The sequence below is a fragment of the Lathamus discolor genome, chromosome 4 (assembly GCF_037157495.1).
Source record: "Lathamus discolor isolate bLatDis1 chromosome 4, bLatDis1.hap1, whole genome shotgun sequence".
Taxonomy (NCBI): Eukaryota; Metazoa; Chordata; class Aves; order Psittaciformes; family Psittacidae; genus Lathamus; species Lathamus discolor.
In genome coordinates, this window is record NC_088887.1 from 2,630,422 (window position 1) to 2,759,506 (window position 129,085).

The 129,085-nt window shown below is 41.7% G+C and overlaps 1 protein-coding gene across 5 annotated transcripts; it reads left to right on the forward strand.

Moving 5' to 3' along the window:
- The first annotated feature begins 7,323 nt into the window (after nt 1-7,323).
- Nucleotides 7,324-72,946, forward strand: NECTIN3 (nectin cell adhesion molecule 3). 5 transcript variants are annotated; one of them, XM_065675987.1, is made up of 9 exons: nt 7,324-7,686; nt 33,843-34,181; nt 40,858-41,154; nt 43,068-43,185; nt 45,587-45,738; nt 58,404-58,542; nt 59,886-59,967; nt 69,433-69,495; nt 69,977-72,946. In XM_065675987.1, exons 1-9 carry the CDS (start codon nt 7,455-7,457, stop codon nt 70,151-70,153), a joined length of 1,599 nt encoding a protein of 532 aa, XP_065532059.1. In that variant the 5' UTR covers nt 7,324-7,454; the 3' UTR covers nt 70,154-72,946. The 5 variants fall into 5 exon arrangements, with proteins under 5 accessions (XP_065532059.1, XP_065532063.1, XP_065532062.1 ...); XM_065675991.1 differs by lacking the exon at nt 58,404-58,542 and having other exon boundaries at nt 7,328-7,686; nt 69,977-70,058; XM_065675990.1 differs by lacking the exons at nt 58,404-58,542; nt 59,886-59,967; nt 69,433-69,495; nt 69,977-72,946 and adding exons at nt 53,157-53,294; nt 53,374-53,547 and having other exon boundaries at nt 7,335-7,686.
- Nucleotides 72,947-129,085: the final 56,139 nt, after the last annotated feature.

Below are 129,085 nucleotides of genomic sequence, written 5' to 3' on the forward strand. Positions count from 1 at the left end.
TGGAGCCTGAAAACACTTATGGCATTGGGACAATTTCCAGCAAAAGGCGGAATGTCTCCTTCTGGAGGACTGAAACAACGCAACAGCAAATATTTCCAAAAGGAAACCTTGATTCTTTACATTTAAATGACCTTTTATTTAGAAACTGACCGTATGTGAAGGGGTCAGAAATGGTTATAAAAGATAACAAGTTGAGCATTTGGAGGGACGTATTTTTCCCACATTTTGGCTAGACAACCAAAGGAAAGAAATCCACTATACGTGTGCCCTTAATCTACACAGATTTTGTCCTTGTTATATAACAATTTTGATCATGAGGTGATTCCTAGGTAGAACAGTTACATAATGGCAATTTCAGGCATAGTTATTATCAATAAAGGCACTCTTCTCCCTCACAGGAATAAGGGTATTAATGTCTCTACAAAGGCAGCTTTCTCTTGTATATGGGAATACTGGAAGCAGTGCAAGGTATTCACATAGATGAAGACTTCAACCTCAGTAACACTTTCCACCTGCACCAATGTACGGGTCATGTAAAGACACACCTCGAGACAAGCCAACGAATGCTCAGGTTATAGCAGAGATTTAGAGATTTTCTGTATGCTTCCAACTCTATCTATTAAAAAAGCTGTATGGAAAAGGAGCACAGGGACTTGTGTTTAAAGTTTAATAAGGCTCCTTCAGTGTTCAAATTGTCTTTTCAAAGGATCAACAGCTTGTAAGTGCATTCTGGGCTACTCTTTTCAGATAGAAAATAGAAGGGCAAATTCTGCATCCAATTATACATGTAAAAGCATAAAAATAGCAGTCTAAAATTAATATGCATTCCTCTGTGCCACTCAAAATTTTAAAATATTTGACCTGTAAATGACTTAAAATGTCCTCAAAAAACATTCAGAGACTGAAAACTTCATTCAGTTCCAGGCCAACACTGATTTCTTTATATATATTAAAAAATGGCATAACAGAAACTGCAATGTACACAGGCTTCATACACCAGAAACCTACAGGTATAATAAGGCAACTTTTCCTAGTGAACCATGGCATGTTTCAGTCTTATGCCGGTTTTTGAATTCACAGAAGTTAACATGGTTTCAAGTGAAAACACGGATATAAGGAGCAGGAATACAGCATGTTTACTGAAGTTACCTTGTGACTTTACCTTGATGCATCTTTCATAAACTATATATCCAAGCTGTATCTCTAGGACACAAGTAGGCACAACCTTTGGGTTCATGCACTCCACTCATCCTACTGTGGAAATACAGCTGCATTTAACAATCCCACAGGGGAAAAGACAGTGGAAAAGAAGAAAAGCAAAGCAGTGAGAGGACACCATTTATGGTAGTTGAAATCTCATCGAGATGCGCTCATTTCTAAGGATAAGAATAAGCACTCTCAAGGAAAACGGAAAGACTAAGGGAGGAGCAGCTGAGAAGATGAAAAGAGTAAGTCTGAGAAGGAAAAAACAGCAAGTTCCTCCAGGGAATTCTAAACCTGCTTCTTCTCCTATAATTAAATGAAGCTGGTGTAACAGTGCTGATACTAAAAATGAATAAAGGTTCCCATTAAAATGAATGTTAAAGCTCCCTTTTCCTTGAATCAAGAACTAACCTCCTGCTGGGGCTGGGATCATGGTCGTGAATTGGTACAATGAAAATACCATCGTGAAATGTAGGTATGCACTATAAAATCATGACCTCAATGGGATATATATTTTTTTTTTTCCAGAGAGTCATCTCTCTTCTTTTTGACCCTGTAGTAAAGGGGATTCATTTCGGTTTTCTTTAGCCATGAGAGAAATATCTACTGGGGTAGCAAGAATCCTCTTGCAACCTGAACCAGGACTACCCCGTGTAATTATCCCTCCTTCGCCACTATACCATGCAGGGACTGGATGAAGTGGCAGTCAGCAGCTCTCTCTTGTGCAGGGAAATCAGCCATACCGTGGAGGTGTGCCTGGGGGTGCCTTTTTGACCACTGAAGAGACCACTGCCAAGGGCAGGGACCACATAATAGGGATGTCCAGCTGGCACACAAGCAGACTGCCAACACCCTTGGCTTCTGGCTAATAAGTCTTGGTTAGGGAGTGACCCAAGGGGGAGTAACACGGTAAGTGAGATTTAGCATCCTTCCTCTGCTACTCCCCAGTTATAGATCAGGGTACCATCCTCCGGGTTTCTTCATCTCTAACTGTCCCACTAAACTGCTTCTGAAAGGTCATGGTAACAGACCTCGCTTTCTTATTCTTTCTTTTCCTTCTCTTCTCCACCTGTTCCCTTCATTTCTCTTTCATCTCCCTGTGCTCACAGTCTGCTCATCTCAAGTATCTAATCTTTGTGCCTAGAAAGAACTGTGGAAGTTTTAGAACAAAATAAGTAAACTGTGCATTTGTCCATACAGACACGTATGAACCAAAGGTATTTTGTATTTATTGGTATTAAATGTCATAATTCAATATAAATGCACATAAATAGCTGAAAAGAGAAAGGCAAGAAAACAGGCATACTAAAGGAAAGCAAGAAATGGGGGAAGGAAAGCAGAAAGAAAAAAGAGGAAGCACTACCCTGTAAACATTCTTCTGTGAGGAATCCTTAAGTTTTCTGTCCTCTTTCTCAATGAGGTAACAGGCAACCAGAGAAATCTGACTGGAAACCACACCATTTCCTCACCTATTATTTTTCACCTGTCAGAAATGCATGAGGAATTTACTTAGTTGGCTGGGAGTCTTAAACCTCTTAGCTAAGACAACAGGAATCTCAGTTGCCTTGTAGACTGGAAGATATGTACGCCTGACCATGGGAATGAAACATAATGTTGGAGGGTGATTACTGTCAGTAACTGCATTTCACTCTTCAGTGACAAAAAGCATGAGCTTTGGGACTTTTCTGAGACGTGTAGAAGTTCTTGCACAGATCAGTGAGTGCAGGGCCACTCTGTGTGCAAGAGAACCAGTTTTGTAATTGTAGAAATTGCATTACTATGCAATGAAGAAGGAGTCAGTCACGCAGATTTCTCCTTAAAGGGATGGTCTTTGGTTAAAACAAGAGTTAATGATGTCATCTTCAATAAGCAAAGTACTGGACAAATATATATTTATACATATACCATGTGACTCTATGTATGTTATTCTTGGCTAAGCTTGCTTATGATTCGAATCAAAATATTATGAAAGATTTTTCTACGAGATGACAACCCAGATTATTTTGCATTATACTGTATGCTGGGAAACATGATTTATTTATCCAAATTGACAATATATTCTTAACCTTAGTCATTTCTTAATAACGTCATGGTTACAGAGCATAATTCCCCCCAAAATTCCTAAGCGTATCCAACACTATTAAAACCATAATTTACCAGCGATAAGCCAGAATCTGCACTGCGGGGTGTTGCCCAGCCCTTCCCAAACACATTCATAGATGACCAGAGCACTGAGCCCACTGCTGGGTCAGGAGACACATGCACATAAATATGCAGCCCACGTTCTTTGGTCTTGCTGGAACTGCTGTCAATCACGCCTGCTGCACAGCCAGCAGAGATGCTTTTCCATGGCTTTCTAGACAAGGAATTGCACAAGCACCCTTCTCCATACAGCACAAAAAGTAGGAACTCTGGCTGCAGTTTCACTGTGGCACAACTATACTGACTTAGGCTGGAAGAATGATGAAGAAACACAACCACCTTTCGCAAACAGCAGAAACACAGTGTAATAACAGGCTAAACAGCTCATCCGGCTGGAAGCACATGGAAAAAAGGCAGGGGGGTTTGGGGGTTGGGTTGGTGTGGGTTCATTTTAAAGGGTCATAACGGGCGGTGGTGCGCAAGCATCGCCAGGGAGGCCTCGTCCCATCCATTTGAGTTTTCAGAAAAGCACATTGTTCTACAAGTCCATTTGCTGATTCCCACTGAAGTGAATAGCCCTTCATTCCAGCTGGAATTTGTGCCGTCACTTCAAATGTTATGCATACGAGTTAATTTCACACTGCTTCAGGACTTGGTTTTCAAATGACCAAAAGGGTTAAGAAGGGAGAAGCAAATGCTTGCCAGATACTCCAGTCTAAATTAAGGGTAAGGGCTTTCTTTTCTCTGGGGCGCGGAGCAGGGAGGGGGGGCAGGAGAGAGGGAAGGAAGGGGAGGTGGGTGGACAATGGCCAGAAAGTGAGGGAAATATGGACCAGAAATAAAGTACAGTCTTTTGTTTTTCTATAGCTCAAAGATGCTTTTGAACAGGACTGCTGCCAACTGTGGAAAACCATCTTTTTATGGAAAAAATATGCCAGTAACAACGGATTTACAAGAACTGAGACAGTGTGTCCTATACGCATCTATTCAATATCATGCAAGATTAATTGTTTGGAGCATCATGCCTTCAGGAGTGTTCTAAGCATTGGGGAGCCAAATTTAGCCTCGATATCATGAAGTCAAATTTCCTTTCGTATCACAAAATCCCCAGGATGCCTGATTACAACAGAGCTGAATCTGGCACTGGAAGGTGTTACCTACAGACTGGGCACAGTTCTGCTTAAATATGACAGACTGCATTTGCTTCCCTAGCTTGCATGAATAGATGTACGTATTTTGGTATTGGACCTTCAGAATATTTTATTTTAAATAGACTTAATGCCTTTGGCTGTTTTGGAATGAGAATAAATGAAAATATTACAGCAGATGACAATTTGATTATAGTTGTCACAAATAGGATTTTAAGGGTTGCACTCCCAATTACACTATGGCCCCATTATATTTCCTGCCCATCCTAAGAGGGCCTTAAACGTGGTGTAAATGTAATTATGAGATGTAATTTGCTTTCTCTGTTAACTATAAAAGGAGGTTTATCTATATAGGACTCATCTATTCAGGGAAATGGAATAATTACATCCAATTAAAATATCCTCCTGGAATGTTACATCAGCAATAACATACCAGTATAAATTGTTCTGCTACAATTATTATTATCAATTTTCCTGTGTAAAAAAAGCTCTTAACCTAAATAAAAATTGGGCTCTAATGATTAATTATTATATTTATCCTGGTTTATTGTCATAGTGGAATATATACCAATTTCACTCTGGTTACCACTGAATCGGAATGGTAAAGAGTCTAACAACAGGGCAAAAGACCAGCCTTCAAAAGTATGAGTAGAGTGAAAGAAAACCTTTTTCATTTTCCTTTAAGCAGTCATACAAATCTGTTTACAAGCTTTTGGGCAACATCCTGGGTACCACCCAAGCAATCCTGAGTCCCAGTCCCAGAGCAAATCGGCACAAGCACAGTTTTGTACTAGCTGATGATCAGACTATCAAAAATGACATTGATTTCACAAAACTCTGAAAGTCCTCTCAATTATGCTGGTCTGTATGGCCAAATGTTGATGAACACTGAACATCCGTCACAGCTAGCATTTCGCCTCTATAGTAACTCTTTGCCTGAATTCTGGGGCTTTTTTACACACAGTAACAAACTGAAGAGGCCAGTTAATTGGCAAACTTTCAGTGTAGCAGAAGACGGGATGAACACACTATTGTGAGCATCTGATAAACTTACCATGCGTAGCTTTGACAGAAACTGATGTTCATGCCCACCATTGAAGGAAATTATCAATTATTACACTGCATTGCAGAAAATGGGGGGCTTGTACGGGATCTGCTCCCAGTAGATGTCTCAGCAGCAGGCAGAGGATATACAGCTACTCAGTGTGCGTCTGAAATGAAAAAGCACACCTAGCTTGTAAAGAAGCAAGACTCACACTTATTTCAAGCTTCTGTATTTTGCTGTCAAAACACCTGATTTGGGGGCTACATCCACTCACACTGTGCCCACACCACTGGCGTTCAGATCAGTGCTGAGACGCAGCATTTCCTCGAAAAGTCACATTTAATTTTGTGAGCTGTTTGCAGCTTGCTCTAATTCCAAGGCATCCCTTGGCTGGACTCCTCGGACCTTGGGCGAAAGCACAAATCCCCTTCGCCTGGAGAGCAGCCACCTTGCCCTGCCACCTCATTTACAGTACAGCTATGCCCGCGGCTGGGGTATCACCGCTCCCTCCGGAGCTGCTCTGCCCTCATGGATGACAGCCCTTACCCAGAGCAAAGCTATGTGCTGTGCCACAGCCAAGAATCCCCGCAGGCGTTAGCGTGACAGGAGCCCTGCCCGCTGCCCCCCGGGCCCCCGCTGCCAAGGCTGTGCAGAGCCATATTCGGTATTCCTCGGTGGTTTCTTTCTCCCAGATGGTTTCAGACCCCCGAGCTCTGCCGGAGCCTGCCTTGGGGTGCAGTCATGGCTGGGGGCCCCTGGGGTGCGGGGGGGAGGTCCGCACCTTCTCGCACCCGTGTGGCTCCTTTTCCTTTGGCTGCTGCGATGCCGACGGGATCCTGGCAGAGAGACGCTGGGCAAGGGGTGCCCCAGCACGGTACCACATCCCTCTCACAAGGGGTCACCAGTGGGTGGTGTAAGCGAAGAGGGGGCAAGGACAGGAAAGTTCCCTGTCGGCAGCACCCCGGGGGTGAAGCCCAGCGCCCACTGCCAAGGGCCCGGCGGTCCCTCCAGCACAGGACCCGCCGCCTCAAGGCCGAAGTGGAAGGAAACGGCCTGTCCCGCCATGGAGAGGGCCACGCCGGCCGGCCCTTCTGCGGCCCCGGGGGAGCCGGAGAGCAGCCCCGACCGCCCCCTCGCAGCCTGGCGGAGCGGGCTGCGGCCGGCCCCGCACCACAGCCGGGGGGGCCCCGCCCGGGGCGGACGCTGCCGAGCAGCCCCCATGCCGCGGACTAACAGCGGCCCGGCCCCGGGGGGATCCTTTCTGGGCCGCACAGCTCAGCGGGCCCCTCAGCCGGCAACTGCAGGACGGCGGCCGGGAGGACGCGTGGCGGAGGCTCCCTTTGCCGCAGGGGGAAGCGGGCTGGGAGAGGCCGCGGAGGCTGCCCGGGGAAGCGGCGAGGACACTGCGAGAGCGGGGGCCGGGCCGAGAACCGGAGCGGGCCGCGGGGCAGCGCGGAGCCCCCGACCACGCTCGGGGCGGCGGCGGGCGGGGCAGGAGGAGAGGGCGGGCCGGGAGGTACCAAGAGCCCCCCGGGGGAGGACACCGGGGCACGCACTCCCACCCGCTGCCGGCGCCCCGCGCGTTGCCAAGGGGACACCCCCGCCTCCGCCCCGGTGCGCGGGCGCATCGGCGGGTCCGCAGAGCGGGTCGGAAAGAGAGGGGGGGAGGCGACGTGCTCCGGGGCGTGTGGAAATGGGTGGGGGGAGTGGGGGTAGAGGTAGAAGAGCAGCGAACACGCCTGCCTCCCCCCCCTGCCCGCGGCGGGGTGGTGTGGCCCGCCCTGAGGAGGGCGGGGAGCGCCGAGCAGCGCCTCCCTGCTCAGTGACACACACGCCCGGTGCGGGGAGGCGGCGGCTGGTCGGGGAGCGGGCGGGCGGCGTAGCGGCGGCGGCGGCTGCGAGCCTGAGCCCCGAGCATGGCCGGGGCCGAAGCCGCTGCGGAGGCTGCCGGTGGTTTCCCCGTTCCGCCGGCTTCTCCCGCCCGCCGGGAACTTTCCGCAGCGGTCGGTGGCGGTGCCTCCCCACGGTGGTGGTGGTGGTGGCAGCGGCGGCGGCAGCAGCAGCGGCGGCGGCGGCGGCTCCGCTCGGCGGTGCCTCCCGGGCCGGGGCTGGGGCTGCTGGGGCTGGTTTTCTCTCGCTTCTGCTGCAGTAAGTGAAACTTTTTCCCCTTGTTGGCCGGGTCAAGGCGAGGGGGCGGGTGGTGGAGGAGGAGGAGAGAAACCCGAGCCCAGGCACCGCCGGGGGACTCGGCCGAGTTGAGGGAAACTTTGTGTGCGCGGCCGGCGTGGTGCCGGGCGCCCTGCGGACGGGGGCAGGCGGCTGGGACGGGGCCGGGGTCGCGGAAGCTTCCTCCGGAACGAGTCGGGTGGGTGCGGGCAAGCCGGAGCCCGCACCGCGCCGGGGGGACCCCGAGGCTCGCTCTTCCGGAGAGTCCCCTCCGCTGGCGGCGCGGACACGCCTCGCTGCCGCCGCCGGCGGCCTGGCCGGGGGGAGCGGGGCCGTTGTGTTCGTTCTCCCCGGCGGGGACCGTTACTCGCGTTAGCGGCCGGGGGGGGGGAGCCGCCCTGCCGCGCGTCTCCGCGGAGTTGATGCCGCCGTCGGCCGCGGGGCCCGGGGGAAGTTTCCGTGCCGGGGGCGGGCGGCAGGTCGTGCGCCGTGATTGCCGTCCGGACCGGCGGGGTCCGGCGGGTGAGCCCCAGTACGTGGCTGTTCCCCGCCCCGAGCCGGCAGGAAGGGCAGCAGGGTGGGTCTTCTCGTTCTCCGGGAGCGCTTCGCGGGAAGAATAGCACGCTCGTTGTTTCGGGGGCTGTTAGCTTGCATCGTTGTCCGCCGTTCGTTTGGGTGAAGCCGGTGTTAGTTACTGTAGGCTTAGGGTTAAGATCGCTTATCTCCCGTGGTCAGAGCGGTTTTGTGTACTCGGCATCACCCTCATCCCGAGCAGCTACTGCCGGGGGCACGGCGACGCGGGGCCCCCCTGTGGTTTGGAGTGACTGCTCCTAGGAAAATACCATCGCAACCCACCCCCCCCCCCGTGCTTTTTCCTGTGGAAAACAAACAATTGGGAACTAGATCAGAGCAGGATTTATTTTCCTCTTTTTTCCTTTTTCGTTATTTCTCTTTTTAACTGTATGTGATGTGGTGTGCATAGTGTCATCTTTACAGCAGTGGAAGGTGAGGAAAAAAGTGTACTTGGGCAAAAGCACTTCGAAAACCGTCATCCTGCTGTCGTATTCCCAATGTAGTAATGAATAATTGGCAAGGGTGTTTTATTATAGGATACACTGTGTCCTTTTCCTCTTGAAGGAAGGAGGAACAAGTTAGAGGAGGTAGTCTCTGGAGGTTCATGTGATAAAAATACCAAGGAACTTGCAAGGCATGCCACCATAAAGCAGTTGTAGAGTATCTGAGAAACCCTTTTTATGGGAGGGAGTTGAGGCACTGCTGCTGAAAGATTGTGCTCCTGCATGGAATAGTCTCCCCCCTCCGGCAATGCTGTAACTTTCAGAATAGATGATTATTACTAATTTCTCAATATTAAGGAGGTTCTACGCTTCAAAGCCTTAAGGCTTGAAGACTTAGTTTTCACAGGGCTGACAAACTTCTTGCACTAGCAGCTTTCCCCTTTCGCTTTTTGCAGGGTGTTTTCCACCCGTTTGCAATTAAGAAGGTGAAGTTGCAGTCTTCACCGTAACCTTGCCAAAACTATTTTTACAAGTCAATGTGAAGATAATAGTAACAATGAACTTAAGAACATCCGTGTGCTGTGTCATGGGGAGGCTTACTATTTTAGTCTTAATGAGTGCAATTCAGATGTCAGTCTTCCCAGATTCCTTTTGGCACATGTGGACTTGACTGATAGTGCTTCTGAGCATCTGCCAGGAGTGGGAATGTTGTGTTGAAATAATGTCCTTTTTCAAGTGCAACGTTTTGAAGTATACTGTATGGATAAAAGGGGAAACTTAAACTACTGGTGACTCTTGGATGTGAGGTAAGGATTAGAAGACGTTTTTTTATCATTATCTTGATTTTTAGATCCCTTTTCTTTTTCCTCCTGAAGCTTCCCTACAATTGTTTTCCTTCTTTGTAAACTGCCACAGGCATGTCTGAAAGAAAAATCATGTAATGTCGGTAGCTTTTAGAAGTGCTCTTAAGTACATTTTTGAGCATGATCAAATGTTAATGAAACCAAACTGCTGACCACTTTTGGTCATTATTCTTCCTACCAGTTGGTCAGTTCTGATAATGCTAGGAAAAGAAGGCACCACAAAAAAAGAAACTAAAGGAAAAAATCCCAGCAAAACAAACACTTCCCCCCCCCCCGCCCTGCCAAATTCCAGACAAACAGAAAACTAGCAAAATAACTTCACTATAAAAACAAGTCAGTTTCTATGCAGTCATTTTGACTGACTGCTGGAAATATTTTATTTGATCTGTAATTCTTCAGAGAAGTATTGCAAAAAAAATACCCCAAACACTGAAAGCAAAAAACTGCAGAGGGAATGAAGAGGGAAGATTTCTTTGGGATCTGAAATAACAGAAACTTCTGGGGTTTTTTAAACAAAACCAGACCTGCTTTAATTACTGCTCTTCTTGGGAAAGTGAGACTGGCAGGTTAGGCTTACATGTACAAGGAATTTTACTGCTCAGTTGAACAGTGCATGATGCAATGAAGCATGTGCTAAATATCATCATATTAGTGTAGCTTTGAACTAGGGGAGATGTGTGCCATCTATAAGGAACATCATAACCTTTATTAAATAGCTGAGTATGCGTTGTGGTAAAAACTTTCAGCTTTGCTGTACGTGAGGACGTGTGCTGCGAAGTAACTATAACTAATTCCTTGTAATTTCTGTGCCTCATTAGTTTGCACACAGTGAAAGGGGTCGCTTTTGCCAAGTTTTATGGAATGTTAAGCATGAGTTAGAAACTAAACAGAATTGTTATGTGAGGTGAATAGAAAAATGTACAAGATGCGTTTGTCAGGGACTTTGTTGTGGAATTTTTTTTTTCCAGTTCAAATTGTTGATTACTTTAAGCTTAGTAGGGCTAGAAGAAAAGTGTCTGTGGGGCATGTCTTGAAATTCCCATTGCTTTTTGTTTCTTTATTTATTGATTTCTTAAAGCAGCCTGGGATATAGAATTCCAGACAGTAGTGGAGCTAGAAGAGTTGAATTATGAAGATGTGGATAATACAAGTATATAGAGTTGCCATATGCAAAAATGGAGTTGCAAATAAAAAGTAACTATTAGCCTGAAAATCATGAAGTTTCTAGTCAAATAGTCTGTTCTGGTCAAGTTAAAATGAAAATATGAGGTCAAGCAAACCAAGTTACTACGTTAATAATGTGAAAGTGTGGTAGTGTGTTTAAAAAGACAACAGTGTGGGTTTTTTTCCTCATTTTATGTTCAAGGCAATGATAATAGTTCAGAAATTAATGTCTGAATATGCAGGTCTTTGGGAAATGGATGTAGGCTCACCCGTTGTATTAGGTGAGCCAATGCAATAGTAAGAAAAGTAGGAAAATTACACGGGTTAGTTGAAAAGTTGGTGAGAATGAAATGGTGAACTCTGTCTTAGGTAGGGCAGTTAAAATCCTGGATTTTTAATTAGCAAAGCAAGAAAGAGAAGTCAGAAGTTTGTTGAGCTCATGCATCAAGGTAACTCAATATAATATGGAGTGTGCTGTTCTGGAGCAGCGCAGCCAATAGTTCTTGTCTCTTTTTTTTGTTGTGGTAGGTCTGTCATGTTCAAGATCACTGTTAAACTGTGATGCTCACATAAACACAAAATACAGATGCTAAGATTTTTATACTATGTATTGTATAGGCTCATAATTCTTGACTGCTGTTTAAATATTAGACAAGACAGTTTCAGTTTATCTGTAGCGCTGCATGGAAGTAGTGCAAGTTGGAGTTACTTTGAAAGCAGTTGGTATTAAAGTGTGGACAGGATCAAAGCAGGTCGCAGGAATCCAATTTATGTTGAATGGAAAGCGAGGGTGCCAAGTAGCACTTTGGCTTCTGGTGTGCAAGAACTCCTGTGTGTATATATGTTCAAGTGTAATGTTGTTCGAGTTAACATCTGAATGCTTTGAGTATTAGAGAAGAATCATGGTGATTTAGCTGCTTAGGCTACGTAAAGGTTGACCAGTTGGTATTGATTTGAGCAATGTGTTTCTTTCTTGCCTCCTTAAGTAACTTTATAATGGAATATGAAGACTGATACTGGAAAGAAAAAAGGCTCTAGCATGATTTATTTCTTGTAAGATCACAGTTAAGTATCATGTTTGCAAATACAGTCAAATCTAGGTTGGATTTTTCAATAAAATCTTAGAAACATAGTCAAATCCATCCTCTTTATGTAGTGTCTTTCCTAGGAGGATAATCTTGGGGAAACAAAGGACTGTTGTGTAGCAGGAGAAGCAAAAATCTATTGCCTTTACTGAGCATCTGTACCAGCTGATTGCCTTTCAGGTGCTGGTGGTAGAGCTTTTAAGGTATGCAAAATTACAGGTGTAAGTGCATCTGCTATGAAAAAAGGGAGGAGGAGCATGTTGCTTCAGTAAGCTGTGTGTGGGGTTAATTTTTGTGGAGCTCAAAGAAGAATTGAGTTAGGAACTCAAGGACTGAAAGTGTAAATCTCAATGTTTAGAAACAAAGCAGTGAATGGAAGTAGGGTAAGAGAAATACAAAACGTGGTATACATCTGGTAGAAGGTAATCTTGGAAAGTGCCAAATGCTTCTAGTGCTGTTAGTAAATGTCATTTTTTTAGTGTTGGTTCAGTTACCTGTTGAAGAGCAATAATCTTGATGAGTTGTATCATGTGTTGTACCTATTAGTTGCTGTGGAGGTAGCTTGACCTGCTGTCCTGTAGTTGAATGCAACTTTGTCCAGAGTTCTTTGTCGGAACTTGTGGCTACAGACTTGTTAGGTGGGTCTGAAAAGAAGTGGGAGTGCTGAGATTGCTTGTGTTGTCTGCCTGCTCTGGAGTCCTGATACATTGCCCCTTAAAGATGAGCTGTGTGATGACAGATGACTTTGCTCTAGCACTGTTTGTACTTGGGCTTCTTGTCTCCAGCTTTGAATGAACCTGTTGTATTGATTCTGAATTATTTGAACTTCTTTTAATCTTGATTGCTATACTGAGTGGCGTGTAGATACTAATGCAGAAGTTTCTGAGAGGAATTTTCTTACAAACCTGGTAATTGAATACTAACTGGATGGCTGTATTTTCCTAGTGAAGAACAGCTGTAGGTGCAATTCTTTAACTCTTATTTTGTTATGCTGTGTGTTGTTGGGTATTGTAGTTGTTGTTTGAAGGGGAGACAGAGTATATGATCTTTAAAGGTACCTTCTACCCTAAACTAGTTTATGGTTCCGTGTGCAGTTTTGTATGGGGTCTTTTGGTAGGGTTAGCTTACTTAAACCATGATTTTTGAATAGTATTTATTTGAAGGACAGTTGTATTCAGTACCTCACATTATAGCTATTTGAAAGGCAGTAATGTATTTTTATTGAGAGGATGGAGAAGAATATGAGTTACTGTATTAGGCATGATGTAAGTTGATCCACATTTTTTTGTTATAGGTGAAGGGGTCATTAATGGTGTTGTTTGTTTCTGGTTAGAAGCAGATAGATGGACTAGAAAAAAGTATCATATAAGTTGGGGAAGAAGTCCCAAGAACAGGTAAGAAAGAAAAGATGGGAAAAGCTGAATGTGGTTAATATAAAAAGAAATAGATGAGAAGCCATTAAACAGGGAAAGGTGTGGTAAAGATGATGTTGGGGAAGACCTTTGTGTTTCTGCCTATAAAGTGAGGAGAGATGAGAAAGTTGTTAGGTGAAAGCTTGTTTTACTCCCCTGACTGTGAACAGACAGTGAAGGTGTGAAAGAGAGGGTTGAAATGAGGTGTAAATATGTATGAGTAAGACTCTTGAGGGGGCTCATGGCCAATATTTAGCTTGGATCTGGAAAAGGTAGGCTAGTGGTTGCTTAACATGCAACTTACTACACAGGCTCATGGTGAAGAGCTTCAAGGCATAGTGCAACTTCAAGTCATAGTCAGAGCACCAAACAACCAAACTTTAAGTTATCCAGTAGGTAAATGCTTCAAGAGTTTCTTTTCTCCTCATTCTTTTCAGGTAATCAACATCTAGACTTGGAACTGCTTCAAATGTGAACTCAAAAGTTCGTTTTTTTTTCTGTCCATGAATTGCCAATAGAATAAGATAGGAATAACAGCCAAAAGAGTAAAAATCTTTCCAAGTCTTGAAACTTTGCTTTCCTAGCATTTCACTTCTGTTCTCCCAGGTTTGGGGAACTGAGTGGGTCAAGTTTAACATTCTGGTGTTATCAAGAAGGTCAGTAGTAGTTCAAGTAGGTAAAAGGAACAAGCTTCCAGTCTATCCTCTTTAATCACTGCTGCGTTCTGTTCAACATTTTTGCTTTTCTTGGTTATTTAAGTACTGTATGAAAGTAAAATCAATATTAATTTTTAATATCTTAAAATAGCATGCTTTAGCATTTTCAATATGAAGGCTAGGCAAGGGTAGCTTGTCTTAAGTTGACTGGTGCACTAGGATTACTTGCAGTGGTAGATGGCTCGTGCTGATCCTTCCTCCCTCCCATCACATTTTCATTATCTGTCATTTCAAATATATTTGTATGTCTACCAGGGATAACTGTTTTCTCCTTGTCTATTACTCAAAGCTGGTATGGCATGGTAGTTTTTAAACTTGTCCATAGTATCTTTCTAGAATTAGTTTTAAAAGGTTTTCCTAAAGGGACTCTTTTCAATACTTGAAAGGTACCAGTTCTAGCACTGTAATGCAGTGGCACATGGAGAATTTAAGGTCGTTGAAATGGCAGTTTCCTGCCACAGAAAAATACTTGTTAAAAGGTGAGTAAAGGTTAGTCAAACAGATCTCAGTATCTGGTGTGCATACAGATGAGTTGAAAAAAACAACTCAGCTAGCTTGAGGAGTTTATTACTTACCTTTGGATCTCTTCTTTTCAGTAGCCCTTGAGTTAGAAGATAAAAATTTTGTGTTTGACTTAAATTTCACTTAATCCAGTTTTGTTTGGGCATTCTTTGCTCACTTACATTGCTTCTTTCTTAATTGCAGTACCACTCATGCTGCATATGGTTAAGCTGAAAACTAATTGTTGCTGGGACAAGTACCCTTAAGAAAAGCCCAGTGAAGGAAAGCTGGAGATAGAATGGAGAAGTTGAGATTATGGTCAAGTTGGGTAACTAACTTAATTTTTTTTCAGTGTACATAATCTGATAGAGCATTAGTTTAGTCAAGTGTATGTTAAATTACAACAAATGCGAGGAGCTTCTTCATAGTAACAGAGTAACTGGGGGGGGGGGGGTAAACTTTTGACTTGGATTAACTTGAGGTAATTTTATTCCCCAAAATTACTGTGATTTTTCTTATCTCAAGTGTTGGCACTTGCCCCAGTAGAAAAAAATGCTTATTCAACGCTACTAAATATTATTACTGGAGGTCAGAGGAGCAGAGATCAAGAGCTGTTAAGCTTAGTGCCATTTTTGAACATATTTGTGAAGTTGGTTAATATTTGCATTATGAAATCCTACTGCTCAGCCCTTCACCAGTGATGCTTCTTCTGTGCTTTAAATGTTTTAATGCACTTTTGACATTAAAAGGTAAATTTTCTTGAAACAGAGGTCATGTTGTTAGGACTTCATTAAGGTACTTCAGCTTTTAAAGCGGCACTATAGATCTAAAGCAATCAACCATGAGAAGGTGACGGTTGTGACGATACTGTTAATCAGCTCTTAGGAGATTTACATGTGTCCTGTTCAAAGTTTCAATGTGTTACTAGTAGCTGAGGTATCATAAAAGTATACAACTTGTAATTAGCATGTGCAATATAACGGTAGCAAGTGCAATATAACCATTTATTTGGGCTATCTTGTACAGGAAGAAATATACAAAGTTGTCTGTAGCTCTGTTTCAGCCGTTGGTGGTACTAGGGGTAGCTCAAGCTTCTGCACATAGTGTATATGGTGGGGGTTTGAAACTAGATGATCTTTAAGGTTCCTTCCAACTCAAACTATTCATGGTTCTATATAAATAAGACAACTGTTAGGTTTGATGGCTGTAAAATAATTAGGCTTTTTACTATAACCAAATTAATTATAGCAGTTGATGCATCAGTGTTTTCACATGGATGTTTAGTAGCCTGTGTTACCTTCTGACACATCCGAATGTAATCTGCTGTTGAGACATATTTTTATGTAATTTTTGCATGTAAGATCTTTTATGTATTATGCTGAGTGTTCTGCCTTACAGGAAGAGGGAAGAACTATGCAGCTGTTAGTTAAAGTTCCCTTGGTGATGTATTTTGAGAGCAACTCTACAGCTGTGTTTTCCAAGACTCCAGAGGTATGGTTTAGGTGTGATAAATCAATGTGGCTGCAAATAAGGTGAAATCTGAAGTGAGGAAAAGGAGATAGGGTGTCTCCACAATTTGAAGTTGCTCTAAAAAGAGGTCCTGAACTGACAGCTCTAAGTACATAGGACAAAAGGAAGATGTGGAAAGAAAGAAAGCTGAGTGTTACTAACCTCGAGAGGCTTTTAACAGGTTTCCTAAAATGTCCTTTCAGTTCAGGAGAGGTGGTTTAGGTGAGTTTTAAATGGGTGGAAAAACTGTGTGTACTGATAGATTTGAAAGGTTCTGATCAGCTGTACCAAGTCCACCTGGAGGCTTGTTACTGGTAGCATGCCTGTATAGATCAGTTCAAGGGCAGTTGGTCTGCATTACAGCCCTTCTTCCAGGTCAGCAATGCACTTTCAGCAAGTTTGTGGATGCTGCCAGATTGTGAGAGGCATTTTATATGCTAGAGACCAGGGCTAATTGAGAGGGATGTCTATGGTCTGGAGAAACAGCTAGCTGGAACCTAATGAAATTCAATGCAAGTAGATGACAAGCCTTTTTGGGGTTGTATGACCCCATGCAACAGCATAGATGTGCTAACTGGTAAAAAGCAGCTTTACAGGATAGGAAGTACGATTTCTTGTGGGTCTGTGAGTGCCTCCGGTGTAAAAGAGTGTACTGGGCATGATCAACCAATTGAAGCAAGCAATTAGTCTCAGTTTTTCAGAGCTTGTGGGACTGCATCTGGAGTAGTGTGTCCAGTTTTGTGCTCCCAAATAAAAGGCAGATCCTGCGGTGTCTGTGGAAGGCCTCTAAGTAGGGAGTCAGTAGCACAACGATGTATGAAGAGGGGCTGAGAAGTGAGCTGTTCAGCTTTGAGAGAAGCTTGAAGTGAGGATCCTAATTGCTGGCTAGGACTGTTGAGTAGAAGTTGAGAGAGAAAATTAAGACTGTCTCCTTGGCTGTGCATGGGGAAAGGATAAGAAGAGAAGTCACAAGCTGCAACAAGGGAAACTCTAATAACATGTTAGCAGTATGGTTTCCCACACAGAATGAAGCACTAAACCAGGCTGTAGCATCTCTGTCCTTGAAAATATTTAGAACCTGACTGTGGTATGACCCTGAGTAACTTGAGCTGACTTCAAAGTTGGCCCTGCTTTCAGTTGGGGATCAGGTTGGATAACCTCCAGAAGGCCCTTTCAGTCTAAATAAGCCTCATTTTGAGCATGGGTAGGTAAGAACTACTATGCAACAGTTGATAGCTCCGTGTCATGGTTTAAGCCCAGCTGGTAACTCAGAACCGTGTAGCTGCTTGCTCGCTCCCCCCTTTTTCTTCCCTCTGATCCCAGAGGGATGGGGAGGAGAATTGGAAGACTATAACTCCCACAGGTTGAGATAAGAGCAGTAACTAAGGTGTAACACAAACCACTGCTGCTACTACCAATGATAATAATGATAAGGGAAATAACAAGGGAAGAGAATACAACCGCTCACCACCCACCAACTGATACCCAGCTTGTCTGAGCAGTCGTCTAACCCTTCCGGGAAACTGCCCCCAGTTTATATAGTGAGCATGACGTGCTGTGGTATGGAATAGCTCTTTGGTCAGTTTGGGTCAGGTGTCCTATGTCTGCTTCCTCCCGGCTTCCCTTCCTTCCTGGCAGAGCATGAGACTCAGAAAGTCTTTAATTGGAGTACTCATTACTTAGCAACAGCTAAAAACATCAGTGTTGTTCCCAGGCTGAAAGTCAAAAATACAGCACGGCACTAGCTATGAAGAAGGAGAAAAATGACTGCTGCTGCTGAACCCAGGAAGGCAAGTCTCTTTCTATTAAGGATAAAATGTCCAAGCAAAGTCTGAAGCAAGTTTTTCTCATAATTTGCCTGCTAAAATCATGCTTTAAAATCAGATCTAGTTGTTAACTCCTAATATAAGTAGTAACTTTCAGAGACTTAAGGAAAGATTTGCCTGCATTTCTTGTGTTACTTCAGTAAGTAGCGAATAGGACTAGTCTCGTACAGTACAGAGCTGAGTAGCGGTGTGACACTGAGAATGTAAACTGAGCAGCTATTACACAGTATTAGTACGCTGGGCTATTGGTTACTAGGCTTATTGTCTAGATGCAATTCCTGGACAAAAAAAAGGGTTAACTTCCTGGAATAGCTTGCAGTGCAGGGCGGCCTTAAGAGCTATAAAAAAGAGCCAGCAGCATCAACAATGCAGAGGGCAGCAGGCATCTGCATAACTTTGTAATGTTACTGGTAACTTACCAGATCCTGTTGTGAACAGCTGAGACTTAGGCACTGTATTTCATGATTTGCTGCTCCTGACAAAATAAGCTTATTTTATGTTTTGTTGTATGGCTGCAAATAACATTGGCAGATAACATTAATACTTTAGAGGAAAGGGAAAACACGCAGTTAATGTTTAGCTGTGTTACTGAACTTCCTTGACTTTGCTACTTTGTGTAGTACGAAGTACAACCTCCCTTCTCCCCCAGACTTCAGCTCTTCCAAGAGTAGGTGGCATGTGGGAAGACAACTTATAAGTGAAGGAGTGGTCTGTTTAAGGGCATCAGGGCTTTCCTAGGGATTGAAGGTCCAGTCCCTAACACATGTTTGTCTTCCTGACCAGTGTTTAAAGGTTTTCTTATTTCAGTGTAGTAGGTACAGTTCTGAGGACAGGGAATGCTGAATGCTTCAAACTGTCACTATAGGTTTAGCAGAATCTCAGGTCCTTCCTTAAAATTTCACCAAAAACCCCCCAAAACCAACCTCCCCTTAATCCCCAAATCCTGATCCCTGGGTGTTTATTGTAAGCAGTTCCCAAGTTTTGCTTATACAGAAATTTCTGCTAGCTTTTTCTGGAATGTTCTCTAAGGGCTGTGTGCACTAAAATCACCAAATGCATTGAGTAGTCTCTTAGAGAATGGCATGTTACTTTCTGCATTTAAAGCTGGACCCATGTCTGTTTTTGCTTGACTTTGATTTTTGCCTTAATCTTACTATCTAAAAGTAATATGCTAACAAAGATGTTAATACAACAATATTTCTCTCCCTTTTGTCTTGTTCCCCAAAATAGTTGAAATGCTGTTTGTTGGGTTTTTGGTTGTTTTTCCTCCTTAGTTATTTAAGGTCAGGAGATCTTACTTGTGCTTATAACTTCGTTCTTGGCTAATTTAATAGGAATTTCATGGACCTTACTTTTCAGTATGGCACACCTTTAAATGGGTAATTGTGAAATTCAGACATTAAGTTGTTTTTCAGAGTCCATAGATAAAGCAAACTTAAGACATTGTTAATAATGAATGGACAAGTGAAGCCTGACGAGTGCAGTATAGCATGGGAAGAATATGAAGTATGTACGCATGGAAAATTAAGCTACTGTGTGGGGAGCAGAATGAAGCCCACATCATCCAAGGGGAAACGGTCAGTGATCAGCTCCACCACTTAGACATTAGTGGTTGGACTTAATGATCTTAAAGGGTTTTTCCAGCCTAAGTGATGGTATGATTTTAAGTTCCACATCCGGATTGGGATAACCCCCATGCAATAGCATAGGCTGTGGTCCAATGGGCTGGAGGGCACCTTGGCAGGTGCAAATGTGTAGGTTCCTGATGAAAGAAAAATTGAACCTGCAGCAGCTCTGCAGCAAAGAAAGGTAATTTCATCCTGGCCTGCGTTAAGCATGATCCCAGGTTGTGAGAAGGGATCCTTCACCTCTTTGACGCTGAAGCACTGTGCCCTGTATGGGGCTCCCCAGTACCCAGAGGGATGCTGAGATACTGGAGTGAGCCTGGTGGTGGACCACTGTGTTAGTTGGGGGCTGGAGCTTGGGTTGTGTTAGGAGAGGCTGCAAGAGCTGGGCCTGATCAGCCTAGGAAAGGGAAGGCTGAAGAGAAGGAGCCCTTAATGCTGCTTGATGGGAGAGTGTCAGGAAGGCAGAGCAGGGCTTTCTTCAGAGGTGTGGCACAGGAACAAGCTGTCATGTGGGGAATTCAGAGCTAGTGTAAGGAAAAACGGTTCTTTCTGAGGGAGATGGGGCATTGGAGCAGATGCCCAAATGGTTGAATAATGGGTGTAAACTGGAGCATGGGAGGTTCCATGTGAACATCACGAAAAACTTTTTACTGTGAGAGTGCCAGAGCACTGGAACAGGTTGCCCAGGGGGGTTGTGGAGTCTCCTACATTGGAGATATTCAAGGCCCGCCTGGACAAGTTCCTGTGTGATGTACTGTAGGTTACCCTGCTCTTGCGGGGGGGTTGGACTAGATGATCTTTTGAGGTCCCTTCCAACCCTTGGGATTCTGTGGTTCTATAGTGGTTTTCAGAACTTAACAGGATGAGTCTTCAAGTAGTGTGATCTAACTGGATCTTTGAGCAGGACTACGTGACCTCTAGAGGTCCCTTGCCTCTTACCTACATGAAGTCATTATTGTCTAAATCAGTATTAGAGCTTGTGTACCTTTGCCAATGATAAATCCATTATGAAAAACCTGTATCTTGGAGTTTACTTGTGTTTGTGGTAATTGGTAGGTGTCCTCGTTGGAAATGGTTTATGTAGCTTATACCTGTGTCAGAGCTGACCTGTTGAACGCCTTGGAGACAACTCAAGCTTTCTGTGAGTGCCTTTTCTCTGTGAGCTGCTACTGATAAATAGTGATTGCTGTGACTTGATCATTCTCAGTGTCTGAGTCTCACAGATGAAAGCAGGATGATTATGTCAAGACTGACTTGCTGTTAGTAATTTATACTCTTGGGACAGACATGAGCTTTCTAGGTAATCCAGCAAGATGCACATGGCAGTTACCCTTATAATTAGTATGGCAGTGTGTGTATCTATTGCTGTGTAGCAGAATAGAATCATAGAATCAACTAGGTTGGAAAAGATCTTTAAGATCATCAAGTCTGACTTTACCCCAGGACTGCCAAGTCCGCCGCTAAACCATGTCACCAAGGGCCTGTCTACATGGTTGTACCACTTCCCTGGTAAGACTGTTCCAATGCCTGATCACCCTTTTGCTGAAGAAATTTTTCCTGATATCCAACCTAAACCTCCTCTGTCACAGCTTGAGGATGTTATCTCTTGCTCTGTCACTCTTTGCCTGGGAAAAGAATCTGAGCCGCACCTCACTACAGCCTCCTTTTGGGTAGTTGTAGAGAGTGCTAAGGTCCCCCCTGAGACTTTTCTTCTCCAGACTAAACCCCCCAGGTCCCTCAGCTGTTCTCCATCACACTGTGCTCCAGACCCTTCACCAGCCCCGTTGCCCTTCTTTGGACCCACACCAGCACCTCAATATCTCTCGTGTAGTAAGGGGCGCAGAACTGAACACAGGATTCGAGGTGCATCCTCACCAGTGCCGAGTACAGGGGGATGATCCCTGCCTTGACCCTGCTGGCCACACTATTGCTGATACAGGCCAGGATGCTGTTGGTCTTCTGGGCTGCCTGGGCACCAGCTGGCTCACATTCAGCAGCCCTAAGTCAGCACCCCCAGGGTCCTTTTCTGCTGAGCAGCTTTCCAGCCACTCTACCCCAAGCCTGTAGCATTGTGTGGGGTTGTTGCAGTACAAGTGCAGGACCTGGCACTTCACCTTGTTGAATCTCATACTACTGGCCACAGCACATTGATCCAACCTCTCCAGATCCTTCTGCAGAGCCTTTCTGTCCCTCTCCAGCAGATCAACACTCCCACCCAACTTGATGTCATCTGCAAATTTATGGAGGGTACGCTTGATCCCCTCAGTCAGCTCATAAATAAAGACACTAAACAACACTGGCCTTAATACTGAGCCCTAAGGGACACCACTAGTGGCTTTTTACCCTACAATGAAAGACAGCAAGTAACAATGACAAAATTGCAATTACTGATGACTTCTTATTGTATTTTTGGATTCTAATTGCAGTTGGATTCCGATTGCAGTTGCCTTGTATTTCTCTTAGTGTCTGTAATGGCAAGCTTATTATATGGTAGTGCTGAAACAACCACCATGTAACTTAGAAGGGTTATTGTTTGTTGAACTTAGTGTGCATCTCCTGGAATACCAACCCACATTCTTACAAGTTTGTGGCTAGGTGGGAGAGACTGTGCTGCTATAATAACTCCCTGATTTAGAAATGAAGCAGGAGTGATGGTCAGTAACTCTTTGACTTGTGATACTTAATGTCTGATCTCACACCTCCAATTGTCCTTTTGTTTCTCTCTCTCTTTTCCAAAATAAAATCCCAACCTACAAAAAACCCCACAACCAAACAACCGAAAAAACCCAAATGATATTGTGATAGCATTGAATAGCATTAAACTGCATTTCCAAATAGGGAGTTGGGAGGTTTGGAGTCTGGAGGGAAGTGTGGGAGGATGTTCATCTGACCAAACCTTCTGTTATAGCAGTCACTGTGGCAAAAGGTCTTGCTGGGACCTTTTTCTGGAGAGAAGTCATGTGGTGGAAGCTACAGTTCTGGTGGTGTTGGAGGTTAGTAGGATCTTGTCTGTTGCATTTCCTGGGGCATGAGATGACTCAATTATACATAATGACTTGTTCCTGGTAGCAAGTTGGAATAAATATGAATTGCACAGAGTTAAGGAAGGATGTTAACAAGCTGAGTAACCTAAGAATGAAGCAAGCTGATGTATAGGTAAATGCTCAGTGATGCCAATCACTGCTGTGTGAAGGATCCTTTTACAAAGGGAAGGAGTAAACTTCATATATGTTATTCATACTATATATCTGTATACTTACAAACACGGCCTTGAGTATGCAGTAGTCAGTTCTGTGGCGATTTTCTGTGATACCTTGGGGCAAACCAGGTGTCCGAGTAAAAGAATAGAACATACTGTGCTATTGTGTAAATGGGTTGTTTGCATATACTTCAAAAGTCTGCTTTCAATACCTTGATAATAAAAGCAAAACCATATCTTAAGGCTGAAGTAGGTTCAGTGGAGGGCAGCAAGGTCAAAAGTATGGAAGTGGGCTTCAAAGTGAAGCCAGCTAAGCCTTTTCAGTTGAGGAAAGAGGTGACTTCTTAGGAGAAGGGTAGGAGTGGGAGGAATATGGTGGGATGTGGGAAATAATGGGTGATGTTGACAATGTGCATGCAGATTAAGTCTTACAGTGCAAAAATAGGTATTGATCAGATGAAGCTAAAAGGACGCAAGTTGCAAGCAAAGAAGATGCTTTTAGAACTGGTGGCAAGACTTCTGGAATGCCTTGCCAGAGGATACTGTGGAAGCAGAAAGCTTGTGATGTGAACGGGAGATGGATTGGCACTTAAGTCATCTGAGGGTTAAGTTGACAAGTCAGATAAGGCTTAAAGAAATATGGAATGGTTGGGGTTGGAAAGGACCTTAAGATCATCTAGCTACAGCACCCCTGCCGTGGGCAGGCATGCCTCATCCTAGGCCCTGTTGCCCAAGGCTCTGTCCTGCCTGGCCTTGAACACTGCCAGGGATGGAGCATTAACCACTTCCTTGGGCAACCCATTCCAGTGCCTCACCACCCTCACAGTAAAGAACTTCTTCCTTCTATCTAACCTGAGTTTCCCCTGTTTAAGGCTTGGGACAGCTGAAACTGTTAGTAAATGTTTGTCCTGACAAATTCCCACTGCACATTATTGCCTGTATTTCTGCATGTGACTACTCTGGGTAATTTTTTTCCTTGGAGCTCGAATCCTGACATCATGTGCTGTTAGGTTTCCAGGTGATGATGAAGTATGTGGCTTGCAGGGAAGGAATATCAAGCTAGAACTGCCGTAGTTTTGAGGCATTTTATCCAAGTGTTACTGAAAGGTAAGGCTACAGATTAACACCCCACCTCAGTCTACAATAAACTATATCAAATATTCAGGTCACACATTTATTTTGTAGTCAAATATCTTTTGATGGCTTCCTTTAATCCGTATAGTCAGCCAATTGTATAGGCAATCCTGCTCAGGTCAGGTGTGTCTTTGACTTAAAGCGCTACTTACCTGAAGGAAAATCCTATAGTAAGCCTTACCTCCTCTGGATTGTTCTTCACTGGCACCGCTGAGCATCTTGCATACAGTTCTGAATGTGGTAGAATAATGTGATTGATAGCAGCCTGAATGCCTCATGCTTATCTCTGAAGTTGTCTGTCATTTCTCCAACTCTTATTTGTGGCTGAGAATGAGAAAAGTAATCTATAATGAGTGATTTGAGTATGCCATGGTGACTCTGTTGAGATCAGACTGATGTTAAGAGATATCATGAGGATTCATATATGTGGCTTTTAAGAGTTAAGACCTTTTAAAGAAAGATGTATGGCAAAGGCTGAGTATCTGCCTTTGGGTCCAAAAATAAGAAATTATATGCTGTGAGATGGGTGTCCCTCTGAAGAAGACAACCTTGACTGGGAAGGATACAAATAGAAGAAGCAAATGATGAAAAATGTTTGGTGAGAAGACAGCTAATTGAACAGCTTGAGTTCTTTCATGCATAACTGTTAGTTCCTTGATTTGAAAAGCAAGTGAGGATACTCTTGAAACATAGGTGAAAAAAGTGTATATCGGCAGGTTGCTAGTGAGAGGACTTGGAATGAGATTTCCAAAAGCAATGTACTCTGCAGTCATCTTAGCGTGGTGGGGTCTGGGTGAACCAAAGAGTCATGAGGGAGCAAGTGATATAAGTGTATTGAAAGGATGGTTGGAAATAAGCTCCAGAAAGGAGAGCTTGTAATTGAGTCTATCAGATGTGTATCATATCGACTAACAAGAATTTGCAGGAATACCAGATCATCACTTTGATAAAAATGTCTGATAATGATCTTACAGGAATTAGGCTGGCAAAATCCTCGCGAAACAGATGATGTCTAAACATCTGTGCAGGATCAGCTAAAGTTAGTTTGGGTGCTTGTTGTTTTAAAACTAAACATCATACGTTTCTGAAGGTCATGGAGGTTTATCATTTTGACCAGGGTGTTCATTTGAGGATTTAACTTTATCTAGCATCAAAGGTTTTCTTGATCTCAGTGAGTTTTATTGTTGTTGCTTGCTTTTTTGTTGCTTCAGTTTATCTCCCTGCTAATTTCCACGGGCATTTTTGGCAGTGCAGGCATTGTCTTTTTGCAGTGTAAGTACTTCAGGAGCATTATTGGGTTGCCTTTGAGAACCACAGTCAGTTCTTCCAGTCCTTCCTTGTAGGTCATGTTTTCTGGGCCTTTGAGCCCACTTCATTTCAGACTCTAGACGGCTAATAGCTGAAGTATGGTGTTCAGGCAGAGTAACTCCTGATGGGACCTCACTGATATTGGCTAGAGCAGGGAGTTTCCTTCTGTATTTGCATATTCTGGAGTGGCACTTTAAATTCTTGAAACATAATCACCATATATTTATATTTGCTGTAACTTTCAGAACAGTCTCGGCTCTCCAATCAGCTATTTAACATCCTGTAACTGTGACTTACACTTGTTCCTGCTGACTACTATTCTAATTTGGCACAACTAGTACTTGAAGTTTATTTCAGACTGACTGGGTAAGAAATTTATGCTTTAATGTTACATAAAGATAATGTTATATAAAGTTATGTTTAACTTCAGTCTGGGTTTTTTTCTATATCTAATGCAGTTGGTTGGCAGTCCTTCCAAGATACAGAACAGAAGCACAATGCTCCTTTTGACCTGCCACTCTATCTGTTAGGTATTTTGGTTGTGTGTTTAAACTGGATGACACAAAGGATGAGTTGAACCTTTTCCTACAGGTTGGCTTATCAGAGCCACTGACTCATCTTCTTGTTCCAAAAGATTTTGGATGCTGCCTGGAACTCTCTGTATCAAACATTGCGCTTAAAGGTTTGAGTTACAGGACCAACTGCTTGTTTTAAAATAATTTGCTCTTATTTTAGTCTATTTATATCTGTTGGTCTAGTATTTGGGTATTTAAATGGATTTGGATGGAAATGTGAAGCATTTTCCAGTGTTTAGAAGAAGTGGAGTAAGTTTTCATGGCTAACTTGTGAGCTACTTGTTTGTTAGTACTAATTTTTTTGAGGGACTAGGACTAAAGATGTTCTTCTCCAGTACTGCTTTAGAGCCTGACCCATTTGTTGGAAAAGAGCACATCCTCTTCTTGTTTCCTTTTAACGGCAGTGGGGTTGGTAGATTTGTCTGCTTAAACTGAGGTAATATTCATTGGGCAAGAGGTTCCAGCTGCCTCGTGGCTTGCCTCACATGTCTTGTAGACATCTGTATGCTTACTTGTCAGGATAAACATGAATGTCTTTATTTACTATGTCTTAATGTACATAAAAGATAATGTAGGAGCATGTAAACCATACAATGATGCTTATGCTAGTATGATTCAAGTTGAAATTCTGGATTAAGTTTTAAAGTTCATGGGACTTGAAGCATTCTTGGTGAGTAGTTAAATTTAAATCTTTAACCTTATGAAATTGAGTTTCTAAGAGTGTCCTTCACAACTCAAATTGAATCATGAGCCTAACCTTTTTTTAAACATTCCTCTAGAGTCTTAGACTATTTCGTTTCCTGCTGCTTGATACTATAGGTCTTTGCAGCATGATACGAAGTGGAGTAGGCAAGGGCACAGTCTTTGCCCTGTGTGAAGATAGTGAAACTAGAAGAGAAGCACCAGTTAACATGTAAAGAAAATGGCATTGTGGAATAATAGTGGGTCATAGCCATGCCTGACTTTAAGTGCTGAGGTGCAGACCTTTTTTGAATTCCAACTCATTACTATATGAGTTGGGCTCAAGCTATGCTGATGTTAAACACCAAGTTTAACTACTTTTTTCTTTGACTTTGTATTGCTCTAGAGTAAAATAATGTTTCCTTGCTTTCTGTGAGGAGAAAGTCTTCCTGGTAAGTGCTTATTATGGCACTGTAGAGGTTTGCATACTTAATCATCTTGACTCATTTACATTGGGATAAGAATATTTTGTCCAGTATTGTATTATCTGGCCTTTGAGCAGGCAGTATGAATCTTAGGGGGCTCTGGATGCTATCTTGTGAATAGTAGCTGTAGGTTCCCCCTAGAATATCAATGTTCTTTGAGATATATATATATATATATATACATATATATATACAGAGAGAGAGGGAGAGAGATTTACATGTTGATTCAGCAGCTAGAGGAAGACAGACTGTCCCTTCCATCAGCTGTGAGGAATGAAGGAGTTGAGTAATGTGAGCTTCTTGGCATGATGGTGTGTTATATTGTCTGTGCTATCCTTAGGAGCAGCAGGTGGAGGTTCAAAGTATCTTTAACAATTCTGCAGAACATTCTATAATAGCACTTAAGTGAGAATTAGTTGAGAGTTTGATGTTTTAAGTAAAAGCTCCTGCTTCAGCAGCAGTTAAGTTTTGAGATGGTACTGACATTGAGACTGACCTTTTCATGCATTCCTCAACTCAACCAGTTCTTGTGGCTTGTGTCTTAAATGTCTTAAGGTTGCTTGAGAAAAATGACCTTTTTGCAACTTCTTACAATTGTCAACTAGTAATCGTGTTCTCTTTATTGCAGCCATTGTAAGCGTGTAGGCCATAGTCACGTAGAGGATAGCTGCTTGTGTATTAGATGAAGTTAAGACTGGAAGCTAGTTTTAATCTATTTGAGGGTATGAAAAGGTAACATTCAGAAGTTAATAGATGCATTTCGAAGTGATGAATGTGCGTGAGCCACAGTAGTGATATATCAATGTAATGGGAGAAACGTAGAAATGTCATTATTTAAGCAATTGTTGTCCTAATGTTCTTAGTTTCCTTTTGGTATCAGTTGACCTCGGGATTCAAAGGCTTGAGTCCCTTGAACATTAATAAAATGAAAAAGCAGCCTGAGATAGCTAGCAAATGCACAGAAAGGCTGAGAGGATTTCAGTGGTCTCAGATTCAGACTATTCAATTGCTGGGCCTTATTTCACCAATATGTTTTGCCCTCTTGTAGACTTTTGTGCACATCTTAAGCTGTTGTGATAAGCACTGAACAGCGTTGTAAGAATTGCTCTTCTAAGATGGAAATGATACGCCTCTGGTTTGCTTTAAAAAGAGGGTCATGCAAGAAAGGGAACTTGATCTGAGTCTTCTGAATGTTGTGCTTATGGAAGCCAACCTCATGACATGTTTTTGCTCCCAGCCCAATTCTGTGAAAAAACTTCATGGACAAACTAGCACTCCAGTTCAAGCAAGGATTGTGATAAAGCAGATCTTAGGTGAGAACATGACCAGGTTATAATGCTATCTCTTTGATGCAAGTGCAGTTTTTTCCCCCCAAGTATTCGCTTAACCATTCAAATTGGAAACTAGCGTTGAAGCAGTTTATACTCTATCTTGAATCTCTTCCATTCTTTGGTTCTGATCTTATTTTTGACACAGTAATTTTGTTGTGCTGTGGTACTCAAAAAGCACACACTGACTTTTTCCCAGTAATTTAAGGATATATTTTTATAAAGCCTCAAGTTGAGGTTTCAAACGCTTGGTTTCTGCAGTGTCCTTAAGTGATTTGATTTGCAAGCTAAAGAAATCTGAAAATGCCACTAGAATGTGTGGCTGTGCTCTTGTTGTCCCTGTTGCATTGCCACTTGTGACTGAGCAGAGAGTCAGCCAATTCAGAAAGCTAAATCAGGAAGAAAACAAGTGAGTTCTTGTAGCTTGGACTGCCTTAGGTACCTGATGAGTGCTGATGCAGGAGGACTGTAAGAATGAGTCTAAGCTTTCTAACGGCAGTTAAAACTAAACTGACCTAACAATGGTGCTTAGCCTGGGTTTAAGAGCGTTTCATGCTAAGTTGTGCTGACATAGCAGTTTGCTGTCACTAAAATGGGATGTTCTTGTTGCTCTGCTCCACTCTTAGATGAAACTCTTCTTAGATCCCTGCTAAGGCTAGATATCTTGCTGATGTAGGGAAAAACTTGAAGTTTTTTGCTCTTCTGCAGTTTGGCTTCATTGTACTTGCTGTCAACTGTTTCTACAGGACAAAGTAAGTGGCTAGTAAGTGTCAGTGTGGTCTCTGACTTGCCAGTAGTGTGCTGTTAATCAGGCCACAGTTGTATAACGGAATAGATATCTTCTGTAATTAGCTTCGTGCATGGCTGTTCTTTGTAGAAAAATCTGTTTATTACAACAAATAACAGGCCTGGAAGTGTGGGGAGTAGTCTCTCATTTTGTAGCAGGAGTGTTTTGTTGTATTAAAACTTAAACAGGGGAAGTTTAAATTGGATATAAGGAGGAAATTCTTTCCTGTTAGGGTGGTGAGGCACTGGAATCGGTTGCCCAGGGAGGTTTTGAGTGCTCCATCCCTGGCGGTGTTCAAGGCCATGTTGGATGAAGCCTTGTGTTGGATGGTTTAGTGAGAGGTGTCCCTGTCCATGGCAGGGGGATTGGTACTGGATGATCTTGAGGTCCTTTCCAACCCTAACTATTCTATGATTCTATGATTCTATGTATTAAGGTTATTATATTTTCAAGACTTAACATTTTTTCAGTATCTCATTTTAGTTGGTGAGAAAAGCTTGTTATCAGAAGCTGCTCAGTAGTTCTTCTAAATCACGGTCAGTATTTGATAGCTCCTAGTGGTGTGGCTTTTAATGCTAGAAGTGAGTTGTAAGCATTTTTTTGTTTTTGTTTGCTTACTCAGAAACTGCTTTCTGAGATTTAAGTGGGAATGATCACTGCTTGTCTGTTGTGAATGAGATTGCTGCAGTGGTCTGAAACTGGACAGCTAGTGAACACAATGTAAACCCCACAATTTTATCTAAAAACATGGTGAAATGATGAAACACTGGAGTTTGTTTTGGAGAGGAAGGAGGTGTCAGAACTCAAAGGCCAAACCCATGTTCCTTTAGAAGTTATGTGGCCAAAAACAGTACAACAGAACGCTTATACTTTGCCTCCCTGCACACTCAAATGAGAGAACCCCGTGTTCAGCTTTTATCTTTAGACTTCAAGTTGAGGTAGGATGGTCTCATGGTATTAAGTAGGGTGTGGAGCCAGGAATAGTAAAAGACAATTTTTTTCTTCTTTAAAGTTATCTCAGTTGTTAAAATTGGAGATAGAGAGGAACTGCTGCAGTTAGAGAAGCTGGTTTGTGGAGTGGCAGTGTCAGCATGCAGCTGTTACCTGTGAAATAGGTTGAAAGTCTCATTCGTATATTGGCATAGAGAAGGGAAAATTGATGTGTCAAGTAGATCAACTAGGAGGAGTATCCACTTAGGTGACTTCTGTTAGCTTTAGACACAAGGTGGTTCTGTGATAGACTTGGGCTTGGAGTATTACCAGCAGGTATCAGATGTGGCTGTGTGATCAAAAAATCAGTGCATAGGGACTGAGCTGAAACTGAATCCATCTAGAGGTACTGTATGTAACAGCGATACCAGGCTGTATAACAAACAGTACTGGATGATGTTTTGCTGATCCAAACAAGGCAAATCACCTGTCTGTTGCCTGTGAGACATGAACAGTAGTATGAACCCTTCTATTAGAAGAGGAAGTTTGTCTGTCTGGTACAGACAAGGAGTTTTAAAACATTTGTACAGGCTGAATGAGACAGTTAGGTTCAAAGCTATGAAATGAATGAGACAGGGTGCCGTATCATAATATGAAACTCAATTATTGTATTTCTCCAATAGAAGTAATCTGATAATGTCTTCAATTAAGTGGGTTATGTAAGAACCTCTTTCCATAGTTCAAAGACATGTTGGAGCATATGACCTGTCAGAGATTGAGGAAATGAGAGGGAAGACAAGCTATTTTTTGTGGCTCAAGTGAGCAAAAAAGGGATAAATATCCACAAAACCTTGGTCAAATTTAAAGAAAAATATAAGGAAACTTCATGATGCTGTTTTTGCGTTGAAGTTACAAAACAAGATCGTTATTACTAAGGGAATACAAATTGCTTCCTTAAGGGTTGTTGAGAATGGTGATCAACAAGGACTTCAATATTGTGAGAGTGCAAGCAAGGAAGGTCAGATCTCAGCAATAGATTTAAAGAGGAGGAGAGCCAGGCTTTATTGCAAGAGTAAGTATGTCCTATTCATCAGTACCTTTGATGGCTAAGGAGATGAATAATGTGGCCTTGAAGTGTTTTGTTCTTCAGCATCTTGTGCATTGTAAGCCTCTAAAGGAGTACATGTGTAGCCTTTAACTCATTATTCACTTACCATCTTTGAGTAAAATACTGACTGTCAAGTGGAAGTGTTTGTCAAAGGAAATACCTGTCTTAGTCCTGAGTCCCAGAGCCCTGAATATCAGCATGGTAATTCACGTGCTAGTTGGAACTGTTCTCTTGGTTGCTCAGCAACCAAAAGAAGTTAGTTAAATAAGTGCCTGAAGATTAAAACCAGAGATGCTATTGCAAAATAAAGGTGGTGTTGTTCTCACTTGAGCTTTAGGCTATTTTTAAAACTTTAAATGCTTGGGAGTATGTATATGCTGTTGTATAAACTATATGAATATGTAAGTTCAAGTTAAATGATTAGATAAGTTGATTTTTTTTGTGTGTCTGCCTTCGGAGCCTGAACATGTTTCAGAAGATGAGATAAACGTTTAAAATACAGCTTAATTATCTTTTGGCTCAACTTCCTTCAGAATGTCAATGAACAAGATGTAACTGATTTATGTTTTATAGCTGCAAGTGTGTATATATGTATATAAATATATATATCCAAGGTCTGCTCAGTTCAGTGTGTAAATCTTAAAAGCAGCAGAAATGAAAGTTAGACGTGTGAAAATATTCATGTGAGAACCCAATGGTTTCAGGGTACACATGAGCTGTTGGAAGTATTCCTTGGTGGGTTTTTTCACATCTTCAAAACGGAGATAAGTCTTAGCTGAGTATTGACTCCTTAAATGACTTAAATTGACTCATCTTTATGTGCTGAAGCCTCTAATTATTGGGAGTAGAGTTGTCAAAAAACCCCACAAAGCAACCCTTGCAAGGAAACAAAACAGCTTGCATATTCAACTAACTGGGATAACTTTGCTATTAACTTCCTAGTAGTCTGTGCAGCTTTTGTGTGAGTTTACTTGTAAGACTTGTCTGTACGAAGTTTGTAGGAGTTATGTACAGCTGATCATTATGTTAAGGTTCAGTATAGGTTAAGATTCAGTAGATTTAAATATTGCACTTTGTCTATTGGTCAACAAAAGTATGTTTTTCTTTACTTCAGTGGCATTACAAAATATGTTTATTCTGAAATACTTTCCAGAACTGTACCTTGTGTGCCTTAAGCTAGAACATGATAGTCAATTACTCCTTAAGAGCACTCCACCTCCAGCTCATTAGGCTAAACATAGCAATGGCAAGCGGAGACAAAATTTGGGCAGAATTCTGCACATTTCAGTTTATGTGCAAATAGTTGCCGCCTTTCCCATGTCTGTCTCGACAGTATGTATTATTAGTTCAAGAGGCATGAGCAGACTGGACAAAACGTTCTTGCGTGACTCATGGATTAGTCATGGTAGATATTGTCTATATGAGACTTGAGTTTATTAGCTGTTTTTCTCCCCTCACCAGCCCCTCTCAGTGACGGGCATATCAACAGCCTTGGTGTAAAATTCTGGCTTAGTTAGATTTATCTGTGCAGCTAAATGTTTGCATACTATTGGCATTAGTTAGTAGATTGATTCTGAAGAAATCTGTAGTTGAATCTTTAAATCGGTTGTTTGGGTGATTTCATTGACTTGGTTATGGTGTGAACACTGAAAAGCTGATGGGAAATGAAAAGCTTTTAACAATGGACTGACACATAAAAGGCATATAGGGATCTTTTTCCTGAGCAGATGGCTCCTCTTTCGTAGGAACTTGTTGACTGAAAATGCAGTTAATGTCTCATGTTGAATGACCTCTTCATGTGTGTGAAAATGGATCTACCAAAATTTAGTCTCGAATTTTATTCCGTGGGTGAATTTTCACAGTAGCAGCTTGAGTACTGATTTGGTAACTGAAGAGCTTAGTACTTAGGCAGCCTACTCCAAGAGAAGGAATGATTTAAGTTGCTCAAGCATCTGTTTCACAAAACAAGTCATGAACTGGTGTTTTAATGAGCTACTTTGTCCTGGTGGACTTCTTTTCTTGAAGGGAGGTGGTCTAAAATGTTGAGCTCAGGATGTAGTTGGTACTATGGAAAGTATTTTAGGTATTGCATGGAATTAAACAGAATATTAAGCAAACACTTGACTATACCTTCTCTTGCCTATTTACCGAGTAAATTCAAGGAGCAGTTCTGGTGTGAAGACACTGAGTTACAGTATAGCAGAAGGACTGCATATGTATGATGGAACATGTCTCTATTGGAAACTGGGATCTGAAGGTAGAACTGAATTCTTAGATTGACCATCCCTGTGAAGATGGACTAGTTTGTGGGGTTTTGCCTTTTTTATTCTTTTTTATTCTTTGCTTTTTAACTAGTTACTGGTGTGATAAGTGCTGGAATTTACACTTAGGCATTTCTCCTTCAATTATCTTCATTAGGAATCATATTTTTTGGAAGTAGAAATCAGTGTAGTAATTCAAGTTAAATATTTACCTGATGCTCTGAATCAGCAATTAAACTGCTAAAGTACCATGTCTGATTGCTGTGTTTTCATTTGATTGGTTGGTTGGTTGTTCTTGTCCAGTAAATCTGAATGCACGCATGCTCATACCTAGTCAAATTACCCAAAGATAGGTACATCAGTTATACAATTATTAGGTCATTTTTATAAGAAGTTGTATATTAGCGGTAGTATTCTCTGAAGAGTGGTTGATATGCTGTTTCTACTTAAAGCATGCTTTTGTAATGTCTCTACACTGCTGTGCATCGGCTAGAATACGGTTATTCAGGAGACAGTATGAATTCCTTTTGATAAAGGCAAGCTAATCACTGAAGAAGGCTTAATATGAAGACTCAGAGGCATAACCTTCTTGTGTACTAACTAATAATTCTTTTGTTTTTAGGTGCCTTAGCTGGACCAATTGTTGATCCACATGTGACAGCAGTTTGGGGGAAGAAGGTTGCATTGAGATGCATTATTGATGTAAATGAAACAATAGCACAAGTTTCTTGGGAGAAGATACATGGTAAAAGTTCACAGACTATAGCTGTTCATCATCCTGAATATGGAATATCTATTCAAGGAGAATACCAAGGAAGAGTGTCATTTAAAAACTATTCACTTACTGATGCAACAATCATCTTAAAAAATGTGAGCTTTTCTGATGCAGGAGAATATATTTGCAAGGCAGTTACATTCCCACTTGGAAATACCCAGTCATCAACAACTGTAACAGTACTAGGTAAGTCAACCTCTGTGAAAGGAGGTGAAATTAATGGCACAAAATTGTTAATGAACCTTAATTGCATTTTACTTTTTAACTCAGTATCATTACCAAAAATGCGTTTGCCAGTCTTTTGTAACCGGTGTGCTGATATTGTTACTAACATCATTAAGGGGACTTCTTTTGGCCCTTGCTGCTTTAGAACTTGCACTTTGATTATCCTGATATTAAAAAATAAGTAAGCACTTCCTATTTAGGCTTTGTTCTTATCTAAACATTTAGACAGTCATTTAAAACTTAGATTTGGCAATGCTGGTATTACAGACCTGTGTGTGTGTGTGCTGAGAAGCTGCCAAACACAACTTCAGGTACCACCTTGGCTAAATTCCCTCGTAGATGTGTTGCTAATATGATAAGCTAATGTAGCTGCTTGGGGCTGGTGATGTAAACTGTTCTTAGCGCAGTGTAAATGTAAAGCAAAACTGTCTAGACTACTACTGGGAGTTGAGGGAATAAAGAGGCAGTTTAAGCCCTTTACTGGTTGTGGGTTGTCATGATGTGAAGCTTGTATAAACTCAGTTTTTCATATCAAGTAATTTTGTCCATCTTGCTGAGGGTGCCGTATCACTGTCATAAAGGATTAGTACTGAAGCACAGGTAGACTTAGGTGGTAGTGCAGTATGAGTTAAAATGATTACTCTGTCTGAAACATGAAAGTGTATTGATGACTCACCCTTTCCTTACAGTATTATACCTTCTTATAAGAGAGTAAGTCACTTGAAGTGTTTTTTTTCTACAGCTGAGGTAGTCCTCAGCAAGTCTATTTTTGTAAACTAATGTGCTTTGTTGCATCATCTTGGTGGTAGATCTCTGATTTCCACAGTAGTAGAACACTGTGAGGTTAATCAGATGGCTACAGCACAGTACATAAACTGGTTTTCACCACAAGGGGGGGCAAAATAAATGCATCTAAGCAAGTGGCTTAGTCCAATTTGAAACAAGTAACTTGACCAAAGAGATTGTGTTTTACTAAGCATGTATCCTTATGGCTGTCTTTTCCATATGTCTTCTGTCTGTACTACAAATGGCTGTGTCTAAGGCTATTGTAGCAGTCTTCTGACTTCAGGTTTCATCTGCTGTGCTTTATCAAAATACAGTGGAAAGTTCTTACTGCTTTCTCTCATCTGTTCTAGTCACTTACTATTTCTACAGTGGTTGGTTGGGGTTTTTTTCAGATCACATTAGTATTTGTGTCCATTTTGCCCTGTAAATTGCAGGTTGATGGAGAGCTTGAGGAGGAATTTGGTAAACAAGTGTATGGCCTGTGTGTTATTCTCCATCTGAAAAAGTTGAAGGACTGCAAGTTGTTTCATGAGATATGTATTAACAGAAATAGCAGTCTGAATAAGTCAAGTAGTATCTCATGCATATTGTGGTCCTGGTCATAGAGGTTTTATCACAATGGGTGTAGATAGTTGCTGATAGTTGTAAGCCTCTCAGTGACTTGCTATCCACCTCTGAATTGCACAACCCAGCTGCTACTTGCAAAGATGCCTTACCATCGTAGCAGCTAATTGGCTTTCATGTATAGCTGGGCAGCCAACCCGCTGTTGGACTTAATTAAGTTTAGTGGCCTTGGCAGCACATATTCTGTCATTCTGATAACTTTTTGCTATTCTAACATCTAGACTAAAACAGTAAAAGTAGTGGGGAAGGAATGATTGTCAGAATATGCATGTAACTGAGTAATTTTTGAGCTTTTCTGGCCTGAGCTCAGCTGTTCCGAGCTCAGCTGTTCCAAGCTCAGCAGCCTAAAAGCATGGAATAGCTCCAAACAAAACTTAAAACCTGATTTAACATAAAATCAACTCTATTCTGACTGCTTTTTCCCACTGTTCTAAAAAACTCTCCCTTAAGTGAGAGAAGCAAAGTTCATGTCTTAGGTCTGAAACTGTTTGCAGCCCAAGCAGCATTGCCTTTTTAATTCGTCCCAGTTCCTGTTTAGCAAAGCCTTCATTTCCTTCCTATGTGTAGTAGACATAGCTAACTTAATTATGCTTGTACACCTTGGGGCAGAGACACTGAAGACAAATGAAGGGGAAAAAAATACAGAATAAAATGTCATGTTGTGCCACAGTATGCTGATTGCTGAAGACTGTATTTAGAACCTCTGTCTTACGCTACTTAAGCACCCAAGTTTGGTGACTTTGCTCACTCAGCTTCGTGTATTGCTTAATGTTTTCTTAAGGAAAAGCACCATTAAAGAGGTTAAGACAACTAAAATACAGAAAACCTGTTCAGGTCAAGCAGATGTACTGATCTTGTTCAAAACTTTGGCTCTTCAAACTTACCTTGTTAAATGAGGGGAAAAAAATCACAAAGAATTTTATGTCAAGCTGTTTCTCAAGATGCTAAACTGGCCAAAATGGTGTTTGAAGGCAGAAGAGATGGTGTGTGACAGGGCAGCTTGCAGAGCTAATGTAACATTAATGTCACTAGTTTGAGAACTTTACATGATTGTCTCAAAGACTTGGTTCAGTGTGACTTAACTGTCTTGCTAAGCTAGATTTCTCAGTCAAGTCAAGGTACTGATGAAGTAGACCTTTTTCTTCTGCGGACTAGCTCTTAGCAGTGCTACAAGTGAAGAACGAGCTGCACAGATAAGAATGTCAAAGGTGTAGATCCGTCACCATGAGTAAATCTTAGACTAATGTATGAAGTCTTACAGTAAAGAACTTAAGATGAAAGTCAGTGTAGAAAAAAACCACGCTCTCAGTTCTGATAAAGTAATGGCGTTTAAAAAATGCTAGTTGATTAAATGTACACTTTTATGTGCAATACAGTACTTGGGGCCAAGATATCAAGTAAATAACAAATTAGTGAACTGGCTGGTCTTATAAAAGAAAACTAGCAAACCGAAGTCCATAAAAAAGCATTAATTAATGGGCAGGAGAAGTTATGTAGTAATGTAAGGTTGCTGGTTTAGAGGGGGAAAAGAAACCCAAGTAGAAACACTGTTTTGGAAAGAAGTTAGTCAAGTAAATGTCAGTTGTGATGTACAAGGGACTGACAATTCCCAGTGTCATGCTGTTGCCAAGGAATTAGTGAGTTTAATGGTAAGTGGAAGTAATACTGTTTGTGTTGTAATGCTGCCAGTTTCATCCAGACCTCCTGCGCACAATGGCAGAAGAAAATTAGTTCTAAAACTAACAGGCAGTTGAAAAAGGTTTATGAAGTATTTAAAACCACAGAGAAACTCTGAGGCCTGGAAAGTTAAAGCAATAGGATTTAAGGCTCTCGTTTTTCTGGATGCTTTATTTTCTTCTATGAAGACATACAAGGACTTGAGCAACAAGAGATATCTGTCCTTGTGATTGTAAGGTGTATCTAGTGTAAGTAGGGTTAAATTAGGTAGTGGTCATGAATCAGTAAAAGGGCTAGCACAGATGTACAGTTAATCAGGAAGCCTTAATTAATTAGCACATCTACTGCTTGTAACTCAAGTATAATTCGTGCTATAATGAGATATATGGGTAGGATGACCCATGTGCAGTGACCCTTTGACATGCAGACTGAATGGACACAGTTTATCTACTCTGATTATTTAAAGGAGATGGGGGAAACCAGCACTGCCTTTGAACTCTTAAATCATGGAAGCAGGTCCCTTTTGATTTTAAAACTTAATGGGATTGAGTGGCTTCCTTTCCCAAACTAAGCATTGTTCCCACTATCTTTGCCATATGACCATAATAGAGCATAATCCTTCTATTGGTCAAGCAGGTTCTTTACTGCTTTCCCAAACTTCTTCATGGCTCCCCTACCACCATCACTGTGATCTAGGGAGGTCTGTAAGGCAACTTAAGTTACAATTTCGGGGAGAAAAAAATAAAGGCCAGCCAACCCCCCACCCCCCCCCAAAAAAAAAACACCCTCCAAACCCCATTCTTTGGGTAATCTTTTTTCCAAGTTGAGAAAACTTTTGCCTTGTGAGAGGTGAGATGCTGGTGGCCCCTTGTAATTAGGGGTTCATTCACTAGATATTTATCTTAATCAGTAAGTGAAACAGCTAGACTGTATAAATGAGTAGCTGGGACAAAGTAGCACTGAATAGACTATAGAAAGAAGAATCATAATAGCAGTTTATTTCCACTTTCTTAATATGTGGCTATTTGGTTATCTTATAGTGGGTGCATAGTCTAAGGATCATGATTTATGGAAATCTGGCAGCAGAAGCCCAGCCATTTCTGAAGTATAAAACATCTGAAGCACCAAAACATATTGGACTGGGAATAAGTTCATTATGAAATGGAGTAGTTTTGAATAGTTCAGGTTTGTGTCTTTGTGACAACCATAAAACTAAAAATTACACCATGAACTGAAAGCGGCCAATCTCACGAATTTCAGATACCACTTGATAAAACAAAGGAGGATTTTTGCATAATACTTAAGAAAAGTAGATTTTCCGAAGAAAATTACCTTGGGAAAAATTAGGCTTTTAAATGAGTTTATATTCTGTTCTCAGGTTACTGTTATTTAATGCTTATAAAAGTGCATGTCTGCAAATAGGATAAGTGAAGCAGCATACAGAATGTTCAGCTTTGGGTCTGAAGATCTCTGCTACCTTAGTTAAGACTTTCTGCCTTATACGTCCCTTCACAGAGGGGTAAAGGAAACAATCTGGAATAGTATACTTCCTTTGGGGTTTTTTGTTTGTTAATTTTTAATTAAAGGATTAAGATAAATGAGACTTAATTTCCAGTGTAGTGATTTGGGTTTATAAGTTCGGGCTTGAAAAAGTAGTGATAGCTGCTGTTCTTAACTGATTTCACTGTGATGGCAGTCTTGGGTGCAGGGAGATCCAGTGAAAAATGGTATCATTATGCTTCTAAGACAACATTAACTTGTGTGCATCCTTCTGCATCTTGTAATAATGCAGAAGCTATTGAAAAGGTTACAAGTGATTTGAGGGGAGCAAGGCAGTGATTTTGATATTAAATCAGGGAAAACAAATTGTGGGTCAAATTACTAAGCCGTGTAATATCAAGCTCTTCACAGTAGGTTTTAAAGGCTTTTTTAAGTTGATAGAATGCATATGTACATCACATAAAATATTGGAGCTTATTGCAGAAAGGTTTAGTTGTTGCTAGCAGGGAGTGAAGTATTCAAAGAAGCTCCGTTAGAAATGTTTTATATCCAGAAGTGTAGAACTTTATAGGAAAACCCTGTTGGTGTATTTGCAGTAAGTTCACTAACACATCACAGAGGGTAGGGATTCAGGGAAACAAAGAAGAAACTAATCCACGCTCAAGATCTGCACAGCCAACCTTGAGTTTGGTAATGAGGTATATTCTATAAGCGCTTCCAGGCATAGAACAGACAACACTGATTTTTGTAAGGTTATCCATTTAGCAGTTGCCTTTCCTTTTAGTGAGCAAATAATGAACGACTTCACTCAGACGTGAGCAGTGTTCAGAGACTGAGCAGAAAACAACCAAAAAGTGATTCTGGCACTGAATTCACTCAAGCTGATAATATTTGCTACCCAGTTTCCTCTTTAAAGTATAGGTAGTTGAATTATCTTCCCAGGTGTTGTGAACTCTGCTGCATTTCAAGATTTCAGCTTCTTGGGAAAATTCCATGGACTAAATTTCTCCTTACGTAAGTTACTCAAAGCCACAGGAGTTGCAAGAGTTGCCTGATTTGTAATTGGTGAGGGCTAGTCCACTGAGGTGGACTCTAAAGCATTGTAGTTTGTAGTGATGATTTCATTTCATAGGACTCAGCCTTATTAGATTCAAAGGCAAGGATCATGTTGTAGGCTGGTACTCTACTGGGGAGCATGTACCTTCTAATACTGATTATAGAAATGGGCCGTCCTTGGTTTATATCTGGAGCCCCACAGGGTATTTCTGACTTAGGCTGCAACTGGTAGATGGCTTGCACAGGGCTGAAACAGATTACTTATTTAAGGAGGAATCTTAATTTAAAAAAGCTTTTCATTCTGTGGCCCTCAACAGCAGGCTTGTACATCAGGAATCCAGCTTTGTTTTAGAAGTAATTGTGTTCTGTAAGCCCTCAGAATTTACAAGGGTGAGCAATGGATTTACAAGGAGGTCAGATCCTTCTCTTGAGTCTTGGACATAGTATTAAGTTAAAATTTCTTGCTTCTCTAGGGATCCATATACAAGAATATATATAGAGAGACAGGATTATATGTGTATATATAGGAAAAATTATTTGTATATCAAAACCATACAAATTTTATCATTTGTGTCTAATCAGTGTGTTTATTTGTACATATTTGATTTTAGATATGTGTATATGTAATACTTTGTTAAAGGTTAAATGTCCTTTTCAGCATGGAATCAATTCATAATGCGACACTAATCAACAGGAGCTTAAATTCTTAATGTCAGGTGTTACTTGATTCAGTGTTTTAACTTTGAAATGACCCACACCTAGTAGTATAGATTAGTACTTAAAGTGTAATGCTGTCAGTGCATTAACTGTAGTGAATGAGCAGCATGCAACTTTAATGTAGACAAAGGTGAACTGTATCACAAGGCCAAAGCTTTGTGGAGTTACCTCTGGTATATGACACAATCTTATTTCTAGGGAGTGGACTTCTGCAAAAGGATTTGTTTTATCTAAGATGTGGAGTCTTGTTTAAACATACTGTTTTTCCCCTCCGTAGTTGAACCTGTTGTGAGCTTAACGAAAGGACCAAACCCTCTAATAGATGGTGCAAATAGGACAGTAGCAGCCACTTGTACAGCAGCCACTGGGAAACCTGCTGCAGAGATTGACTGGGAAGGAGGTCTTGGTGAAATGGAATCCAGCTCTACTTTGTTTCCAAATGAAACGGTGACAGTTGTCAGTCAGTACATGATTGTCCCTACACGATTTGCAAGAGGAAGACGTATAACTTGTGTTGTGAGGCACCCTGCTTTGGAAAAGGAGATTAGATATCCACAAGTGTTGGACATACAATGTAAGTATTCTCTAAGGTAATTATTGCTTGGTATATATCCTGTAACCACCCTCTTGATTGCTGTATGCCCTCCACAGAAGAAGATGTGCACTTAATTTTCCTTTTTCTTTTCTTACACTAAGCTGTGTAAGAAAGCAGGTGCTAAGAGGTAGGTCAAGTAGGAGTAGAAACCTAGGATGTCTTTGAAAAATTAGTTAAAAATGTAGGCAGAAAGCTGGATTGCCATTGTTTCTACTGCTTATTTTGGATATTGGCTGAAGGGTAAAAAGAATTCACAGTTATATTTAACATTGAAAAGATTACAGACAAAATAAAAAACTAATACATCTGTAAACTGCTCAAAATGCCTTATGGTTTGAGCAATGCTAATGAAGATGGATGTTTGAGCTAAGTTGAGAGTAGGTCTTATGGGGATCAGTAAGTTATTTTCAAATTGCTAGGCTTTTTCCACTCTAATTTGCATAAGGAAACAAGAATATAATATATTACGTCCTAACACTTGTTGTTAAGCTTCAGATTGCTTATGTAATTCAAAGCTGTACTGGGCTTGTTTAACAAATTTGTGGCTTTAAAACACATAAATACCAAGTTAGGTGGCTTACAATGATGCTTAGCTAAAACCAGTTAAGATAGGTAAGTTTTAAGCCATTGATCTGGTTTTTGTTAGACAATGCATAGGTGACCAAAATGACTTAATTACAAATTCTCCCTTCTTGGTATCTGGTCTCAGCTGTGTGCTGATTTAAAAATCCTTAACTCACAGAAGTCTGTCATTTCGATTAGAAGAAATGTAGTGGCTGGAAAAGAATTAACTTAGGTATTTTGGTTTGACTAGAATATCATGTAGGTTTGGGTTTCTTCTCTTTGTTAAATAATCACTTCTTTGGGCATCAAATACTGAGTAGTGTTGATTGAGTTGTCAGTGTTGAAATTAAGTTCTAGACTGAAGTGTCATTGACACAGAAATGGAAGCTAAGATGGTTTTTTCCCATTATTGTCTCAAACTGCGTAAGAGAATCAAGCTCCATATTTAAAGTGAAATGAGGGGGTAAGTTGATTTTAAACTTACTTGGAACTGAGTGCTAAGGCACGTTTCAGAACTTCTGACAGAACTGTATAGTCAGCAACAAAGCAGCAAGAAGCAGAGACTGTCTTTGTTCCATAGTCTTTCTTCAGTCCCTCCCTTATCCTTACAGATTTTACAACTATTCTATCTCTACATAGGAGATGATACCAAATCACGCTGGTAGTTCTGTTCTCTGTGTTCTGAGTTAAGCAGTATTTCAGCTAGGTCTCTCAGGCTTATCTAAAGTGGCTTCCCTGCTTTTTAGAGCCGTAACGTAATGCTACATTATGATGCCAGTGTGTAACTGTTAACCTTTTCTAACTGGCATCTGTGAACTCTTTGATTTCCTTGTTACCTGGCTTCTCAAAATGCTGACTCTGATCGTTTGCTTTATCTTGTTAGGGAGAAGTAGCTCTAAATCACTACCCCTTATGTCCAAACAAAACCCACATTAAACTGTTTCTTCTAAAGCCCTCTCCCTTCCCCAGGGTGCTCTATGTTTGCAGAAAACACAGTTGGGACAGTTCCACAAACAGAAACAAGTTACTGTTCCTGATATGTTCCACTGCTGCTTATTGTACTGTTGTTTGGAACAGAGTTGGCGTTTTGTTGCTGGCTTTCCTATGAAAACACAAACCACAAACTAAAGAAAACCCCCAAAACAACCAACAAGAAGGAGAAAAAACCCAACAACACCACAAATAAAGCTCCAACCAAGCTACTTCCCAACAAGCAAAATGACCAAAACAAAAACCATCTTCTGCTCCACTGAGCTGATAGTAACACACAGTTCATGTTTAATGAAAGCATTGTGATTGTTGATGGGTTAAACCTTTTATTTTGTCAGATGCCCCAGAAGTTTCAGTAACTGGCTACGATGGAAACTGGTTCATTGGAAGAGAAAATGTTCAGCTCAGATGTAATGCTGATGCAAATCCGTTACCTATGGAATTTATGTGGACCAGGTAAATATTTATAAAAAGGGGCTTGGCACATGATTCAAGTGGTACAATCACTTAGCTTAAACACCTGTTTCGAAAACAACAAGTATCTGACTTGTATTGGGTTGTAATGGTGTTATCCAGCCCTTTAAAAGGATGCAAGATGTGTATGTGTAGGTATGAATATGGGTGAGTGGTATCTTGTGAATAAATAAGCCTGAACAGTTCGTTGTTCTGTCAGGATGAAATCTTCTGTAGTTACTTAATGAAATAGACTCAACTGTTCATCTTGCGGTATAGCGTGAAGTACCCAATAAATCTCGTAGGAATCAGACTATTATTAATTCTTTCTAATTATTACAGTAGATTGTAAACACTTCAACAAACGTCTTTGTATCTGTGTTTTAAAATCTGGAAGTTACAGTTGAGATGGCAAATACTGCTTACTGAATTATAGTATTGTCATGTCTTTCAAAACTGCTGAAGCAGTTACCAAGGCAGATAAATGCATTGCTTTGCATGCTGACAGAAGTGAGGTTTAAGAAACTAACTTAAACAAGAGTTGCATTTCATGCATATATGGATTGGGTGGGTCCTAATCTTAAATCTACTGCTTCGCTTTGGCAGCCATGGATGTAATTTGGGCAAGAGACAGAGGCAGACAATAAAAGCCAGCTTAGATCAGAATCTGTCCTGTGAAGAAGACAAAAATGAAATAAACCCAGCTATTTTAAATTGATTTGTTGCATGTAGAAACAGAGGAAATAACTTTCCGAAAGACAGTTAAGCTGTGTTGTGGTCTTTCTGTTGGTAAAAATCACAGGAATCACTGATGTGATGCTGTAATTAAGTTCTCTACCTTCTCAATTTAGTGTAGAGGAACGGTAGTCATAATACGGTTTAAAAACGTCCTGATAAATATAGGATTGCTTAATGGTAATTTCCAAGAAAAACAAAACAACTGGCTCCATCATAAAAGCAGCCACTGAAATCTTAAATCAGTTGCAGCTAACTCTACTCAGAATGGCATGGCTTTGCTAAAGTAGGTTTAGTAACCTTTACTATGTGCTACAGTAGGCTGCCATCCCCATTCTGGCCTTAGCTCCAAATCCATGTGATGAGAGATACCTACACACAATAATTCTTAGCTGTTAATAAATACTTAAGTAAAAGCAAAATGGGATGCAGTGGCATGAAATTACGTAGGTGTTTAATGGGCAGTTGGCAGTTCTATTAAAATAGTTCCAGTGCCTTAGCCCCTCCCCTTTCTCTGTTCACACAGTTGTTACTGCCATCACATGCAGAATGCTACAGGAAAATTAGACTTCCCTCCCTGATAGTTGTTTCCCTAAATATATGACCAAGCATCAAATATATGACCAAATTTGGTTTCACTGATAAAATTCAGGTGAGAAATTATGGGGACTGAGAAAAGGCAGATTGAGAGGGAAGAAACTGCCTGAGTTTAGGCTTAGAAATCATAGTCAGTGTCCTGTAAATTAAGCATGTACAGACAGAAGTTGTATAAGGGTTGTGGAATAGCAGGTTAGAAGGGTACCTCAAGAGAAGTCTGGTCTAGCCTCTTTCTCATTTGCAAAAACATAGTCTAGAGAGATTACTCAGCGCCCTGTCCAGCTGAACCTTAAAAGTATCTGACTTGGGGGAAATGACCGTTTCCCTAGGGAGACTGTTCCAGTGGTTGCATCTTCTCGTTGTGAAAAATGTTCCCCTTGTGTCCAACTGGAATGTCCCCAGTAGTACCCATTAGCCCTTGTCTTTTCTATGTGTCTCCTTGTTCACTCGTATTGAGCTTGCTGTCTACCAGGACCCCCGGCTCCCTTTTGAGATCTGAGTGAGCTGAAGTTATATCTTCTAAAATCTTCATCTTGGTACTAACCAGCCGAATCCCAAACTCCTCAGCATTGCTATCATCATAGTCAGGGTTATCGCTAGCCCAGATACTACAAAGTAAGTTTTCTTGTGAGTAGCAAGTCCAGCAGGGCCTCATTCCTATCTTATGTCTACATGAGGAACAGTTCTCCCTGCATATTCATTGTGGAAGCTAAGCTGGATGCGAAAAAGCAGGCATATAATTGACAACACAGTTTAAGTGCTGCTTAGTTTGGCTGTTACTTCCAGAGCTTGAGTTGGGTTGTCCATTCAAGTTCTTTCAAGATACTGTTTTCTTAACTGAAGTACTGTTCATTTGTAGACTTTGCAGTTTTGCTGCCATCAGCAGATTTGACACTCAAAGGATTTAGCACAAATGTAATGCTGTATGTTCAGGTGGACACTGAAAATACCCAATGAAAGGCCCCTGACTGCTGGAGCAGAGCGAAAAGTTCACTCTCTAGGCTACTGCAAATACTTTAGTTAAACTTGCAACTGGCAGTCTTTATGACAGAATATAACTGTTCTATTTTAGGTTGGATGGACAATGGCCTGAGGGATTGCTAACTGTTAATAATACTCTGCAGTTCAGCAGCCCATTGACTTACAACTACACTGGGACTTACATCTGTAAGGTGACTAATGCGCTTGGTCAAAGAAGTGATCAGAAGACCATCTACATATTAGGTAAGTCTTACTTTCCAGCAAAGACAGTATGGTAACTTGGGATTTTTTTGGTTGAAATAGCCAACTGAAGAGGTGGTTGATGTATATTAAATATTTACACCTTTACATTGCATGAAAAGCTATTGAAAAGATGGATTTGAGATATAGTAAAACTTGGGATTTAAGTGTCTCTTCCATAACAGCAACGTAATAGTGGAAACCCTGAAGGTTGAGGTAGTTCCCATAGTGCTTCTAAGATTACTGCTTTCTCTTGGTATGTGAACTTTGTGTGTGTGTGGGGGGGGGGGTTTCCAGTGATAACCTGTGTTGGGCAATGTGTACTGACCTGAATAAACAGTAACGTGTCTGTAACAAATGGAAAACAGAGAAGCTAGTGGGAGGGGAGCAACTACAGTTATAAGAACTCAGAGGCTCTGCACTAAGGAGGTTATTAGCTTACGGTTTGTTTATTAAGGCTGTTTTCTCAATGTGTGTATCGTACTCCAGTTACTCCGTGTCTCCTTTTCTTGGGATGCAGATACCTATATTTAAGCATAAAATTAAATATCTCATGCAGATGGCTTGCTGGTTTATTTAATGTAAAATGTCAAATCTGTGTGTCTGTTTAGCACCACTGCTGCTGGAAAACATCCACATGTCTATTAACACAGTGTAATTGATGTTTTACTATGACACCTTCTTTGTGAAAGAATGGCATGACTTAGGATATGTTTGAATAGTGCTGCACAAGTGTGAAGTAGCTCTCATAATGGATTAGCTAAATTAGCTAATACCTAGCTTGATAAGTAAGTGCTAATATATTATTATTTCTTGAGGATAAAAACCATGAAAAGTAAAATCTCTTTCTTCTGTATGGTGCTGCTGCTCTTTAATTCTTGATATCAATTATTCCACAATGTGAATTGTTAGAGTATGTGTTGGTCAGTTCCAGGATGCAAACATGCGACTTCTTTGTAAGAGCTTAAAGCTAAATGTGAACACTTAAGAGTTGAAATGAGAATGAAGACTTGAGACTAAAATTGGAAGTTCAGGATGTCTGAAGCCACATCTGTCAGAATTCACATTCAATAAGTTTTTTACATCTTTAAAAACAGAAGATAGCATTTCAATCAGACTGACATAACTACCCTGCAAGCCATTGTGGAAAACTCATCAGTTCTAATTAACTGACGAGTTAATGAGCTAGGTAACTGGCAACTTCGAAATAGTTTGAGACAGTGGAATTATTTGTACCAAATCACGTAAAACTCCTGCTAATAAGACTGTTGCATGTTGCAAATTAATACAAAAGTCACTTCTGCAAGAAGTTGCTTCTGGATGCTTGATTCTAATGCTTCCTTTAGGGAGAATTCACGGCTGTTTAAGAGTCAGAAAACAATCAAAAAGGCTTTATGTGGTAAAAAGTATCAAGAAATAAAAATAATACAGTATCATCATGAAATAAGTTGAAAAATTCCTAGAATGTAGCATTTAAATATACTCACTCAGAAAGTAACACTGCAGTTTTTAGCTCTCTTCTCAGCACTATCCTAAGTATCCTAAGGAGGGGGAAAGTTTTTTCAAGTCCACCACTTCTCAAGTTGTCCGTTCTATGAATATAATCTGTTGGTAGAAAAGCATGTAACTTGTGCTTTTTATGACTGTCATGAATGATAATACAAGGCTATCATTTGAGTTATGTTAGTGACTAACAGACTTAAGTGGACTAACAGTGAAATATATGATGCTTCCTAAAATGAATCAAGTTCTTGAAAAAGCAGAATAGACATACATGCTAGTTGAGCTCTGGTGATTCCTTATGATCTGTGGCAAATGCAAGGTAACTTACTGAAGAAATAGTTAGGATGCAGTAGTTGGTCTTTGGTGTGGACTGGTGGATATTGTTTGTGTGCTGCTTTTCAGTTGTTCTGCAACTTTGTTTTGCTGCTCCATTGCAAATACCAAAACTTGGCTGTTTTTAGCGAGTGCCAGAACTGAACCTTAGCTGACCAGGGGTTATACAGGGTCATGCTTCAAGCAGTTGTGTGCATCAGCAAAAACTATTAATTTAGCTGACATTAATTTTTGTACAACTTCATGTTAATCTTGGAGTGTGTAGTGTGATCAATAGCTGTGAAAAACACAGCTGATTTTTAGGCAGCTTACAGTAAATCTGGTGCTGTATCTCTGCAACTGCGCAGGCAAGTCATGCACATCAGGATAATGTCAAGAGAAGCATCCAGCGCTCTGCTCTAGATACCTTAGAGAAGGTAGTACCTAAATGGTTAAAAGCACTGTGATTAATTTTTTAAGTTGATTAAAATGAAAGATGTATGGCAGTTCTGAAGTGTAACACCTGTATCATTTCATACATGGATATCAAGCAAGTTTTATTCAGAATAACTTTGCAGTGTGACTACTTCTTTAAATGAAATGCCCTTAAAATAATGTAGGATGGGGTGACTACATAACAGCAAGAATGTCCATTATAAATAGTATAATATAATAATAATGTAAGTAAATAGTAACCCTATTATTTATGATAAATAACACAGGAAACATAGAGACTGATACCAGAAGTACAGAAAATAGGACTAAAATAGTTAAATTATGTCATTGTTTACCAACTTAACGTTTTACTTAACCAAGCAGATACCTAGTGATGGTGAACATGGCAGTGCTATCCTATAGAGCAATCATTTAATTAGATTATATTTCTATCTTAGCTCTTTTCCACTGTATATAACTTGGCAAAAACATAAAGCCAAACTGGGAAATCAGCAGACAAGTCGGTATGATGGCACCGTCCTCCAAATTGTAATTGTGAAGGTGTCAAAAAGGATTCATGAAGTTAATTTTTCTGAAAAGTTCTGGTGCTGGTACTTGTAAAGCTTTTTAACTGCTAGAAAAAAGTAACTACCAAGTTAAACTTTTGCAAAATTTCAGTGTTCAGCTGAGCAAAAAATGCTTTTAGTTCTAATGATCATTGCTGGGAAAAAAACCCTGTATTTTAAGTAAGTTGTTTTTTTCTCACCTTTAGGTTAATACTCTTGAAGTAGAATAGGGAAATATAAGTAGATGACAGGGACTAAATGATATACTTACTAGCTGTTAGTTACAGGGGATAATACATCCTTGTATGGGTAGGGAAATACTAAAAGGGTGTTTAAGGTTAGAGAGTTCTTTTAAAGCTGATTTTAAGGCACAGATATATCTTACTACTTCAGTGATGGTTTGAAAGGGTGGGTTTAATAATGCACAGCTACGTAGAGTTATCAAGCATCTACTTAGCATCTAAGAGAAGTTTAGCGATAACAGCAGGATAAGTAGAGATGTTTACACAGGGACGTATCTGCATGTAATGCGTACGCGGGCAGATGCTTTTCACTAACTAAAGTAAGATCCGCTAAGAGAGAAATCTTGTCATTTGTGCAAAGCCAACTCACTTTTGGATTATATGTAATTGGTAGTCGGTCCTTGTCTTGTTAGAAGGCAGAGGAAGGGATGTGGGGCTTGAAGTCTGGATCTTAAATTGTGTGGCTTCATTTTGTTTGTTAGAATGGGAAGAATTAGAGTTAGTATAATTTCAAAAGCTATGATAGTCTTTGACTGTATTAATACATATAGACTTTGACTGTATTAATACATAACTTGCCAATACCCATTCCCTTCCAAAACTTCTGTTTCTGTAATGCTTTCGTGACAGATTTTAACCGAAGGAGATGTGTGCCAGTATTGATTTTTCTTCCTCATTACATAGCTGGTCAAGTTATCCCTGAAATAATTCCTAGCCAGCTAAATGAAAAATGGTTTGTAATTGAAAAATGCTGTGTGTGTTGTCTAGATTATTATTACACTGGTATGTGCTTCTTGATACTAAAATAGGACTTAACCTAAAATTTTGAAGCTAATGGTCTGGTTCTAAAGATGATCCATCCATCTCCTTGCCCATTTGTCTCTCTGACACGACTTCTTGTTAGCTTCGAATTCCCGTGGAAGCAGAGATGGGTCCTGGACATGTGAATGAGGATATACTGCAGGGGGATGGAGGTGGATAGATGTAGTGTTTGGGGACATAAGGCACATCCTGTGGTCAGATGTCTGTATTAAACTTAATTGTAGTAACTCTTCTGCCCAAGACAAGCTTTTTGTATTGCAAGAACTGGGAAGACTGTACTGAAAATAGTCATTAAGGAGCAAGTGAAAATACCAGACTGAAGCTATTGAAAGTTACTACTGACTTTCATGGCAAACGTGGAAAATAAGTAATGGAAGCAAAACTTAAAAGCTTATTTAACTTAATCAAAACTTGAGTGCTTTGAGAAGAAATGAGAGTTTCATGTGAAGTAAATAGCAAATCTTGCTGTTCTTGGTAGATAACTATCAAGGGCTTTGCAACAAACTAGGTTAACTTGTCATATTTTTATGTATGGAAGGAACTGATGAGTCTACTCTTTTATACCAGAAAATAGGCTTTTGCTTTCTTTAGTTATGTCTCCTGTTCCTATTTCAGTGAGATGGCTAGCCATGTAATAGTAGATAAAAATTTTTGTGGGTCTTCACTTGTTCTCGTTGTTACTACAGGGTATATATAATTAGGATTTGAACAGGCCCTAGAACATGGTAAGGGACAGAAACAGAAATCAAGAAGCTTTTAACCTAAAATCAGATTTTTTCAGCATTTTTGCTGCTTTTGGCTCCTTGGCCTGCATGGGTACTTAGGTATGTTGTTCTGGTTTGTGCAGCAACACCTATATTAGTGAGAAAGATGACAGCGGTTAAGCACTGTATCATTAAAAAAAGCTGAAGAAAATAGTTGGAAACTGAGTTTTTTGAGCAAAGCGCCGTTTGAAACAATATCAAAATGATGCGCTTAATATTTTGTGCTGAACATTCAGAATTGAGGTATTGGTGATGATGTGAAATGTTATAGATAGTTTGTTGAACAAACAAGTGTGGCATTTCCATAATGTGGAGGTAATAACTGAGATGTGATTTGCAAGCAATATGTTGTGGAGTAGAGGTAAGGAGTTCTGCCTCTGCAGGTCTTGATGTTTTCTGTGTGGGAAATATGCTTGGTGCAGGGAGTTAAAATATAGGGGCGGGGGGGGACACACCACCAAACACTAAAATAAAGAAACCAAACACCAGCACCACAACAAATGGACTCCATTCAGAAAGTTCAGAAGCTAACCTCACATGAGTTTAGTTGTAATTGGTTGTATAAACAAGGAGGGGCAGTTGTAATTTTGTCCTTGTTCAAGAATAAGAGGTACTGACAAAAATAGGGGGTAAAAGTACTCATCATTTTATTACAGGAATACATGTATGCAACACTGATAGTACATTTGCAATGCATCTGAGCAGTGTTAATTAGTGCTTGGAGAGAACGCAGCTGGTCAACCTGACAACTGGTGGAAGGAGCAGGTTTTGAAGGAAAAGCCTTTTGTACACCACTGATGTATTAATATAAGAGTGTAATTGCCACTGTGTTTTTCACATATGTGATTATTTAATTTGCCTGGATGCAAATATTGCGTACTTGTGAATGGTTATTTTATACTGTGGATGTGGAGGATAGGACTTAAGGCCTCTTATAGAGGGAAATAGATGGACAATTACAAAGTAGGTTTAAAAAAACCAATATGTATATATAGCCTGGAAGAAAATATTGCTGGTGCTTTCTGAAATTTTATCTTAAGCTAACAAATCCTGTGTCTAAAGCAAATACATTTTCAAGGAAAAGGGTATTGAGTTAAACTTCTTGACCTAATGGATTTGTGGGACATGGGAACCCTGGTAAACTCAGATTCCTTAATCTCTACTTCTTTGTTAAATTAAACTCACTTAAGTTTTTACTAAAATAATAATCTGAATTCCTCTGGTTCATTTTGGTAGTGCATTCTCCTTGTTCAGTTTTCTGTCTTCTGTCAAATTAATTTCATTTATGTATAGCTCCCTAACAAATCACCACTTTTACATAGTCAAGTAATATAATCATGTGCTTCAAAAACCTGCATAAAACTTTACTTATTATGTCAAGCCTAAAATGTTGTGTTCAGCAGTTAAGTGCAGTCTGAAGTATGATCTGTAGTGATCATGACCATTGTGGCAATTCCATCTGTTGTGGGAGAATTGTATGTCTGAATTTTTGAAGTTAGGATTTGTCAAGTAACTGGAGACTTGACATATTTCCAGTTCTGTTTTACTTTTAGTGCTGGGAAATCTAGAGCGCCTCTGCAGTATGGTGGTAGTAGTAGTAGTAGTTCTATGAATCTTGCTTATGGGCATTTAACTAAATAATATGACATAATGAGCTACTTGGCCATCCATGTAATATTCTCTCTAAAAGATTCAAGCTATAACAACAGGTTTAGTGTTTGCTCTGCTGATTTTAAAATTACATTGGGCAAGGCATAAAAGCCTGTTTTATTCAGTGCAGCACAGAAGTAGAAACTGGAGTTGCATGTAACACACTGTGATTGATTGGTATGATCTCAGGAGGCTTTCTTTGTCTTCAGCCCTTGGTTTCAATCTTGTCTTCAGTACAGATGCATACATCTCGAGTAGACCTAAACAGCAAAGGAAAAAGCTGAGTGCTGGAGAAGCTTGGTATCTGGCAATCTCTTGTTTACGTGCATAACAGAACATGAAATCAGTTGATATTTTATATTGAGGAATTAATATGGAAATTTGTTTGTTCAGGAGAGATTAAATTGCTTTTAGGAGTAATGCATAGAAAAAAATTAACTTATACTGTTTCAGTGGTTCTCATTTTTATATCTTGAAAGCTCTTTGCTCAACGTAAATGTTACTTTGAGATTAATACATGCCATTTTAACTATGCTTCTTTCACTAATCCCCAGGTGAAGCTGAGTAAGTTGTATTAATGCAACAAATGTTTTTGGAGAGAATAGCTTAAAAATCAGTAATTCATGTACTGCTGACTGAGCACAAAACTCATAGTTTTTCATTCTTATACTCAGAGCCCTGTACAGTTTCTGAAGTGGGAATAATTGACCCTGTGGCATAATAAATTGTTTTGATTCAGTATTCCTAACTGCTGGCTGGAAAGGCAAAGAACTGCTTGGACTTATCCTAGTATACTTATACTATGGAGGAGGTAAATAATGAGCTACAGTCAACATCTGAGGAAAAAAAGCTGCATCTCCTTAGTTTGAGGAGGACAAGATGTCTCATTAAAGATAATTCTTAATCTGTTATCTCCCCGTACATCCTGTCTTGTTGCAGCACAGCTCAAACCCACAATCTTTTGGAAAGTGTGAGACTTCCGGTAGAGCTGTGAACTTGAGAATGAAAAACTATTCCTGTAGAACATACCCATCAACTGCTTTCTTATAAATCCTTAACTGATTTAGCTTGCATTGACATTCTGTGCCTTTTCTGTGTCTTGTCTACTTCTTTGCTCTTTCCATTAGATCCTCCTACTACTACCACTCGACTGCCCACGGTTCCCTGGCATCCTTCGACTGATGGCATCACAGGTTTAGCAACAGAACCTAGAATAATAGATTTCCCAACATCAACCTTGCCAGCCATGCAGGAAGACACTTGGGGTACTGTCATCGGTAGTGCGGTGGGTGGGGCTCTCTTCCTCATACTTGTCAGTGTTCTGGTTGGAATTGTCTGCTATAGGAGAAGACGGACGTTCCGTGGTGACTACTTTGCTAAGAACTACATTCCACCATCAGATATGCAGAAAGAGTCTCAAATAGATGTTCTTCAGTCAGATGATGTGGATTCTTACCCTGACAGTATAAAAAAAGAAATAAAGCATCCAATGAACAGCTTAATATCTAAAGATTATTTAGAAGACCCTGAAAAACCAGAGTGGAACAATATAGACAATATTAACAGGTACCAGGAACGTTATGAAAGACCAATGGATTACTATGAAGGTGGAACATTGGGAATGAAGTATATGGGTGGTGAATGTTATGATGACAATGAAGAAGACTTTGTATCTCACATAGATGGCTCGGTAATATCTCGGAGGGAGTGGTATGTGTAGTAACAACTGAAAACTAAACGTGTACCTACAGTTCATTTCATTGGGTGATGGCTTTCAGATTGTTTATACTTAACAAGAGGAAGAATAAACTTTTTGAAACTGGGTTGGTTTTTCTTTTTTCCCGAAATTTTTATATTGTGACTTGACACAATGGAAATACTGAATCTGGGGAAACTGTGTTTGAGCTGCTTTCTTTCCCAATGCTGTACTACTGTTCGAGTTTTAATGCAGAGTGCTTATATTGGTCTATGTCAGAGGTAAAAAAGGCTAAATTAAAGTTGCCATTCAAATTGTTTAAGAATAAAAAAATGGCTGTCTTGGCTCTCTGATTTAAAAAGAAGTTTACCTAAGGCAGTGATCAAATATGAATCTTCTGGGGCTTTTGCTTTACAGATTAAGTGAATTACTCCAATTAGATACCATCCATGGTAAACTTAATGCTTCTGTATAGCACATACGTTACCAATTAAAATAAGTTACAGCAGAGTCAAAGCTTTATTTTTAGGGTTTTTTTTGTGCACAAAAATGAATACCTCTTAGCGTTTTAATGAGCCTTCTTGTAACTATGTACTTAAAAGAAGTCATTGCACTGAAACTTAGGAGCAGAAATTTGAGGACTATCTGTGTAAACAGGTCAAAGGCTAGTCTTTGAATAAGATGAGAAATTATTTTTTTATAGTCTTTGATTTCTAAAGCTTATGCTAGTGTCTGTGTATATACATACAGTAAGATATTTTGTTAGGCCTGTAATTGGCAGGGTGTCAAAAGTCATTCATTAATACAAGACTTTTTGCAAGTACCCAGGGTCCAATTTTAGAGACCTTTCTCGGAGGCTTTGTGGGTTTCTTACCATTGAATTTACAAGCCGAAGAACTGGACACAACTAAGAAGCAAAGTCTAATGGATTTTGGAGCTGGAGGCTCATGTGAATTTGCTTATTTACCCAGGTACCAATAAACAGTTGCTGGAATTTTTATGACCAGAAGTTAAAACAGTGGTTTTATGCTGCTTCTGAATAAGTTACAATGCTTACTTTGAAGAGGGTAACTAGAATTTGAGAAGATTAGTAGGGAAGTGGACACTTGCATTGCTACTTCATGTAGTTGAAAACATATTCTCTGATGATGCAACTATAGAATCTGTGAAACAGGAGTTTATCTAAACTCTGCAGTCTGTACCACAGTCGATTTGTTTTGCCTGCAAATAATTGATACTTATTGAACAATGCATTCTTCCTTAAAATGACACTGTAAGCATTCTATGTAGGACATCTCATTTGACATCTGAAGTAGTTCTACTTTGTCTTGAGCAGGTTCACCCAAGTAGTTCTGATTAAATAACTTTAGATGAATTACATACCAATGATAAGTAATGATTTGGGTAGTACGTCCTTTGAAGTGCCATTTTTAGGGGTTTTGCTTGGGGAAAATGAAGCTGACAAGGCTATTATTTGAAACCTGAAAAGGGACAAATCTCTGCTACCTTTGAAATAAAATAGGCTGTATAATTACAGCTGCTTTGTGAGCACTCATGCTGGAAGGTCTTTTCTATCCTCATGATCTTTGGTAGCTTAGGCCATTTAGAGCTTCAGAAAAATAATTGTATTGAGCATTGTAGACAATACACTGTGATTGCTTTTGACTGCATGTCTTTAAACAAAGATTGACAACAGCTTTATTTGAAAATCAAAGGGAAAAACATTCCTAAACAACTTAAGTTCATGCTTGGATTAATGGAGTACTGATGCATGACTGACCTAAGTCTCAAGAACAATGGCAAATGATTTTGTATCTGTAGTTTGAGTGGAAACACAAAGAAAGGAGTTAAATTGCTAGCAGAAGGTTCTGATCCAAATTATTTCTGGAATAAAGAGATCATACCTCTCTTCAAATAAAGAATACTTGATGTCTCATCTTTAAAAGATGGTGTTACTTAGAAATAAACAACCATAAACCTGTTCTCCACATGGGATATTTTGCTTTTGTCTCTGTGGAATTTTTTTTTGTTTTAATTTTTAAAAATTATATATATATATTTAATTCCTATGGGTTAAGAAGTTGAAATGTTTTGGAGTTGGAGTTGATAATAGGAATAGGGCTTACGTGTGTTGCAATGTTTTGTACATTATGACTGTTGTAAAAAGAACTGATTGTAAGTACAAATGGCTGTTGTGTGAATAAACTTTTTTGTTACCTTCTGGAACATAGGTAGTGTACAGAAATGTTTGACAGATGCGCTCTCAAAGTTGGAGATACAAAAGCATAATAAAACCAGAGGCTGGGTAGAAGCAACTGAAGTGTTTAAGATGGACTTTTTAGCATTACCCCTTGGAGACCCTAAGCTTATGAAACAGGTGTCTTCAGAAACTATATTCATGAAACTTGAGAGTGATAAATAAGGATAGTTGCTATCCAAACAGCTTCACTTGAAGCACAGCTGATACACTATCTGGGATTAAGAGTCTTTCAAATAAAAGTAAATAAAATGCCTGTAGCTCTGCTTTAACCATATATTTTTTTTAACATATTCCCATCTATTTCTAACCAACTGGTAGATAAATGCTGTGTAGCTGGCACCATGCATCTTTGGTGCTCTCTGGATTTCTTAGCTGGGCGTAGGAGGTTGGGTTTCTTCTTTGTTCTTCTGGGAAGACTGATAGAATTTTTTGTGACTATATTTTTCCTTAAATAATTAAATCAAGTCAAGTGAATCCTGTAGTAATTGCAATTTAGTTCCTGTGCATTGTTACACTTACTGGGATATCGCTATGCTTCCTGGTGTTCAGGAGTTAATGGGTGGCTATTGCTGTCTCATCCAAAATGCGATTCAGTGGCTGAACTTTCAGTGCGAGTGTGATACTTCATGATGCTTCAACATTTTAGCAAAAAAAGACTTGGAAAATTAGTGTGAGACAGTCAAGGGAATCTTCTGGTACAGTCACAAGAGCAAAGCATCTTCATGAATCTGGACCTGACAGTGTATATTAGTTAACTACAACTTTCTTATTTAAGCAAGAGGACACTTCTGTAAACTAAACTTAAACCAGTGCAGTGGTTAAGTGAGTTTTCTGCTGATTCATGTGCCTATTTTCAGGAGAATATGAATTGTGGTTCTTACATGTATAGATCAGTATCTGATAGCCAACAGAGCTTATGTTGAGAAAGCTGCTTTGTAAAGGTGTTATGAACAACATAAAGGTGTTATGTTACATTAGTCTTCTAGAGTGGATTACCTTCCTGCAAGTTGTTAATCTATCACTTTATCCCTTAAGGAAAGTTACCAAAAGATGTTTGAGTTTTGTTCAAGATACTTCATCATACTTGCATGAGCAATTGAAGGGGAGTATTGCTGTCAGGTCTTTAGTAAGCAGCAAGAGGACAGAAATCCCTTCATCAGATTGGAATTAAGGTGGCTTGTTTTGGGGCTTTGGGTTTTTTTTTGTTGTTTTGCTCTTTTTTAAATGAGGCCTGAGAAGATGATTATTTTGTCCAGCTCTCCAGAATACAAAAGAAACAGCATTAGAATGATTAATAATGGGTAAAACATACTGCATAGTGTTAGGGGTTTTCACCTTAATATTTCATCTGGTAGGAGATTCCCTAGAGGATGGTGGTGTGGTATTTGGAAAGAGGCAGTGTGTGATTATTTCTTAGAGGAAATAGCTGAAGTAAACTGCATTAGAGACTTTACAAGTACAGAGCTATGTTAAGTTTCTTTGCTGTTATGTTTCTGATCAAGCAGTTAGTGTAGATCAGAGCATTATTTCTGTATGCTACCTATATTTTATGGGTAAAAGCAACTTTTTGATAAGCCTGTTGGTGGAAGTTTGGAACATTGCGATTGGTAATAATTAAAGTATGCTAGTAGGTTTCATAGTCAAGATTTCAACTTTATGAATCCCGAGTATAGCGAAGTGGTTGACCTTTATTGACTGACATGCGTTAACTCTGCATAAAGGTTATTGAACATTAGGTTTGACAATGCTGAGGTTAAAGGACAAATTCTTTGCTAATGAAAACAGCTGAACAAAAACCAACAACGAAAATCTAAAGAACAGAACAATTTTTCTCTCTTTCTCCCCTTCCCTGCTCAGTTAAAATTCATTTGTAAAGATGATTGTTTCTTATGGCTTAAAGTATGAAGTCCTAGGGATCATAGATGGCTTTAGGAGTTGTTTTGATAACTGTAAGTCAAGTATTAGTGATTTTGTGTTCATTGCCCCTGATAGTATGTCTTTTTTCCTCTGATTTTAAGTTTCCCTTTTTCCTCTCTGCAGACTTCAGTGGCTCTAAATAAAGATGGCAGATAAAGCTGTAGTTATCCATCTTTTTGAATTAACCACTTATTTGCCCTTGTAAGTGCAAAACATGTGTTCTGAAACTTGATCTTGCCCTGAAATTGGAATTAAAAAGCATGCAGGTAGTATTTATTAAAGGTAGTCAATGACATTTTTGAGATGATGATTTATGAGCTCTCTCATTACAACCAGTTCTTTAATTGGGTGACTGGAGCCAGTACTGCAAGAATGCTAGTGAAGGACAAGGCTTTCTCTTTGGTCATGGAAGGAAGAAACAGAGCAATGCTGAAATAGTTTATCTGGGTATTGAAAGCATGCGAACTTCTCAAAGGTGTAATCTATGCTATCACATTGCAGATGTGCCATTTAAGCAGACATCTTCTGTTGCTGTAGCAGGGGCTGTGATTGGAGCAGTCCTTGCTCTTTTTATCATTACCATCTTTGTGACAGTGCTACTGACCCCAAGGAAAAAAAGACCATCTTACCTTGACAAAGTGTGAGTATGTGTTGGATTTTACCTTTAGTTTAATTGAAAGCAATAATCAGAAAGCCTTTGTTCTATACAGGGATTTCAATGTCTGAGTTAACTTAGCAGCTGTTTATCTGTCATAATTTCAGGCTGTGTTTTTGGAGTAGAAATTTGTTTTATGAAGGAAGGAGAAGGCTAGGCATGACTTCTGAGGTAATGCGAGTCTTTATCTCTTCAGAAGCTTGAGTGTTTTTAATGAAAACTGATAGTCAATTAAACTGGAGGGCACAGGAGAGATCTGTCTTGACCGATGCCACAGACTGCTGGCTTACTGTAAAAGTAGGTTTAACATAGGAGCAGATTGACTGTGCATTGCAGCAGTGAAGCTCCACAAAGATATGTAAAATGAAACAAGTGCCCACAGACATGTGCTTAGAAATGCCTGACTCAGCATGCTTTCTGGCATGTTGGTTTTTGGAGTCTGTGGCACAGACATGGTTTACTTTAAGCTTCCGATGTAGTCAAACAAAACAAAGTAAACAAAGTCTGAAAAGGTTTCATCAGTTCAAGTCTATGATGTCTAGACCCTGTTTGGAACAGTCATAAAAAGTGGCAATGGCTTTAAATATCTGTAAATACAAGTCTTTTCACACATACCCTATACTGGTAACACTTAAATTCAATGAGGAAGAAAATGTCTGTCATGTCTGTGTATGCTTAATAAGGACTATAGAATAAGAATAAAAAAACTTAAGAGCATTTAGCATAAAGTAAATACGAGCATTTGAATCTGTTGAGCTAGCAAGATGAGTCAAGTGTTTTCCTACAACTGAGTCGTTTCTAACATTGTTAGAAATGCTGGTTTCTGGTTTGTTTCTCTTACGTTCTGTAGCTGAAGCATAATTATATGAATAGTTTTAAACATTCTAATTCTTTTAGAGCCATTTGCTTTCACTGAGAGAGTTACAATAGAGAAGTCTTGCATGTCCGAATTAATTGTGAGGCTTTCTCGAGGACTTCACAAGGGAAGACTGTAGTAGTAAATGTTGGTATCTCATAACCTAGAAATAATAATAGATACCAGTAGTCCCTAATTCTGCTTGGGGTGGTGGGGAAGTTGAGTCTTCTTAACACCTCACAGGATAAATAACAAGTTATAGGTGGTGCTTTTCTACAATAAGTATGTGGCTGAATCATTGCCAGTGGTGGATGTATTAACATTATAGTGTTTCATATGTGTCATTGCTGACTGAAAGGTGTGTGTGCCCCAGTGTTGCGTGTCAGATCATCTGGCAGCTGAAATAAATAGTCTCTGCCCATTCAGTTGTACTCAGCAAACATGGCATGTTATATTTTCTTCTTTACTACAGGATCGATCTTCCACCCACTCACAAACCATCTTCAAATGAGGAAAGAGCGTTCTCTGTACCACAGAAAGAAGCCATGCTTCAGGTGAGTAAACAGTTATATATATCTTAAATTGAGGTAGGTGAAGTGTTAGTTTTTCTTTATCATGTTAGTTTAGTCTTATTTTGCTTTCCTAGTCATGTATTTCCATTCTTGGTCCGTAACCAAGAGATTTCCCTCCTTACGTAATATCTCAATCTTAAATCCATGGTGGTGTCCTTTAAGGTCAGAAAACTGGTAAATGGATCCTTTCTGTATCTCTTACAGTGTTTGACAGACTGTGCGCCTCCTGAATTAGAAAAAGCTGTAGTTTAATTTCTGTGTTGATTAAAAGAATATACCTAGCTTTATAAAACAGTCTTCGTGTGAGGGGAACAAATATAGTTGGTAAACTTAAGTGACTTCAGCAGCATCATCTTTGCTAGTAACAACTGTCATTCTTCTAAGCTGTTTAAGTTTGTGTGGATCATAGGATCGTAGAGGTGATCCTGGAAAGCTAACTGTAGCGAATGAGGACGTTAAAATAAGTGGGGAACAGGGAAGGGTAAGACTGCTTTGCTTCGCTACAGCATGGTCTTGTGCTGCGTTGTACTGCTTGTGAAGCTCCAGGTGAATTCAGAAGGCTTCTTCTGTGTTAGACAACACAGAAGGGACATGTTCAAGGGAGACAAGCTTAGATTAACAGCACTGATTGTTGCACTACGTATAATAAACTAGTCTGTCTGTGAAAACTGTGATGCTGACTGGAGCCCTGAAAGTGTGTGTGTAGGGGTTGTATATATTAAATCAGTCAGTCTGATTTCTCTTATTTCTGCTTACACTGAAGGTAACATTAATCACCTATCAGTATTACTGAGAATTAGATTCTAATTGTTCTTAATGGGATTTTTGTTTCGTGTTGAGTAGCTTGTATAAATAATGTGATTCTATTTACTTGTGCTGAATTAAAAGACTGAGGTAGTCCAGGCAGTCATTTGTTAATAACAAATAGTGGTTTTGCAGTAAACCAGTGTATTTTCACAGCTTTAAGGACCATAGAAGCCTGTTTTTCTTACAGAGGGATGCCTTAGGAATAAAAATTATTCGCCCACCATAAAGACAGATTTTGATGGAGTTCTTAGTAATGCTGAAAATACTCTTGTAGATTTTCTTAATGTGATTGCTCATTACTAAAGCTCAGTTGCTGATGGCTTTCCTCTATCTCATGCAAGTAATGCATGAAAAAAATGTTGTGTATTACATATATTACATTGAGTAATGCTTGCTTATATTGTTGCTGAATGAAACATAAAACTTTGGAGATCTGTCGCTACTTTTAGTAGCAACATGATAATTATAAAGTTATGAAGGTATAAAGCACGTAGTTGGCAAAAAGTATGATAGATTTTTGTTTTCAGGTCTTGAAAGTGGTATAGCACCTAAGATAACACAAAAGGAAGTGCTTTTCTGTGCTCAGGTTGGGCATCTTCTGCTAACTCTGTAGTAAGTCTTCTGTCACTACAGTACTCAACAAATGCTTTATCAGTGAATCATGCTTCAACCAAAACTTTGCTGTGCTTTAGCTGTTACGGTAAGACATTCTTGCTTATAGAAATAGAAGATATTGACTATTGTGTTATTTGTGTATCTCTAGTGTTGCTACATGGCAAAATGACAGTGAAAGGAAGTGTAATTATTTATCCTTTACTGGGGTACTTATGAAGTGTGTACCTTATTGTTTTCTTCCTTGTTACTCTCCTGTCATTGAATTCTTTCTTGGTTTGGCTTACTGTGGCTTCTGTTAGTACTTAAGAACTAAGAAAAGCTAAAGCTGACTGTAGTCTTAGTATAGCATAAAATACAATTGGTTATCTAAACATACTTTATAAATAGAGGAAAAACCCTAAACAGACTGAACCATGTACTTATTTCCCTCAAACTGGATGAATACAGTTCAAAGTTGGTTTGGGTGGCAAAAGATGCAGTTCTTTTCCAGGTTTGATGTGCTTTATTTAAAAATAATGGCATAATGTTGTTAGTGTACCTGTTATTTTTAACTTCTGTGGAGCTCCAAATCTGAGAGAACTAGAGGCTGAGTCTTCTTTTCTGGTACTACCTATAATCAACATGTGTTCTGTTATGCTTGAGGCGAGAGCCTCTGCTTTATTTAACACAAGTGTCAAAATGCTAGCTTTAGTCAAGAAGTGCTTTGTTTTAGTGTAATAAGCCACCACTTGAGTAACTGTAAAGAGGTAAGCAAATTAGCAGCCTGTCACTATTGTTTAGTGCTGTTAGACTGAAAGTCTGTACTGGCCATGTAATTCATATTCCAGATAACATTGTTTAGTCATACATGAGAAGCAAGCTCCTGAGCACCTCTCTAGATCAAGACATAAAGTTCTGGTAACACTGAAAAGGCATACAGGTGAAGTATCACTGCATCTTCAACAGCAATAGACGATGAAATTCAACCTGAGTGGAAATGATAGGCTGCATGAAGGTGCAGAATTAAAGGGGAATTTTTATAAATGGTGTCTTCTGTATACTCAAATAACTGAGGGTTGAAAATAGATTGGTTAAATTTAGTTTAATTCTGGAAAGTCGTTGTATGTAATGTGCAAATATTCCAATTAGGTACTGTTCAAATCATGCACAGTAGCTTTCTTGGTTCTTGCCAAGTATTCCAGGTGCAATAGAAAAAGCTGAAATTCTCCTGTCCGAGCAATCCATATTTAAGTAGATGTTACCCATACCCCAGCAGATGGGTGTTTGTATTAAAATGAAGGGGGATGTTGTAGACATTTGGTATTACTGAGTAGCTAATGACATTTACAGTTACTCCTTCCAACTTGGAAGCTTTAAGTAGACTCTTAAGTATATGCTAATGTTTACGTGCTAATGTTAAATAATAAGCTACATGTGTGTAAAAGTACCATGAGCCTGAGTACTCCTAATAGTTTCTATGTACTGGTAATTGCATATGCCCATTTATGTATTAATGGAATCACTTAAGAATTGGGAAGAACCGGTTCACTTATGGCCCGAAAAGCGTGAGGCAAAAGTCCAAAGCATAGGAATATTAAATGGAACAGAGGGAAAACTGCAGTGTAAATAGTTTTATTTACTGTCAAGATTGTAGGTGCCTCTTTATCAATGTTTTTTAGCTTTTGTCAGGTCGCTTTTAATAATCACTGTCATAGAAATGCTATTCTGTTACTCTGAACTACTTTTTGCATGTTACATTAAAGAGCAGTGAGCAGCCTGAAGGCTGGGTCTTTGTTGAGAGCGGAATCTCTGCTTGGCAACCGAGTTCTGGAGCAAATCAAGAGGAAGCTGAACAATGGAGCCATTCCAGTGGCTTAAATAGGAATTCCTCTGTGGCATAATATTTATAAAAGGAGTGGGAGGAGAGGTGCTAATTTAGGGTATCATTAGAGTTAGTTTCATTAACTGAGAAGAGAAATACAGCCCAGTAGGTAATTCTAAGAATTACCTGCAATTTTAAGAATACCTTATATATTTAGCTAAGCAACCCTGCCGTATTCTAAAGATCTTTAATGGTAACATTTGTGTTCCTGTTCAAAATAGAAAAGATGTGTTTTAAACCCAGATGGCAACTAAATACCATGCAGCCATTTGCTCACCCCCTGCCTCTTTTCCCCTCCCTGGGCAGGATGAGGAGGAGAATCAAAAGAATGCCATAACTGCAGGTTGAAAAAAGAACAGTTTAATAATGAAAATAAAGTATAGTATTATAATAATAAGGGGAATAACAAAGAGATATAAAAGTGAGAGGAGGAAAGGAAAACAAAAGCAGTAAACAGAAGTGATGCACAAAACAATTGCTCACCAGCCACCAGCCCTCCCTGAGCAGTGACTGGTACCTTCCAGGTGACTGCCCCCAGTTTACACACTGGGCATGACGTGCTGTGGTATGGAATACCCCTTGGGCTAGTTCGGATCCGGTGTCTTGTCTCTGCTTCCTATCGGCTTCTTGTGCTCCTCCTCACTGGCAGAGAATGAGACTGAGAAGACTTTGATCAGGTTAAGCAGTACAGAGCAACAACTAAACTGTCAGTGTGTTATCAGCATTGTTCCCAGACTTAAGCCAAAACACAGCACTGCACCAGCTACTAGGAGGAAAATTAACTCTATCCCAGACAAAACAAGGACAAAGATGATGGTGAAATTGTATTAGCACAGTTAAAAGCATATATCACCATTTACTGAATGCTCATATTTATGAAACAGGTTCGGGAACATCACCCTCACTACTCTTAAACCTAGCATAATATTGATACATTTTATATTATGGGTGTCTTACGCACTTCTAATTCTTTTCCTAATGGTTTTAATACAGGTGGGAAAAGGAAGCATTATTGTTACAATTTCCTTTAGACTGGAGAGCTGTAAACAAGATAAAGTGGAAGGGAAGCTCATCAATACTGATAAAGGATCTTACAGGGTTAGGGAGGGAGAAGAGGAAGGAACCCTACCACAAAAAACCCACATGAACTAGATAGGGGCCAAAATGAGGCATGAGCTTTTTGTCAGTGGACGCTTTTGTAATAGGGTTTCTGAACTGAAGAGGATGGTAAAATAAAAGATGAAGATGTTGGCGAGAGAATTGTTTCAGGCTTTTAAAGGAATAATTGAGAAGGAGCATCTTTAGAGTAAAAATGCTTTTATGAAACTGCAGAATGGAAAAGGTAAGACAGTGCAAACTGTTGTAAGCATCAGTGCACAAAACCCCACATATACTGTATCCTCCTGCACAGAAACACTGTAGCTGAGCATCATTTTTCTTTGACAGAACCTGATGATTTCAGTTCAGTCACTTGTTCCTTGGCAGTAAACTCCTTTCTCTAGAAAAGGTGGTGTGTTCCTATGCCATGTGAGATGATTTCCTTTGTCTCTAGGTTTAGTTGAATAAATGAACCCACTGAAATTACCTTGTTCTTGTTTACAGTGTTTGCCTAAACAATGTTTAAATCCACTGATGGTAGAAATTCTTGAGCAGGCAGATTTTTTTGCTCACAGAACATTAGCCTTTGGTGATGATAGTACAAGGGGTAACGGGTTCAAACTTAAACAGGGGAAGTTTAGATTGGATATAAGGAGGAAGTTCTTTATTGTAAGGGTGGTGAGGCACTGGAATGGGTTGCCCAGGGAAGCTGTGAATGCTCCATCCCTGGCGGTGTTCAAAGCCAGGTTGGGCAGAGCCTTGGGTGGGATGGTTTAGTGTGAGGTGTCCCTGCCCATGGCAGGGGGGTTGGAACTGGATGATCTTGAGGTCCTTTCCAACCCTGACTATTCTATAGTTCTATGATTCTATGATATGAGTGTTCTTGTTCCCCATGTGTGTGTTGTCTTCTTGTGTGGCCAAGTCACGCGCTTAGGTATGAAAGACCAGTGTCTCCTGGTAAGCAATAGATTACCTATTCTCAGAATTGGCCTGCAGAATGCATTCTAGGACTTGAGAAGCAAAAGCAGCATGACTTCAGGGGCAGGGGAGGAAAAGATGCTACAATGGAATTAGAAGAGAGAAAACAGGACAAGCATAAGTTAGAAAAAGAGGCCTGTGAAGGTGGTGGAGAAGAACTGCTGGAAAAGGGGATATTTGTTTTAGTAACTGGTTTCACGATGCCTTTTTAGCTCATGTTCACATAACTCGAAATTGCTTCAAAACTTGAACTAAATGGATGTGTGAAATACAAAAGTTGAGGGCAAGGAGGAGAAAAGAATGGAACATGACTGAGATTGAGTTCTTTTGAAAAGCATCCTGCAAATGTTACCTACCTGTATGAGCATTTGTAGGGTGATGATGGAGTTTCTGCTGTAAGACCAGCAACTCAGGCTCTTGGTGGTGTTGCTACCAGTGTGAGACTGTTGGAAAAAGCAGGAATTACAAAACAAATAATTGTGCAGAAGACATTGCTTTATAGTTTATTATGTCCTTATACTAGTAGCTGACTGTGGCATAGAGGGAAGAAACTCAATGAGTGATGATTCGGTAGCGTAAGCTGTACCCTAAATGATAATTCTCAGGTAACATTGCTTGGCGTGATTAAGATTGGCCTTGCTTTAACTAAGGCAGCTGGTGATTAACTGCATGTTTGGAAATAGCCCATTTTGCTGACAAAAGTACTCCCATCACAACAGTGCGAAAGACCCTTTCTTTTATGAAAAGGGAGGGTTTGAATCTTCTGTGTTAAGTAACTTACACTATAATCAGCATAATGTATAGTTCTGTCTAATCTGAAAACTGAGATCAAAACCGGCCCCTCTAACAGGAAGCTGACTCGGTTCTAGGAAGGTTTACTCCTGAAGAGGAAGTGTGTTCTAAATCTTTTCCTGCAAATAAATACCTTTATTTGCAGAGATACAAATGTACAGTTGCAGTAAGGTTTTTCTTTTTTAAACCTATGATAAAGAAGGGAACGGAAAGTGGAACATTTAGGTACTCTCTGCCATTTTTTGTAGAGTTTAAAAGCATAAATCCCTAATAAAGAACTGACTTCCTGGGGATTTGAAAATGTGTTCGAGTGTGCTCTGTGTAATGTGTGCAGTGTATTTATTAGATGGAGCTCAGAAGAAAGGAAGGAAGCATTTCTTCCTGAAAGATATAGTCAAATTAGAGGTAAGTATATAAACATGCGCAAAATGGGAAGTTGTCTTTCCTTTAATGGTTTTGTAAGTTAACTGAGCTTTAGTCCAGCTGTTTGGCCTGTTTGGAAGGTTCTTGTATTGTCTGACCTTGAAGATACAGTGCTGTGCTTTTGTGCCTTTGTAGGTTGTCTTGGGGAAAGTGAGTGGGGTAGTTTGGGCCTGGGCTCTTTTGCATAGTTCAGATTCTAAGTTATGTTGTATGTTCCAGATGAGTGTATAAGGTAATCGGTGCTGTAACTATTGTTTGCATAGAATTGTTTGCATAGTCATAATTCAGCAATTGATGTGTGCAGGCAGGTGATGAAAATGATGACCTGTTTGGTTTAAGTAGTGAAGAAAACTGTTTCCATCTATTTTCACTCTGAATAGGGTTATTTATGAACTGTGTACAGTGTAGCTTGTTTGTATTCGATTCTGACATGAGCCCTGTTACTGAAGGAGCTCTTCTTGATGTATTGGATCTTTGCTCGCTTTGGTTGATGATTTTTCTTCATTCTGTTGCTCTTAATCCAGTGCAGTTGTCCTCGCTTTGGAAACAATTACAGGCACCATATGTTTGTCCACCTTTTGTCTTCCATTTTGTCATATAATCTTATAACTGTTAAGGCTGTGTTCTGCTTGTCAATAAAGCTTCACCTTTCTAGTCATCATTCTGATATTTCTTAGACCAGTGTCTACATAACCTCAAGGTACATGTTTGTTCCTTTTGGCTGTACCAGAGCCTGTTATCTTCAGCTGCTATCATGTTATTTCCAGTTTTTTGCCTACTTGGTCACCTGGAGATTGCTGATGGCAAAGCGCCGTGGTAGAGGTATGAAATTGGCTGGTGACGGGCTGGAGCTAAAACAAGCAGTATTAGGCTACAGTTGTCTGTTTTGTGAATAAATCTGATACCTAGGCAATGAGGACTCCCTGTTCTTGACCCAGATATACTTATTTGTAAGTTACTATGAAGAAAGCTTCTTAAACTTACCATCTTTACATTGCTTAAATGGGAATTACTGGTTTTCCCGGAGTTTGGCTTTTTTTTTTCCAAACCAATCCCAGATGGTTTTAGGCTGTTGATTCTTTGTTTAGAAGGAAGATGACTGAGGAAGGAGAATGGATTGGAGGTCTTGAGATTTACAGAATAAACTTTAAGTTGGCGGAGGAAACTACTTAGTTGCTAAGTGTTGCTTGTGGATAGTGAGTCAAGCTGTATAAGTCCCAAGATCCCACTAGGGAGAGACCTGAGCAACATCTAGATGCCTCTTGTCTCCCATTGGATCAGTGTGGTGAAACTCAGATTACTCTTGTCTTCCAGCAGCTGCCAAGTTTACAGTAGCCTGCCTTTATGTACTGATTATTTTACTGATATGAATTTGTTCTCTCAACTTGAGGGCTAACACAAGCGCTTTTGTCAGGCCAAAGCATAGTCATGCTGTTGGGAATACTGGTGTTCACTGTGTGTGTTCAGGCTCAATGCATTAGCTCATAAAGCTGCCGCAGTTTTGTTTGGAAATACAAGAGGTGTAAGTAGGGCAGAGTGACATGGCTATCTAAGACTACCTGTGAACATCTCTTTTTATTATGGAGTTTCTCCCAGACCTGACTGAATAGTTAAGGGTTAGAGATCTCTCAAATGCTTTTGGTCAATGGATTGCCGTCAGATTTCAGACTTTTGTTATTCCAATAGCTGTGTGACGCTAATGAGTTTTGAAACTTAGTGTTAAGGACTCAGTAAAACTACATTGGTCTTGGTGATGGGACACTTCTTGGGGGACTAACACAGGGCTGGTAAATAAATTGATTTTCTAAGACGAGGAGAGGGAATTGGGTGGCAGGACCCATCTGGATAGTAAGTTGGGTTTTTTCCTATGCTAACATAGCCAATGTTCCACAAGACTAATGGGCTTAATGAATCAAGCAGTGGACTCCTATGTGAGTTGCAGAAGAACTTCCTGCTGTATATGGCTATGTTTTAATTAGCAAGCCATGCTGAGCAGTAGGAGCAGACCTGCAATTGTCATTAAGAGGTTAAGTGTTCATGCTATATGTTCGGGAGGATTTTGGTTATGATCTCTTGTCCTGTCCTGTGGATAGAATGGCAGTTAGTTCCTGATGTGCATCTAGTTATCAGGGCTTGCTGGACCTCCATAACAGTGTTTTGGAGAGATACACTTTGAGGAACAGGTTTAAGGCATCGCATAAAAAGTTAATGGTAAAACATCTAGGAAATGTGGACTGTCAGTTGGAAAATCCATTAGTGGAACAAACTGGGTTAGACAATCTGTAAGTACATCTATGCTGCTTTAATTAATAAGGGGAAAATAAAATCAGTTCAGTTGTACTGAAGAGCAATTACTTTAATTTGTTTAGCATAACTGTCATTACAAATGCTTACTTTTCCAGTGGGAAGTACTTTGTTTAATGTTATCCAATGAAGAAACAAATACTCCCTTCTACTCTCAGTAGTATACTAGTAAATTCCTTTTCTGTTCAATCCTTCTGTGCAATATCAGACTTGGCATTTACCCATATGATGCGTGTGAAAACTGTGAGCTAATTTTTCCTTTTACTTTGGTTTTTAACCTGTGGTTTATCTAAAATCAGTCACGTTAAGATAAAGCTTTTTAAATTTCCTTAACCATGCTTATGTTGAAATACAATTGCAAAATTAAATGTGTCAATAACACTTCTTAAATGGACAGTAGGTTCTTTTTGTCTACGAGAGATTAGCTTGTAAGTATTCCTGTTAGTCATTAGTTAAGGCGCTTCACGCGGCAGAGCGTGTTTTGTGATGGCTGGCATTTTTGTATGAACTGAACCTGTTCTGCGGCGTTGAATTTTGACTTGCTTCCACTGTAACTTCTCTCATTTCAGAAAGAAAGTTTTGCTTTGCAAAGCCAGTACAGAGAAAAGGATACTGGAAACTTTCAGCACATGGTAAATAATAAGATGGCTTCAGTTCCTGATAGAAGCTTTGATTTCATGTTGTTCCTTAAAAGAAGCTTATAGGGACATCTTTCATAAAGGAGATACTATAAATATTTGTCCATGCTAGTCAATAACTGCTGGATGTGTGCATTTGTTACCCATGAAGTGGGAAATACCTAGGTAGTTTTGCTCAGTAATACATAGTGCTTTATTTTCTGTGCTTGATTTTCATAGCTTAGATTTGCTTTTTAGATTTATGAACCTTAAAATGTAACTTACTTTGAAACAAACGTTTGGGGTTAATTCTGAGTAGCTACAAACGCTTTTGGCATGTCTGTTGGTGAAGGCACTTTTTAAGTTCGTAGTCCTTGGTTCATAGGGCCATTTTACAGATCATGCACCTTCCATTTTGCTTAACGCTTTAACAAAAACAGGAATTGCAGATTCTATACATGAACTACGAAACTGATTACTTCTTGTCTGTCTTTAGAACAGTGTGAATGGAAGACAACTTACTTGTGAGGCTGAAGAGCCACAGGAAGAACATGGCGTTCAGCATATGTATCCTGTTTATCAGCAAACATACTACAAAAATTGGAGCAGCAGATACCTGGATAACTCGGGACCTGGAAGAGTCTACATCAATCCAAGGGAGCATTATGTATGATTCTGTACCCAGATGTCTTTAACTCTTAAGATACGAGGAGTTTAATACCTGTTGACAGTATGCCCAATGTGTGGTGTAGGCTTTCATCTCTGAAATAAGTCTTTTGGGTTTTTTTTTCCTGTGGGAACAAATTGCATGGAGAATTTTATGTAGATAAACCCTATGGAATTTGAAACTTGACTTGCTTCTAGCCTTTGGTGTGCATTTGTAGTTATATCAGCCTGCCAAAAGAGGAGAGCCGTTTAGCTTTATTAACCTTTATAGTCATAAGATGTCTAAACTTGATGAATTGGTTGACACAGGCCAAAATGTAGTTAAGTTGTTTCCCTTGTTATTTTTGGGAGCATTCTCTCTCTGAACGGATACTTTACAATAACGTATGTAAAATGATGTCCAAGTAAGTAAATATGAGCAAGACAGCTGAATCCCTGGTGACATAATCACTCTCAGCTGAGTAATTTTTTCACATCTTAGAAAACTTGGGATAATTGTCATTTTGACTGGCATTAGCTATTGATTTCTCAACTAGCTCTACCTCCCCCAGTCAAATGAGCAACTAGACTACCTCTCAAATACTTTGTTTCATATGTTGTGTGTCTTCCCACCTGGTTAAATCGAAGCAATTTCTTTACATCAGAAACTATTGTTTTATATTGATCGTGGTGGTTATTTGATATTACTTGCTGGTTGTAGTTTCACAGTAGCTCTTGTATGAAACTTAGCTGTAGGAAGTAGATGACTAGACAGACAAAACTTCCTAAGAGAGTCTTAGGTATAGCTGCATCTTGCCTACAAATTGCTGTTTAGCTGTTTTTCCCGTATTAAATCTTGGTTACTCCCATAGTAACTCAAAGTGTTACTCCCTTATTAAATCTTGCAGACTTAGTAATAAAGACCCTTCACATTCTTTGGTTTCTACTCAGCTGCAATAAAACTGCCTGTCATGTGTTCTTACGTCTTAGCAAGAAAAGGAAAATTTGAGTAGACTGTGAGTAGTTTTCAACACTGTCCTTTAATCTTAACCAGTAGTGCGCAGTAACTGGAGAATGGCCTGTGCTAACATTATCCCATGTGAACTTTTGAGTATGGGGTAATGGTTGAAAAATGTGCTCAGGATCTTTTTATAAAGACAAATTTTCCCTTTGGAGCAAAAATTAAATGTTTAACAAATAAAAAGAAAATACATACTCTGAAATGAGCTTATAGGACAATCTGAAGATACTTTAAGACACCAGGAAATAAGATAAGCACTAAAATTTGCTCGAGAAACTGAAATGACTTGTGTGTTCTATACACACTAGTACAGAATGATGATTTTTAGTCATGATCTGAAAAACTGTTGAGAAGAATGGCTATGTCATACTCAACTAGCTGTAGTCACATAATTAAACATTACTTCTGTGATACTAGGGGTTTCTCTGAAGATGTTGGAATGTTCAGAGGGAAGAGTCACAGTTGCAGAAGCAATAGAATTGGAAGCCAATATAGTTAAGTGTGCTACAGGCAGGATGCCGTTTTAACCTGTGTTCAACCTGCGTTCATCTCCATCATAGTAAAAGTTAATGAGATATTCGTATCCACAATAGGGCAGGTGAGTATTTCTCATTTGGTGCAGGTCGCAGCTACATTATGGCTTAGGTGCCCATATTCCTTTGTTAAGCAGCTTTATGTTACATGATGTGGATTATGTTGACAGGGGAAAGAATGGCCAAGTAGAAGATAGAAGAGAACCTGTTTCTCATGAGCTTAATTCAAACCATTGTTGGCTTGCTTTTTCCTTAGGCACTGAGCATGTTCCTGTAAACTGAGCAACTGGTTTTGACTTTTAAGTCTCCTGCTGTTTTTGAGATTTAAAGAAGCGATTGTGTGCCCCATAATATGTTTTGCAATAGTGTTATTTTAAGCAGCTACCTCTTTCCACATAGCCTTACCTATCCTTACATTACTGCAGCTGCAAAAATCATCTACTGCCAGAATATGAGAAGAAAACACTGTCTTGGACAAATGTTGAAGTAAATGGAAGGACAGAACATTGAGGTGAACTATATTGTGTGAGGTAACTTCATAACATCACTGAGCAAAACTTCATACAAAATATATTTGGATGTATAGAGTGGGTCAAAACAGTGTTATTGTGATAATGCTTCCACTACATGCGTTAGTACAATGTGATATTGAGCAGATGATCTTTTCAGTTCCTATTATGTTGGCAGATGATGTAAAAACCAATTATTTGGGGTTCAGACCTCTTCTACCGCTTTTTATTCTTATTTGTGAATCCAGTTTTGTTTGAAGAGTTGATCCTTTTGGGGAAGAAGGAAGGCAGAAAGCTATCCACAAAGCTATAATGGCTTTTCTAAGCTGGTATAACGAGTTCAAACCAGGAAAATGGAGTCCAGCAGTGTTGCACAGGTTACGTATCAAGTTATGTGTGGAAAGCTTGATTTGCGAGCTACCCATCAGCCCTAAAGTCAGTAGGGAAATACATTATCATGTTTATTACCTGGGAGATACGGTTTGTTTGTAATCTATTCAGGGATATTTAGTGTGTTAGGGGTTTTTTGACATGTTGCTTATAGTCTTCAGTCTGGCTGGATTTTGGTGGGGGGGGGGAGGTGGCATAGAATGCTCTGAAGAGGACTTAAAATGTCTGCTGGTTAGAATTTCCCACAGAAAGGATTGCACAGATAGAAGTTTAATCTGCTTTTTTAAGATGTAGGAAATGTCCTTTTGTATTTTTGTACATTTTCAAATGTTTGTATTTGCATTCTGAATAAAAATATTTGAAATGGAGACTTTTGTTATGTTGTTCAGGCTTAGCATTGCTTAAGCTATGGAAAATGCATTCATTTTCTTGGTGATATGTTTCCTCCTCTCTGGTGTATGTGCAGAGCATGTGTTCTTTCTTTAGCAGTACCACTTTTGTGTATCTGTGATGGATGCTGCAATCAGATTTCCTTTCAAGTTTTATTTAACAGGGGTCTGTTAACTGTATACCCAGTGTAAACTGAACACCCAAAATCACTGTTGAGGGAGGTAGGAAGAGAAGGAATTCACATCTCTAGCTTTGATAAATGTAAGTAGTCATCTGCTCAAGGATCTTTACATTCTACAAGCTACTCTAATAGTAGGAGACATAAGATCTAATGTTTGGCATATGTCCAAAATGTGTGTGGATGTAATAGAAAGGAAAACTGAGAAAACAGACTAAACTAAAAATAAAGGGAAACACTTAAGATTTTTAAATGACTACTCCTGTTAGTCCCAAAATTATCTAATGTATTGGGTATTCAGCTCAAAGAAAGCCTAATAAGAAGGTGTGATTCACAAAGAGCGGAGGGAAGGTTTGCTCCTTCAGGTTTCTTAACTTTAGCTGTTTTATGGCAGCATTGCTGCTGTTGCCTTCTCTGAGTGATACAAATCCAGGGGCAGAATGCTGTGGCGTTGTATAGATAAATGCTTAAGATGTGAAGTTGCTTTTCAGGAACCCACTGCGTTGCTTGAACGCTCTGCATGTAAGTGCGGTAGGAACAGAGAGTATTGAATTGTTTTTGACAGCGTAGGTCACTGCAGAGATTACTGACTGGCAGAGCTAAAGCTCCAGGCAAAAGAAGTCCAAAACGGCCTTAGTAGTTCTCACCTGCCTAGTTGCTCAGTGGGAGGGCAGCTAGCTGATGGTATAGATCTCTGGAATACTTTGGGAAACCTGAAAGAACTGACTTGGTGTACAAAGACACAAATGACCTGGCCAGTTGTGAAGGTGGTGAAAGATAGTTAAGCTGTAATGAAGCGTAAAAAAGGCAAGTAAAAGTTAAGGTATACTGTTAAGGTGGTGACAACTAGTGGTTGTATCCCAGTAGGAGAAAGCTTTTACTTTATTTCCCTGTGGAGGTAGATGGTTTAGAAAACTCAGTGTCATTAAAGCCTACCAACTTGCATTCTTCTTTCTTTTTGTCTTGCTGTGTAATATTTGTAAGCATTGGAAAATTGTTAGGCAGGAGTGATTTCACTCAGAAACCAGTCTATGAAAGGACCTAACTGTGGATAGTGCTTTCTGGAAGACCTTTGTCTCATAAAGTTTAGTCGACTTTTAGCTTGCGCTGCTGAGCTGTTTGTGCCTAGAACCACCAGATGCATTGAAATGTAGAGGCCTGTGATTTGATGCTTAGCCAAAACCTGGACTTGTTAAGGAGTCTACCTGTCCAAGTACTGGTTGAAAGCTCTAATAAACCTCAGAATTGGTTTCTGACAGTCAAGTTCCTGTATTTATTGAAAAGTGTGGCATTACTGTTGGTGATTAACTTGTAACTGAATGATATTAAATGCACAAAGAAAGAGTTTTGAATCTTAGTAATAATTATTCAAACAATGTGAAACCCAAGTAGAGATGCATTAGGCATTTTAATCTGCACTTTTCCTAGTCTTATGATCTTCCTTGAGTTGATTTTTATGCTGTATCTAAATCTAGGTCCTTCAATTGCCAGTAGAAAATAAATACTACTTAGGAGCCTACAAGACAAGCTGTGATTCTTCTGCCCTTTGTGTGACTAGTAATCAAGACTGTATAATTGGAATTTAGCTTCCTATTTTGAGACCAAGTTAGAGACAAAGTAGGCTGCAGCTTGCTCACCAGCTGAATTTCAATTTACTGTGCATGGCTGCAGACAGAATGCACAGAGGATGCTGCATATAATAATAAGACGTTTGAACTTTAATTCAGCCACAGTTTATTATATTTCTACTTGAAATGTACTCTTCCACTGAGATAAACTAGAATTATAACAGATTGACAAGAAACAACTTTTCTAATGCTTATTGATGAAGGAAAAAGTTTAAGCATTTGCTGTTGCACCGCACCTGAATTTGGTCCTGTTCTGGTGAAAACGTACTTTAATGGGTTCCGAGTTTTTTTTGTGGTGGCTGTGATGGTATCTCAGATACTGTCACTGCTCTTAATGTAACCTGATCATTTACATGTCTTTGACTAAGTCCTTGTCTGCCACTTTTGCCTCTGGTTCCAGTCCAGTGCCCAGGTGATTTTGGTCTAAATGCTGGGAAGTAACTTCATTTTAGCATCTGTATGAAAATAATCATCTGGCTGTATGGTAGATGAATACAGGGCAGTTGGGTTTGTCTTCTGACTAAGTAGGCTCTTTCAAGAGCAGCTTCAGCTACTTCTATGGCTGTTCTATTAGCAATAAAAACCTGAAGCTGCCTAAGTTTAATCCCACAACTAAGAGACCTTTCTTTCCTTAATGTGAATTGAGAGGAAAGAGAGAAATTACCATGGACAAATAAAATATCTTTGTATTGATCCGGATAGATAGGTTTAAAATCCAAATTTAGTAGATAGCATCACTTGTAGATTGGTCCATCCAGGTAGGCTAAGCAAATGGACAAAAGACTTAAGGTTGCTGGAGGAAGACTTGCACCATTTCAGGGTATGGTGCTTTGTTTCTGATGCTTGTGACTTCAGTTAATGTGGTCAGCTGGATCCATTTGCTGTGGCTAGGAGTGTTCATAGAAGACCTGGATTAGTACCAAATAACAAATATTGGGTAAAGCAAAAAGTCTCATGTGTTTGGGAGTGTTTTGTGTTGGCTCTTCAAGCTCTTGTAAATCTGGCTACTAAAAAATTGGGTCCTAAAAGTTTCCCACTACTTTTCACTACAAAGTCAAGCCATCTGCTTTACACTTCCCCTTACCTTGGAGAACAGGAATTCTTCGTGGCTGGGCTCGGTGCTTTAAGCCATGTGGCACAGATGTGGCCATTACCAAGGATTGTGTCTGGACAGAGAGATGGCTTTACAGAATCCTTCACTGTGATGTTGTTCATTTGATCAGCTAGCAAGGCCCCTGGTGTCCTGTGACTTTGTACACTGGATAGACTAGCCTTTACATAAACCAGAACCTCCGAGTGCTGCCTGCCCTCTGCAGTGTAGATCTGCCTGGTTTCTACTCTTTAAGAGAGAGCTTTACAGATTCAGTGTTTCATTCAGTTACATTCAGGGTTATTAATGAAACTAATTCAAAAGGCATCAGACACCTTAAAAAACCTATTTTGTTTCTGTCAGTTCTGTAGGCTTGTCTGCCTCCTGTCCCTTTCCTATATCCTTGTGCCTTTAATATTCATAGGGTGGTTCTTTGCCCAGTCACCTCAGATCTCAGTTTTTTCCAGCAGGGAGAAGCAACAGTCTCTTCCATAGGATTTCCTTTCTCTTTATAATCTTGGCTAAATATCTTCCACTAAGGTAGCTACTTAAGGTTTTATTAAAGAAAAAGTATTAGAGATGGAGAATAGGTCCTACGTTTTACCATAATTGTCTCTTTTGCTTCTGCTCTGGTTTCTTGGGACAGTTTGACTTTATAGAAGTGGTTGGGATTGTGTTGCACCATTTCTTTTCCACCTCTTCCATGTTCCGTAATGGTGTGAGGTAGCGCGTGTTCAGTATTGGGATTTCACGGTAAAATAGCTTGATCTCTTGAAAGTAGAAATGAGCTCTATGCCTTTGTTATACTAAAGTAGTGCTACCAATCAACCAAAAAATGCTACCCTCTGCCAAAGCAGTCTGGCTTTTCAGTTTGCTGAAACCCTAATAGATAAACCAAAGGTAACAACTGTTTGGAAAGCTCCTCAGTGTCTGCTGTGTCCTAATAGCAGGAAGAATCTGGTTAGTTTGGATGTTGATGCTACTTAGCTGGCTGTTGTAGGTTACTGTAGGTTATGCAAAAGCTCACAGTTTTGAGGCAAAGCGAGAGATGTAAACTTGTCACTTTCAAATGTGTTACTATGAAATCACATCCAAGTTTTGCCATCTGTTTAAGATTGGATCAGTATGCAGATGAAATAGCTGCGTAGTTGTCCCCTAGTCCATCAAAAGAGATTCATCGGAAAAGCCAAAGATAATTGAATTTCTAGTGTCGCTGATCAGGCTCGAGTGCATGATTCGCACAGCAAGTGTAATTGACCCCATGGATATCTATGTGAAATTAAATGCCTGGGGGATACTTGTATGCTTGTAAAAGTGTTTATTAAAGAGTAAGGAGTTGGGTTACTGTACTGGGAAATAAGTCGGTACATTTGAAATAACGAAGGAGATCTGTTCTCTTAAACAAGGCTGGAGGGGTGGGTGACGAGAAGAAGTCAAGGTCGCAGAAGACAGTGGCAACTTCAAGTAGAAAGCAGCTTAAACTACAACTGAGTATGCAAGTAGTGACATTGGCTCCTTTTGTGATGGAAGCTATAGGTTTCAGGTAAGCCTTTCTCTTGCAGGAATGTAAAGGATCTTACCTTGAAAACCATTCAGAACGTTGCAAGCCTTTGTTTGAAAAAGACATCAGCCCTGTGTCTAAAGACAAAGCTGGGGGAGAGGGAGATGCAGGGATGGAGTGAGTGACAATGTTATATATAGATGCTTACTGCGCCTTTGAGCTCTCTTGTTAAACTGTTCCTCTTCTGCTAGGCTGCCCATTAACTTCAGCAGAAGGGCTTCTGCTGCAGTTCAGGTTCTCTTGACATCAGCAGTTGTAGTTGGTACCAGATTTAACTCTGCACTTCGTTATGCCTGTCCCCTTTCCCCTTCCATCTTCCATCCCCCTTCCAATACATTTAGCAGTGTTTGGGGTTGTGTGGTGGGTATTTTATGGTGATGCTCTAAAGTTAAAGGAACTGACACTGGTGCACTTCTGAGATGTTGATTTAAAAGCTCTCTGTAAACCAGAAATATGATAATGTACTAGCATTAGGTGCTTTGGACCTACTCCAGCACCATTAGCCAGGTAGCATCTGAAAGAGTGTCAGCTTGCATTAGGAGGGAGAAATTCCTTATAAAACCACACGGAGTCATAAAGGTATTAGTGGGGTTTTTCTGCTGTTGATTTTATTACAGGTCACAGCATTATGTTAATAGTCAGATAGCATCTTAATTTGTATACTTACAATTCATGTCTTCTGGTTCCTGAAAAGACTTCCAGTAAAGAGGTGGGGGAAAAATCCCACCTAGGAGATTTACTCGAGTAAAACTGAACCCAAAATGACCACTTTAAGTGCTATACTTCGTTAATTCAGTTTATATGTGAGCTTATTGAGCTACTCTCTGCATATTTTAGGCAAGAGACTGGGAAGCTTACCACTTACCATGATGCGCCCAGGTATAACTATGCCAAACTTTGCAAGAAGTGGGAGAGCGCTTCCTTAAAGCTATGTACCTTGAAGTCACCTCAACTCCAGCTGGCCAAGTTGCTGCTAATGCAAATAAAAATAGTCCCAAAAATATTCCACAGCATCCATTGGTGCCACACAGTAATAAATCTTCTTTAGAGATGCGGGGAAATAAGCGAAAGAATGTTCTCCTAAGCTTCCTATGCACAATTTGTGTATCACAAGTTTCTTTGCTCCTTTGTGCAGGTTGGTTGATGTAGGTCGGGAAACCATCCATTCCCTGTCACAGACTCCAGCATTGCATTTCCTGCAAGTTTAATTGTACCAATAACAGCGTGCTCCAACATTAAATATCTGCTGGCTTTTATAACTGGAATTTTGGAATGCTCTAGGAAATCTAAGTGTTCTTAATATCTCTTCTGAAACTTATTTACTCCTTGTTACAAAGATAGGCTTGGTGCTGCTCTGAATTTAACTGAGCATTGTTTTATTTCCTCAGAGATGGGAATTGCATTCTGAAGGATCAGACATGGTTGTCCGTGCTTGACTGACATAATTAACAAGTCTTAAACAAGAGCCCTCTGTTTAGGGCTTTTTAATAACCCTTCCCCTTCCTTTTGTGACTTCAGTCAGAAGTCTTTTGACTGAGCTTTGTGTTTTCCAGGTGCCTGTGCATGAATGACGGTTGATTTAGGCTGTCTTGCATATGTGTTATTTTCTGAAGGTACTGCCATCCCTGGCAGTGTCCAAGGCCAGGTTGGATGGGGCTTGGAGCAACCTGGTCTAGTGGAAGGTGTCCCTGCCCGTGGTAGTGGGGTTGGAACTGGATGAGCTTTGAGGTCTAACCCAAACCATTTTGTGATTCGATGATGATTCAATATTTGGTGTAAACTGAAGCAAATAAGAGCACCCAAACAAACTGACCAGGTGGGAAGCTGGATGTGCTTCCATGCAAGTGTCAAAAGCCAGTTTTAAAAGCTGTGGGTCAAGTCCCACTGTGCCTGGCTGGAGCACTAAACAAGTGAGGCTAAAGAGAATGGTGATTGAGAACTGCTGTGCATCTGCATAGAGCTCACTCTATCTCAGGATAGCTTTAGTTCTATCAAAGAGCTTGTGTCTTGCCCTGATTAGTGTCAGGAAATCATTAAAATATAATCTGCCTCTCTTCATTAGAAATGTTCTTGAATCCTTCTGTCATCAATGCTGAATGTTCCTATAAATAAACAGGAATATGTCCTCTCTGATAGTTCTTATGCTTGCTGGACTCTAATATCAGCAGAAGTACATGCTTGGTTTTTAAATGCAGATGAACTAATAGTTCTGGATACTTAAACAAACTCACAGGCCAGCAAGGTCAGCTCTTCTTCCAGTAAGGCTGGAATTCCAGGAAGTCACCATAGGAAGTCAGCTGGTCAAGGAAAAGAAGATGGATTTCAACCAAAGTGTAAAACACATTGAACTCTGAGTAGCTCTTGTATTAATATAGGTGAGCTTTTTTGCCTTGCTATTTGGATTTTGCCTACCTAGTCCCTAAACATTACTCTTTCATTAGACAAGAAGTAGCTTCTTGTGTGTTCCCAATGTGAATTTCTTTGCTGTTACTGAAATGCTTTTTGTTCACAGAATGTGAAGTGAGCGCATGGAGCTAATTACTATATAATAGGCTTGCTTTATCTTCAGCTAGGTAAATACCAGGGCAAGGTGATGGCATCTTTCCCTGTAGGCCGGTACAGGTAGCTACAAAGGAAAACCGTCTGTTATTGTCAGGTACATTGGCAATACTGCTACCCTCATTATGTCTGTGATTGCCTGGTGTAACCATTGAGTGGCTTTCCATTTGTGCAGCAGAGAGAACCTAGGCTGCTTTTTAGCCCTTGTGAAACCTGAAGATGCCTGGTTTCATTGTGATGAAGCCTGGTTGCATCTCAACAGTCTTGTGCAAATTCTGTGCATGAGATTCCAAGGAAAAAAGGCCCTGGAAGGGAAATAATCTTCCGTTTTATTCCTGTGCTGCTTCAGGTTTGTGTTCTTCATCAGTATCCTCCATCACTTGTGGTTTTGCCTTCAAGAGCTGTGTCTCAGGAACATATTCAGCTGTAATATTTCCTAATAAGCCAGATTTTAGTCTGTATTTGAGTGGATTGTTTTGCTGATAAATGATAGCCTAGCCAGAGAACAGATCTCTCTTTAGTTATACATTTGTTGATAATCCTGCTTCTCTCTGTTCGTGTGAGTGCATCTTAGGATACAAGGGTGAACTGAGGAAAGAAAATAAGCCTTTTGCGCCAATATGGGGCACCTTCAACAGCTGAGAATGGTCTTGCAACAGGCTCTTTGTGCACTGAGACATGTTCATCCGTGTGGTGTAGTCTGTCACAGGTATAGTAGCTGTCAGACAGCCCAGTAAGTGCCTCTGCATGAAGCTGATAGCATAGCAGGTGCTTTTTGGGTAGTATGCTACCAGTGTGTGCTGTAGTGAATGCATATTGTTCAGCCCTCTAGTCCCTACTAAACACTGAGATGGGCTATCTATCTGTCAGTCCTGAATCTGCCTCTGTGCTTTTGAAGCTAACCATATGGGGTGCAAATGTAATTAAAGGACTACTACTTTTGCAGTTGCTTGCCATTCCAAATGACTAAAAATACCCTGAATGCTTGAGGAATTGCTTTAAAAAGAGCAAAGATTATCATGGTGAACACAGGAAGAGCTGATGGGATGCTGCTCTTGGATGGAATTGCATAAGGTGCCGGAATTGCCTCTGGTGACTGAACTCACATATGGGGAGATGGTTTTCTGCACTAAGTGTCCTACTTCAGCTTCAACTCTATTCTTGCTTTGTTTTGGAAGTCTGGAGGCTTTTTGTCACTCCTAGTCACTGCAAGAGTCTTGGCAACCCCTGTCTTGTACTGGGAGAGCCAAGACTAGACAGAGTACTCAATGTGAGGCTTCACAAATACAGAGAGAAGGAGGCAGTTACTTCCCTCAACCTGCTGGCTGCACTTGCGCTAACAGGACCCCATGGGCAGGGAGCCCTCATCACTGCAAGGGCGCTCTGCTCACTCATGTCCAAGTAAGTTGTTGTTGAAGAGGGTCCCAAGATGCTTTCTTGCAGAGGCTAACACTTGCTCACTGCTTTCACAGCCCTGTTTGGTTTCAAGATACAGAGCAAGTTAAGCTCCTGTAACTGAGGAATTGAATCCTGCTGCATACATGGTTTAATACGTATGCACACTGTGCATATAGTGAAGATGGGTAGTGGTCGCTCCATTTTGACCTTGATGAAAAGGCTGACTGTCATATGAAGTGAACATTTGCTTTGTGTTTGGTTGTGCTGTAGGTTTGTGGTTTACTCGTTGCCATACTTCATGGTTCACTCTTTATTGCCATGGTAATGAACCGAAGGTGTTCTGCAGATGAAGTAGTTACGGTAGGTGCAGCTTGAGATGAGCTCAGTCTCTTAACAGTGCCTTTAATCCTACTTGATCATCTTTAGAGACCTGCTCCGGCTAAAATACTGTATTATATATATTTGTGGGCAGGAAAAAGCGGAATGATGCAGTCTTTCTTCAGAAATTCTGTTGTAAGGGCAGAATCACTTTGGTGAGTGATCACAATGTGGTTCAGTGTAAGATAATGGGATAACTTCTAATAAATATGTCTATTAATCTGACTGGTCTTTTACCATTATCGCAGGTTTGGGGTAACTCATTTGTAGCTAAGGCCTTTTACCGAAATTTTCCCGATTTTGGGGAAGCAGTCTCTAACTTGGAGGGCATAGTAAACAAATTGTGCAATAAAATTCTCTTTCATGTTTTGGCCTTGAATCTTCTTGCTCATCTCTGTGTTCAGATCTGGAAGGGAAAGCAGCCTGACACAGTGAACTCTCTCTGCTGTCCTGCAGGCATCCTTCTCTGTAGGCACAACTTAAATGTAACCTGGTTTAGGTTAAGACACAGGTGGGTTTTGCTCTCAGCGTCACCCAAGGACCAGGGTTCAGGCATTATAGAAATGGAAGTCATGCTGAGGGTTGATGTTTATGAGTGAGAAAGGAGATGTCTTGCTGTTTGTCAGGACAAAGACTGATGGATCTCTCTTTGTGTGCCAGATCTACTTAAAAAACAAAGCAAACAACACTCCCTGAGAACAACTCCTGGAAGCAGCATGGTCAGGTTTGGTAACAAGCAGTGTATTATTTGGCTTCAGAAAGAAGTAAAGGGGAGGAGGCATGGCCTACTTCAGAGCTGTGTAACTTTAAACTGCTTTTCATTCTCTGCTTAGCTGCTGATCCATGCTGATGGTTCTGAGGACACAAGATTTGATCTTCTGCTGTCTTGACCAGCAAGCAAAGAGAAAGTTCAATAGTGCTGCTTGCTGCTTCGGGCTAGTGGCTGAGCCTGAAGCAGGCACTTGGATCCCATCTGTAATGCCAGCAGTGGGAGATGCTTGTGCCCAAACTTTATTAAGGCTGCCGGAAACTATCAGTGTGAACAAGCTTGCAAATGATGTGATGAGCAGTGAAAAAGGGACAAGGGTGAGCTCTGTACCGCGGGTTAAACATCTTAATGTCCAAGCAGGCTTCTGCTGGACCCTCACTTAGGCACCGTTTATGAACATGGGTGAAAATGCTGTCGGAATTGGCAGCAGCCTGTTAAAGCACGGCTGCTGAATTACCCAAGCTGCAAATGAAATCAGAGAGAACACAGGCTACTTGTTGCTTTAGGTGTAACAGATCTCGCACGATTGTTTCCTTCTCAAGTCTCACGGAGTGCTTAGAGCAACTTTGATTTTTTTGTGCAGTCCCAGCTATTTTATCTGTAGGAAACTTCAGAGGCCGCGCTTCCCGGGGAGCTGAAATGCTTTCATCTTCCCGCTTTAGAGGATGGGTAGATCAAAAGCCTGGAAGAGGAATCATTGCCCTGGTTTTTACACATGCTGCAGCTCTGAGATGCTGGGCAGGGGGGGAGGTAGGTATGTGAACTATGTCCCCGTGAAATCTGCTGGGACATATGGAGTACTTAAGAACTTACATGTGAGACTAGAAGGATGCGTACCTCAGGCTGTGAAAGTAAGCTCCCCACTGACACATCGCGTTGCTCTTCTGTTGGCTTTCACAGACCGGCATTTCTCCATTTGTGAAGCTGTTGGTTTGTGAAAGGCTATTTAAAGCCCAGATAGCTCTGCTGGCAGGGGACCTCCTGGTTGCCAGCTTACAGGTGTGTTTAGTAAATCCATCCGATTGAATGCGAACTGTGTTCAGTTTGCATTTTGCTTTCTGGTGTCACGGTTATCCCCTCTTTGTGCATCTGTTTGCAGCCCTTCACTGGGCTGGGTTGAAGAAGTTGATCTCTCAGTCCATAATGCCAGGCTATTGGATGTAACTGCCCTAGAGACAAATAGTTCCTGAGCCTTCCTCTTGTTACTTAGGCTTTCAAATTGCATTCCAAATACTCCTTCCAATCTCACGTATAACATCCATGGTTTAGTCGTGTTATTACTGTTCTGTAAGATGCAGAAGAGTGGGGTGTTTTTCTTTCCCCATCCAGACACATGGGAAGCAGCATGGGGCTCCTTCGCCACATGTGGTGGCATTGTAAGTGCTCCCAGGGGCTGGCAGAGTAATTAACCTGGCTTTACTCACTTGAAATGCTGTTGTTGTAGCAGGAGGGTACATAATCTGAACATTGAGGCATTAGGATGAAATTGATTCCATCGGAGTGGCCAGGAATTCCTGCAGAGCAGGATCCTAGGGGACTCGAAATCCTACCAATTAGTACTGTGAACCCTCCGGGCATTGCTGGTGTGGCTGGCTGGTAAGCTGGTAGCTGAACAGAGCACTGCAAGCAAGTCAGGCATTGCTGGAGCTGGCATTGCCTGTTTGCTCCCCCCCCCATGCTCTTGTGTGGCCTGCCAAGGGGCCTGTTGTCTGTGGGTTAGGTAATGATTTGTGCTGCTGCTCAAGCCTTGATGAGTTTTGCATCTGAAATTCTGTGCTCCCCATCAAAAGGGGTGGGAAGCTGTAGCTGTAACCACGATGATGTCTTCGGTTGGGACTTCAACAGCACAAAGTGGAAGCTTCCTTGTGTTACTGGGACTCATTGAGTCAGCTCCGCTGTTAACGGTGCACATGGAGACGTAAGTTGTCTCCCCTCTCCCCCCACTCCAGCATTTTGCACAGCAGAGGGGCATCCAGTGAAGAGCCAGGGGTTAACCTGCACTGTGAGAGCCTGTGCGGTTTCCCATGACAGGGGCGGGATTGGAGCCAAAAGGCCAAGGATCACTCCAAAACGGGAAGGTTTCTCCTGGTGGAGATGTTCTATGCAAATAACAAGGTGTCTGCTAGACAGGAGAGAGAATCCACCACCCTCATTGAGCTGACGGGTGGGCAGAAAGCAAGGTTTGTCTCCCTGTTCCAGTTAGTTTTCCGAAAGGGAAAACCTTCCGCAGGGGTTACTGATGGCCAGACTAGAACAGACTGGGTAGGCAGTATTAATCCCCATGTCAAAGCACCCCTGTGCAATGGAGAAGTAAGTTGCTTGAATATGAAGATTTGGGGCTGGCTTTCTCTGGCTTCCACAGTAAGTATTATCATGTTCCTTTTGAATTCTCCAAAATAGCAATAGATCCCCGATTCCCTTCAGGATGATGAAATGCTGGCAACTCTCAACTTTTTCAACATCTAGAACCCTTTCCAACCCAGGTATAGTCATGGTAACTCTGGTTCTGTTACTTTAACGCTTCATGGGGGCTTCGATGTCTGCAGCTGTATGTGCAACTGGGAGGATTTCGCTGCATAGGAAGTTATTAGATGTCTTGAATGTGTTTCACTGAATGTACTGACTGTCTTTGGATCTTCCAGCACAGAAAACAGCCTAAAGCCTAGCTGCCGTTTCTTATTATTACTACAGAGTAGTAGGTGTCAGAGGCATGATCAGGCCTGGCAATGGGAAACATTTAAAGCAAGTCCTGCTGTAACGTGGCAAGAAATCAGTGGCACCTCCCCGGTAGCCCCCCAGCTCTGTTTAGATGAGGATGGAACCTGCAATGTTATAAAGCCCATGCTGTTCCTTTTGGCTGGTTTTCCAGCGCATCTGAAGTAATGAGTCAACACATGACTAATCAGCTGCAAGCCCCATCGCAGAGGGCCAGCTAAGCACTAGGCAAGGCGAAACCTGCCAGCGCTGAAGCACAGCAGAAGTTAGACCAACAGCTACTGTCTCATAGGATTTGCCGCCTGAGCGCTCTGGCTGCCAGTGTTGCCAGCGATGCAGGAACCGGTGGGTTTCTTCTCTTTCAGAAACCAAACGGCTCAGATCAATGTTGCCATGGAGAAGTGCCATGTAATCATCAAGGGCAGAGGATGAACTAATTAATTGCTGACAGCTGAGTGCAATAGTGATAATACCCCGGGGATATAAACCAGTTACCGTTACTTTCAAATAGCCGTTTTCAGGGTAGCAGTATTTCCTTCGGTAGAACAACACTGCTGGCTACCACGTTGTACTACATCAGCTACGGCACATACAACTTGGGCAGCGGTGGGTTTGTAACCCAATGGTCAGCCAGTTATGGGTGAAAAGACACGTCTGATTTCTGCCTTTGTTTGTACAGATAGGGAAGTGGAGAAACGGTTCTTTAATGCCCAGAAACATGCAAGTGCTTGTGTCACAAACTTGTCAGCTATAGTAAGATATATAAGATATATAATAAGAGATATAAAACCTTTTTCTTGTTTGCTGTTTCGTTGTTGGTCTAAACGTGACAATCTGTTGAAAAGAACTCACTGATTGCCATGGAATCTCTATGTAACTGTTCTCCCTCTTGTTTTGATTGTTTGCCCTGTTTGTTCTTAGTCCTCCCTTCCTGTCCTAAGCTGCTTGCTGAAGAGCATTATTAAGGAGTAGCATGTAACAAGTTTAAATAGAAGTGGTACTTTATTAGAAGTGCTGAAAAATAGATAGCTCACAAAATGCATAAAGACGTTAAATTCATTTGGCAAACTGGGTAGAAAGTGTGAATTGTGAGGATTCAAAACCTTGCTAGCGGGAAGACACTGATCAGTCTTATGCTAAGGGTACATGAAAAATAGGAAAAGGATGGAGAAAGAGGTAGAAAGTCACGTTTCTTGTAAATTGAAAAGGGATGTTCAGTTGTTAAGGAAGCAGTTAGGCACAGGAGGCAGCCTGCTTTACTCTGTGATGGATAAAGGAAGAAGACAAGGGGAGATGCCATGAAATGCATCTGGGCTCATAGCTCAGAAGGAAGCTGGGATGCCCTTCAGTGTACTCTGTGCAGCCCAGAGCATGTAAGCTCATCAGTCAGTGCGGAAAAGGGCAGAGAGCATTTCTTTACCTCATGTTCAGAAATGCTTTGGAATGGAGACCTGGACTTGTTTAGGTTGCATGGGTTTGTCCTTTCTGGCTGTAATCTAAACTGGCACATGCCCTGCTTATCCAGGCCTGGCTGTGCCCCCTGCATCTCTGCTCCTGCACCTCAGTAAGCAATGTCAGCCCCCAGTCACAGTGGAGCCTGGTTTGCCAGCGTGGAAGAATCTGGGAAACAAGCACCTAGGCCCATTACTGAATAACAAAGGAAATCCGAACTTAATCGGAAGGCCTGCAAGAAATCCTTCACAGTGCCATGGCATGTTGAGCGGGACACTTGTAATGCTCTTCCAAGTGGGAGATTGAGTGGGTACATTGAGAATACACTCAGTCTGTCTAAAGATGCATTTCTGCAGCTGCTTTAGTGATTGAGCTTCATTTCCAATTCTAAAGGCGGATTTGCAAGTGCCTAATGAGATCTGCCTGGTCTCCAGCTGTGTGTGCTGTTACAAACAGTGCTGACCTGTCTCGGCTCTCTGGCTCTAAGGAGGAGAGCAGTGTGCTAATGAGGGGCCTTGGCTGTGTTTCCTGCCTGCCTTCCGCAAGCAGGGAGGGTTGCCCAGACAGGCAAGGATGTGTGCAGGAAGGGAAGCTGGGTGCTGTGGGGATGGTGTGCGCTGTGAGCACGTGGAGAAGGGTGCTATGGGCAGATGTGGATCGTAGGGAGGAGGATGCCATCCTCACTAACATCTGTAACAGCTGCCTTGAGTAGACTGTTGGCTTTGGGGAAATGTATTCAGCAGGCAGGGCAAGTCTGCTGTGTGTGGGCACCGCTGGGCTGCGGTTGTGAGCCCAGGATTGAGTGCGCGCAGGCTGGTTGACTTCAGGTGGCAAACCTGTTGCGCTTCTGCGTGTGTCTGCAATGGGAAGGCCTGGCTGTTGCTGTAGTGACACTGTAGCCTGAATTGGAATGCTGCTTTCTCAAGTCTGTCGTATCAGTGCTTTGTAGTGAAGGAGAGCTAAGGGGGCATGTAAGGAGAGCTGGCATTTGCACAGCAGCAAACCTTCCTCTTTGTAGGTCAGCCTGGTTCTGATAATTTGCTTTGACACTGAAAATAAAGAACAGCAGCATTCTCTTTCTCATAGCTGTCTGCTTCTTTCGCTCAGTTGTTGCCTAATGGAACTCTGCCAACGGGAGTTCATTTACCCGGGATTCCTGTTCCTTATCTTCTGAAGCAAGGAGCTCAGATATTAGAGTATCCATTCCTGGTACAAGACTGAGCAGGGTAATGCTTAGGAGCAAGTGAAAACCTAGTGGAGTCACTGAAACACTTTGGGGGGATTTTCGGTCACAGACAACACCTGAATGCAGTTGAGTAAGCAACAGAACAAGAAATTTGTAAGAGGCTGGTGCTTGTGGTTAAAGAACAGTGAAAAGTCAAATTAGCATGGAAATGAAAATGAACAGATACAAGGAAATGAGGAAACTGATGCTGAACCTGTGCTGAACTGAATTGGTTGGTTAGAGTGTTTCTATTGAGTGTGAGGCATCTAAATCAGAGTTCCAAGTTAAGTGGTGATGGAAAGCACGTAGTAGAGGTTAATACAGCCTTTGTGTTACCAGAACATCTCTATTGCATTGAAAGCTAGGAGTTAGGTAGCCTAGGAGAGCTCCTTATAGAGAAGAGCATCAGAAATGCTGAACATGCAAATCATACAGCATCACATCGTAATACAGTGAGGAAGGGAGGTAGCAGTCACTGCTCTTGTCTTGCCAGATGAGACTGAGAGGCTCGTACCATTGTGACCTCCGGAGGCTAAGCCGAGTTCATCACTGTCTTGCTGCTCACCAGAGACATCTCCTGGAGACCTTCCCTCTCCCACCTTGTGTCACACCTTATCTTAAAGCAGTGCAGTCCAGCAGGCTCACAGACATCTCCCTCAGGAGCTGAAAGTCCTTCAGCGTGCTTTAGATCAGGCTTTGCATCGTACATGCTCTTCAAAGATTGTTCTCTGCATGGAGTGAATTTGCACCAGCAGGCAGGAAAAGCTGAAGAGAGAGCCATGAAGTTGTTAAGTATAGATGGTTGGTTAGCCTCCCTGCTAACAGCTTATTTATTTTGGTGCTTGGCATGATTTTCATAGTCATGTTATGTCTTTAATTCAAGTATAATTGACTTCTCACCCCTTATCGGGAAAAGCAAATAAAGCTTCTTCAATAGAGAGGGGAAAGATAGGTGGTGTGTGAATAAGCTTGGATCTGAAGCACTGGGGTTTTTCTGGGGTGAAGTGGGGATTTCTGAGTTCTGATGCTCACCCATGAATACATTTCCCCTGTTTCCAATTTCTGCATATTTGTGACAAGATACCCTTATTTCATTTGACTGCGTAATACTGAAGTTGCTATTTTTTCATGTTTCGAAAATGCTGTTTTTCCTAATATACAGTTTCTCACGTCAGGTGCAATTGTGATCAACTCGATGGGAATACTTGGGATTTAGGTGTATTCTTCAATGTTTTTACTTCATGTAAATGTCATAGAACAATAATTAAAGCTAACAGGCTTATCTCCCACTGTAGCTAGTCAGCTTGCTATAGATTCTTTCATGCTCCTGCTCCCCCTCCTCCCTGCCACTTTTCCTGTGCCTGCAAAAAATGAAGCAAGCTTCTTCATAACATTATGGTTGATGGTCACCTCGAAGGAGGTGATCCTGCCCCTCTGCTCTCATGAGACCTCACCTGGAGCATTGTGTGCAGTTCTGGTGTCCTCAACATAAAAAGGGCGTGGAACTGCTGGAACAAGTCCAGAGGAGGCCACGAGGATGATCAGGGGACTGGAGCACCTCCCGTATGAAGACAGGCTGAGGAAGTTGGGGCTGTTCAGCCTGGAGAAGAGAAGGCTGCGTGGAGACCTCATAGCAGCCTTCCAGTACCTGAAGGGGGCCTATAGGGATGCTGGGGAGGGACTCTTCATCAGGGACTGTAGTGACAGGACAAGGGGTGATGGGTTCAAACTTAAACAGGGGAAGTTTAGGTTGGACTTAAGGAGGAAGTTCTTTCCTGTTAGGGTGGTGAGGCACTGGAATGGGTTGCCCAGGGAGGTTGTGAGTGCTCCATCCCTGGCAGTGTTCAAGGCCAGGTTGGATGAAGCCTTGGGTAGGATGGTTTAGTGTGAGGTGTCCCTGCCCATGGCAGGGGGGTTGGAACTGGATGATCTTGAGGTCCTTTCCAACCCTGACTATTCTGTGATTCTATGGTTTTATAAATCCTGCTGCCAGGCCTTGACCCCTTACCACAACAACAAGGAAGCATCTTCCCTTCACGCTCCATTTGGTGACTTGGCACAATATGAAAACACAGTTTTAACTCAGCTGTAGAGCTGCTGATTTTTGGAAGCGGCTGTTTCAGTCCCCCTGCTTGCTTCCGCCATGCATCAAATCCAACAGCTTGTCTTTGCTTGCTGTCAGGGAACTGACAGGTAAGTCAGCTCCAGCCTATTCACTGTTAGCTTAGGGGGGTGTTATCTTTTGGCTGGGTTAGTTTTGCACTGCAGCCACCTGACTGCTCAATCCAGCTGATAGGAAAGTAAGATTATTTAGGTAGAACGGGTATATTGGGAAAGCCAGAACACCCTTTTGGCAGTAGCCTCCTGTTTGGTTGAGTTAGGCATGTTTAGTCTGAAAACCCTCATCATTGAAACTTAACACCTTGTATTCACCTGAAAATTAAAAGATAGGATTAGTAAAATCACATCAATAGGATAAATGCAGAGACTCCATTGCTGCTGCTTGACAAAGACCTGACACGAACTAATTAATTCTTATTGGAATGATTGGCCCTCAAAACTTTTCTTGCAGAGAGACCAGTAATTGCTGAAAGATAGAATATGGGTTTGAGTAATAAAGGTTTAAAGAGCTAATCGAGTTAGTTAGTCTAGTTAGACTGTCAGGAAGTAATCTCTATCTCTGCTATGGCATCTCTTTAGAGGGCTGAAAAATGGAGCTTCTTCTCAAAATAAACCAACTTCACTGATACAATAGTTAGTTTGGATTTCTGTTGCTGTGCCCAAGATGAGAATCTATCCAGGAAACGCAATGCCTTGTGCAATAGGAAGGGATTGCACAATGCAGAGACAGTTGGAAGCAGGACTATGAAATTGGGAGGGAAAGGAAGTTTCCATGGGCAGTTCGGAACCCTTTCAGGAGTTCTGGTTGATTTCCTCACAGGGGATCAGTGGCAGAAAATCGAAGCATGTGTTAGTGGCTGGGATTTATTCCCCATGAAGATGTTAGAAGTTCACTGGACACTACAGAGAAGCTTTTCAGAGGACAATAGTATCATGGGGTAATGTATTCTGATGCATAGATGTTGGGTTTGAACTAAAGCCTGCTATCTGCATATGTTTCCTCTACCAAGGAAACAGGTCTATTAACTTAAATCTGTAACAGTTACTGTCTCTTGGAAGGCTCAGCAGAAGGATCTCTCAACTCAAGAGAACCCAGTATGTGATTGCTGTTGTGCAGGACACTGTGGACCACATCCATGGTGCTCATGGTTAAAGTGCAGCATGCTAGAAACGTGAACATGCAGCCGTGCATGTAAAGAGCTGCTTCTTTTTGACAGCTCTGAAATGCAATTTAACCAGTGCAGTCCTTGCACAAATCATTGGCTGATAGAAAACCTGTCCTCCAAAAAGTTTTCCCATAATCTCCAGTGAGCCTTTTTCTTTTACAATAAATCTCAGCTGAATGGCAGGCTTGCCAGCTCTCCTACTGAATTATTTATTCACTTCCAGCAGTTACTTGCTCATCTGAAATCCTGTGCTGTCATGTATTCTTTGTTCAGTCTGAGCTGCTCAGACTGTCCATAACCGGGCAATTTACTCCTCCTTGAAAAAAGGATAGCTTGGAAGAGGCAGGCTTCTTCCTTTCCACCTCCTTTGGCCTTTTAGTTAGAGTTGGAACCAAGGAGTAAAGCAAGAAAATACGGTGCAGAGAAGTGATAGGCTTGAGCTCAGAATGGAAATAGCAACTGTTCAAGCGTCGGGTCCTGCAGAAGGCTGAGGCATTGGTAAATCCATGTGTGTCATTGTTCTTGTAAAGCAGTTAAGATGGTTGCATAGAAATGCCAAGGAAGGAATATTAAGTCCTGACACATGCAAACTCACCCTGATGTCAGAGTTGAAATTGTGTCCTGGGTTTTGGCTGACGTTAGTGATAAACGAGTGACAGGAAAGGCTTCCTGTATAAAATTGCTGCTGCTGTTGTGAATCCTTCTGTCTGGTTCTGTATTGCTGTGAGGTTGTCCCAGTAATTGTTGGTCTAAAGCCTGAACCCGCTTTCTAGTTTTCTGCTTGTTTATGACTTGATTTAGGTCCATTTACTGCCATTCTGGCTGTATTTTTTTTGCTCTTTTAAACACTATCTTAACAGCCTGAGTGCCTTTTCCAGAATCTGCCATTTCTTAAGATTAATTTAAGGTATTTTTCCTGCTTGTCTACTATGTCTATTCTGTTCCCTTTGCCTAAAATGGCAGGTGGGGAGGAGGGATGAATTTTCCAAGGCGTATAGGTATGTCCCACAGGATAATGAGTCCCCAAAACAGGCACATGTTCAGCCTCTCACAGGAGTGATGTTGTGGTGAGACCCTTGCAAAGATGTCCTGATGATCCAATTAGTAGTCTCGTTGTCCTGGGTTCAGCAGCAGCAGTCATTTTCCTCCTTAGTAGCTGGTGCAGTGCTGTGGTTTTGACTCTCAGCCTGGGAGCAGCGCTGGTAACACCGATGGTTTTAGTTGCTGCTCAGTGATGTTTACTCTGACCAAGGACTTTGTGAGCCTCATGCTCTGCCAGGGAGGAGGAGAAGCCAGGAGGAAGCAGAGACAGGACACCTGACCCAAACTGACCAAAGAGGTATTCCATACCACAGCACGTCATGCCCAGGATGTAAGGGGGAGTTACCTGGAAGGGTTAGATCACTGCTCAGTCGGGCTGGGTATCGGTCGGCGGGTGGTGAGCGGTTGTATTCTCTCCCCTTGTTATTTCCCTTATCATTATTGTTATTGGTGGCAGCAGCAGTGTTTTGTGTTATACCTTAGTTACTGCTCTTATCTCAACCCGTGGGAGTTACTTTCTTTGAATTCTCCTTCCCATCCCTCTGTGAGCTGAGGGAGGAAGAAAGGGCAGGGCAGGAGCAGACTGTGTGGTTCTGATTTACGGCCTGGGCTTAAACCACAACGATTGTATACTCCATACTCCTGTGCTTTGCAAGCAAGGTAGGTCCAGGAGTGAGCTGTGTGTTGCTACCCTGCTGCCGAGCTCTGTAGAGCCACCAACGACTAGAGAGGAAAGAAACAAAAGAGCTTAAAGGATGCAGTTTAAAGTGGCTAGGGGAGAAAAACAAGGAGCAAAGCAACAGGCCCTGTGTTCTTGTTGCTTCTTTGCTGTCATTTGAGCACGAGTGATCATTGCAGGCATTTAAAACTCAGATGGGCTCAGAACAGTGGTCTGGGGAGACTGACCTGCAGGCTGCCAACCCACGTTGATGTGGAGACTGTAAACAGCCCTGGGTTGTTGTATTGCAAGGTGCCAGGGGCGCCTGTAGATGAGGTTGCTACCGCGTGAGGTGGTGAACAGCAAATTCTGCTGTATGAACAGGAGTTAAAAAGAGGGCATTGATAATCAATCCTGTTGATTGCAAACTGCTGAAAGATGAGAGATTTCAGGCTTCCTACAGCTATTTTGGAGGTTTTCTCCCTTGTTAGGAAAGTTGATGGATCAGTTAAACTTCACTGACGCTCTGAACGCACTCCTTGGTATGCAGGGCTTGAAGCAAAGATTTCTGTGTTAAGATACCAGTTTAAGTCCCATCTGAATAGTTTCGTTCTGGAAAGACAGAAGGGTGATTATTTTTCTTTTCATTGAGCTAAAAATTATTCCTTGCTAGAAATGGAAATGAGGAAAAATTACACTGGCATAAAAGCATCTTAAAATAGCTTCTACCTGGAGTTAGCAAGCTTTTCGGTGTGCCAGATAACAATCTGCCCTGCCAAATTATAGGTGAAGCATGCTCCTAAACAGTGCTGGAAGCTGGAAGGTTTCTTCTCGGAGGCATAATGCCACTCAGCAGCTGACAAGCAGTGTGTTACCTCTAAAAGAAGCCTGTGTTTCCAGGTAACCTGAGTTTAGAGCGTGCCCGAAGCTGGAAGCTGCTGCCTCTCCCCAGATGTCACAGCTTCCATCAGCGTAGTGTGTCCCTCCAGCCATCTCACGGGCTGTGCTGGGCAGATGCGCCAGAGGCAGCTAAGTGCATAGATCGCTTTAACTGATCCCTGTTGTGCAGCTGTATCAAGAACAAATTGCAGCTGAGGAGAACTTGCCAAAACCCATGTCTTGGAGCTCACACGTGTTGTTGCCTGTGTGGTTGCAAAGCCAAATACATCTGGACACCTCAATAAATCGTTTGGAGAACTGTTTCCCATGCTGGGATGATTTTTTCCTATTAAACCTTAAAATTACTTTTTTTGGGGAAAGGTAGGCTTTTCCGTTGGTGTAAATAATTATATTAGAAATCATAACAGGTAATTCTGAAGTCCAGGCACGTGTTTATATGAGATATAAAATGACAAGAAAATACAAATGGATGAATCACTGTGTCTGGCTTCTTAAAAAGTATTGCATTAATACTCAGTGTGTATTGACATAATCCCCAGGAAGTTTTCCAGCAGTGTTTTATCTCTAGCATTTCTGGATCAATAACACAAAATTAGAGACGGTAAAGCTTTTTTTCTCTAATGGCAACTGCTGACTGGCTCAAAAAGGATTCCAGTCAACTAATTTTATTTAGAAGCCATTGTGTCGGACTGTAGGATGCTGATTAGTTATAATAATATGCTGCCGACAATTGATGAGTCATGCCAATAGTCAGATCAAGAGGATTGAACAGCAAATCTAAATATAAGGATGCAAACAAATTGGACATTCTGAAGTCTATTACCAAGGGCATTGCTAGCACAGCTGTTGGAATACCTGGGGGGAATATAATAAGAATTGTCTGCAATATGAAAATGTCGGTAAACCCCTGTTGTTGCTTCTTGCAGTGATTGATCTGACAAATAACTTGGAAACATCTTATTCCGGCATGCTTTTTCCTGTGCAATGCACACCAGTGCTGGGGTGCTTGCTGCTTGTGAAGTGTCATTTCTGCTGCAGAAGGTCAGGTTGGATTCCTAATAATCTGCTGTTATCTTCCCCTTTTCATTGTTTCCAGTAGTAGAAGAGGGCATAAAAGCCCCTTCCTTGGACTTTTTTCAGCCTCAGAGCATGTATCAAGGTATCTGGTGTAGAGCCATGAGCCATTTGTAGGAGGGCTCACTGGCTTTGGCATAGTTTAGCTGTTAGAAAGGGGCACTGCATCTGGACAGCAGCTCCCTAAAGCGGCAGAGGGACAAGGCCTAGGTATATACAGATGTTTTATCCAGCTGTTGTCGCAGTCAGATGGTAGAGGCTGCTGATGGATCTGTTGTGCACTGCCTGATAGGCTCCAGCTATAGAGGAATAAAGAAGCTGCAAAAATGCAAGCAAGAAGCCTGCAGAAAACCAAATCCAAATATAAGTTGGTTTAGAGAGGAGGAGCAGCTGAGCTGCGGGGCCATCTGATAAATATGGGAAGGGGCTGAAGTCTGCAAGGGCTGTGGTGGTCGTGGCGTACTTGTGCGTGCAAGAGGCTGGAGCATAAGTGGAATCAATATATGCAAAAGTGCTTTATCTCTGGTGATGATGCCTTTGGTGCCAATTCTTTCACAAGTTTTGCAGAAAAGCTAAGGTCTTCATAGGGAGATCATTCTCCTGAAACTCAGAGTGGATAAATGGCCCCTAAAGTTAATTGCGCAGTTCCTTCGGCTGCTGTTATTGTCTCTCAGCCTTCAGCATCGTCACAATAGAGACAGTGTTCTAGGTGGTATATGAAGAGTGAGAGAAATCTCATTTTCAGGAATCCTTATTTTTTTTTCAAGAGACTCTCTGCTTCTGGTTTGTTTGCCGATTTACCAACCTTCAATGTGCCTGTGTTCCGTGTTTTTTGTACCCTGCTTCGTAAAACAGTCATTAAAAAATCACAACTGCTCAAATCATAACGTGTGCTTTCTTGGGTTCATCTCGGCTTGCACCTTCCACAAGCTATTCCATCTTGTTGTTTTGACGCATTAGGAATCCCCTTTAGATTCTTATCTACAAAGGATGTCAAATGGTTGACAGCTCTGTTCTGGAGTCAGGCCTTCAGCTTTCCAGTTTTCTCCTTTCTCCTTGTGCAAGCTACTCTGCTGATGGTTAAGTGTTCTAGTGGGAGGAGAGGAACAACCAGGTATACCCTGAGTGCCCTGCAGCTGTAGCAGATTTCACAAGGTACACAGCCATGTAAACCTTCCATTTCAAGTTCAGGAAGGAGCTGCATGTACCTAACAGCTTTGTTAATGACCATAAAGAAAGAAGATTAGTTTCCACATAAATTTAGAGCTTTATAAACTATGTGAGAAGTGCAGGAGAGAATATATTGAAAGCTTTGCAAAACATGATGATGTTCCTTGTAGAAGCCGGTATCTAAAACTGTCTTGGCAAGTGAGAATGTTGCCAAACAGTAGCTTCACACTTTTGCTTATATGGCTGCAAGAGAAATATGTGGCTGTGGCAAAACTTTGCTGTGAGCATGTGTTAGCTCAGGTTATCTAGCATGGGTTTGTGCAGCCTCAGAGAGGGCTCAGAGAAGCCCTTCTGCTTCGAGAAAATATGCCAAAGCACGTGTTTGAGCAATGGTTCTTTGAGCTCTAGAAAAAGGGGTTGCATCCCTCTTAGCTTTATTTAGAGGATGGGATTTACCTGAATTCGAGCCTCCATTCGTACTGCAGGAGGGTGGTATTTCCATGCCCCTCCTCCCTCAGCTATTGTAGCTGACCAATTTGGGCAGGATCCCAGATGAATCACAACTCTGAAGCGAAGCTGCCTCCGGAAAGAGTGTGTCTCTGTGTACAGGAGCCTGGCTCAGCTGTGCGAATGGGAGATACCATGGGGTGCAGTCGGTTGTCTGGTGCTCAGAGGTTGCCCCTCTCCTGCAAGGCAGGTTCTCTGAAGAGGCTCCCAGTATAGATGGTGACTGATGTACTGAAACATGTTATTGAAGCGGGTCCCAGGCACTAAAGCACTGGAGGTTTCCTTGCTCAGCCCACTGGTTACATGCCAAGTGGTTGATGGCTTATTGTAGCTATTTCATGGCACGTTGTTCAAATGACTGGGTTGTATGGGGGAGATGAGAAATGATGACAGCTTCTACCAAACTGGTTTTGATCGTGAAGGGATTATTTCAGATGTCATATGAAGTTAAATGTTCAAAGGACTTGGGAGTGGAAAGTGTGATCATTTCAACCACAGAGCTCCTCTGAACAGAGAGTAAACAGGCTCGCTGGATAGCCACGTGCCTCAGTAGGTCAAAACCATTTTTGTTTGGAGATGATGTTTAGCTTTGTAGATAGAAGGAAAAGAATAGTACTAAAATATTTTCTTTAATGTTACATTCAGTCCTTTCAGTTTTATTCAGTGTTGCCTTGTATAAAGAAAAAAGGAAGACCTTAAGGCAATAAGACACATGTTAATCATAATTTTCTTTCTTGGATCGCTGTTAAGCAGCTGTCTTATTCATTGCTTCATTGCCACTAGGGGCCAATATATTGGAATTACAGCGCTTTTATAGCTGCATCTGCCTAAGCCCACTTCGGAAATATTAGCTCATTAGCAGAAAGCCACTCTAAAATGCTCCACCTTGCTTCTCCCTGGCTCAGCACAATCAGTGTGCAGAGAAAGCACAGCTTTTTCTCTCAGAAAAACCAAAACTGACTGCTGTTGAGCTTTGTACACAGGTTGGTCATGCAGTGCGGAGTCGGGACCTCATTGCACGTGATGGATTGCAGCTTGGCTGCAGTATGTCCTGGAGGGTGAGTACTGTCTGTGTAGGGGAGGATCCATGTAGCCCAACTGGAAACCGATGCTCAGACTGTTTCATAATGTGTCTGTAGTTTGTTTTTTCCAGCTGAGCTGTTTACACGAAGATCTCTTTTGTAGTATCGCAACGTGTGTTTCCCTCGTCGCCTTCCTCTTCTGCCTCTGTGAATCAGCGAAGACTTGCATAAAAATGAAAAGAGAATTAACTCGGCAAGTACTCAAAGGCTCAAAAGGTTGAAGGAGGGATGGAAGCGGAGGCTCAAATGTGAGTAATCCTACTTTTTGTCCTTTGTCAGGAATGGATGCTGTCAGCCTGGTGTTGCGTCTGAGTCTGAAGCACAGGAAATCAGCATACTATGATGATGGTAAGCATAAGGCCATACCAGTCGGGGAAGCTTTGGGTTGAAATGTAGCTCCTTGAGGGTTTCCAGGTGGAGGTTCACGGTAGTTTCAGTTGCTGTTAGAAATTTCAAGACATGTTCTCAGCTTGTGAATCAAGAAGTTGAATTACTGCACACAAACCCAGCATGCAGACAGGCAAGTGTTCTCAGTCTCACTGGAAACAGGACTTTATACTCAAGACTATGGAACGGTACATCACATCTAAGGGAGGCTTAACCAGTTGGTTGTGTTGAAAAGCTTTCCAACTGCTCCCTGCCGTTCTTCAGAAGAAAGCAAATGACACAAGATACATCGAGGACAATCAATACAGTCTACTCGGTAATCCAGCCATTTTGTGCCATTGACCCGACTTGAGCAGGGGTTGGACTAGATTATCCCTAGAGTCTCCTTCCCACCTCTGTGAAAACAAGAGTTGGTTTGTGTCTGACATGGCAGCTTGAATGAGAATGACTTCATTCAAGTACAATTTGGATTAAGGTGAATAGGTTTAGCTCAAAACAGAGCAACTGTTCTGGTTTCCTGAGTATATGTAACAGTAGAGGATATACTGACAATTTTCAGTCTTCTACAAGATGCACTCTGTGTGGTGCTTGGCATAATGAGGATGTAACACTGCAGACCCTGCTGAGTATAGAAGGGTATGTTCTTCACTGGCTTTTCTCTTTCCTTGGAGGTCTCAAAAGATAGCTGTAGGCAATTACTTGCTTTCACAAATTGAACTTTTCTGGATTGCATGAAATATTCCACTGTGCAGGCGCTTCAATATGTATTAAGGGGCTGTTTTGCCTGAAAATGTGGTTTTTTTCTCTGCCAGAAGGTGGTAACATCTGCTTCTTCAAACTACATTATACTGGAAAAAAAGACTTTCATTTGGTTTATGCTGTCAGGACTTGACTGACTTTTTCACAGCCTGGGAGATTAAGATCCACTATATTTAGTCTCTGTGAAAGCCAGTTAGTCTAGGCAAAAGAGAGAAAAATCTGCAAGTGCTTTCCTGACATCAGATATTTTCTGTGAAGCATTCTATTCAGGAGAAGAAAGTGGACCAGCAGCTTCCCTTCCCACTCCCACCTGGAGACAGGCATTGAGGAGATGCTTGAGGAGTGGCAGAGGCTAGTTTTGTGCTCTGCTAAAGCTGCAGTTCATTTTTCTCATTATTTCATGGTGTGTTTCAGAACCAATTACAACGTTGAGTGAAATTTGGCCACAAACTGGTGTAAAATGAGGCCATGACAAGGTTGTAAAACTTCTGAATGCTCCATCTGTGGCAGTGTTCAAGGCCAGGTTGACCAGGGACTTGAGTGACCTGGTTTAGTGTGAGGTGTCCCTGCCCATGGCAGGGGGGTTGGAACTGGATGATCTTGAGGTCCTTTCCAACCCTGACTATTCTATGGTTCTAACTTACATGGATGAAGCCTTGTCAAAGTGAACACAAAAGAGAAATGATTTTATAAGCTTTTAATATCTTGAATCCAGCCATCAGCAGAAAACAAACCAAATCCCGTTATTGGCTAACAAGCATTATGTGCACAGCCAGAAATAGCGTAGTCTGACTGACTTGTACGTGGTGTTTCCAGATCACCTACTTTTGAGGAGTTGCACACTTACCCCATTTCCAGCAGCTAAACTCACAATTTCCATCACTTTCAATCTTACCTATGTTTGTAGGAACAAAACCAAACCCGATGATTCTCTGGAGCAAAGGCTGTTAGTTAAAGAATGCGATGCATCCTCATCCATTTATAGCTGGATCTGGGGTGGCTGTTTTGGGGATTTTTGTCCTAAATCACCTCTTAACTGTCTCCCAAGCATTGACTTCAGTTAAGAAGGGATGTAATTTGCCTTATGGGGCTGGAAACAACCCTGGGTAGTGCACACTACTTTTCAATGGCTCCAACTGTGCACAAAGCTTGACGATGCTGAGACTTAAGTTTTGATGCTTTGGGAAGAATGGTTGTTAGAGCCCTGTACCCTGCTTACTTTTTAAGCTTAATCACCTTGTAAAGCCTCAGGACTGAATCTTATTAGACTGCCTGATGTTGCCTTAGCCACCCTTTAGGTCTTCTTAGCTGCAGCATGGTTTTTTTTAATGGCAACGAGTCTATTGCCGTATTTGTTTTGCTTCATTTTGTATAATCAAGTGGAATTAGCATCATTTTATATAGGCAACTGCAACAAGTAGCTAGCAGAATGAGACCTTGATGGCCAGAGCAAAACATAACATGGAGTAATGCAGGTGTGGTATGACAGTAGAGGCCACCAAAGGAGTCACAGGATGTGGTATAGAGGAGTAGAAGCACAGGGTGATAATAGAAGAGGCAAAGTAGAATACTGGAGGCTTTAGGGCTGTCAGCAACTCATCCATGCTCAGTTAAAGAACTGCAGAGCTGGACAAAACCACTTCTACAAAACTTCTTTGCTTTGTAAAACGAAGATGAAAGGAACAGCTATGTGACTTACAGAGAAAGAGTTCCTTACCTATAGCAAATCTGGATGTAATATAAAGTTACACATGGGTGAAGAAAGGTTTAATGTTCGAATTGTCTTACAGAATGTACAAAAACACTCAAATGTGAGTCCTGGAGAGAAAAGGAAGAAGCTATTGAGAGCATACTCCTGTGTAAAGGAGAGGAAGAAATCCCATCATGAGCATGATGCTCCTTCTTGCAAAGGATGCTCAAAACTTGTTGCAACCTTGTCTTTCCTCTCTCAGCTGATTCTTGAGACAGACTTACTGTCACACTTGAGAGCCAGAGGGGCAGGGTAAGGGAGCGTATATGAGAGAATGCTTTTGTGTAGTAACCTTTGTATTACTGAGCTGTGCATTGTATTCTTTAGATAATTAGGACTCCAAAGGTTAGTATCATTTAAGTGCACTGTAATAAGTTTATTGTGCTTTACTTAGGCTGTAAAGATTTTAATTAGTCTAACAATAAATTGGCTTCTCAAACGAAGTGTTTCCCCCTTTTGCCTATAATAAGGCTTTGAGTGTAATAGCTTGTCACATAGCTACTACAAGGATTGAAGAATGACGAGTGTGTTCACGGAGAACAAACAAAGGACTGTGCTGATGCACCCAAAGAAGTCACTGAGAGAAGCAGACAAAGCCAGAATGATCTTCAGCCCAATGACTAATGATGGAATACTTGCACTGTATTACTCATGTTATTTTAGCAATCTCCCAAGAAACCCAGTGGGAAGTGTTTCTGGTGATGTATGAAAGAAGCCAAAAAAGAGCTCCCAAACCCAGCTGTCTGAAAGAATTTTCCTGCATTAGGTAAAGCAGGGGTATGATGAGGAGGGAAAAAGTGTTCAGTTGAGATAGCCTGCATAATTCATGCCAATTTCTACTCTTTAGTTCACAGTTGATTAGCTTCATACCATTTGCAGGGAGGGGAAGCATGAAAGGCCTGATTCTTTAATGTTCCCAGTGTATTTTTGGTAAGTATTGGGGTTTTTTTTCTGGGGTTTTTTTTCTTTCCAGCTGGGTTATTTCAGCAATGTGATGGAATTGGGAAATTGCCATGAGTTTGGCATCAACTAGAGCCAGCCACAAATCTGATCAAAGCCAACTGATAAATTAGGTACAGCACTGTGATAAGAGGGTAAGGAGATGCGAAGGACACTGCATGCTGTTTCTGACCTCCTGGAGAAGCACTCCAACTCTAGACCATGCATCTTTCTCATGAAAGCACTACTGTAAACAGCTTCCAGTAGCTGCGATGCTTAAGAACTGTTCAGGTCGTGCACATTTGTCTTTATCTGGTGCTGGCACCTGAAATTACTGAGTAAACAGTTATGTCAAGCAATTTATAGCTGCGTATTGTGCCGATTCCTAAGGAGCCATGTTGTGTTACTTGGGTGTAATATAACGTCTTAGGGTTCTCGGTGAAGCTAGTTTCATGCTTTGAAGATTTACTGGTTTTCACTTAAAAGAAACTGAAGATTGTTACTGGAGGCCATAGGGGGTGAAGGTCACTTAGGAAATCTTTGGAAACTAATTATTCCTTATATTCTCAGGGCCTGATCTTGAATTTGGGGAGTGGTTTATCCATAGGGTATAGCTTAAAGAAAACCACCCTAAATCCCAAAAGTGCCCAAGGCCGATCAACAACAACAAAAGCACAAGTGCAGAAAAGCCTCTAAACAAACAAAAATCAAACCCCAATAAAGTAAAGATAAAAAGAACCCCAAAACCCAACCAACCAAATCAAAAATAACCCCAAGCAGGGCCAAAGTGAGTAACTGAAAACTAATGAGAACGTATTGGCTGGTAGGTGCAAAAGATGAGCTGGACTCTGTAACTTGCATAAACAGTTGGACTCTTCCTTGCTGCTTGTAGTTAAATGAAATACATTTCATATAGTTTCTAAAAACCTTAGCATTTTAAAGAAGCATTAAACTACAGTTAATTGTTTTTCTTCCTCATGTTAAACATGGATGGGAAAAAATCTTTGTGTGTGCAATAATTTCGGTTTCTTTTGAAGCAAATTGTAAGGGAAATGATGATGAAATTGATTTACTCAAATCTTCATGTTCTGTGTTCCTCCAGGAGAAATATTGTCCGTGTTACCAGCAGTAGGAACCACACAGCAGTGCGGTAGCATTTCACAGCTTCAAGCTTCCCATAAAGGTCAGCAGCAGTAGAGGCATAACAGCAAGCTGTGACCCAGCTGCCAAGCAAGAGGAGAAATGAGGTTGGAAACAGCACACGAAACTCCCGTGGCTCTTCCACTGCATGCCAGTGCAGATGCAACAGGTTTGTACCATGCTCTCCATGAGCGTTGCTTCAGACCTTACCTTGCTGCTGGCCTGGAAGGCTCGTGCTTGGGATATCAGTGGTCAGCTTCTCAAGCAGTGCATGAAATGCCCAGCTGCTGCTATGGGATGAGGTGGGATGTGCTGCAGGCAGTGTCCCTGGGCCTTTCCCATGGTATTGACCCAGGAGCCCTTAGCACAGGGGAAGGATGAGATGTGGGAGTGGGGCAGCAGCTCCCACTTTGGGGAGCTGGTAGGAGCAGGGCTGAGACCCCCTCCTGGCTGCAGTGACAGCCCCTGAGCTTGGGGCAGGGATACCCCAGGAGCATCTCTTCCTCTAGGATGGGAGACGTCAGTGCCCCCCCCAAGGAAGGGTTGGGGCATCTTAATGTTGTTCTGAGTGCTGAGCATGCAAAAGGGAGTGAGTCTGGATCAAACACAGCATTGCATTGCTGAGGCATATGGGCATAATGACTGATAGGTACAAAAACCTGGAGAAGACCTTTGTGCTGCTATAGAGCTCTGTGTCATGCAGTACCCAGCACCCTGCATGCCATAATGACCTGAGCTCCACAGCAATGGGGACAGCACCTCAGGCTCTGCTCTTGCAGCAGAAGGGCTGCTAGGAGGTGAAATTTTCCTCTGCCTACAAAGCATTTACCTGAAGCACGAAGGAATTGATCTGACCTAGCAGCAGGAGTTCGTAATTCCTCGTGCTGCACAGCAAAACCCTTTGTTCTGTGTGTGTGGAACAGAGTCAGACAGACGTGCTTCACCGTCTGGAAACAAACCGGAGAATCCTGATTTCCTTTTACCTTACACTGAGCCCCATGACATGCGTGGTTGTATTTTTGGCTTGTTTGTTTTTTTTTTGCCTCTAATGCAGAGATGGACCCAGGTTGAAGCCGGGAGGTGAGTGCATGCTGCTGTTCTATGAGATGAGGTGCGGACCTCAGAGTCCCGGGTGAGCTGACCCACAGAGGGGCCTCCTCATGAATTTTGCTTAATCTGGACAAGAACTTTTGCCTTCCAGTGATGCACCTGTGTTGCTTTCCAAAGTTGACAGCCACATGGGTCGAGCGTGTTATTTGGTGCTGTAGGAATGCAGTTGAAGAGGAAAGAGAGCTTAGGAACTATTAGTAATCCCTCAGCATCCACAGGTGCAGGTAGGTGGTAATTTAGTCTCCAAGGCATGAATTATTCACAGATTTATTAGAACTTGCAGGTACACATTGAATGATTCTTTTGTGTCCAGATGAGATGAATGGTTGAAATAAACAGAAACCCCAAGAAACAATATACTGATTCATCTCCTCCAAAGGGAAAAGTCAGTACCTCTTGTCATAATGATTTGGGTCGTCATAATGCGTCTACTGAATCTGAGGAAGGGGAAGCGGTTTAACATGATGGGGAAACGGTTATGAAAAATGTAGAAGAAAATTTACCAGCCATAAATGAGCTCAGTGCTGCCTGGAGACTGGTCTGACATAGGTATATATCCCTCTTGCAGACAGTTTCTTGCAAAGAGTCTGTTTTAGAGGGAGCTGGTTAGGCATAAAGTATAGCATTAAGACCTCAGCTTTGGAGGTATTGATTTTTTGGTGATTATGACTGATGATGTCCTAATAGTGTTTTGGAAGACATGTAACGAAGTGCATTCCACTACATGGATGACCCTTGGCTTTGAATTCCAGTAGATGACAGTTAGCGGGCACATCAGTGGAGGGACAGGGAAACGGGCGCTCTGTGCCAGTGTGATCACTGTGAAGCTGTGTCATCCGTTTGAGTTCAGTAGCACCTTCCACAAGCCGGAGGAAGCTGTAACTAAGGGGTGGGTTGGAATGGATTAACTGAAATGCCTTCATCATTCTTTCTGGAGGTAGCTTACATGTTTTTAGACCTCCCAGTCCTTGCTGAGAAGCCGGATCATGCGAGGGATCTGTTCTGCCTTCATGCGTCTTCTGTGATTGATTTCTTCTGGTCTGTGACACATGGGTGGTTTGGTTATCCACAGTTCAATTGCTGTGCTTCCTGCTGAGGCTATTGTGCTGCTGTAAGAGAGTCTGCTTTGCTTAGCAGCTCTGTGGCTGTTCCTCTTTCCCACCTTGGTTTCTGAAGACCAAGATGGCAAATACACAATAGTTATGATTCTTGGAGACATCTGGCTATTTATTAAATAGGAGATACACTTGAAGACATGGATTTCCTTTCAAAATAGGTGCAGAACAGAGTGTTAAATATCAGCTGTACAAACCTTATAACTTTTACTGTGAGATCTGATTTCAGGTTGTGCACATCTGTTGTGTCTTCACTTGTATGAATTGCAACCAAGGTGCAATACTCAACAGTGCAACCAGAAGTATTATCTATAACGATGTTGGATGTTAGCTCATCTCTTCACTTACTCTGCAACAAGAGTACTTTATCCAGATTTGAACAGAACACTTTTGGAAAGAGAAGGATCAGTCAGATCTTGGAGTCTTGAGGAAGAAAATGAAAGGACAAGGTCTGGAAAACTCAGGGTCACCCACGAGCACCTCAAAGAATAGACTGAGAGGGAATGTAATAGTAGTCTTCAAATATGTAAAGGAATATCACCTTATAAGTGAATACATACCTTTTTATCTTCATGTCCTTGGTGGATAAGTGGGAACACATACTGCAACATAAGATGGACTTCAGTAAAGCTTGCTAAGGATAAAGACAGCAAAGCCCCAGCACAAGTAGCATACAGGGGCACAGCTGTGGAGTCTACGTTCATGAAAGCTAAAAACAAGCAGGAAGGATCCTTCCTGGAATAGCTGTGATTAACGGGTGCTGTTAACTCTGCCTTGCTGCCTTCAGTCCCTTCTTAATATTTAGTATGATATTTCTGTGGTTTATATAGAGTATTTTTCTGTTAGAATATTGTTAGCAGATTGTGTGTGTTCGATTACTGCCATTTGCCAGTAAATTACCCTTCCATGTTCTGTTAGTAATAGTAATATGCAGCTTTAATACATGAAGTTCATAATGTGTACTGGGAGGTTTAGCAGGCTATAAAAGCCTGTAGGAAGTCCTCATGCTAACAAGCCTGAAGCCTGAATAATAACCAGGTGAGAAGTGTGAGATAGAGTACAGTAATTCTTGCAGAAGGCCATGTTTTCTTCACAGTGACGTGACCTGAAAGATATCTATTGTGTCCTGGTATCGCCTGCCTGTTTAGGAGTGGAAGGAACTTACGTTAAGGCTGGAGAACACAACTTTTACAGGGTTTCTTTCTGCTTAGAGATGGATTTTAGATAAATATCTTAACAAATCTGAGCTCAGAAATTGCCTGTTGAGGGAGATGAGAGAAAGGGGGGCTTGCTTCTATCCTGTGAGAAAGAGAACAATGCAAGTCAGCTGTACGGGCTTTGTGCTTGCACTTGGTTTGGCCCTTTGGGGACATCATTCTGCAGCATGTCAAAGCACTGCATACAGCAGAAAGTTCTGCTGTAACTGATAGTCCTTTTATGAGCAATCCATTTGTCTGGAGCCTGAGTATTTAAACCTTGCCAATGGGAGAATTCTCCTCTAGGAGCGGACTGGCAGACAAACAGCACTGGAGTTTTGAGTATTTCTGTTATATCTGAGGTATCGGGGTTTCCTTTATAGTACCTTAGTTATCAAATCTATGCTTTTAGGATTGCTCCTAATTAGATAACTTGTTGAGTTTCTTCCCGGCATGTGTATTTCCCAGTTCCAGCCAACACTGGCTAGCCAGAGGAGCTCTCTGCACACTGAAAATCATTTAGATAGTTTCTTTTGCTGTGTGCTTAACTCTTTGTATATCAGTGCATGTATCAGCCCATTGGTTTCAATCTATCAAATGGAGATATCAAATGTAGTTAGACTTGGTGATCCTTATGGATCCTTTCCAACTCGAGATATTACATGATTGATTCTCTTTTATGTAGGTAGGTCTGTTATAAGGATGACACTTAAAAGCTGGGCTCCCAGCTCCTCTTAAGTGCTCTTTCGCTGCTTGGGATTCCAGCTCAGAAAGACGGGAAGGGGAATTGGGACAACCTTTTACAGGAAGAACCTGCTGAATTTGCAAACCCTTACGGTGCTGCTGAAACACGAGGGTAAAGAAATGCAGCCTATGCTTGAGACAAACACTGCAGCTACAATCAAATGCTCATGGTGTCTTCCCTTGGCACAGCTTCCTCTGTGCTGGCACAAACATCTTATCAACAAGTGTCTCTGATCCCAGGAGTGAAACTCCCATCCCATCTGGTGCAGCTCCAAAACCTTAAGTATGAAATGAAGGGGGTAAAGGGTGCTGAGCAAGAGTGATTTGCCCATGGAGCTGTTCCTTGTTACGCAGGTTACTTGTCTTGCTACACCTTCAGCAAAGGCTGACGTCTAAAACACATTTTTACCAAGTCCTCCATGGAGCAATAAACCAAATGTGGCTTTGAACAAATGTCTTGTCCTAAGATGGTGAGTCATGTCTGCTTCTTGTTTGGATCTCACTTTCTGGCCAGTTTGGAGGTTGTGTGCAGTTCTGATGAATATGCTGCTTGAAGTCCATCTTAGCAGGGTAAATATAGCTTTGTCTACTCATCAATATGTTGTCAGTGAAAGAAGCATTTGTCTTTCGTGGTTGGGCATGCATGCTGAAGCCTTGGCTGATAGCCTTTTGTTCTTGTTTTAAACATGGGGAAGGGATCAGAAGATGACAAAATCAAAGTAGGTTTGATTGCAGCAGAGTTGTGTGTTTTTATTGCTTTGCTTTTCCCCACAAATTGATCAAAATGGAAACGAAAAATCACTGTTGTTTTCTAATGTCCCCAGTAACCTAAAAGAAGTTTCCTGAAGCTTCGGGGTTTGGGTAATGAATGCACACAGAAGCCTTGGAGTCAGTCATTCTTGTGTGATATTTTCTCTCTCCAATTTGCGATGAAAAAGAGTAATAAGAAAAAATTCACATCTAGAATTCAGTGCTGCTTCAGAGGCTTTTCCTTGAGCTCTGAATAGGGTGCTAATTGCAGACAGTTGACAGCTCTTAGACATTCATCACTTGTACTTGCTCTTACTTCAGATGTTTCATTGAGTTGCAAAATAATTCTCCTTGAACTTGTTATTGTAATAATTGCCATTAATAACCCGGCAAGGTAGTTGTCCTTTGGCATTACATCAGGGCAAAAATGATAGTAAGATAGCTCTTGTCTCAAGACTTAGGAATCTGGTATAATCAGGGGACTGAACCAAGATGTCATGACAGGCATCTTGGGATGTTTGCAGCTGTGATTTATGCAATAGGCTCATGCAATATGGCCGTGCTTGTTTATAAAGGAAGATGACAAGGAGCTGGACGCAAAAGAAATAGTGAGGATGGGGAAGATAAAGGCAGAAGAGTGTGAAATTGCAGGTGGTAGGGAATAGTTTGGAAGCAGAAAAAAGCCATGTGCTGAGGGCGGTACCAGTTGTGACTCATGTGACAGCAGAGAAAAAAGAGCTCTTACATTGGTAGGCTGCCCATTTCAGCTGGGTAAGTTATCTCTGTTAAGGTGCGATGCTCCATACACTGAAACATACTTCCTGAAGCAGTGAATCTCAGAGCCGCTGCCTCCCTTTCCACTGATGGTCTGTTTTTCATGCAGTGACGTGGTGGAAAGCGCAGAAAGCAGCAATGACCTTGCTTCAGTGGCCCCAAGGTGATGCTCAGAGAGCCTGGTCAGGGCAGCAGGGCCTGCATCCAGGCACTATCATCCATGTGGCAGCCCTTGGGGTCTGGCCAAGCCAGAAGTGTGTCCTTGGGCCTGAAAAGAGCATGGGGCTGGAGGGAGAAGGGGAGGAAAGTAGGTAGTCACAGAAATCAGTGCTTGTCAGTGCCTCTGGGACCTGTCAGGATTGACCCCACCTTATGTTAGGAATAGTTCAAAGAGGCTGAGACTTTTAGCAGTAAATCTGAGCTACAGCTACCTAACATGTTGTATTCCTTTTTTTTTTTCCTGAAGGAGTTCCTTTCTCTATATCCCTTTCTCTTCCTCTTCTTTTCCCCTGGGGCTGTCTAAATTGCAGATGATTTCAAGAAGCCAAATCCAGGATGTGGCTATGAATAAAAGAATGTAGGGAGAGTGTATGTGCCAAAGACAGACACTACTGTGCCAGACAACTGCTGAGGCGGCAGGGCTGCCTGTGCTGCAGCTGGATGTGAATGTAGGTGAGCTGTACAGACTGGCACTGTAGGCCAGCACGTCACTGGGCCAGTGAGCTTGCTCCTAGCTGTGTCTTTGCCAGTATTCCTCATTGTCAAGGTGAAAGCACAGCCAACAACTAAGTACCATGCAGCTGCTTGCTCACCCCCCACAGTGGTATGGGGAGAAGAGCTGCAAAAGAAGGTAAAAACCTGTGGGTTGACGTAAGAACAGTTTCATAATTGAAACAAAAGTAAAGTATAATCCTACATTAATAATAATAATAACAGGAAATAGAGAGGAAGGAATAAACCCCACCCTCCAATAAAACAAAAAACCCAAGTGATGCAAAATATAATGCTGACCAATACCTAGCCTAACCCGAGTAGTGATCAGTCCCCTCTGCGTAACTCCCCCCAGTTGATGTACTGGGCATGACGTGCTGTGATATGTAATACCCCTTTGGCTAGTTTGGGCCAGATGTCCTGTCTCTGCTTCCTGCCGGCTTTTTGTGTCCCTCCTCATTGCAGAGCATGAGAGACTGGTAAGTCCTTGATCAGTTGTTGCTACTTAGCAACAACTGAACCATCAGCGTGTTATCAGCATTACTCTCGCACCAAAATCAAAACACAGCACTGCACCAGCTAGTAGCAAGCAAATTAATGCTACCCCAGCTGAAATCAGGGCAGCCTTCTCAAGCACTGGTTGGCTATCATGGCCTTTGAGCCAGCTGATAATCTTTCTGGCTTGGGATACTTGGGTGTTGTGGTTTTGTTCTAAGCAGGGATCAAGACTGCCTTCCTCCCCTTCTTGCTTGTCTTGTGTGCTGGTTACAAAAGCAGACTGAATACAGAGAGGAGGAGCACGAGAGTCCATTGCAAACACTTATTTCACTGGTTCTCACAACAAGATGAGTATGTGTGTTGTGTGAGAGGTGAATAGAGAACAGTGTTAGCAGACTGGCACTGCAAGTTAAGCTTTACCTACAGCTAAGCCTTTCCCTGCCCACCCCTGCGAAGTGGTAGCTGGGGCTGCAGGTGGTGGAGGAGAGCTGCACGACACCTTGGACATGCTGGCATCTCAGAGTAACTTGTGTCTCTTAAGTAGAATGGGGAAGTGCCTTTACTCACTTCTCAGTGGAACAGGAAAAGTATCTAATGTTTTATTCTGCCTGAGAGCAGACTTCAAACTCTATTCTGTTACTTAAAACAAGAGTTTGCATGTCATTCTTAGAAATTAAAACCTTCCTTATTCACTCAGTGAGGAAAAAAATCAACTCTGCCTATCTAGGGCTGTCAAAGCATGCAAGAGGAGTATGTAGAGACTATAGGTACCGTTAGAAAGCATTGGTGTCTAACTGCTTCAGCATGGACCACAAGGGAAGATGAAAGTTATCTGTTCCTGGTGCTGTCATTACTTCATTTGAGCCCTTGTCACTCATTTTGGCTGTGAAGAAGGAGGCTTGATAAGTAAATGCGTGTTTCAGTGTAGACTGTTGCAAAATTTGGGAGTATTTTTGCAGCAAATTCTTACTGAGGAATCTCAACCCCCTTTTTTTCTCATTAATGCAAGTGGAATAAAAATGTATTTCTATTCTCCTCATTTTCAGTACTTGGGCTGCTAAAGCCTCTGTATACCTTTGTAATTTTGCTGTTGAGCTTGTGAACAATGCGAAGTCAATGGTTTTGATTCGAAAGGGGGGCAACACCATGATAAGACATGCTAATGCATCATTCTTGATCTTGTGGAATACAGTAGGTGGTTAGTATGATCTTCTTCCACCTGAACATGGTTTTGGACATATGTGAATTGATTCTATGTAATTTCTCTTTCTCTGCTTCTACCCCATTTTCCTACATGTCAAGCATCCCTGAGGAGCATAGGGTAGTTGTTGAAACACAAATCTGATCAGGAACATAACTCCTTAAAGAATAAGACTTTGTGTTATTGGAACAGATCAAAGCCTAAGTGCCAAGTCAATCAAGCCACAGAAGAGAAAGCAGTCTTTGATTCCTACTGCTCCCATTTGCAAGTGCACAATGGGCTGTCACTGCCCCATTGCTTCAGCTCCTATCCTTAAAACTTCTTGAGCTGTCTTTCTGTTGGTGATTCCTACTTTTAGAAATAAACTTGCAATAAAGGCAGTAATATGTACCTTAAAATCACACTCATCAAACCATTATTCAGATAAAGAAGCAAGGTTTTAGAGGAACAAATCTTTCTTTCCTGGACATCCGACAAGAGACACCTTGTGTGTCTTCGTAGGCTTTGATATTTAAGCGTTAGAAGAGATACAGTTGTTTTCATTGTTTTTCCCCCACCAAGACAGCCCCTCTTATCAGTTGATTTCTCTAGGTTATCAGGGACATATTTAGATAGAAGGCAGGTTTTGAAGGATATCTACATATAAAATACGTTGCTGGTGGCTGATCTCTGACATTCAGAGCAAGAGAGTTTAGAGGATCTATCTTCACCTTCAGAGTGATTCCTTTCACACCGCTTTTTATGTATTCTTTTTAGTTCTTGTGAAAGGAAAATGTGGGAAGTTTGTCAGAGATCTAAAACTAGCTCCAGTCAGCAGAAGAAGACAGAAATTACTGGGTGGCTCCTGTGATCCTTCTTAGCCCCAGCTACATTTTTAAGGAGTGATGTAAAAAGCCCTTAACATTGTCATGTTTTGTGATCGTAAATCTGCTCCTGAGCAATCTCACAGAGTAGACAAAGACTTGTTAGTGACTACTGATGTAAACAGTCACATTGGTGACTTGACACTTCATTTGCCCCAGGCTTGGGGAGGGGGTAGTGTTACAAATCTATGTGATTCTCTGAGAAGAAATTGAGGGGTTTGGCTGTCAGTCTCAGACCTTACTAAACAATCTGAGAGAAAAAAGGTACTTGGATTTGCCGCATTTTTAAGCGATGAGGAGGGAGTCACTGCAGTTTGAATGAGCTTTGGATGCTGTAGATGTCCACTGTTTGGACCAGCGTCACTGGACTAAGGCAGGCAGCCTGCAACAGTGCTGCTATGTTGGTATGGTTTTGCATGTTTCATAAAATCACATAGACAAAGGCTGATGTTGGAAGTATCTTCTGGAGACCATTTCATCCACTCCTCTTCTGAAGCAGGGTCAGCTCAAGCAGGTTGTCCTGGACTGTGATTCCAAGGATGGAAACTCCACAACTTCTCCAGGCAACATCCTCTGGTGCTTGACCTCCCTCACAGTAAAGCAACTTCATTTCTTCTGTTCAAATGTAATCTCCTGTGTTTCCATTTGCACTCACTGGCTCTTGTTGACTAATGTTGACAAACTTCTTCCATGTTCTGATGAGACCCTTTGTAGGTCCTACCTCTGTTTTTTCCCTACTTACACTCCTAATCTTTTAGTTGATTGCTGGGTTTGCTCATGCCGTTTGTTATTTGAGGCTGTACTTGTGTAGTTTTACATTTCCTTTGTTTTGCTGGGAATTTCTTTCCCTGTGAAGGCCATAAGGCCATAGGGTAATGGAAATCGTAAAACATCCTTTTTCCATTTCAAGCAGCAAAACTTGAAGGCCTGGGGGCCTCGTGTGGGTTGCTACCATGTAGGAAATAACTAGCTGTCTTGGTTATAGCCATCAAAGCTGCTTCTTTGCCGCTATGTTGCTTTCTTGCCCGATGTGTTTACTTTCTTTTTCCCTTTAGTATTTGTCTCTCTGTCCCTGCTATGGTTTGATCTTTGTGTATGGCCATTCCGTTTTTCCTTCAGACTAGGGGGTATGTTTATTGTCACTAGCACTGTGGAGTGCACCTTTAAATTTTCCTTACATAGAATAAATAGGGTTGGAAAGGACCTTAAGATCACCTAGTTCCAACCCCCCTGACTGTCTATGTTTTGAGAAGACTTCTAACAATGCATAGATCACCTTGAAGGCTGTGTATTCCAAGGAACTTAGTCTCAAGGAACACCCAAAGGCCCCCATAGCTTAAAAAAGTACCTGGAAAAATCCTACTTTTGCTCTTGAGAATGATTGGAAAACAGTTCTCCTTTTTTGGAATGATGGAAAAAAATATCCTACTTAGATTTTCAGATTTCATCAGAGTGCTTTTGCAATGTGCTAAATACGTCTAGAAAAGCAGGAACAGGTTCAGCCCTTACTCTAGGAATTGCCTCATCTTGAATGAATGTAAAAGTACATATTGATTAAAACAAAGGAAGTAATTACTTTAAGTACTAACCAGTTAGCTTGGATCCACCTCTGTGTTTTCCAGAAATGCTGTTTCTTTTTGCAGGCAAAAGCAATTTGTGTGTGTGTGTGTGTGTGTGTGTGGTTTAACTGATATTTCCCCATCTGTGCTTTGCTTATGCACTGCCTTTGTGGGAAAACTGAAGTCACAACCCGTTGTGCCTGGCAACAGAAGCAATGGGTTTGATATTTATATTAGAGCTGTAACACACGGACATCTGTTCTCTCCACCCTTTAAAAGATATTGCTTCCAAAGACTAATATTTGGCTTTTTCAGCTGTGGGCTGTTGCTGTTAGATGAGGTTGATGGGAGCCTGGGAAAGGACTTTGCTGTAGCCCATGGTGTGGCCCCTGCCCAGCCAGATGCCCTAGGACAGACGAACAAGCAGGCTGAGGCAGTGCCGCGCTGGCCTTCTGGTCAGTGCTGAGGTAGACCTGAGCGACCCAGAGCCCGCATTCAAGTTTGCTGAGGGATCTTGACAGAATCGCTCCTTCTGCCTCTGTTTCCTTATACATCAAATCAGAATGTTGAAACCAATCAAATTTGATCAAATGTTTTGAGCTCTGCTGAAGGAAATGACATAACCACTAATACATGCACATGAAAAAGACAGAGGACCAAAGTAATTTCAGTAGTACAGAACAATAACAACAGGGAGGGGGATGCATTAAGCCAGAGACTAGTACTCACCCTTAATGTGTGTGTTTAATCAAGATAATGATTTTCTTCCCAATTTAGGGTGAGATTTTTGGGGGCATTCAGTATTATGTTCAAAAGCAGTTTTGAATGAGCAGGTCAGGTGGTATGCCTGCACTTTTCTGTTAGCCAAAATGTCAGTACCCTGTGTTAAAAGTCTTCACAGGAGTTAAGTCTCCCTGATGCTGGGTTCAACTCCTAAACACACACAGTCATATTATAGAGAGTTGCAGATTTGGATGTTGTGCTATTTCTTATCTCCTTCCTTCTTAAACATGCTTTAAAGGCTCAAAAGCTGAGCCATGATGCTCAAAATGCCTCACAGCTGATGGCAGGATGAGATGGAAATATCTGGTGGCTACTACTGAAATGCTGTTTCCTGCCTTTAGGACAAATGCAGCAGAGATAAACCTGCTCTCTTGCTAAAGAGGTGTTGGATGGTTTACATACCTCCTCCTCCCTGCGTTTTTATGCAGGGTAACAGGTTTCAATTACCCAAATGGAAACCAAAAGCAGTTAGATGAACCTGTGCATAGACCGCTGATAAGTCATAAAAGCCAGGCTGAGCCCAAACAGGGGGCTTGGTTTCTGCCTTGCCATAGGCTGCAGATTGATTTTTGGCTTCTGGAAGCCGCTTTGTGTTATTTTGGCTTAGATAGGGGCCTTTCTCAAGGCATGGGCTGAGGGGTAAAAGGTAGCACAGGGAAAATGAACATTTTTCACCCTGTTTTTTACTCCACAATTATTTTATTTCGCTTTTAAAAGCCATCTAAGACAACATTAAGGATTGTGGTGCCAGGATGTTAGTCTAGCAGGGGTTAGCTTGTACTGCCTGCATTCCTTCCCTCCCAACTACAGCAGTGTACTCTTCCACCACCTCTGCAGTATTCCCTGCCTAAAAAGGGAAAACTGTCAGTCTTGAATGAGCTGTATTTTAATGCGCTAAGCATGGGGGTGAGAGGAGGCAGAATTATTTCTATGCACTGAGAGGTGGGAAAGTGAAACTGTTCCTGTATTGTAAGGCTTGCTTGAAATGCTCAGGCAACAACACAACAATAGGAAAGAAAAATGCTGTATGAAGTGAGACAAGGCATTTCACAATGACTGGGGTTCAGTTATAACCTTGACCTGAAAGGTTTGGGAACTGACTCGTGGATCCATGACTTTTAAATCACTGGGCAAGCAAAAAGAGATCCAGGGTGTTCTGTTCTTGAAAGCCTCGGTGTGCTGCTTTTTACCTTGGAAAGTCTTTCTCTTCTCCCCTGAACACACCTATGCCAGCTGGTAATAATTGCCTGAGCTGGAGATGTGCCATAGCCTGTCACCTTGCAGTACTTCATCAGTTCAGAGGTTATTCATCCCTTAAATGAGTGTCCTGAAAATCAGAGCAAGCAATGCAACAGAGCACCCGGGTAGCAAAATGGTCCCCTCCACAGCTCAGAGCCTTAGGGAAGAAGGAGGCAGCGGCAGCGAATCAGGGTGCTGCAATGGTCTGCTGAGATTGACAGTTCTAGCTAAGGCTCCCTTGTCAAGGGGAGACCTCATATACTCTTCAGCATGCAGCAAAAGGACTGCTGTGTTTCTCACGGAGTCCTCTAAAACCTTTGTGGGAAGATTTCCTTCTGTATCTTGCTTGTGACAGCCAAGATCTGAACTCTGCCGTCTTCATTTCCAAAGCCCATGCAAGTGCCTAAGCTGAAGAAAAACGCTTTCATTTCTGCACCTCGCAGACTGTGCAGGCAGCCTAGAGGGAGAAGTGCAAAGATGCTGCAACTTTGCTAAAAAAGTATGATATTTTGGGGGATTTTTCATTGCTGTCTTGTTTCCTTCCCTTACAGTGATAAGAAACAAACGTTTAATGAAATAGGCTGATGACTGGTGGCTGAAAGGCCATCAGGCAAACCTAAGACTGCTTCTTTTGAGAAGCAGATTTTCCACCTTTCTATCTCTTTATTTCGGCAGCTGGTGAGTGAGGTTATTTTTTAGGTTATTTTAGTGAATCACTCGCTAATTTTCTACAGTACAATTGTGACTTGCTTGATAGAAAAGATTTTTTAGAGGGATATGAACTCTCTGAAGCTGGCAACTGCAGCTTAGGGCCAGTCTGTTGCTGTGACGCGTGAAATACATCCTAGTCCATTAAGATCAAATGAATTGGGCACTTGCTCGCAGAGGCAGTGTCTGCAGCCAAAAGTATTTATACTGATTAACTGCTCTTTTAGAACCCTTTACTTGAATTGCTAGCCTTCAAATAAGTCACCCCTTGGGAGTTTATTGATGACACAGCCACTTGTCTCAAAATTCAGCTGTTTGATCTTTATTGAACTTGATGAGCAAACATTTAGATGATAATTGAGCCACGAATTAAATGCTGTGCCTGGACTCCTGGTTCAGGACTGAAAGGGGAGACTAAATTATTTAATGACAAATTGGGGAATTACAGGTCCAAATCTTCAGCAGACTTGTGAGAAAGAAGGGTTTGTGCAGACGGTTGAACTCTGTCTGCTGCTGCCTTCTCCGAATATCTCAGTTGATCCCCTGGCTTTAAAAGGGCATCACTACGATCCCGCTCAACAGAGTTTCCTAATGAGTGTCAGGGCATTATATTTGCTCTGTTTAGTGAAATGGAAGTGTGGAGCGTCGGGTTTGTTCCGTGCTTTCTTGTCATTCTCTTTGTGCAGTCTTGATGCTCTTAATCCGTGTCTGCATTTGTAGGTTCTCCTATCTTTGAAAACCATGATCTGGCTCCCGACTATGATTGAGTTGTTTGAATTTTATGTTTCAGGTTCTTCTCTATTTATTTCCTTCATTTCCATTCCTAATAAATTAGTTGCTTCTTCCTACATTTCCCACCCTGCCCTTTATCCCTGCTCATGTACATCCTTATATTTCTGCTCTTGTTCACTACAGACCGCACTTATGGCACCTGTGAAGATAGTTAGGGTATTACATCTTATCAGAATTTCTCAAGCTCTTTAGTAAGTCATGCACCACTCTATTCTCAAATGACAGTAGATGACTATTTCTCCCAGCTTAGTCACGTATCATTGCTACCCTGTCCAGGAACTGGAGAAGTGAGAATCATGCTTGGCACTTTGCACAGGGATCTCAGAGGTAGGCAAAAATTCCATCATTGCCAGTGATTTGTGCCCTGTGCAGAGCAGATTTGTTCAACAGGGCCTACACAATGCTTAGGAGCTTGGTGGATTGCCAGCTTTGCTTCCTCCTTTCCTATCCTTTCAGACAGCGTGCAGCAGATCAATTTCCTTCGCTGGGGGGAGTCAGGAACTGCTTCAAGAACAGATGCTAGGGAAGCAGATGGGGCAAGAGTTGATTTGGAGCAGTGACAACTCCGTAACCTTTCAGAGTCAGCCTGAGACTGCAACTTTCCCTGTATTCCCTATCAGAAGGCGAGTCCAGGCAGAGGCAGAAGTAGAGGCTTAGCACTGCACTCGAGCAGTGGCAGGTGGCAGCTGGGCTTCTCGAGTGCAGTGTGTTGGCCCTGAAAAGGCAGTTGGTGATGGAAAAGGGCTTTTTCTGTCTTAGGTCATATAGCAGCCTTTATTATGGAGAGTACCTCTGGCTCTTTAAAGAGTTTATCCTGGCAGGGCTTAACAGCCCCGCAGCGATGTAAACTCTCGTTTTACTTGTGCTGAAACAGAGATTGAACTGATCACAAGTTGCTTCTCTAGGAAGAGACATCAACTCCTACACTGTTCTGAAAGCTTGAGTGAGGTGTGTGTGTCCCAGGGCACCCAGAAGATCAGGGACAGAGCAAGGTATGAAGTGGAGTTGCACAGCCTCCCAGACACGCTGGAGAGAGGCAGTTCCCCATGTGGTACGTAACTGGCATCTCCTCCATTTCCACAGGGGCAAAGGCAGTCGGGGGTTTCGTTACCGTTTGTCTTTTGCTGGAGTGCTCCACTGGGGTTTATCCGGATGGTTCATGATATAGTGGAGAAATTCAAAAGCCTGACAAAGAATTCAATCTGCAGCATTTTAAGTGCTCTTCTGAAACCTCCATTGCCGCAACTTGCAAATGTGTACTGTACATGGTATAGAGGAGTCGTGAAACCAGTCTAAGGAAGCAAGTCTTAAGTAGCTGTTTCAAATTTACTCTTTCAGCTGGGTAAAATCCCATTTAAACGTACTCAATTGAAAAAGCAGGCTTAAAACTTTTAATAAGCCTACAGGGATTTCCTTCTTTCACGGTATGTATCCCAAATTCCCTGGGTGGTTTCTTCAAGATGCTTTATGGAAGTATAATTACGGCAAACTGCAGGGTTAAGGCTGAATAAATGCCCTATGCATCACAGATTTATTCTTTCTGGTGATTGATAAGCAAGAAGATTGTGAGGTCTGAGAGGTCCCCTGCCTTTTGTTTGAAAATGTACTGCACACCTGGCCAAGCGACCATCAAAATAACCTTGATTTTTCAACCTGAGTTTTACCTTGAAGTATGTTTTAGGTAATGGAATTTCCTATTCTGAAGTTGAATGACTGTTAACATGGAATCTGACTCCAAAGCGGCTTTCCTATGCATGATTTATTTAGCTGGGAGCCAATAATAACATATTAGCACATACTTGAAGATGCTTGGTCCCATTGTGATGAAAAGCCTTGAGAACAATGGTACGGATGTGATGGGACTCGAAATAAAATGAAACATGATTGTGCATTTAGTGCTCTTGTTCACAGAGCTCCCAGATATTTTCTTTATTAAGCGACTGTCACTTGAGAAGCAGCAGAAGAGCAAAACCAGAGTATTTTGTACAAATCTTGATTTGCTATATTACTTTTCAGCATAAGGTTTTTACCTGGTGTCTCAGAACCACATGAACAGTAGAGAAGGGAAGCTGACAGCTTCCTAATGCTCTTCCTGGTAGTTGTCTTATACTCTTCTTACATGGTCCTTTTCCCTCCATTCATCCAAAGCCCCAAATTAAACTAAACAAAACCACAATCAGATGCTTGGCTGGCATGCCTTTCTATATAAGTATTAAGACCTAAACTAAAGACTTACTCCAGGGTGCTGTGTTGGGTAACTTGCGATAAAAATCTATCCGGCTGATGGCTTGTGCTGGTGGCACCTGTAGTCTGTATCAAGCCATAGGTTTTTCATGGTGCTGGGTGGAAGGTGAATGCAAAATGTGTCTGCGTGTTGCTAGTTGTCAAGCTGAATTTGAGGACCATGATGAAGGTATCTCACTGGAGGAAGCTGTTCTGTCAGCTGGGGATGGGGATGTCAGCAGGTTGGGGATGCTGTGGTAACAGAGGCCAGGCTTGTCTGAGGAGATGTGGCCAGAGCAGAGCTTTGCAGCTCACTACAATGGTCAAGGTCCCTAATGTGATTCTTGTCACCAGCTGACTCAAACACAGTCTCCAAAATGGGAGAACCATTTGGAGAATTATTACAATATTACAGTATACTGCACTGTCGCACTGTGATTTACAGCTTAAGAGATAATCTTTATTGCTTGAGGAGATGGCTGATAGCAGCTGATAAAGATGAGGTGTCGCAATCTGTGAATATACTTTTTTCCATCATGAATACAAGGAGACAAAGATGAAAACCAGCTGATAGATTAAAGGCAATCTTCACAGAGGAAATGCTGGTTGTCACAAGAGGGGAGGGAAGCAATGCCAAGGTCCAGAAACACCTTTGGGTGCTGCTGATATGCGGGTCGACTCCACAAGTCATTGAAGTTGTAAAGTAGGTGCTCTTTATTCAGCTCTGAGGTGCATGGGGGTTCTCTCCTCCAAAGGCATGTGCACCTCAGTGTTGTTCTCCTTCATATTTATCCTCTAAACTATTACATATTTATACTCTAAACTATTACATATTACATAAACAATTACATATTACAATATTACATATTCATTACATATTCATGAGGTTACACAACACACCTATACATATTCATGACCTACCCCTGCTTCATATTATAATGAGGTAAAAGGTCTTTGCTTGTGTAGTGTCTCCTGGTGGTCATGGGCAAGGGTCTCAAGATGAAGTAAACGAGTCTTCCCTGAACTTCCCGTCTCTAGTCGTTGCACATGTGCCCTGGTGATTTAATCACCACAAAGCTGATTTCAGCCAGTTTAGGGGTCCAGAGAACAGGAGTTCCTGTTCCTTCCTCTTATCAATAGCCTTGGTCCTCCCAGCCTGTTCCGGCAAGCACGGTTAAGTGTTGAGCATGCATTTGTTGAGTAAGCACCGGTAAGCAGTAACGTTGTTAAGCAAGCGGCTTAACCTTAACCCCCCCTGTACATCGGTTAACCCTTCGCATCACTGCAACCACCTGAAACCTCCTGAAACCACTCACCCCTGCTCAAGCTGCTTTTAGGACGCAGGTGACTAAAATCCAAACACTTCCTTTGTAATGCCCTTTGAGTTCAGAAAACTGAATCCCTGTCTAAAGGTTGGTGACAGTGTATTCCTCCTGGATTTCTTCACTGCTTTGTGAAGATGCTTGGTGAGCGGCTCAGCGTGCGGGCAGGCTGTATCAACCAGGCATTTACTCCTGTAAGTGCCACCTGCTCTGTTACCGATCCTTGCCTCGCTGAAGGTGCCAGCATCCACCTGCTTTATCTGCAGGGTAGGTTCCTCGTGTTGAACTTCGCTGCTCCCTTACAAGAGCAGCGGTTTGCTGAGCCGTTCGGCTAAGCAAACTTGGCAACGTCAGGGTAGCAACGTGTTCAGCTGGGCAGTGGGCACACATATGTTCGAGGGACACTGCTGCGTGCCCTATCATGCAGCATGACTTCGTACCTTGCTTGTGCCTCCAGGGCCCTCGCTGTGCAGTTGACACAGCCCTTGGGCATTAAGCAGCTGGAGTAATTGTCACAGGAGGTTTAGCAAGGAATCATGTAATAGCCAAAGTCACAGGTTGAATTGAGATATGGTGGGGGAGGCAGCTATTATGTTTCAGCTCTTTCTAGAAGCTGTGCTGAGGCTTGTAAGCTATTGTGCTCTGCATGTTGCTGGATTTAAGACTGCTGACTGCCAGGCAGTGAAGGTCACTCTGTGCCTTCCTCTTTAAGGCAAGTTGCTGCTGTTAATATTAACAAGGGAGCAGCACTGCTAGCTAACTCCTGGCTAGTGAACCGACATCTCTCCTGGGGAATAGGTCTCTGATGGATTCCCTTAGGACCTGTATGCAAGCTGGAGAGTTGAATATCATGTAGATGTCAAGCCCAATCAGAGTTTCCCTGTCAGGAAGTGTTAGGGCAGCTGTCTGCAATTTGTATGGCAGTGTGCATCCCTGCCAATAAACTACTTTTGCTCTCCGTTGTGCTGTGTCTGCCGTCTGCAGCACTGCTGGAAAGCTGCCAGTGACAGAGAGAGCAACTGTGTGCACAAAGGTGGCTGGGTGGCACCTCTCGTAATCTGTGTTCTGCACCATGTATTGATCGGCTTTGTGGATGGATCCCAAGGGGTGAACCTGAACATCGTGTACCGGAACATGACTTTTTAACCAGAGACAGGTTTAACTCCTGGGAGCAGCTGGTGTAATGGCTACTTCAGAAAAAAGAAGGAAAATTACACCCAAGGAATCCCCATACGCTGCTTATTGCTTGGGAACTGTGGGTAGTGAAACATAGGACGCAAACGAGTAGGTTGTGATAGGGCTGAGAGTGCTTTGAGGTAAAGCTCTTGTAAGTGCAAGTCGGTGATACAAGTTAGACACTGAAATAAGCTTCTTGCACGCACCATGTCCAAGCAGCGAAACCTGCTCGGTGCAGCACCATTCCCACCTGCCAGATCTCGGTTGACAGGGTAGAAAGGTGTTTGTGCTGCAGAAGATGGGGCTGGCAAGCAGCAAGAGGGATTTAAAGGGAAATGGTGGCTGGAGTTTTCTCTGTATTTGCAATGATACGGAGTCCTGATAAAGAGGGAGCTTTAAGATTAAGCTTTCCCTACCAACATCTTGAGTAAGTGTAGAAAAATAGCCATCAGAAACACCAGGGAAGGTTATCCTCCTTCTCAGCCTGTAAATGCTGTGTAGCAAAGGAGTTCAGCCTTCTGAGGTAAAACCTCAGGGTCCCAGAAGAGCTCTGTTAACCTTGAAAGCCTGTGTAGTAGGTTACTTTCTACCCGCAAAGTGGAAAGCACCTGTTACTCACAGGCATGAATGACACTACATCCGGTCCGGAGGTAGACTTGAAAGGACATTCATCTGCTGTTTGTGGGGATTTAACCGTGCAGAAACGTCTGAAATGCCAAAACAGAGAGAATAGCAAAATTATTCCCAAAGCGCTGCCTGCCTCCTGATTGCTGGCCATCTTCCTTCATGAGAAGAGGTAAGAGAAGCAGTTCACACAAGCACAAGTGCTTGCAGACTGCTCTTCTGGGGAAAACAGCCGTCTTCCTTCTCTTGCTTTTGGATGCTTAAAATGAGGGAAGCAACATAGCTGAGTTGAGAGAGAGGAAAACTGGCTGATGTTGCCTTGGTATCTGATTGATCAAAGGAATGCCCCTTCTGCTGTGCTCTGAGAAGGGCAGCAACTCTTTCCCAAGTGAACAGCACTTAGTCCAGAGCTGCTAATACCCCTTTGCTCCCCATGTGCCCGCACAGACCAGGCACTGCCTGCTTGCCTTTAGAGAGCAGGGTATTTAGCTTTTCCCAGTAGAAACAGGGCAGCTTAACCAGTTATCCTCTGCCAATATAAAGAAGCTAAGGGATGGAGAATGATTATTCCCTGGGTAGGGACATGGCTGACATGCATTTTCTTGTGAAAAGCCACAGTGGGCTACAGCTATTAAGCAGCACTAATTTATGAAATTCATGGCCAGCTTTACCATTCAGCTTCCTTTCATTGATTTCAAAGCCTGTGATTTCTGTTCTGACTGGTATACTTTAAACACAGAGTATAATACAAGCTAAGAGAAAAACCGTTGGTTCTTTATACTCAGTTACTGTTTTACTGTGTGCATTTTAACACTCAAGATGTACTGGCTGTTGCTCGGCATTTGCATCATGTTGGAGTGCCTGTATTCCCCTCATGTTTCTAGTGAGGCACAAAGTATAGAGACCATAAATGACACGAAGAAGGCTACAGGCTTTTTTAATGACCAAAATCATATATATTTCAAAGCTCTAGCCTAAGGTTATTGCATAACAAAGCAGGCAAAGCTGTTTCATCTGCAGTTTACTTAGGAACTAAGACCAAATTTCTGTCTCCCAGGTGACAGAAAACAATGGCCCCCAGTACAAGAGCCAAGACCCAGTACCACATAGTGAACGTGAACTATTTTGCTGGAATCCAATGATACCTTTCTTTGAAGGGGTGAAACAGATAAGGGTAAGAAAGTCAAAAAGCCAATGAGACAAAAGAAAATGAAGGAAACATTAAAATGAACCAATACTGCAAAGCTATTAGAGGAGGGTATTATAATATCTGGTGTGATGGACCTTAACTGGAGAACAGATAGCGTTTTCCCCCACCTCACTAGACACAGGCTTGCACTGATGCTGCCATCAGGAAGTATGAACAGCAATAGCTCCTCTAAGTTCTTAATATACATCACACCTTTTGTATGAATCCTTGCTGGAACTCTAGGGCAATTTTCTGAGATGAGAATTATTTTTCACCACCTGCAGTTTGCACTTGTGCGAGGTGTACTGAGGAAAAGACAGGCGAGATGCTGGATGCTGGCGCTCCGAGGCTGCAGCGCTGGAAAATGAGATTGCTGAGGAGAGGTGCAGAGAAATGAAAAGCAAGCGCAAAGTTCAATTCCTGGTGGTTCTGGCAGACCAGTGTAATTGCAGCTGCCATTGGGAAAATCCTGTTTCTCGGGTACAAATGGGCAGGGGATACTGACATGAAAATGGCGGCAGAAATCAGTCTCTGAATTATGTTGTTAGGTGTAAATAGGCTTTACTCAGGTCTTGGCTAAGGGTTGGGAATAGGCTTTTTAGCAAGCTGAAGTTATTGCTTGCATTACAGTAGTATTCAGAGGCATGTTCAGGGCCTGCTACACCAACCGCGGTTTTCACAAGCAGTACACATCAAAGGCATTGCATATGTACGCGTATATACGTGTATATGTGGTAAGGCCCTCTGAGAACCATAAAACCCATTCAAAGAGACGAACGGTGACAAAGAGAATGAAAAGAAATAGCTCCTTTTCCATCTGGGGAGTTACACTAGAGAAAAACAAAACGCTCAACTAAAGCTCTAGGGAGAGCGCGACAAAAGCCAGCAAAGGTTTCTCAGCACTTGCCCTCATGCCCTCATGTCCTGCATGTTTTACCAGCAGGCAATACTGGGAGCCTTCAGTGGCAAACAGTCCGTGCTGTTTTCAGGGTTTCTCTTGTGCTTTCCTGTGCGCAGCAGGCTTTCTGTATGATGATGGAGTAAGAGCAGCCCAAAGGCTTTTCGTTTTGTGTGGACGTGCGCTGTTGGCACGTGGAATTGTTCCTCGGGCTTGAACTTCTATTAAGTCAACTCATACTGGAGTAGTGAAAACGTAACAAGATTGGATCTGGGGACAGTGAAACTGATAAGAGATTTGCTGCTACTGGGAGCGCGGATCAGACCTTTCTGCAGTAGTTAACAAAGGTTGCCCGAATGTTGAGTGCGCTGACAGCACGGATGACAGAGCCGGTGGACTTTCCTGCTTGTTGCAGCTCTGATCTGATAGTGGGGAGTTCCTATGTGGTTTTGTACTTAAGCAATTGTCTGTGAAGTAGTAATGAAATGAGACGTCCATGACAGTTTTGATAAGTTTCAAGCAGGATGACATAATGAGCAGTGCAGCTATAGATACATGCTCTGGTATTAAGCAGTGTTTTATGAGATGGTGTGGTGGATTTCATTTATGTTTAAGTAATGCCTTGGACTACCATTTCTGAGATATTTTCATGTCTACCTTTGATCTGATATGTGTTAATCTAATGAGTGGGTAGAGGAAATTAGTTACTATGGGAACAATGTCTTTCTCTAACTTACTGCCCCATTTGGCTGCTCTAGCAGTCGAAGCACGCCGCAAAACGGAGCGAGGCCACTAGAGACAAACGTGCATATCAATCTTAGAGGGAACTTTTGAGGTCAGGTTTGGGGTGCAGAGGATAACAGCGGACCTACGGGAGCTGTACTGTGCTTAAATCAAAGGGAGGAAGGAGGTGGGGGGGAGCTGTGATCCAACCATGATAAGGAAAAACTCCAATGAAGTGGGAGTTGCCTGGTGGGAAGGAGACAAAGGCTCTGCTGCTGTGTTTCTTGGGGTGTGTAATTGCTAAATGATTAAGGACAGCTGTTAAAACTAGAAGCTTTTAAATCTGTTCTGGTGATGGTTAATAAGGTACTTCATCATTAAACAGCATTTTGAGCTGCATCTGCTGCCTGTTTTCTGATGTAGACTCACAGAAGAAGGCAGCGGTACTGAAATCACGGGTGTGCCTTCCTCTGACCCGCAGAGCAATGGTACCTGCCCTGGTGGCTGGTGACCTCTGCGGATGTGCTGTTGGTTGGGAAGCAACACCCATATAGGTATTGTTTCCTCTGTTTGAACCTTCCTGAAAGCCACTGCACAATGTAACGTGTGGAAAGGAAAAAAAAACAAATTCCTCATTATAGCTCATATAATTAAGGGGAGAACTTTTCTCTGGGTGGAAGTTTTTTAATCCTCTCTTATTTGGTTCCTGTGTTTGGCCTATTGCTTGGGCTACGCAAAGGGAAAAACACGTGGCCATCCTACCTCCCTTTGGCTCATTTGCTCTCAGAAGCCTGTGAACATTGGGTGGGTGTTCAGCCCAATCTCAACACCTACAGGTAAGCAGGAAATCCTTCCTCCGGGCAATTTGTCTCCCTCATTCCTCACTGTGTAATACATGTTGTTTATTTTGCCTACTATGTCAGGGAAAAAATCTGTACAATTTATGTGGTTAAAACAAATCAGGATCAAATTAGCTTTATTTACACTTGTGGAAAATCAAAAGTAATTAAGGACCAATCAATGCAATACATGTTCGGGATCAATCTAAGCAATATAAACCACAATACTAGGCATTAAGAAAACATTAACAAATGCCTATGACTTTCTGAATTTCTAAATGCGTTTCGACTACCACTCTCCCTCTACTCTCCCATTCCAACTCCTTTCTTCACAGTCACAATTTTTTGTACCATTTTATCTCTTTTCAAGCTGACTCCTGCTCCCAGCATCTCTTGGTAGTCCCTTGCTTGCTGTGTAATCCAGCTGGTGGTCAACCTAAGGAAGCATCGTCATTGGTAATTTCCTCCCAGTGCTATAATGTTTTGGATGGATGCCCTCTCAGGCAGCTGCAGGTCTTATGCTGACCCCTGGGTTACACCAAGGTTGATCTCCTGCTGCCTGCTGTTGTCCAAGCAGCATCACTGGGGGCTGTGTTGCTCCCATACTGCCCTCAGAATGGTGCCTGCCCCATTTTCATCACTGTAATGAAAGTACAATGCCTGCCTCCTGCAGCCCTGGCACCCAGATTTATTGCATTTCTGGGTCTTTATTCAGCACCCATAGAACTTGAGCTTCATTGTCTGATGCTGTTCCTGAAGTTGAATGTTTTGCATATTATTTGACTCATCTATTTTCCAATTCTGTGTGGTTCCAGATTTCCCAATTTCCTCTCTGTTGGAAACCGCAGGGATTTGCTTAGCATTCAGCTCACCTACCCGTGAGCACCTAAATGGGGTGGGCTAGACTGCTTTTTCACACATGTATATGACTGTCCTGGGTTCAGCAGTAGCAGTCATTTGTCTCCTTCTTAGTAGCTGGTGCAGCGCTGTGTTTTGACTTTTGGCCTGGGAACAGAGCTGATAACACAAATGTTTTAGTCTGACCAAGGACTTTGTGAGCCTCGTGCTCTGCAGGGAGGAGGGAAAGCCGGGAGGAAGCAGAGACAGGACACCTGACCCAAACTGACCAAAGAGGTATTCCGTACCACAGCACGTCATGCCCAGGATGTAATGGAGAGTTATCCGGAAGGGCTAGGGCAATGGAGGGTTAGACTAGGTATCAGTCGGCGCTCAGTCGGGTGGAGGGGGCCAAGTTATCGGTCGGCTGGTGCTGAGGTCTTGTATTCTCTTCCCTTGTTATTTCCTTTATCATTATTATCATTGGTGGTAGCAGCAGTGATTTGTGTTATACCTTAGTTACTGGGCTGTTCTTATGTCAACCTGTGCGAGCTGCATTCTTTTTGATTCTCTTCTCCGTCCCTCCGGGTGTAGGGGGAGGGAAAGAAGTGGGGGAGTGAGAGAGCGACTGCGTGATTTATGGCTGACTTAATTTAAACCACGACAATGACAGAGGAGGCATCTCTCTGTCTTTTGTGCCAGTCACCTCCCAAAGCCAGGTAGGGTCACACTGAGCCTAAATATTTTGAAGTAAGGATTTAAACAATCCGAGGCTTCCCTTCTTCGCATTTGAGCCTCACTGATGAAAACAGCAGCAATAGCTAAAGCACCCCGAGCTTGGCATGCTGTGACACCTGCTATCCCAGGCTGCACAAGTATGACAGCAGCGTGACTACCTGCCTTTGGGAACTGCGCCTCTTCACCTCTGCCGTGTTCCTAGTTTCTTCTCCAGAGAGATTTCAATGGTGTGAAGATGGCAGTAATACAGCTAATTAATGTTAAGTGGCTGTCAATAACTTCTAGATCTAAAAACATAACACGTCTAAACCCATATTAATTAATTACATCCCACTCTGAAATCTGAAAAGCAAGCAAATTAGGAGGGATGGTATTGTGGTAATGATCAGTGTTTATTTTTTCCAGGGATTCATTGAGAAGCAGAGTAGCTTTGGCACAAGCGAGTCCTTATGGGAGTTTTTTCTCCCACCTCCTTCTGAAAATTGGCTTTTAAAATGTTTTATAGTTCAGTGTATGATACTTTACGGAAAATAGAGGTGTGCAATTATGATATTAAAAACTCTTATAGTGTTTTTAGTTTAAATACAAAAAGAGGAATTATATAGAAAAGCACTAAATGAGAAATGATCATCTCTTATGTCGACACACAAACAAGTTTTTCATGTGACCTGATCCACATTCTTGCTATTTATTGTTCATACTTAGTCCAATCCCATCTTCTGCTCTCTGAAGCATTTCAGCATCTTCTAACAGGTGAAGGGGCAGGGACCTCATCCTGGCACACACAGACCTCGAAGGGGGTTATAGTAAACAAGACGAGTCAGACCAAGTCTCCAGCACCACCATGCCAAAAAGAGCCCACGGGGAAGATCTCATTCAAGCAGATATATTGGCCAGGTTAGATGTGCTGCTGGGCAACCTGATCTAGTGGAAGGTGGCCCTGTTCATTGCAGGGGGTTGGTCAAGGTGATCTTTGATGGTCTCTTCCCACCCGAGCTATCCTGTGACTCTGTGATTCTTTGATTCGTGGGGTGGGAGTTGTAGGGATTTTATTTCATCTGATATTTGTATGGCAAGTATCTGAGAGTGTCAGTTTGGTTTCTGTATTTGATTTATATTTTTGCAAATAGAAAGGTGCAGGAAAGACCTAGAGGAATAAACCCCAATGCTTTAGAAACCAGAAGCTTGATTCTACATATGTAGAACAATCTCAGGTGCATGACCTGAAGCTCTCCCTTTATCTAACAGCAAACAACTCTTCTTAAGTGGGAGGATCTGGCGGGGGGAGAGCTGGCTTTTCACCTCCAGGACCTTTCACAAGTGCCTCCCCAGCCAGAAGCTGCCTGGGTTGAGCAGTTAAGGAGAGAGGAGGCAGTGAGGGGCTCGATCATGCCCAGCCATCAACATGACAGTGTGCATGAAACATCATGTTCAAGCACACAGGTCCCATTGTAAGGAGATGGGGCTTTGTGAGAGGAGAAGCTGGGAATCACCTTAGGTTTTCCTATGCATCTTCCTCCTGTGCTTCACTTGAACTCCCTGGCATCTATGGAGGAGGGGATATCCAACAACCTTTTCTTGGCTGGTGTCACTGTGAGAAGTTCATAGCTGAACACTTCTTATCTGGGAGAGAAAAACGTAAAGGAAGAGCAGGAAGAGGAAATGAAACAACATATCTGTAAGTGGTTAAATGTTAAGGAGCCTGTTAGGTGCCACTGAACTGAAATTAGCTCTGTTGCTATGAAAATAGTAAAGCTCTTCAAAGCAAGCTTATTCATTTTGGTCGTGCTCTATGTTCTTCCAGCCAAGCAGCACAATTTGTTAGGCATAACAATTCCTCACAGATTACTCTGTGCAG

What these genes read in the sequence shown, in the direction of transcription:
- NECTIN3 (XM_065675986.1), top strand. Translation starts at nt 7,455, where the DNA reads ATGGCCGGGGCCGAAGCCGCTGCGGAGGCTGCCGGTGGTTTCCCCGTT. An exon ending in TTTCTCTCGCTTCTGCTGCA is followed by an intron (nt 7,687 to 33,842) that starts GTAAGTGAAACT and finishes TTTTGTTTTTAG; the next exon opens with GTGCCTTAGCTGGACCAATT. An exon ending in ATGGAATTTATGTGGACCAG is followed by an intron (nt 43,186 to 45,586) that starts GTAAATATTTAT and finishes GTTCTATTTTAG; the next exon opens with GTTGGATGGACAATGGCCTG.